Consider the following 144,179-nt stretch of genomic DNA (forward strand, 5'->3'; position numbering starts at 1 on the left):
CACTTCAAAGCTGTCTTTAAAACCGCACACGAGAACACACAGTGGAGAAAAAACATTTTCTTGCTCGGTTTGTGGCAAAAGCTTTTCTTTTAAGTCAAATTTAAAAACACATACACGATTACACACTGGAGAAAAACCTTTTTCATGCTCAGTTTGTGGAAAATGCTTCTCTCGAAATGCAAATTTAGTAAGGCACACAAGAACGCACAGTGGAGAAAAACCTTTTTCCTGCTCAGTTTGTGGAAAATGCTTCTCTGGAAAGGCAAATTTAACACAACATACAAGAACACACAGTGGAGAAAAACCTTTTTCCTGCTCAGTTTGTGGCAAGAGTTTCTATCGAAAGGCAAATTTAACACAACATACAAGAACACACAGTGGAGAAAAACCTTTTTCCTGCTCAGTTTGTGGCAAGAGTTTCTCTCGAAGGTCTCAATTAATAATTCACTCAAGAACACACAGTGGTGAAAAATCTTTTTCCTGCTCTGTTTGTGGAAAATGCTTCTCTCAAAAGGCAGGTTTAACATATCACACAAGAAAGCACAGTGGAGAAAAACCTTTTTCATGCTCAGTTTGTGGCAAGAGTTACTCTGACAAGTCTAATTTAACAAGCCACACAAGAACACACAGTGGTGAAAAACCTTTTTCTTGCTCTGTTTGTGGAAAATGCTTCTCTCAAAAGGCAGGTTTAACATATCACGCAAGAAAGCACAGTGGAGAAAAACCTTTTTCATGCTCGGTTTGTGGCAAAAGTTTCTCTGACAAGTCTATTTTAACAAGGCACACAAGAACACACAGTGGTGAAAAACCTTTTTCTTGCTCGGTTTGTGGCAAAAGCTTCCTGCATAAGTCGCATTTAACAATCCACAAAAGATTACACACTGGAGAAAAACCTTTTTCTTGCTCTGTTTGTGGAAAATGCTTCTCTCAAAAGGCAGGTTTAACATATCACGCAAGAAAGCACAGTGGAGAAAAACCTTTTTCATGCTCGGTTTGTGGCAAAAGTTTCTCTGACAAGTCTATTTTAACAAGGCACACAAGAACACACAGTGGTGAAAAACCTTTTTCTTGCTCGGTTTGTGGCAAAAGCTTCCTGCATAAGTCGCATTTAACAATCCACAAAAGATCACACACTGGAGAAAAACCTTTTTCCTGCTCAGTTTGTGGAAAATGCTTCTCGAAAAAGACATATTTAACAGATCACACAAGAACACACAGTGGTGAAAAACCTTTTTCCTGCTCAGTTTGTGCCAAGAGTTTCTCTCAAAAGGGGCATTTACAATGCCACACAAGAACACACAGTGGAGAAAAAACTTTTTCCTGCTCAGTTTGTGCCAAGAGGTTCTCTCGAAAGTCGTATTTACAAAGCCACACAAGAACACACAGTGGAGACAAGCCATTCAGTTGCAGCGTTCGTTCTAAAAAAAATTGTCACTAAACAGGGAGCTGAGAGACACGATTGTGCTGGCGAGAATTGCAGCGATCCTTGAAGATTAAAAAAAGACAAAAAAAATGAAAGAACCGACTCTTTGTGGTAAGATGTAAATGTGATTTTCAATAAAATATGATGAAATTGAATTTTGCAAAGCTCTTTTATTGAGATCAGTGCCAGAAGAACCACTGTCTGAGTGGTGATGATTTTTTTGTGTGTTTACTTCAAACATGTAAATAAAATTTATTGCTTTTGCCTGGTACAACATTTTTTAACATTATGCTTTTCAGTTGTCTTTTTAATCGCATTTAATGGAAAAGGTGTGAGAAGAAACAGTGCTTATGAAATCGGTGCCTTCCACAATCATCAATAAAATCACTTGTTCCACTTGCTCAACTCGCCTTCATTACGCTGTGAAAAGGTGAAAAACAGAACTCGAAGTTGAACTCGAAAAAGAACAAGAAAGAGAAACGCAAGCAGTCTCAGTTTCTCTCAAAGGTTTTGGAATGTCAGGACTTGGCAATCTGATGGTGACTGGAGTCAGCGCTGGTTTTCTCGCTGTGTTTGGCTGGCTCGTATATGTATGGTCCATTGAACAAAACTCAAACTCTTCAAATATCCCCTCTCATACATTTAATATTTCACTTTCTGAATACATTTCTGACTGGCTAAATACACTTTCTAGGTTGAGCTCTATCAAGCGTTTGGGGTTTGTTGCTAAGCAGAATCTCACTTCAGAAAAACTATAATGTAAAAAATACTTAGGTATTAAATTAATTCAATAACCCGACCCCGGATGAGCGGCAGAAAATGGCTGGATGGATGGAATAATTTAAATTGCATACATATTCAAATGAACAAATATGTTCAGAAATATTCAAGAGTGAAATAAGGTTTAAATTGATATTGATATAATTTAACATTAAAATAATTGAATAAATATTGTAGTATTATATAAGCAAGCTTAAATATACATTGAAATAAATTTTAAAAAAGTCATGTATTTTTAAATGGCCTTATATAGATATGGGAAGTTCAAAGAAGTGACCAGTCTTGGTTCTGAAGTTCCGATGTAACCAGATACTGCCCTGAGAGAAAATAGGCCTGAGCATTGTTTATGGTGGGGGCAATTCTCTCGCCAGGTCAGTGACCTTCCAGGGTATGAGAGTAATTTAAGGTGGTCACGAGTAGACTGGTCGTATCAACGGGGAGACGCATCTGCTCTCCCTCTGGGGGACTTTTGGAGGGAAATCCCGAAGACTAGCGTGATGGGAATTGCATATGCAACAAGGGAAAATTAGATATTCATGTCCTATTTGGGCATTCCCTGTAAGAAGGGAATGTCTGAGAGGGGGCTCGCACGTTTTTGGGGAGACTTCTTTTGACATCAGCATGTGACGAGAATAAAATCTTTTTCGAACCAGTTCTTTTCCATCACCAATCCAGCCTTGCTCGGCTGCCTCTCCGGAAGGCAGCAAGGACCCACACTTCAAAGACAAAATATACTACATATTGAAAGAAAAATAATACTCAAATATTGAAATAAGTATAGAATTGAATGAATAAACAACAAAGAAATAAATACCTCCTGGAAAATATCGTTATTTTCAACATTTGTCAACATTTTTCTTTCTTGCACATTCTTAAACAATCGTAAATGTTTTTTACTTTTTCTTAAGTTACTTCAGTGCATTTCACACCTGTGCCTTCAGGGAATTCCGACTTCGTCCTACTTGAATGAATCCCCATCAAAATACCATGACACCACGACTGGACAAATAATATCCAGAAACACACTTATGCACCACTGAGTGAGTGTTGGATGATATAGCTTGTTGGAATTTATCTTTATATCAATGTTAGAATTTAATTTTAAACCAATGTAAACTCGAATTAGTAATCTGACTCCAATTTGCGACCTTAACCAACTCTCACTCATCCAACAATATGCGCGCTCGTTCTGCAATAGAAAGGTATCAGGAAGCCGGCATTTTCACGCACAAGTGGATTTATTCCCAATACACAGACTTTCTGCATGGCCCCTGGGTCCCGGGTCCCTCTCAATACAACTCTACACCTCTCTTGCCACCAGCGAATGTGTTCTACCCCCGAGTTGCCCAGTAATGATTCATACTATACAATATGCAAATGGCACAGAGACAAAGGCATCCTGGCATGATTCTATTGGCTATGTGTATCCTGCAGTTAACTTTAGCTTGCTCTCATTGGTCTTTCTCCCCCACCGAATCCCGTGGCTCCTCCTGCGTGTGATCTTTTGATGGCTGCTCCTTCATCCACTGCCCCCCGAGTCATCTTGTCTCTCTCCCTCCTTGCGGCTATCACCATCTGTCCTGAAACATTCCATTCTCGCACCCCACACACCGTTCCGCTCCACCAGTCACACGCTCAGCACTTTACAGTCTCACACTTTCATACACTGGATGCAGCAACATCTAATGAACTATGTTAAGCTCAAACTCTTATATTCCTTTCATAGTCAAATGTATGAAATCCTTTAAGTGTAACCGAAGTTTGGACCATGCTAATGACAAGACCCTCAGGAGATGAATGCAGGAAGATTGGATCAAGGCTGCAACAAAGGAGGTGTAAACAAGACACCTCTGAAACAATGGACTTTCATGCCGGGACAACAAAAGTCATGCTGGTGAGAGATAATAGAATTACGCTTTTTCAAATTTTGATGACGTCATAGCCCCGCCTACAGAATTACGCTTTTGTCTCCTTGTCCCCGCCTACAGAATTACGCTTTTGTCCAAAATGGCCGCTATCCCCGCCCCCTGTGTTCAAACTATCCAATCTCCAGCCACCTACTTAAAAATATTTACATATTCCCTGCCCTTGAAGCGTTAATACCACGCCTACAGAATTACGCTTTTGTCGAAGTGGACCCCGCCGACAGAATTACGCTTTTTCAAATTGTGATGACGTTGTGTGTGTGTGTGGGCCAAGCCCCCCTCCCCTGATTGCCCTCAGTAGTAAAAACAATGTGTCCCCTACGTGCGTGTGGGCCAAGCCCCCCCTCCCAAACTGTATGCTTCTTATGTTAAAAACAATGTGTTCCCTGCGTGCGTGTGTCCCCAACCCAAACTGTACTTATGTCATTCATATTTTAATATCAGAAGTATATAAAGCATCCAATGAAATGTTCTATTTAAATAAATATAACCAAATGAAATAAGTGAAATAACATGGGTTGAGAAGAGCAGGCGTTGTTATTACCTTTGAATAATATGTTTATTCGGTTGATATTTGCCCTTTTTGCAAACATGTCTGGACATATTCCCAGCGACATAAGTTTAAACATGGTATTGTGCAGGCTTGGGGGGTTGTCCGGGCAAGATGCCGGCCATAGACACCCTCCAAGCCTGCAGCAGCCTCAAGGTGTTTCAAAAGATAGTGAGTGGCGGGCAACTGTCGACATCCGGTCGTCAGACCCCTTGCCTTTTTTGTAAAATCTGCCTAGTCATGTTTGCATGTCTGGACATGTATTTGTTGGCTACATTTGGACAGTCAAACGCCGTCATTTATCCCGCTACGGACGAGAAAAATGAAGGGTGATGTCTCCACCGCTCCCGCCCCTCGCACCCTCCTATTTCCCTGTACGTCACAGCCTTCCTACTGCCGGCAGCCCCCATGTTTGTAGTCCTTTTTTGTAGTCCGTACGCTGAGTAAAATAGCAACCAGCCTGGTTAAGAAATAGAATACAGCTAGGTTAAGAATATAGCACACAGCTAGGCAACCCCCATGTTTGTAGTTTATACAGGTAAGCAAAGAAATATTAGATATTAGAATATTATAATTATTATAGTATATATATATATATATATATATAAAATAAATAACATGCAGCTAAGAAACAGCGTACAGCTAAGAAATAGTATGTAGTTAGGTTAAGAAACAATATACATTTAGGTTAAGAAAATAGAATACAGCTAAGAAACAACATGCGCTTAGGTTAAGAAATAGCAGCTAAGCTAAGATATCATTAAGGTTGTTTTACCAATTATTTTACCTTTCAAGGAGGAACATCATCTTGTCTGTAGACATCCCCAAGTCATCTTTGCAACAAGTTTTGACATGTTTTCACGTATTTCTTATCTATAGTTGGACAGACAGACGACCACCAAGTTGTGGTCGTGTTTGTAAGCATAAACAACACCGCCCGCCCCCCAGAATCACGCTTCTGTCAAAAATAAGCACATCCCCTACTATCATATCCCGACCCCAGTCTCAATACAGCCAAAGCCCAAGTCACGCTCTGCACAGACAAACCAATTTTTCGGGCTGAAGAGCCAGACCTACTCTAAAAATGAAGACGCTCAGAACAAGACGCCGCATGGTCATGGACATCACACCGAGAAGGGTGACAACCATCGCTGCACCTGATCAGGTTTCTAATAACATTGCAGAGCACTCGTCAGGTAAACGATGCAACTAATCCTTAACTATATTCCTATAATCAATAGCTATATATTTAATCAAAGTATCTTTGTACTGCAGATAGCGGTGTGGATGAACCTACATGCGACCATGACATGACTATGGTTGAAAACGTTGTTGGTGTAGAAACCCTGACAACTGCAAACATGGAACAGGTTGACGCCTGTACAAATGTAGACCAGGATGGAACCCCTACAAAAACAGACGAGGACCAGGCAGGACCATCATACTCTTTATGGGTGGGCGGTACGGGAATCTTACCAACCCCTGTTGTAGCCTCGTACAACACTGGCGAGCCATCGTATTCAGGGTGGAGCCGTCCCGTTTCACCGACGCCGCCGTCGACACCTCCGATGACCCCCACCTCGTCGGCAGAATCTTCACAAAACAAGAAGGTACAACAGCCCAGTTGGTCCCACCAGGCTGAATCTCCACAAATCAAGGAGGTACGAGTACCTAGTTGGTCCGAACAAGAGTTCTCAAACCGTTCGCTTGAGCCCGCTAAGGTTCAGACCGTCAACGACCCTGACCCCGGACCTGCACCTATTTCCAAGGATGATGTACAACATATGTCATGGGTTGATCCTCCTAAGGGATGGGTTGATATGGATGTCGTAATAGTTGTTAAAGCGGCGATTCTTTACATGGTCAGACGCTTTGTGATAAAGTATCACACAAAACGGGGTTGTTTGCATAGCTATAGATACCTATGCAATAGTTATTATCTAAGACTGCAATATGAGCGCATCATGCCAATCCTTTGCGATAAAAAGTTTTTACCCTGTATTCACTACTTGATGGATTTGTGTTCTGTAAAAACGGATAAAGAAACAGTCAAGCGAGTTGCAGAGATCTTAATGGTGGACTTAGCACTCGTAAAGGACTTACCGGACCGCCTTAAAGTGGATGAGTGCGTATGTTGTATGATATATCGTGATCAACTTGATATTTTCGAAGAATATCTTATAGAAAATATTAACTTTGACTAAAAATGGGTAATGTGTTGAGAAAATTATCGCTTTTTGGCTATAGAAGCTACTTTGAGTCGCTCGGGTTCGATCGACACGTTTCAAAATATTTTGGAAAATTGGGAAAATGAGATAAGTGACTTAGCATACTCACGTTGTTTAACGATGTGATAAGATACCGTCTCCGTCATCAACAACCTGTGGATCTCGCGCACGAATTGAAGATGTTTGAAGACCTGTTAGAATCAAAAGTTAATCCATCTGTTTTAACCCTGACCTATAGACTTTTTACGACTTAGAGAATCCTTATCATGTGTAACCATACTGAACCTTGTCATATTTTTGATTTTTCTTTCAATAAAAAATGGATGTTTTAAAAAAAGAGGCTTTTGCGTCTGTGTGTTTAGACAAATAACAATGTGACGTTTGTCACTAAATCATAAACCGTCATGAGCGTTAAACGTTGGTTGAAAAAATTGTACTACGATCCCATTCAACCAGCCAGTTTTGGAGGTGCAGATCGCCTTCATTTAGCTGCGAGGGAGAAAATGGGTCAAAAAGTGACGCGTCATAAAGTCAAGGATTTTTTTATCATCGCAAGATGCATACACCTACAAAAATAGGAGCACAGAAAGGTTTAAAGGGAAGTCTCTGCTTTGAAGCTTGCCCCACAGAGTAATAAAATTGCACTTGGTAACAAATAAATTACCGCAAAAGTCGGCCAGCCAGGATGAAATAGTTAAAGACAGAGAGTTTCCAGAGTTAACAAGGATCATTAAGCGTTCACTGTATCGCGTACCATCGCTATTTAGAATTTATTGTCATCGTGCCCGCAGGTGGTCAAAAGTAAAGACGGCTGCCGCCAGCACAAACGGCCCCAAAACCTGAAAATAATATTGGAGAGAGAGAGAAAAAGAAATCTGCCAATATGGAAATGCACTGGTGCCGGACTACGAGTCCATCATAAAACAGAAGCATTGTTCGGTAAATAAATTAAGGTTGAATGATTTAGAAAAATAACATAAATTATGCTGCTTTATATTTTGATGTAAAATCTTAAGAGCTCCTTTCAGAGCGCATTCTCGCATTTAGTAAGAAGGATTGTGTACATTATTTAAGAAATGAGACATTAAGTGATAAAGACTGCGTAAACATCATTTAAGAAATAATAAAAGCCTCGTTCTTCTGAACTGTCAGTAAAACACCGGACTTAATAGCTCTCGGGTGGTGCTTTATGTTTAGTGGAAAACACCAAAATTTGTTTAATACCATTTATGCTTGCATACTCTTACGCTGATATATTGTGTTTTCAGTAAGTCGATGTCAGATACACAGAATGGAATGGTGTTTATCTACTTCTTTGAAAAGGTAAATATTTTACGAATCCGATAAGAAATGTAGCAATTTTTGTAATGTTAGCAAAGTCGAGTGAGTTTTGCTGCAGATATGACTTGACACCGATTTGACAGTCTTTTTCATCCTTAATTTACTTTTCTTTTTTTTTTAAATTTGACTTGATTTATTATCCTGACAAAATTCTGACTAATAGCTACTATTAACATCTTTGGCAGCGAGACTTCAGCAAACTATTAAAACAATAATAATAATATGCTTATTCTCTTCCTTTGTTTTTTGTTTCTTTTGTAGGAGACATGACTGTGATATATTAACAAAAAAGATGGCAGGAATTTGTTCATATTCATTTTTTTTTGTCTTGGCGTGTTTAATTTTTTTTCAAAAGGAAAACAGGCAACATAAAAGATAGCCGCATTCTCGCAAATAAACCTCATTCTCATTTTCTGTATTTTGATTATTTGAAAAATATCTCTCGGGTTGTTGGGTGCGTATCTTGAATTTCACAATGTATTATTTACCAGTGATGCACGATAATATTACCATTGTTTTTAACACGCTGGCCATCGATCATGTGGTATTGGCATTAATTTCACAGTTTGCGCCGTGACTTTTGACCGTAGGTCAGTCAAATGGTCCAGGCTGACTTTCTAGACACTGAGCATGAACTGTAAAATAGTCCCACTTTTTCCATGCATTGTAAATGATTCACTTTGTGACTATAGTAACATGGCAGAAAATAGTCAGAAATGTTTATCATTGTTTTCCAAAGTAAAAGGGAAGGTGGAAGAATAAATACAAGAGTGCAACGTTACAAGTTTGAAAAGTAGCACGCAATAAAACGGTCGTCATCAGGCAAGAAAAGGTGCAACAATTGAATGATTAGGCTATAATTAATGTCATGTCATTATCCACACCGCTTATCCTGTACAGGGTCGCGGGAGGGTGCTGGAGCCTATCCCCGCTGACTACGGGCGAAAGGCGCACAACACCCTAAGCTGGTTGCCAGCTAGTCACAGGACGGACATAGACACCGTCACTGAGTGGAAACTGAACCCACGCTGCCCACACAGCACACAACTCGGTCGAGTCTATCCATTAGTCACAAATAATTACAGTGGAACCTCGGTTCTCGAACGACTCTGAGTTCGAACAAATCGGAGTCCGAACAAAAAAATAGAGAAATTCTTGCTTCGCAGTTCGAACAAACATCGGAGTTCGAACGCCGGTATGACGCGTGAGTGCGTACGCGAGGGTGGGATGCTGAGCGGCGTACGGGTGTAGATCGCTCTCTTGCTCTCTTCGTGATCAACTGTTGTCGCGTGCGGACGTGCTGCGTTTTGCTCTCGCATTTTATATAGGTGTACGAAGTGTTTTATCCCCTAATCATGCCTCCAAAGAAAGTCAGTGCAAGCAGTAAAGGAATGGTTTCGGTGTTCGAACAATTCGCTTTTCGAACAGGGTTCTGGAACGGATTATGGTCGAGAACCGAGGTTCCACTGTATATTGAAATTAGAGGACACTGCAGGGAATGTCATGGCCATCTTGACATGAATTGCGACAGAGAGCCTGAACTCGACGGTCCAATGATGCTCAACTGTTTACATCAAGAACATTGATGACTCTCATTACACTGGCAGCTCAAAGCGATTCCTGTCTGGGCAGTTGCATGTGAAGATAGCCAAGGAACTTGTTGAGGGCAGGATGGAACCACATGTATGGCGGGCACCGCAGGCAACAACACTAATGGACTTCGGAGATCCTGAGCCAAGCCACCTCCCAAATTTGGCCACCCTGCGCAAGGCAAAACAAGAGAGAAATGATTTGGCATTAGGTGATAAAAATCCAATTTTGTCGTTGCAGCTGTTAAAGTACAGTACACCTCACAGTGGGAGCGTCAAAGACATTGGACTTGACAAATTCTTCATGACTGGAGTCAAACACAAATGCATGTGTACAAGACATTGTCAAAAAAACCTCATCCAACTGTATGCTTTGATGCTAAGCATGATGTTAGCGCTATCACAGGGTGGCTAAAAGAATGGATACATGCAGGTGCACCGGTCCCAAAAGAAGCTGTAAGTGATTTCTCTCTCGCAATTCTTGGATCTCTGGTCAAAGCTTTTACCCCACATCCCGATTTGAAGAGCTACATTAATGAGTGCTTTAAAGTCTTACTTGGGAATCAGCATGCAAACCTGCCACCATGCTTTGTCAGGGTAGATGTTGCACACAGCATCAAAATGATCTGCCAGTGGGACTGCCTGAAAAATAAAAGACATCGTGTTAAAGAGTTTTATGTGAGATCATTATCACAACTACTCAAGTCACAATGTGTGGAACATTCAACAGAATTTCTAGGTGCCATCACTATTGTGGCACTGAGTGAGTCCGAAGGTAATGACAGTTCTGGAACCCCTCTCCCATCAGAAAAGCGGAAGAAATATCTAAAAACACAAATTGCACAAGAAGACTGTATCAGCATGCCAGACACAGAGGTTCAGGCACAGGAACCCGTCGAGGCGCATCAACAGATCCACACTAATGCTCGACAGTGGGTGACTGAATTATGCGAGGAGAGCAGGTCACTTGCCATGGCTGAGGGAGACAGAGATAACATCCACTTCCTCCCTGAGATTATTCCCCACATCATCAGACTGGGAAGTTACTTACCACTCTGGACAGGAGTAATGGTCCCTCTCTTCCGAAGCACCACCATCACTGCAAGTTCGGCAGCTGTTGAAGCAGAGTTCAAAAACATAAAAAATGGGCTTTTCAAGCATGAAAGCCTTCCCATTCGTGTCGACCGGTTTGTTGCTCGTCATCTTGCCTTCATTGAGGGAAACATGCGGATTTCTGCTGCAAAACAAAAAAGAGAAAAGGCTGATGTAGGTGATGCTACGACTGTCTTACGACCTGACGATGTCTCTACTACCCAGAGTGGGGGAAAAAAATGTAAAAAAGGATGCTGACCTTGGTGATGAATCTGATGCTGCTGCAATCAATCTTCATATTACCGAAGTTGAGAACTGGAGAGGCTTAGTAGTTCCACCCAAAAAAAGGAAGATGAGTTCATATCTCTCTCCTTGTCCTGAGTGGCTGCATGTGGATTCATCCATGGAACGTAAAAAAGTCAAGGTGCAATTGTTGAAAAATGGAAACCAACAACAGCCTGTTAAACTTTCCAAATTGAAAGTCGCTGTGCTCAACATTTGTGCATTTGATGCCGTGTTTGAGTGTCTTTCTTGCTCTTATTGTGACAGCTTTTCATTTGAAAAGGTTGTAAGCAGCAAGACCTGTGACAATCCATTCCTCCACTTGGTAAAAACCATCGCAACACGAGGTGTGACACAACACGTGTATTCCAGGAGGGCAGAACTCCTGAAAGAAATATTCAAGCCTGTCCACCTAACCTCTGGTGCTCTCCAAATAGATGCACAATGCCACATCTCGACAGTGATTGAGAGAGCCACGATGAATCTTCCAAGTGTATACTTGAAAAAACAATGTTCCTCACCGTACTGCAGCCTAAGCACTCAAGTAATAAGGGAAGTTCCGCTTGTGTGTACCAACATTGCTGTCCTGCAGACCTGTGGCATGACTCATCTTCAGACTGCTGCTGAAGAAGGACTGAGCCTTCCTGACTCTACTTGCCTCCGACCAATCCAAAATGCATCTCAGTGTCCATCTACATTTAAAAAGCAAGACAACAGTACAGGAAAGGCTCTGTGTTCGGCAAATGTTTCCCACAGCTACAGTCTGGGAGAATGTTTGTGGATTGACACCGACTTTGGTACGAGTTGGACAGAATTTGCCCTGCTTGAAATTCCCTCTAGTCTGGTGCTGCAAGAGAATATGTTTACTTTGAGAGCAGTCATAGGATTTCAAAGAGGCTTGACCCAGGATTCTCTTGGACATTATGTGGCATACTGTGGGAGGGCTGCTTTTGCCTGGGAGATGTACAATGACCTGGAAAGTGGAGTGAAAGCAGCATCAGAAAAGACAAAGATCTTCCCACATGCTTTGTTCTTCACAAAGCAGTGATTGCTTAATTGTTGCAATGTAAATAGTTTGGTGTTTTTTTTTTTTTACACAAAGTTTTGTTTCAACCCAAACTTTCTCTACAGGCTCTCATCAATTACACATGGACTGTTTTTATATTAATTCAGTTGTTCTCAAATGAGGGAATGCTACATCGAGGGGTGTGTTTATGTTGTTTTTATTTCAAAATAGTTCAACGGATTTTTCGGCCTCACGTCTGCTATAATTTAAGAAATAATCACATAGCTTTAATGACTACTGATGAAATAAACACGTGAGCAGCAGAACAACATATTAAAAGAAATAAGATTGAATTTAAAGTAATGGACAGCAGTGAAAACAGGAAGATTTTAAGATTATTGCATGCTAGCAAAAAAAAGCTACAACAGTGAGTGTGACATGTTTACCTGAAGTTCGTCCAGCAACAGTTGCTTTCCAGGATCATGAAGAATGTAAAATGCGCAGAAACATGCAAAACATCGGTTCATTCCAGGAACTAGTTTATAACCTGGAATTAATAACAAATACGAGTGATTCAAGTGATTAGCTGAACGCGGTAGCGCGATACCTAGCTCCTTGTTCGACAGCATCCAAAACAAAATCGACTGATGCCGGAGCGTTAGTGTTTGTGACGTCACCGCGTGAATTAAAACGTGTAATATCTATCGAACCGGAGCAACACAAACGAAACTTTTAACAGCACAAACAAGCACAAACGAAGCACAAACGAATGGCACCATTCCCGACCCATTTGGATGAAAGTGGGGGGCTGGGTGACGTCACCACTCGAAATAAAAAAGTGTCATATCTCTGGAACCAAAGCAGCACAAACGAGCACAGATGCACTATTAACTATTTCACCCTATTTTTGCTAGAAATGGAGGGCCAACTTCACGCTGATGGACTAGGCGCGCGCCGTTGACCAGTATGGTGTGATAGACTGGATCGTGCTAGTCTAAGGAGTTATATCAATGGAATTAGGCCATAACTCATTGAGAAACTGGGTTTCTCGGGAAACTGTGTTTCCCCTGCGGATAGCACGGAAGTGTAAATTAAGGGTTCTGCGGTCCCTCTAAAACCGAATCGTGTTATTCAAGGAGTTATATAAATGCTATTAGGTCGTAACTCGTTTAGAAACATGTTTTCTCGGTGCGGAAAACTGTCTCGTGTCCGAGATCTTACATTGTGGGGACAAAGGATGGACAAAGAGTGAGGGGGAACTGGAGGAGTCTTGTGAAGGTTCCCGAGGACTAGTGATGGGTCCAGCGACACTGAGGCGTCGATGCGTGCGCCGAGCTTCCAGGGCAAACCCGTGTCATTGAGCGTACTGCTTTAAGAAAGTCACGTGACCACTACCGGAACCGTGTCGACACAGCGGTCGCGCACCAAACTGTGTTTATAAGGATGCGCATCTGTCAACAGGATGCACGCTCAAAACAAGCATTGCGTTATTGGCGCGTTACTCTGCGTTAAATATCCGCAAAATGGAAGACGTCACTGGTAAACTCAAGTTTTCTGCCTTGTGCGCACTCAGAGGTGCAGCGCTATATGTCAGCAGGACACGTTGCACGTACGGAAGACCCGCTCTTATACTGGAAGTCCATGGAGGCAACGTTCCCTCATCTATTTATATTAGCCACACAGGCGTTGTGCACACCGGCCTCTTCAGTGTCTTGTGAGAGGATCTTCTCAAAGGCGGGGGAAATTGCCTAAAAAAAAAAAAAGATATAAATAGACTGAATAACAAAACGCTGGAGAAACTATTTTTTTTAATAAAAATCTTTAATTACAATGAGTCCATTGTCATTCACAACACTTTTACTTAGGCATTCAGACAGATGTTCACTTAATTTATCAACTGCGTCTCGAATATCAACGATTTTTTTTATGAAAGTATGTATATGTAAAAATAATGTGAATGGAAATGCCTAATCAATGGAATTGGATAAAATTAGTTTGACAGATCAGAGTCTGATGACCCGGTCAAATTTTTCCTGCAAGTCCACCAGGTGTCAGTATTCAGCAACACAGTGTCAACACAGTGTCAATACAGTGTGTCACTGTGTCAAAACAATACAGGATGCCTCATCTACCCATCACTACCGAGGACTGCAAGAAATCTTCTGATAAGGCTGAGGCTGCAAAGCAGGCGTATACATCGAAGGAGCACAGACCTCAACCACCAGCAATTTCTGGGATTACTGAACCTCTTCGAAGATCAACAAGAGTTAGACGACAACCGGACAGGCTGATTGAAAATGTTTAATGTTATGTTATTGTTCCTAAAATTGTTGTAGAGCTGCTTGTTGTCATCAAAAAATGGATAGATATTGATAAGAAGTGAAAATAATTGATAACAAAACTAAATTATTATTATAATAATAATATTTTAAAAAATTAATTAAAAAAGTCATAGGCATTGTTTAACGTTTGAAAGGGAGATGTAATGAGAGCAGTTATGTCATTAGTTACTAATTGGCAGTATTGCCTGACGTGTGTTTGGTTACCAGACGAACAAGTGTCTACGCACATAGACGAGAAGTCAATAAATAAAGAGGCACAAGCTTGCAGCATCACGTTACCTGCGTGACTTCTTAAGATAGAAGAAATAAACTTTACAGTAACCATAAAAAAAACGTATAGTCACCATAAAATAAAAAAAAAAACGTATCGTAAACATACTAAAGCTGTTGCTTTATGTTATTTACAAAGAATTGGTGTTTAAAATCCCCCTCGCTCTTCTTTTTGTCATTTCTATATTATGTACGTATTAATAACTGTGTTTGGTTTGCTAATGTCAATAAAGTTTTTTTTTTTTTTTTTTACCAAAAAACGTATGAGTAAATATTTATCATCTCATCAATATTTGCACAACAGAGTACTGAGTTTCGAGATCCTCACAATAGTAGTTCTCAAAATCATATTTCTTATGAATTTAGCTTAGATAAGGGATATTTTATTGACAATCGAATATCAATATACAAAGACAGAAAAAAATGGTGGTGGGGGCGCGAATCTTTTTCTTTTTGGTAGGGGCGGGCGTGAAATAATTGAGAAGCACTGCTAGTATATGCAGACATTATATTCATACAATCTTGCAGCCCGAGTGAACCACAGCATTGTTGCAAGTTCGGGAGGAGAAACTTAAACGTCCCACTGCTGGAGTAGCAGCGGCTTCTCGAGGCAAAGGCGGAAGTGACGTCAGATCTTACGCGCCAATGTGGCGTTATTTTAGTTTTTTTTTTTTTTTTTTTATCAACCGAATTAAAATATTATATAGAATATATATTGAAATAGAACAGCCAGGGGTAAAAACATACACAGAGGCAAAGAAATATATTTGAAAAATACGTGCTTAAAGCATGACGTCATAAGCAAGCGCGCAGCTTCCGAAGGACCTCAACCATATCCACCGACCCGTCCACACCGGAACAAAAACAGTCCACCGCTAAATTCTTTTGATTTAGTGTGGAACTGACTGTAAATTTCTCACAGAATGTCCAGTGCTACTCTAAAGGACTACGACATAATTCATTAAGTCTTTGTGTCCCGATAACTCATCTTCGCGCGTTGATGCTTTTCGGCGTAGTTAGCTTAGCTTGTTAGCTTAGCTTGTTAGCTTGCTAGCCGCTAACGAAAAGAGGCACATGACTCATCGCCAAGCAGAGATCAAGTGCGGATTTTTTGGAATTATCATTTGAAAATGTGTGCTAGAACGACACCCAAGTACAAAGAGGAACTTTGTGGAATAAAAGAAGAGAACGAGCAACATTTTCAACTGCTGGGCGAAGTTAACAAGCAGCCTCCTGTTGTGCTACACAAAGCAGGTTTGTACCCGTCTTACTCTCATTTGCTTTGGAAAGAACGACTTTCTATCGTTAAAAATATGCATCACAACATTAGGTTGTTTGGGGAAATGCGTTCAAGGTTATTGCCGTTTTATTTTTAAATATTGCCTTTTACTTGCCGGTTTGCTGAACAATTGTTTATGCCAAATGAAATCAGTGCAGAAAATAAATGCCAAAGAATAACCATTAGTGGGGGGTCAACTCCGTGTTTTTTTTCCCAGTTTAAAATTTGAACTGATTATTTAACATTTTACTTATTCCGGTTTTTAAATGTTGTTAAAGAAATTAAGTTTGTCATGTCATCATGTTTCAAAACTATGCTGACAGATGTAGTGTACTTTTATATCCACTGTTGGAGTTGAGCCACCGAGAAAATGAGAAACATTTAGTAAATGAATCTTAAAAGCCAAAGTTACTCCAATGCGTGATCGTTTTTTGTACTCAAGAAGAATAGGGTCAAATAAAGACTCAACAACAACTGAATAGAGTTCCAATATTTAGTTTCTTCAATTTCTGGCATTCAGGAAATAGTACAAATACAGATATATGGGCGGCTTTGTCTTCATCTGACGAGAAACTGTACTCAAGACGAGTACTATCGAAAAATGGCGCGCTGATCTCAGCCCAGCCTCACATTTTATAGGAGGCTTTTTATGTCAAGGGTCATGTAGGTTGAATCGGTCGTCTTTGCTCCTTCCCCCGGCCCGGCCCACGTTCCAGGTCCAAGGCTGACCTTCTCAGGCAGAAGGCAGTCTCTCCGTCTCTCCTGCTCACATTCCCCTGTAATCTCGTCAGTGTACAGATTGTGTGGTGTATGTTTTCCCAGATCAGATTATGTGTTTTTGGGTCTTCTTGATAGCATCCCTGTGATGTCCTCCCCCAACTTGATATGTTTGTATCTTCTATGGCCTATGTGGAGAATGTGTTTTGTCGTATTTGTCCATGAAGTGCTATCTGGTTTGTCATCAGTTTGACCTGAGCAGACTGAATCTGTTTGTTCTGAATGAGAGTGTGGGTCATGAAAATACGATGTGTGCAATTTTGAGGTCTTACATTTAAACTAAGTCATATAAATTTAGCATACGAATGCATCAGTAAACACCATGACTACAATCCCAGTCAATCTTATCGATGCACTGTACTTCTACATTCATTTGATAAATGGTTTTTGTTTAATCAATGTCGAACATATTCAGTAAATATGAAGCTGCTCAATTAAATAATTGACCTTCTGTCCCGTAAGTGTTTAAAATAATGCCAGCAATCATAATACAATCCTTCAATAATCAGGTGTGGCCATTCCCGATAAGAAGGGAAGGCCGGAGAGAGGGGACACCTTTCCCTTTTTTCTTTTTGGGGAGACTTCTTTTGACATCAGCACGTGACAAAAATAACCAAAATGACTGTGTCAGAGAATTTTTTTCCATCACCAATTCTGCCATGCTCGGCGACCTGTCCAGGGGGAAGCTGCACCAGACCCACACATCAACAACAAAATATACCCCATTTTTGGCGTCACAAACAGGATTCTTGCTCCATTGATGGTCTCAAGGGTGCTGGGGCGCAGGCGTTCAACAGCCGGCCGGCTGAACTTTAGGTGAGATGCTTTTACTCACAATGGGTGTTGTGCGCCTGTGTCCAAGCGGTCGGGGCTTTTGGGGTCGTGAAAGAAAGCTTGTGCGTGTGGGTCTGCTGGCTGATTGGTCATGGAAAATGTCCCTGTGTTAGTTTCAATTATTGTTTAAACAAGAGGCCTCTATAAATGATTAAGACATTAAAAGATGTAAAGTAACCGCACTGTGAAAGAACATACGAAAATGTATTAAAAAAAAAATAAATAAATGAAAAAAAATAATGATAGGAACTATGTAAATGGGGACTAGCGCGGGAGAAATGTGCAGAAGATAAAGAAAAGAAAGGTCTAGTGGTTAAAGAGATGAGAAATAAGATGTGTAAAATTATAGCTATAGACAACATAGTCGTGAATAAGCTCAGTTTTAGCACAGACCCTGGCCAGGGTGTAAATTTTAGCAGGAAAATTATGAGCTGAAAATAGAAATAATGAAGAGCAGCGCGCGTCCATGTATCGTATTGGGCACTTTGTGGCATGGAACACAGTAAGGATCGAGGCGTACCGTTGTGTGGAGGGCCTGGGGCGAGCCGACAGTTTCGCTGGTACGTAGCAAGAGATACGCTGTTCAGATACGTACCCTGTGATTACTCGTGTTCTGGTCGGATAATTCTGTCAGGGTCTTGCCAGCGAAACGCTGGGAAGAAGGTGGCAGGACTCTCCAAACGCGGACACAGGAAAATCAGTTTAACAAAGAGTGTTTATTGATTCACAATAGTGGAAGTCCAATCATCAATTAAGGCAAATATATCTATCTTAGCATTACATCCGTCGATAAATCAGGAGAAAACACAAAGCGCTGGCGGAGAAAAGCTAACACCAGGAAGGAGATAAACGACGGAACGAAAAGCGCTTGCACCGGCAAGGAAAAGGAAAAACGATCAACATAAATAGCTTGCCAAAAGGGCAAGAGGGAAAACCAATTGGAGAAAACGAGGAACAAAAAGAGACCGAGCAATAGCTGGCAAAACGTGGAACACAAAGAGACAGGGCAATAGCTTGCAAAATGTGGAACACAAAGAGATCGCAAGAGCAAAAATGCATGAACAAGAGAACAATCGATACCAGGGTCATGAACGTGAGCAGTGCAGGAAAATTATCCGACGCCGGGCAGTCAGTGTAGGTGGCTTAAATAGTGTGTGTAATTAGTCAGTGGATGGATGTCAGGTGCGGCGCCGGTGGGCTGGTCTCCCGCTCGTGATGACGCGGGCGGAGTCGGTCGTCGGAGGAGACGCCCCTGCTCAGCTGAGAAACATAAACAAAAGTGCACATGGCAGGGAGGTGACGAAAACAACAACAAAACAGGCGTGACCGGCACGAGTCATGACAACCGGGGGGAAGCAGCTAATGCAGCAGCCGACGCATGCAGCTCCCATTGCGTCTGCTCTTTCCATTTCCGCTGCTCCTGGGCCAGGTTCTGGTGACGCAGTGCCACAGCAGGCTTGTTGTCCGCACCTGCCGGTCAACAAGGTCACGTAACAGAAGTAGGGGTGGTTATAGACATGGATTGTGAGTGGGACGTGCTTTTGCTGTGGGTTGTGGGGTCACTGGGTGATGAGCAGTCCAAACTGAGCCACTTACTGAAATGTGTCAGCCTGTGGACCAGCGCCATGCCTGTCACGAAGAGCTCCACGAGCACGGGGGCGCCATCGCTACCCCCTCCTCCGACAACGCTTCTATGGCTTCCAAATGCACACTTGACGCCTCAACCCGATTGGGAACCCATTCCACGATAGGGGTGCCCGCGGAGCCTCCGCATTCAAGGACTCGCAGGTCTTGGCATTCCGGTGACGATTGATGGACAACAGTTTTTGATGGTGGAACAAGATATTCCACGCTTTGCAAGCTCCCTCTGCATATCCCAGTGAGCAACAACACTGTCACCCTTGTGGGACTCTTGAGATTGGCCGAGTCACTGCCATGGTCCGAACCCGCACCTGTGAAACACTGGAATTCGAGTGGGACTGAATTTCCAGAAGGGACTGAATTTGACTGTGCACTTCCGCCGGGGGAAGCATATGTTGTCCTCCGTTCCAGTAGACTGGGCAGCTCTGAGACCAGGGTGGTGTTTCAGCACCCATTACGAATTCCTCTGTTATGGAACATTTTCCGAATTTCTCGGCACTGTGGTAGACAATGAATTGGTCACTCTGAAGCGAAAGCTCTGTTTGCGTCTCTGCCAGAGGGGTCGTGGACCCGGGGTCTCACTGACGTTGTGCTCTGCTCCACAGCGTCTCCAATTTGTTTTTGCTATATCTGCGCCTTCCCCATTTGACAGAGTTAATGCCGGCACACCTTGGGGGCAAAGGGGGGCATTCCGGCCATAATGGCTGGGATGAGGACTGCACTGCTCTTGGTGCCCTCCACATCCTGGAATGGACTCTTTCCTGTGGAAAATGGATTTCATTGGCATCTCTGGTGCTCAATTTTTGTGTGGAGTGTGTCTGCTTGTTGTATTTCAGGTGAAGTGTAGATGGAGTTGGATGCAGACTGGAATCTCACTTGGAGCAAGCGACGAGGAGGACTCCTATGAGGGTCATAGGATGTGGACGTGATAATCTGAAACAATACTGTTTGCAAGAGCTCGTCGGTGACGAGGGGTTGGCAGCTCTCGAGTGAGACGATGCCATGGGATTCTCACGCTGGAGCGTGGCCTCAACTATGTTTTTGCATATCATTTGACTCGTGTTTGTGTTTTGTATGTTAATGTGTCTTGTCCTATCATGCTTTTATTACGCTGTGGATTTATTCTGTTCTGTAACGGTGTTCCTTCATCCTACTTGCCTTGTGGATGCAGGTTCACTAGAAAGTGTTAGCAAGGATCTCCCTCTTTTCCCCCACTCTTTTGAAGGGGGTTGGGGGGGGTTCACCCGAGGTTTGGAGAAGCTTTGATGCCTCCATATGGACTGCACTGGAAATTGTTAGTCTGACTGCCGGTTTGCTTAAAGATCTAACATTGCGGGGGGAACTCCTTCGTGACCGAGGTGGTTGATTTGGGATTTTTTGGAATTATTGCTGGATTTATGTGTGGTCCTGCAGGAGGTGTTAGAGTGACACCAGGGAGCAATTTGGCCATACACTTAGTTTTCCTAGTTAAACTACCTTTATGTAGCATGCCTTGAGCATGATTTAGGTTTTAGTCAATTAGGTTTCCCAAATTTTAGACAATGGATTCATATAAAAGGTTGGAATGGGATTTTTGGTGACATGCTGGTGTCGTTTTTGCTTTATCAGGACAAGATTTCCTCAAAGGGGGAAATATGTAGTGTATTTTTTTATTCACTCTTATGAACATTTTAGTAATTCTCTTAAATAACTATGAGGGAATTGGAGACTAAAGAAGTGACCAGTCACCTATTCTGTCATGCTCGGCGACCTGTCCGGAGGGAAGCTGAGCCAGACCCACACATCAACAACAAAATAAACCACACAGGTTAATAGAAGGTCACAAAAACATGGACCTCTTAAACAGGAAAACGTGAGTTCAGTGGTAACAGAGTTGTGGCTATGCTGGCAGTTTAGCAGGAAGCCACAAAAACAGATGCACGCCTTGAACCGTGTTTGACAGGAAACCGTTTCGCTCGCATTTAATAACAGAAGTGTGACCCAAACATGTCTTGTAAGCTGAAACCGTTCGAACAACAGGAAGAGTGTGGACGGGTGTGATGAAGTCAAAGTGTTCATGTTTTTCCATTCTTTATGAGTTTGCATATACAAATTGCTTTGCTGTGCTTCAATAAAACGCTGCACAGGAGCGGGAACGCTTTTCTCTTTGCCGGACTGCTCCTCCTCAATCTTGGCTGGGTGATTCATTTGTGCAGGCTTGTCTTGTTTTTTTACAAAAAAATTATCTGACATACCATGTTCAAGCAATTACCTAAGGAATGATTCGACCTGACTCTAAAAACTCTGCACACTGCGGCAAAAAGATCAATGGCGGTTGATGAATTTTAGTGGATAAAACAAAGTTTTTTAAAAAATCAAGTACGTATTGGTCTTATTTATGAACTTTGTACTGGCTTACAATGGGCTTAAAAAGGGAAAACGTCACAACCCCCTTTTCTCCCAACAAGCCCAGGAGCATTTAGTTCTATCTCTTAATGCAAAAAGACTTGTAAACATATTTCACTTGAAGGATTCCTATTTTATCAATGACATTATGTTGCGATGGCCCCCATCAAGATGTTCGGGTCCCACAACAGGTGTTCCATCAGACGCACACAATAGCCTGTGTGTGCTAACTTCAGCTCGCTTCCAGAAACGTCTGTAACTATGTCAGGAATTAAATCGGGCATCAGCCGCAACGTGCTTCCTTTTTAAATGCTCGTTTATCACAGCTGTGCTGCTAAGAAAGGGAGGTTGACATCATCGGACGTAATTTTGTGAAATACCCCGATGGTCCGGTCCAAATCGGGGTTGCACGCATTGCTCTGTGTGCGGCGGGCACAAGTCAAGGTAGCATGGTAGAAACAATATAAGTCGAAGTTGCCGCCTGAGCTTTGACTTGACCAAACCAAATTTGTCTTTTTGTGTCCTGCAGACGTCAGTGAATACAATCTCCGTTCCGTGAAAGAGGAGCCAGACTTGACTCACATCAAAAAGGAGGAGGAGGAGGAGGAGATCAACAAGTCTCCAGTGAACGTTGTCCCTATAAAGACTGAAGATGAAAACAAGGATGTGAGTGAGGACAACAGAGGGGCGGAGCCGACAAGCAGCAGCTCAAGTCATCACATGACAACAGAAAGTGATGAAGACCACTGGGGGCCATCACAAGCACATAGTGAGGACACATTATCAGATGCTCTTGACGATGATGATACTAATGATGATGATGAGCATGGCAAAGGTGAAAGGGCATGTCACACTGACAATTGGGTATGTTCTCAGTGTGGGAAATCATCAACTTCAAAGTTGTCTTTAAAATGGCACACAAGAACACACAGTGGAGAAAAAACTTTTTCATGCTCTGTTTGTGGAAAATGCTTCTCTGAAAAGTCACATTTACAAATCCACACAAGAACACACAGTGGAGAAAAACCTCTTTCCTGCTCAATTTGCGGTAAATGCTTCACTCAAAAGTCTCTAGTAAGGCACACAAGAACACACAGTGGAGAAAAACCCTTTTCATGCTCAGTTTGTGGCAAATGCTTCTCTCGAAAGTCTCATTTAGTAAGGCACACAAGAATGCACACTGGAGAAAAACCTTTTTCTTGCTCAGTTTGTGGCAAAAGCTTCTCTCGAAAGTTTGATATAACAATCCACACAAGAACGCACAGTGGAGAAAAACCTTTTTCTTGCTCAGTTTGTGGAAAATGCTTCTCTCAAAAGGCACATTTAACAGAACACGCAAGAACCCATAGTGGAGAAAAACCTTTTTCCTGCTCAGTTTGTAGGAAAAGTTTCACTCAAAAATCAACTTTAACAAGGCACGCAAGAACGCACGGTGGCGAAAAACCCTTTTCCTGCTCAGTTTGTGGAAAGAGTTTCTATCGTAAGTCGCATTTAACGAGCCACACACACTGGAGACAAGCCATTCAGTTGCAGCGTTTGTGCTAAAAAATTATTTTCTAAAAATGGTGCTGAGAGTCACAATTGTGCTGGTGAGAATTGCAGCGATCCTTGAAGCTTAAAAAAAGACAACAAAAAACTGAAGGAACTGACTCTTTGTGGTAAGATGTAAATGTGATTTTGAATCAAATATGTTATATTGAATTTTGCAAAGCTTTTTTATTGACATTAAGCCAATGTGATCAGTGTCAGAAGAACCATTGTGTCTGAGTGATGATGAGTTTTTTGTGTGTTTACATCAAACATGTAAATGAAATTAATTGAGAGTGAGAGGGGAACGATGGGCGTGAACGACAACAGGCGGATATGAGAGGGGAGATGGGCGTGAATGACAATGCAAAGACACGCCCCCAGTGCAAAGCAGCCCCAATGCCTCTATGTATACCAGGTGCAACACGTTGCTCAGGCAATTAATCAGCAAAAATGGCATCAATGAAGAGACACTCTTACGAAGCACAGTTCAAGCTGCAAGCTATCAGCTACGCAAATGTTCATGGGAATCGAGCAGCTGCGAGGGAATTAAAAATCAACGAATCCATGGTTCGCAAGTGGAGGAAGCAGGAAGACAGAGTCAAGAAAGTCAAGAAAACTACACTGAGTTTTCGTGGAAGCAAGGCAAGGTGGCCCGTGTTGGAAGACCAGCTCGAGCAATGGATTGCTGCTCACAGAACATCTGGGAGAAGCGTATCTACCATCACCATTCGACAGAAGGCAGTAACGCTTGCTGGCGAATTGAACATCGAACATTTCCAAGGAGGGGCGTCTTGGTGTTTTCGTTTTATGAAACGGCGCCATCTATCCATCCGGGCAAAGACGACCGTCGCACAGCAACTCCCAGAGGATTACAAGGAGAAGATGGTCGCCTTCCGCTCTTCCTGCAGCAAAAAGATTGCCGACAAACGTATCCAGCCCAGTCACATCACCAATATGGACGAGGTGCCGCTGACTTTCGACATCCCGGCGAGCCGCACTGTGGAGAAGAAGGGGCTCAGCACGGTAGCAATCCGCACAACGGGGCACGAGAAGTCGGCTTTTACTGTTGTGCTAGCTTGCCATGCTAACGGACAAAAATTGCCACCTATGGTGATTTTTAAGCGGAAGACGCTGCCTAAAGAGAAGTTTCCTGCCGGCGTTATCATCAAGGCCAATCAAAAGGGCTGGATGGACGAGGACAAAATGAGAGAGGGGCTGAGTGAGGTGTACGTAAAGAGACCCGGTGGTTTTTTCCACGCGTCACCGTCGCTGTTGGTCTGACTCCATGCGTACACATCTGACAGCCGCTGTGAAAAACCAAGTCACGCATATGAACTCAGAGCTTGCCATCATCCCGGGAGGCTTGTCAAAGGAACTCCAACCACTCGACATTAGTATAAACAGGGCGTTCAAAGTGAAGTTGCGTGCTGCGTGGGAGCGATGGATGGCGGAGGGCGAACACAGCTTCACAAAGGCTGGGAGACAGCGAAGAGCAAGTTATGCCACAATTTGCGAGTGGATTGTAGCTGCTTGGACGAACGTGTCTGCTAGCTCTATTGTAAGAGCTTTCGCGAAAGCCGGCATTACATCCGAGGAGCCGCTCAGCAGCGACACAGAATTGGACAATGACGAGAGGGAACCTGGTGTGTTTGTGGGAGAACTTGCCCAACTGTTTGTATCTGATACGGAAGACGATGATTTTGAAGGATTTGTGGATGACTGATCAATATTAATGTGAGTACATTGTTAAATAAAATACAACCAAACTCAGTTTTGCTCCTGTTGCCTTTTTCAAAACAGCTAGCCACGCTAGCCGTGCTATCTTCTGTTTTAGTGTGCATGCATGTTAACTAAGCTAGTGTATGGTAATCTGGGAGGTGTAATTTTGCTGGGCCTACACTATTATGCTATTCAGTTGATTTGGGGTGATAGTTTTAGTTTTAATGTAACTCCGTGACCGCACATCGTTTGTTGATTAGTGATTTGCTCACGCCGGCATTGTGTCGGCATCCCATCTGAGGGGCTGCGCCGCAGCGAGACGGCGAGGCAGACTGATAATGACTCTCGTGTTTAGTGGAGAACTGTCCCTCTGTTTATCTTGGATAGAGAATAAATGGACTTGGTGCATTTTTGGATAAGGACAACTTCAGCACGTTGTTAAGAGCTAAAATAAAGTACCACTGAACTCCCGCTGCCATTTTAAAAACACGCTAGCGCGACTGAGCAGCTAGCGCGACTGCTCGGTTGCTTGGTTCTGTTTGCGCCCAATGATACGGTGCGTTCTATCTATGTATCAAATACAGAAATAGCACCCTCACCTGGGACTGCGCCCTTTGATACGGCGCGTCTTTTGGCCGCGTCTCTCCAGCCATGACGACATGAACAGGAACAAGCGCTGGAAGGAAACGCCCCCACTCCAGCTGGGCAAACACAAAACAAAAACATGACAGGACAAAAAGGACCATGACGCAAAGGGATTAGGTTTTTGGGACAGGTTTTAATTGAAACATTTTATGATCATGTTTAAAGAAAATCTTTAGAACAGGAGATGTCTAGCAATTGATGAGAAGTTTGCTAAGTATAAAGTTGGATTAAATAGTTCGGCAGCTGATTTATTAACTGATGTGTATCAAATGTAACAAAGGTGGACGACAGATGTTTTATGACTATGCGACACCAGCCCTGACATGACAACTTTTAAGGGACAAGACAGCATTCCAGAAATACCAGACTAACATCCGCATCTATGAGCTGTTTGACGTCACAGGTGCAGGATCGTCAGCTACGTCCAGGAGGAACAGGAGAAACGATTTCACGGAGACTGAATGGGAAAATCCACAAACGCACAGTGGTAAACTTTGGCATATGCTGGCTAAATTGAGGCTAAATTAGCGCCGAGGGAGGGGTCTCTGTGTGGAATTGGAAAGTATCTTTTTGGTGAATGAAAGTGTGACAGAAAAAGTGTTTGTATGTCTAAGTGGTTTGAGTGAATGTTTAAGGGACGGGCCTCAGGAAAGAAACCTGATTGAGGGCACCGGCAAGCCCTTACAGTACTTCGGATGCAATGGGCGGACAGGTCTGATCAACCTGAATTCCCATTGCACTCCCAAGTACTGATTTTCAAATTGTTATTGGAGACAGATTGGACTAATCAGATTCAAGCATCAAATGAATGATTGATTGACATTATTACACAAAATTTATGCAAAACTGAAATTTTCAGAAGGGAGGTCATTTACCCCTTCTCACTGGCAAGTGCCACTCCTCCAGTTCTCTCCACAGGTTTGAGGTGACATGTGACCTGTGTGACCAGAAGGCCGGAGAACGCTTCAAATAGCGTCTCATCACGCCCATCCCGGAGGTTCTCCTCAACAAGGAGGGTGATATTGATAAGATATTCTAAGTTAGTGTCCATGAAAACAGATTAAGATATAGTTGTTGCTTTAGCCTGCTCATGTGCTCCGCAGTTTTAATATTCACATTGGGTGCACGAATAGATAACACACACCCAGTCCAGGATAGAGCAGAATTTTGTTGTATTGTTAAGACTTTTCCATAATATACGGCACCACAGCGGTGATACTTGAGGTTAATTTCAGTTAAGTTGGCGGTGGCGCTGTTTTTATGAAAAATACTCACTTAACGCAAGGGTAGGTTCTTCGTAGAGGGGATTACAGAGTTACATGCGGGACAAAATTTACTTGTCAGGAACTGTCCTTACTTGAGGCCGAGGCCAGACCTACAGACCAGCATGACGGTCACCGGCTGAATGGGGACACCTCAGGTGAGATTGGTCGTGCCGTGCATCAGATATTTCTGGCCCCGTTGGGGCCGATGTTGCTGTGTCTTTCAGGTGGGGAGCGGAGGAGACAGGCCTGGTCTTTGTGGCCAGGGCGAGACGTGAATGGAGTGAGACTTCCGGCAGTGACCCATCCAATAATGTCGTCATTCCGCAGCTGTTCCAGTTGGCCGTCCTTAGGGCGTGTCCTTCCGGTTACGGACATCATGTGAAACAGTCCATCAATGAAAAAATGCTAATCAGTCTCAGGAGAACACATTTTTTTTTTTACATCATTTTGCACGACATCAGAAAAGGAAAATGTGGGATTGGATTAAGGAGCGTTACTAAAAATTGTTGTACTTGCAGGTTCAGGTGGCCAAGAGGGCTAAAAATTATAAAATAAAAAAAATAAAAAAAAGGGGTGGGGCAGCTAATGCATGCAGCTCCCATTGCACCTGCGCCTTCCGCTTCTGCTGCTCCTAGGCAAGGTTCGGGTGACGCGGCACCACAGCAGATTGGCTGTCCGTACCCGGCCGGTCAACGAGGTCGGGATTGCAGTAACAGAGGTAGGGGTGGTTATAGACGGGGGTTGTGAGTGGCGTGTGCTCTTGCTGCGGGGTCACTGGGTGATGAGCTGTCCAAGCCGAGCCACTTTCTGGAATGTGCCATCCTCTGGTCCGGTGCCATTCCTGTCGCCCAGAGCTCAACCAGCGCAGGGGGCGCCACCGTTACCCACTCCCAACGCACTCTTGACACCAACCCGCTGGTACCCCATTCCATGACAGGGGGCCGCGGAGCATATGTGGTGCTCTCCTCCATTCCAGTGGCTGAACTGAAACATCTGAGGGCAGCTCTGAAATCTGGTTCTCCATCCTCCCGCGGTGGGTATGCCCTGTTCCTGATCCAACCTCCACCCATTCACCAATTGACCCAGTACATTGTACACTGTACATATGATCGCACATGTGATTTGGTTTATCAAAATGCATTCATTCAAATTTAGTCAGGAGTTCATCTTGCATTAGGATTATATATGTGTTATGTCTACCGGCGTTGCCTCGCATGCGTGCCTTGTCCCTGAGCAGCAGAAATGGTATGAATTGTTTACTTTCGCTGAGCCACAAATCACATTGACTATTGATGCGCGTCTTCATACTAAAGATCTAGGCCCCATGGTAAAGCGGTGTGTAGAGGCGGTTGGCTGGGTTCAGACGTCTATTACGAATGTTGAATACTCCGCGTCACTAACAGGGTATCATACTTCAGCACCTACTACAAATTCTTCGGTTTTGGGAACGTGACTAAATTTCAAAATTTCACGAGACGGGTCACTCGGGAGAGGTAGCTCTGTGTGCGTCTCTGCCGGAGGGGTTGTGGACACGGGGCCCGACTGATTTTGGGCTCTTCTCCACAGCTCCCCCAATTGTTTTACCGTCTCTACACCCTCACCCAGTTGACAGAATCAGAGTTGGCACAGCCTGGAGGTGGAGGGAGGCATTCGGGAGACAATAGGAGGTGAAGACTGCAGCGGTTCTTGGAGCTTTCTACGTCTTGGAGAGCACCTATTCTTCCCGTAAATTAATTTGGTATCTGCGTAATTCTAGTTTGGGATTTTTATTTATTTATTTTTATCATAAATGGTAACTATTTCATTTGGTTTGCTTTGAAGATTTGCCAAAAAACGGTCAAAATTGGAGCGTTAGCTCAGCGCTTAATTTATAATCTCAAAACAGTTAGATATTTGAACTCAGTGAACTACATTTCCTTTAATTCAGGAATAATTTGCCCATCTTGCGAAGCCAAATTCTAACATTGTGCCATATTATATCTTATCAGATATTATCATTAGGACATAAATGCGAACCAACACTGCTGGATTGTGGTGATTATCGGCAAAACTAATTGTATACGTTGTAAAATTGTTTCTGGGGGCAATGCCTGTGAGGATGCCACTGTCTAGATTATATTAAAAAAAGCTTTTACAACAGTCTGGGAATTGAAAAAGATAAGATATTAAATTTAGTGGGTCTACATTAATTACAATATCTTATTCAAGTGACTGATACAAGCTTCACAAACAAGTTTAAAAAGGTGATTGAGTGCAATTAATGATGGTTGTGTTGCGATTTAGTTAAGAAATTTAATTGCGGGACGGCACTCATTAATTTGTTACTTTTTGTTGTCTCATATAACTTTGATTGGGATCAACGGGGGGTCATAGTATATTTCTTGCCGCATGCATTTTTTGTGGCCACAGGTTGCGTTTTCATTTTGATGGTAAAATATTTTTCGGCGGGGATTGAAGGATTGTATTACGATTACTGGCATTATTTTGAACACATACGGGACAGAATGTCGATTATTAAAGTTAGCAGGTTCATATTTACTGAATATTTTAAACATTGATAAAAGAAGCATTTATCAAATGAAACTAGAAGCATTGGTCACAAGAATGACTGGGATTGTAGTCCTGATGTTTTATGATTTATTATATTTTTCTCTTATGCTAAATTTATAGTACTTAGTTTAAATGTGTGAACTTTATTGAAATTTTGGGTAGTGAGAACAAATTTGCACACATAGCATTTCCATGACTTGCATTCACATTCACAGCACTTCATAGACAAAGACGACGAAGCACATTCTCCACATTGGCTGTAGAGATGCAAACATACCAAATTGGGCACTGGAGGACTCACACAGACGCTATCGCAAAAAACACATTCCGAAAGACAGAACAATTGGAGATCAGAGCACATGCTCATACACAGGCACACATGCACACCGACAAGATTACTGTCAAGGCCCTCGGCTGGAAAGCGGTGGAGAGCGGACCCTTAAGCGCAGACACAGGAGGTAGAGTTGACAGGGTGTTTATTGAAAGCCGTCAAGCAACACACAATAATCGCTTTGGGTTAGAATCTATGAATTTGGGACCGCAAGGGTCCTAGGGTTACAACCGCCGGGAAGGCGAAACGAAAAACGCTGGGTGACCGAGTCACTCCAGGAAACAAATAACGAGGGAACAGAAAACGCTTGCAACGCAAGGAACCGAAAACACAATGCTTACCACGAAAGGGTGAAGACAAATCCAATTAGAACGAGAACTTGAAGCGAGCCGTAAATAGCTGAGAGGAAACAAAACACAAATACGCGAACAACAGAACGAGATCCAATCACGAGACAATCAATCTATGAACAGGAGCAAGAGCATGAGCAACGCAGGATAATAATCCGACGCGGGTATGTCCGTGTCGGCTGCTTAAATAGAGAGTCATTAGCGTCTTAATGACGCGCAGCTGAGGCAGTCGGGAGCGCGTCCCGCTCGTGGCCTCTTCCCGGAGCGGAGCCGCCGGGCCACGCGAATGCCCGCCGGAGAAGGCCAGCCTTGGCGTGCCAGTCTTGGAGACCTGACGGGAATCAACTTATCCAGATGATGACTAACCTGGGGAGGACCATCCCTTGGACGTGGACCCGTGCCGTGGGAGGGAGCGAGGACGACGGATTCAACCTACATTACCTTTGACATAAAAAAAACTCCTATAAAAACTGAAGCTGGGCTGAAAGATGGGGCGCATTTTTCGACTGTGCTCGCCCGAGTGCAGTTTTCTCGTGAGATTATATTATTATTTGTCCAGCCGTGGTGTCATAAATGATGGTATTTTAATGGGGATTTATTCAAGTAGGACGAAGTAGGAAGGCTCAGGTGTGAAATGCACTGAAGTAACTTAAAAATTAACAGTAAAAAAATTACGATTGTTTAAGAATGTGCAAGAAAGAACTCAATCTGATCGAAATGTTGTGCTTTGACAAATGTTGAAAATTATTATATTTTCCAGGAGGTATTTATTTCTTTGTTGTTTATTCATTATATTCTGGACTTATTTCTATATTTGAGTATTGTTTTTCTTTCAATATGTAGTATATTTTGTCTTTGAAGTGTGGGTTCTTGCTGCCTTCCGGAGAGGCAGCCGAGCAAGGCTGGATTGGTGATGGAAACGAACAAAAGAAAGAAGAAAGATTTTATTCTCGTCACATGCTGATGTCAAAAGAAGTCTCCCCAAAATCGTGTGCGTGTGTGCGCTCCGCACACGTGCGAGACCCCTCTCAGACATTCCCTTCTTACAGGGAATATCCAAATAGGACATGAATATCTAATTTTCCCTTGTTGCATATGCATTCCCATCCCGCTCGTCTTTGGGATTTCCCTCCAAAAGTCCCCCAGAGGGAGAGCAGATGCGTCTCCCCTTTGGTACGACCAGTCTACTCGTGACCACCTTAAATTACTTCCATACCCTGGAAGGTCACTGACCTGGCGAGAGAATTGCCCCCACCATAAACAATGCTCAGGCCTATTTTCTCTCAGGGCAGTATCTGGTTACATCGGAACTTCAGAACCAAGACTGGTCACTTCTGTGAGCTCCAGTCCCTTCATAGTTTCATAAAGAGAATTACTTCCCAGATCTAAATTAGGCTGTTTAAAAATACACAACTTTTTTTTTCATTTATTTCAATGTATATTTAAGCTTTCTTATGTAATAATACAACATTTATTCAATTATTTTAGTGTGTAAAATTCTCAACAATTTAAACCTTTTTATTTCACACTTGAATATTTCTTAACAGATTTGTTCTTTTGAATGTGTGTGCAATTTAAATTATTCCATCCATCCAGCCATTTTCTGCCGCTCATCCAGGGTCGGGTTATTGAATTATTTTTTTAGTATTTTTTATAATTCAATATTTATTTCAAGATCAGGACTCTTCTCAATTAGTTCAATATTTATAAAATGTTTCTATTATTATTAATTGAAGTAAGGCTGTATGTGGTTTCCAATTTTAAATTTTAAAATTTTCCTATTTCAATATATAAATAATCCAATGTATAAAAAATACAATATAGCATGAAAAAAAATATTTGGTATATTTGACAAAATGATAGTTTTTCCAAAGTGAGATTCTGCTTAGCAACAAACCCCAAACGATTGATAGAGCTCAACCTAGAAAGTGTATTTAGCCAGTCAGAAATTTATTCATAAAGTGTAATATTAAATGTATGTGAGGGGATATTTGAAGAGTTTGAGTTTTGTTCAATGGACCATACATATACGAGCCAGCCAAACACAGCGAGAAAACCAGCACTGACTTCAGTCGCCATCAAGTTGCCAACTCCTGACATACCAAAACCTTTGAGAGAAACTGAGACTATTTGCGTTTCTCTTTCTGGTTCTTTTTATAGTTCAACTTCAAGTTCTGTTTTTCACTTTTTCACAGCGTAATGAAGGCCAGTTGAGCAAGTGGAACAAGTGTTTTTATTGATGATTGTGGAAGGCAGCAATTTCATAAGCACAGTTTCTTCTCACACCTTTTCCATTAGGTACGATTAAAAAGACGTATAACGTGAACAAATGTTGTTCCAGGCAAAGGCAATTAATTTTATTTACATGTTTGATGTAAACACACAAAAAAAAATCATCACTCAGACACATTGGTTATTCTGGCGCTGATCCCATTGGCTTAATGTTGATAAAAGAGCTTTGCAAAAGTAAATTTTTCATATTTTATTCAAAATCACATTTACATCTTACCACAAAGAGTCAGTTCCTTCAGTTTTTTTGTTTTCTTTTTTTTAAGCTTCAAGGATCGCTGCAATTCATGGTGTCTTTGAATTTATTAAGTAGATCACTGTTGCTTGCTGCCACTATTAGATCATCTACCCAAATGATAATAATGATCACCTCATTTTCTATCTGTTTCCTGTATACGCAGTGATCAGATAGATTTCTCACAAAATTTCCTTGCTCTAGGTGATCATTTAGAAGCTTGTACCAGTTCCTTCCAGATTGTTTAAGGCCATAGAGGGATTTCTTTAGCCTATATACCAACTTCTCGCCTTTTTCTGATGTCTTTTCAAAACCCTCAGGCTGCTCTAAGAAGATTTCTTCATCTATCGGCGCATGCAAATAAGCTGTTTTTACATCCATTTGGTGGACGATGAGATTGTTTTGGACTGCTATCTGCATCAAAACCCGTACAGATGTGATGTTTGCTGTTGGAGCAAACGTCTCATGGTAGTCTATGCCTTCTGTTTGACTGTAGCCCTTCGCAACGTATCTAGCTTTATATACTTTTCCTCTTTCTGAATTTTCTTTCAAGGCATATACCCATTTCCCCCCTATTAAGTTCCTGCTTTCGGGTAGAGAAACCAGTTCAAATGTTTCATTTTCTTGGAGTGACTGAATTTCTTCCTTCATTGCTTGTATCCATCCGGGTGCCTCGACAGACATCCGGGCTTCACTATACGTTTGTGGAACGTCACATATGGCTCTGTAACAATGATCAACATTTGTGTTAGCAATATCGTTGTCATTGAGGTCTGTCAGATAATCATTTAAGTATTTTGGAGGATTCTTTTCTCTTTTTGGATAACGGTGGTTTATACCGTAATCAGGACTTGCATTTTTCGTTTTGTCACCTCGTGTTTCTGACGCCTCATCATACTGTGACACATCTGTATTTATCATGCCCTCGTTCTCATTAAAGTCATGACTTTCACTGCCAACTTCATCGTGTGGTTTATCTTCAAAACCCTCAGTGTTAGAAAATGTACTCCTGCTTCCCATGATTTCTGAATCCAATTCATCTGTTTGTGTCTCTCTTTCCATGCACTTATTTTTGATGAATTTTACCAGTCTGTGTTTCGATACTTTTTCAGTTTGTGGGTTATACACCAGATATGCAGGGCTGTTTTTACTGTACCCCACAGAAATCCCCTTTTCACCTCTTGCATCTAATTTCTTGTGATTGTGCTTGTATACATAACATTCTGATCCAAACACCCACAGTTTGGAAAGATCTGGTTTTCTTCCTGTCATCATGAAATATGGAGTGTTTTTAACCCTGTCATTGTAACATCTGTTACGGATATGAGCAGCATTTTGGACAGCATAAGGCCACAGCACTTTTGGTAACCCCTTTTCTAATAACAGGCACCGTCCCATTTCAAAGAGTGTTCTCCATTGTCTTTCGGCTGTACCATTTTGGTGTGGAGAGTATGGGGATGAAGTTTCATGTCTAATGCCTTTATCCCTCAAGAGCGACTGAAAGGCATTGTTGGTGTATTCTGTACCATTATCCGATCTAATGCATTTAACACTGCCGTATGGGGCACTGTCAGCAAGGAATTTTTCTGTTGCTAATAGTGTGTCACTTTTGCTTTTGAGAAAATAAACAGACACGGCCCCTGAAAAATCGTCTATGAATGAAACTGCATACTTGTAACCATCCTGACTAGTTGGTTCAATGGGGCCTGCCAAGTCAGTGTGCACCATCTCAAGAGGTGCATTAGCTTTTGCATTCAATGTCCTATTTCTACTATTGATGAATTTTCCCTCTGTGCACACATTGCATTCTACTTTAGAGTCACTTGTAATTGTCATGCCCTTTACCACATTTGGCAATTTTAACACATCATCCATATTACAGTGTCCCAAAATTTCATGCCATGTTTTGACATCACAAGTCAGATTCGCATTGTCCTTTGACTTCATGTCAGTAAATGACTCATCATAGTTTTGTTCGTTGTGATTTACCGTTCTCACGAAGTACAGTCTTTCATGTTCCTCGACGTCGAAAACTGTTCCATCTTTGGTTATGAGTTCATTTTGTCCTTCCTTGAATGTTACTATGGCTCCATCCGACGTAGCTGCTTTCACTGACATGATGCTTTGAGGGTACGTTGGTATATACAAGGCTTTCTTCAACGTGACACCGACACATCTTCCTTTCGCGTCCTGGAGGAAGACCTTGGCATCTCCTCTTTTCAATGCAACATTGTTTTTCCTGGTTCCGTCTGCTAGTTCCATATAATGTCTTGCTGGGTTGAAAGTCTCATCAAACGTTGTGAATTTGTGTTCCTCATTTACAACATGTGATGTTGCTCCACAGTCCACCATTAATGCATTCCTTTTAGCATTGTATGAGAGATATTTGTGGTTGACCTTGAACACAAATGTCTCTTCCTCCTCATGATCCTGTTGTCTTTCTGCCGTTTGTTTTGCTTCATCTTTCATCTTGGTTTTTCTCCTGCATGTCTCATCACTGTGTGTAGCACTCCTGTGGTAGTTGCACCACTTCGTCACCCCTCTTTGGCGGCAATCTCTCACAAGATGTCCACGGTTTCCACATCCGTAGCAGACGACCGATGATATGTCTACTTTCATTACATTGTCTGTCTTTGTGTTAGAGTCAAACTTTTCCGTCTCCTCGTAGCTTCGTAGCCGACTTTTAAACTGTGCAAACGTTAAGTCATCGCTGCTTTGTGTAGTGTGGACGCAGAAAGGCTTGTATGTTTCTGGGAGGCCCTTCAGAATCATAGCTATTATCAGTCCATCACTTATTATCTCCTTTGCATTTCTCAAGGAGGTTACTGCCTTCTCAGCACGAATGACATAGTCGGTTATAGTTTCCTCAGTTTCTTTCTTTAAGGAAGTTAATTCCGTATACAGGGCAATAATTCTGGGCTTACCCTGACTCGCGTAATGGCCACGTAGTATTTCCAACGCCTATTTGCCGTCGTCTGCCGCTTCTCTCATCACCAATGACAGGCTTGTGTCGTCGAGAAACTGAATTAGCTCTGCGTAGCATTCTTCATTCTTTTGTGGATCGGGTGCGGCGGTAGACAGTATAGTGTCTTTCAATCCGAGTATCCTCAAATGGCCGAGGAACTTTACCTCCCAAAGTTCGTTGTTGTTTTCGTTCCCGTCGAAAACTAACCGTTGCCATCTTCCTCCTCCTGTGCCGCGCCTGGGCCCATAACCTGTTGCGTTTGCAGCTTCGTATTCCATATTTCCTTTCGGCTCACCGCACCAACACAACACCACGACAAGTTTAGGATGTTTCCATCTCGCTGTTTATTTTTCAGTCACTCGACACAACATGTCTTCCCACAGCCAACATCCATAAAAGGCATTTTAACAAACGTAAAACGTCATCACGTAAACCACGCGAGATTTACGACAGTAACGAAAATATATGTGACATTCAACAAAATACACACATACCCAAATTTACATAATGACATCTAATTAAATATATCATTACTTAAATTAAAGAATACCATGAGAGCATATAACTTAACAATTACCAAAACAATAAGAGCAGCATGTTAGATTGCAGAAGACCCTTCTTTCGACTGTGTTTTTGAGTCTTCCCGGACGGCGCACTGTTGTAAAATGCAATTGGACAGTAAACAGCCAATCAGAATCAGCCCGAGTGTCCGACTCCTGATTGGTTAATAATTGTGGCACAGTTTGCATCGTAAGCGAAAAATTGTGTTTTGTACCCAAGAGGAGAGAGAAGCTGGAAGAGTTGCTCTTTTTGTGGAACCCACGCAGAGACAGTTCAACACCCGTTTTGGATCGGCTCATACTCAAGGACATTTTGGAAGGACTTTAATAAATGTGTCAGTTTATTTCTTTATAAAGACTCTTCTTTAATGTGGGAAAAAGTTGTTTTCTGTTTCTTTTAGAAAAGTGGTGCTGAAGATGTGTTTTTCATAATTTATTTGCTCATACTTAGGGCTAAGTTTTTATTCATAAATGTAAGTTGGTGCAATCAGAAACCGACCTTTTCACATTTTCACACTGACATTGTTTTCGATATTAGACTTTGAATTGACTCCACTAACACAAAGGCTCAGAAAAAAAGGCCAGTTGAGCAAGTGATTTTATTGATGACTGTGGAAGGGACCGATTTCATAAGCACTGTTTCTTCTCACACATTTTCCATTCGGTGCGATTAAAAAGACAACGAAAAAGAGGCTGCAGGGAGGAGCCAGGCAGGTGTGCGGGATTGAACTGGCAAGACGCCTGTTTGCCGCTGGCCCTCTCCCATTCGCGAATGGTGCAAAACGAAAGCTTTATCTGGTTTGTTTTGGTTTTCAGCCGTCTTTAGTAAGTTATTTCAGTCTAAAAACGGCGTCAGGGCATTTTAAACCTGACATTATATAAACAATCCAACATACAAAAAATATAATATAGCATGAAAAAAATATTTGGTATATTTGACAAAATTGATAGAGCTCAACCTAGAAAGTGTATTTAACCAGTCAGAAATTTATTCACAAAGCATAATATTCCATGTATGTGAGGGGATATTTGAAGAGTTTGAGTTTTGTTCAATTGACCATACATATACGAGCCAGCCAAACACAGCGAGAAAACCAGCGCTGACTCCAGTCGCCATCAAGTTGCCAACTCCTGACATACCAAAACCTTTGAGAGAAACTGAGACTATTTGCGTTTCTCTTTCTGGTTCTTTTTATCGTTCAACTTCTAGTTCAGTTTTTCACCTTTCACACAGCGTAATGAAGGCCAGTTGAGCAAGTGGAACAAGTGATTTTATTGATGATTGTGGAAGCATAACGTTAACAAATGTTGTTCCAGGCAAAGGCAATTGATTTTATTTACATGTTTGATGTAAACACAAAAAAAATCATCATCACTCAGACACATTGCTTCTTCTGGCACGGATCACATTGGCTTAATGTCAATAAAAGAGCTTTGCAAAATTCAATTCATCATATTTCATTCAAAATCACATTTACATCTTACCACAAAGAGTCGGTTCCTTCAGTTTTTTTTGTCATTTTTTTAATCTTCAAGCATCGCTGCTTTTGTCACCAACACAATTGTGTCTCTCAGCACTATGTTTCGTGGAAAATTTTTGAGCACAAACGCTGCAACAGAATGGCTTGTCTCCATTGTGCTTTCTTGTGTGGTTTGTTAAACTTGCCTTTATAGAAAAGCTTTTACCACAAACCAAGCAGGAAAAAGGTTTTTCTCCAGTGTGTGTTCTTCTATGTTTTCTTAAATTCGACTTTTGAGAGAAACTCTTGCCACAAACTGAGCAGGAAAAGGGTTTTTCTCCACTGTGTGTTTTTGTGTGGCTTGTTAACGTTGACTTTACAGAGAAGCATTTTCCACAAACTGAGCAGGAAAAAGGTTTTTCTCCATTGTGTCTTCTTGTGTGGCTTTGTAAACTTGACTTTACAGAGAAGCTTTTGCCACAAACTGAGCAGGAAAAAGGTTTTTCTCCAGTGTGTGTTCTTCTATGTTTTCTTAAATTTGACTTTTGAGAGAAACTCTTGCCACAAACTGAGCATGAAAAAGGTTTTTCTCCACTATGTGTTCTTGTGTGTTTTGTTAAACTTGACTTATCAGAGAAACATTTGCCACAAACTGAGCAGGAAAAAAGTTTTTCTCCACTATGTGTTCTTGTGTGTTTTGTGAAATTTGACTTAAAAGAAAAGCTTTTGCCACAAACTGAGCATGAAAAAGGTTTTTCGCCACTGTGTGTTCTTGTGTGGCTTGTTAAATGCGACTTTTGAGAGAAACTCTTGCCACAAACTGAGCAGGAAAAGTTTTTTTCTCCAGTGTGTGTTTTTATGTGACTTGTCAAATTTGACTTTCCAGAAAAGCATTTGCCACAAACTGAGCAGGAGAAAGGTTTTTCTCCAGCGTGTAATCGTGTATGTGTTTTTAAATTTGACTTTAAAGAAAAGCTTTTGCCACAAACTGAGCAGCAAAAAGGTTTTTCTCCACTGTGTGTTCTTGTGTGGCTTGTTAAATGCGACTTTTGGGAGAAGCTTTTTCCACAAACTGAGCAAGAAAATATTTTTTCTCCACTGTGTGTTCTTGTGTGTGGTTTTAAGGACAGCTTTGAAGTTAATGAGTCAGTGTGACATGCCCTTTCAGTTTTGGCTTGCCCATCATCATCATTATCATCGTCATCATCTGATAATGTGTCCTCATTATGTACTTGTGATGGCCCCCAGTGGTCTTCATCACCTTCTGTTGTCACGTGATGACTTGAGCTGCTGCTTGGAGGCCCCGCCCCTCTTTTGTCCTCATTCTCATCCTTTTTTTCATCTTCAGTCTTTATCGGGACAAAGTTCACTGGTGACTGGTTAATCTCCTCCTCCTCCTCCTTTTTGATGTGAGTCAAGTCTGGCTCCTCTTTCACAGAACAGAAATATTTTTCACTAACGTCTGCAGGACACAAAAAGACGAACACACATTTAGTTTGGTCAAGTCATTCTGATTCAGATCAACCCACTCGTGTACAAACCTGCTTTGAGTGGCACAACACGAGGCTGATTGCAAACTTCGTCCAGCAGTTGAAAAAGTTGCTCGTTCTCTTCTTTTATTCCACAAAGTTCCTCTTTGTACTTGGGTGTCGTTCTTGCACACATTTTCAAATGATAATTCCAAAAAATCCGTACTTGCTCTCTGCTTGGCGATGAGTCATGTGCCTCTTTTCGTTAGCGGCTAGCTAGCTAACAAGCTAAGCTAACTACGCCGAAAAGCATCAACGCGTGACGAGATGAGGTTATCGGGACACAAAGACTTAATGAATTATGTCGAAGTCCTTTAGAGTAGCACTGGACATCCTGTGTGAAAATTACAGTCAGTTCCACGCTAAATCAGAAGAATTTAGCGGCGGGTGTTTTTGTTCCCGTGCGGACGGGTCGGTGGATGTGGTCGAGGTCCTTCCGAAGCTGCGCGCTTGCTAATGACGTCATGCTTCAAACACGTATTTTTCAAATATATTTCTTTGCCTCTGTGTTTGTTTTTACCCCCGGTTGTTCTATTTTAGTATCTGTTATATCATATTTTAATTTGGTTGATAAAAACAAAAAAACAAAATAACTGCATGACCGCCACGATGGCTGGTCAGCTGGACGTCACTTCCGCCTATGCCTCGAGAATCCGCTGCTGCTCCAGCAGTGGGACGTTTACGTTTCTCCTGCCGAACTTGCAACAATGCCGTGGTTCACCCGGGCTGCAATATTGTATGAATATGTCTGCATATAGTGGGAAATATTTCTCAATCTAGTATTTCCAAGTTTTCCCTCCGACAATTGACGTGACTTCTTCGACAGGCACGCAGTGGACACCGAAAGAAGAAGAAAAAAATTATGATGTAAATGTACTTTATTATTTTGTAATTGTTTTTATTTAGTGACTCAGAACACACAAATGTAACACACAGGGGTGGCAAACATGCAGTCAAAGAAATATAATACATCAATATATTATAACGCCTGACGTCATCAGCAGGCTTCCGAAGGACCCCGTCCACAACCCGAACACATCGAGCAACCCGTCCCCATCTGGTACCGACACCGGAGTGAAAACCGGAAGTCAGTCAGGACATTCCTCGCTGTGATGGGATTGGCTGCTGGTGTGGTAAATTTCGTTGTTGATGTGCGGGTCTGGCTCAGCTCCCCTCCGGACAGGTCGCCAGGCAAGGTTGGCTTGGTGATGGAAAAAACTTCTGACACACACCGGTGGTTGGAAAAAGAGTTTATTGATCTCAGCTGATGTCAGAAGTTCCCAAAAGAAAAAAGGTGTCTCCCTCTCGCGCCTTCCCTTCTTATAGGGACGACAAACAAAAGACATGAATATCTAATTCTCGCTTGTTGCATATTCATTTTTATCCTGCTGCCTCTCAACTGCCCCTCAAACTGCCCCCCCCCCCCCGTGGCTGCGGGGCACAGACTCCCCGCCGGTGCGACTTCCCGGCGGCAGACCCCTCTTTTGTAAACACCCTCTTCAGGACGCAGATAACCCCTGTTCAACTTCCTGACCCCCCGTAGATAAGGCTAAAGTCCCGCGCCTCTCAGGGCTGCAATCTACGTGTCAAAAGGGGGGTCAGGAAGCCCTGGGGGAGTTCAAAGCAACAGTTGTCATGGCCATAAAATAAGTTGTCTATGTCAGACCTTGTGAAAATACACTACATAATCCCCCCTTCGAGGCAAATCCAGATTGCCTCGACACTTAGTTAAAATAAACCAAAAACGACATCAGCATGAACCCAAAAATCTCAATCCAACATTTTATGCCAATCCCATGTCTACAATTTGAAACCCTATTTGTCTAGATCCTAAATGATGCTCAAGGCATGTTACTTAAGGTTAACTTTAGACTAGGAAAAGCTCAACTAATAAGGCCAAATCACTCCCTGATGGCACCCTAACACCTCCCACAGGACTGCACACCACCGCAAAAATTTAAAAGACCTCATATCAACCACCCCGGTCGCATCAAATTTACCCCTTGACTGGTAATTCTTCTAGCAAACTGACATTAACATTAAGCAAATTTTGATGCAGTCCATACGGAAGTGTGAGGGACCCACCGAGCCTCCGTCGGAAAAAACCCCCTCGTGTAGAGAGTGGGGAAAAAGAGGGAGGCCCATACTAAGCAACAAACAATGTTTACAGATTGCCACAAATACAAAAGCCATGAACATGAAAACGGATATGAAGGCTTCGTATGACATGCTGAAGCACCACCGATATAAATGAAAGAATAGTCATGCAGCAAATACAAATGATATCAAAACACAGTAAACATGTTCCACCGTGCCTCCTGTGTGCGTAGTTGTGTGCTTGTGTATGTGTTGTACAGTCCATTGCACTGATAGAGAAGTGCGCCAACAAACAGGACAATACTGGTAAGGGCCCGCAGCCCATAGTCATTGGCCTCGCACCAACGTTTACAGTCCCCTCAACGGTCTGCAGGACCCTGGCCAGTTCCTTAGTGTCCTGTAGCAGTAAAAGCATCATAAATCTCCTTTGACCCCCCTTGGATCCCATCCAACCTCACAGCCATATTCAGGACATGATTGACTTGCTCGGGCAACACTTTAGGAAAAAACAGATCTGATGGTCGCATCCTACAACACTCATAGGAGTCCTCCATGTCACTTGCTCCAAGCGGGGTTCCAATCTGCATCCACCTCCAGTTACACTCCACCTGAAATACAACAAGCAGAAACACTCCACACAAAATTGAGCACCTGAGGTGCCAAATGAAATCATTTTCAACAAGAAAAACAGGCACATTCCAGGACATGGATGGCTCCAAGGCCGCTGCAGTCTTCAACACAGCCATCATCTCCAGAATGTCCCCCTTGGCCCCCAAACTGTACCAACACTGACTCTGTCAAATAGGGGAGGGTGCAGAGACAGCAAAAAAATTGGGGAAGCCATGGAGCAGAGCCCAACATCAGTCGAACTCCGGGTCCACAACCCCTCCGGCAGAGATGCAAACAGGACTTTCGCTTCCGAGTGACCCATTCCCTGTCCCGCATAGTGTCGAGAAATTTGGTAATGTTCCAAAACAAATGAATTTGTAATGGGGCAGAAATACGCTACCCTGATAGTGAAACAGAGTATTCAACATCTGAACTGAAAACCCGTCAGTCGTCTTCACCATGGGGCCTAAGTCTTTAGTATGATAATGCGCGCCGTCAGTTAATGTGATTTGTGGCAGGTGAACGTAGACCATTCATACTGTCTCCTCTGCTCCGGAGCAAGGCGCACATGCAAGGCAACGCCGGTAGACATAACAAACACCTAATCATCATGTAAGATCTATTTCTCACCCTCGATTTTGGGTGAATGCACACTGGCAAACCAAATCATCATAACTCAGTGTTCAATGCAAAGTATCAATTGGTGGTTTGAATGAGTGGAGGCGGCTACGCCACACAGACCTGAGCAGAAGCAGGACGTACAAACCGCGGGAGGATGGAGACCCTGGTTTCAGAGCTGCCCAGTCTACTGGAATGGAGGAGAGCACAACGTATGCGTCCCCCGGCGGATGTGCATAGTCAAATTCAGTCCCATCTGGTAATGCCACTCAAATACCAGTGTTAGTTTCATTTGTGAGGTGTCGGTCCACTGCAGTGACTCGGGCAATCTCCAGAAGTCCACAAGGGTTGACAGTCTTGTTGCTCACTGCGATGTGCAGAGGGAGCTTGTAAAGCCGGGAATATCTTGTCCCACCATCAAAAACTGTTGTCCATCTACCGTCACCAGCATGCCGGGACCTGCCAGTCCTTGAACTCTGAGGCTCCTCGGGCACCCCTATTGCGGAATTGGGGTCCCGATCTGGTTGAGGAGTCAAGTGTGCTTTGAGAGGCCATGGAAGCGTTGTCAGAGGAGTGGGTAGCGGTGGCGCCCCCTCGCTGGTGGAGCTCTTTGTGACAGGCATGGCACTGGACCACAGGATGGCACCTTTCAGGAAGTGTCTCAGTATGGACAGCTCATCACCCAGTGACCCAACACCCCACAGCAAGGGCACGTCCCACTCACAACCCATGTCTATAACCACTCCTACTTTTGTTACGTGACCTTGCTGACCGTCTGGCGCGGACAACAAGCCTGCTGTGGCGCTGCATCACCAGCACCTGGCACAGGAGCAGCAGAAACGGAAGGCGCAAGCGCCATGGGAGCTGTCTGTATTAGCCGCAGCATTCGCTGCCCCCCACTTATTTATTTTTCCTCTTTTTTTTTCCTTTCCATATTCTTTTTCCTTTCCCAATGAATTTGCACTCTTGGCCCTCTGGACCCGCAAATGTAGCAATTCTCTTTCTACATCCAAGACAATATTTCCTTTCATTGATGTCGTGCAAATTGACGCAAAAATGTGTGCACTACTCAAACCGACTAGCAGTTTCTCATTGACGGACTGTTTCGCATGACATCAGCAACGGGAAGGGGCACGCCCTTAAGGACGGCCACCTGGAACAGCTGTGTGGTGATGACACTATTGGACGGGTCACTGGCGGAAGTTTCAATCCATTCACGTCTCGCCCTGGCAACCTGTCTCCCATAAGAGCTCACTAACCTAATCCCTCATAACCATGACTAGATGTAATCAACTCACAATTAACAGCACGTGTCATCTAGAAATTATTTTAAATTATGTTGAACCCCTTAAAGGTCTGTCTTGTAAAAACAAAAATTCCTGACTATTAATCATTCAAACCTAAATTATTCCTCCCAATAGGTATCCTCATCATATTTTACCTATTCCGATGCCAATTGGTTTTGTCTTCTATTTATTATTCCCTTTTAATTCCCATGAACACATCAACTATAATTTAGCTATTCCTTTTCAACTAACTCTAATAGGACCCCGTTTTCCCCGACCAAGGTGTCAGTAGCCTTTAAACTGGATCATCTGCAGACTAAAAACTTCTACTTTACTGTATATCAAAAGTCCCCTCATAACATGACAATTCGTCATATTCCCATATAATTACTATCTCAAAATGCCGTTCCATTCATTGAATTACCTCAGTACAACCGTCACCAAACTGAAGCATGCAACATTAGACGTATTTTGTTTGGCACAACCTCTAACCTTGCGTGTTCTGTTTTAACCCAATTGTATCAGTATCGCTGTTTCATTAGTTGCTGCCGGTCGTAAAAAGGAGGGGTTCAGGGAGGAATTTCACTCTCAGGGGCAATCCCAAACTTATGTTTCCAGGACATTGTGACACTCTAGGCTGGTTTATTATCCTTCTTATTGCAATTTTACTGCATTCAGTCTTCCACGAGACTGAATATATTATAGTTTTTCTCTAATAGTTAATCGTAGTTTGCCACTTTAGCTTTTGCGCTTTCCATCTTGCCAAGTCAGATTCCACGCATCATGCCTTTATCCTTTTAAGATCTTGGATTTCTCTCTTTAAAACACCCCTACTTGGATTGAAGATTAATTTCACCCCAATGTTTTGTAGCCAATTATCTTTTTATCGTTCTAAATTTGCTTTAGTTATTATCCAAATTTTTAATATATTTTATGCTGCATCTTTCAATGCAAACTACGACGCACACGCGCTAGCTGTTTTGATGACCTGATGGCACTGCTTAATAATGCAATCGCCTAAGGACACATGGGTTTTTTAGAAGGGGCACTTCTGACTACAAAGGACCTTGCACTGGTTTATAACTATCACCCCTTATCTCCTGCGTGGGTGCTGCCTGACGTCCTGGTCCCACAGTAGATGGAGGTGAGACCACAGCGCTCTGCTTGCATTCTTCCTGCTGGGCCCAATCTTCAACTCTTTCACCTCAGCATGATCATTGTTGATATGTCCTGTTAACACTTAAACATCTTTACAGGCAAAAACAATTATGTGAAGAAAATACTGCATCCATCTCCCCCCTTTGACACATGCCCCACATGTGTCAACACAAATAACAATAAAAACCGACAAACCAGCAATTCCAGACCATCCTACCCGTGACGAACCAGACTTAATTCGTTGACCAGCCGCCTCTCCTTCTGGAATGGACACCCACTTGAATTCTGAAACACAACTGGAACCAACTCACGCAAACAAATCACTCTCCATCCAGTAGCTGCTCCCGCAACCTGCTTGACATGGAAACGGCTCTAACAGAACACACCTCAATAAACAAACAACAACAACCCACATCATACAACTCAAACATCACATAACCTCGGAACTGGAATCAGCAGCGTCCATCCTGTAAACCAGCCTGAATTCATCATCAACAAAATCAACCAAACAGGAAAAATAAATGGTTAGGGTTAAAAATTAACAAATATAGCATATCATTCTCCCAGAAGGTGATCCGCAACCTGCAAATTCAACATAAATCATATAACCAACACATCGTCTGTTCCTTCAGCAAAGGCTGAGCATTCACGTTGAAAAAAAGGTTAAAAACAAAACAAATCACCAAGTCACAATTGTCTTTTGCTCTCAGTCTCTGGCATGACTGCCATATATAGGGTCACTGTCCAAGTTTTTTCGTCTCATTGTCAACATCTGTGTCACCCCTCATACAGTCCAAAGTCATTCACAGCTGGTACAGTTGTGTCCAGCAATATTTCCGCAACAGGCCTTCTCCATTTGACTAATTTGGTTGTCAAATGGTGCCATAAGATGTACCACTTCCAAATTACTCATCCACACAGATTTGGTCAAGAACCGTCACAGACCAGTCAGTGTATCTCATTTGTTGAACCGCACAGCTTATGCAGTATATAGTTCCAGGAGAGAGGAATTTATCCTCTTATCTTGTTCACATCATCTCCAACTCTCAATGCACTTTTCCTTGAATATCTTCACACATGCCTCTTCAAGCATGCTACCTTTTATCAATTAAACAATTCACCACGTGGTTGATTGACTCCCATTCTCAATATATATAGTCTAAGTGTAATTTTAATGGTGGCCACCCACACACACACACACACACACACACACACCGCACTAGTGACTGACACATTTCCATCCTCTCACAAAACCTTCAATCACACGCAAATGAGTCATTTCACAGAATCAGAGCTAATTTTCTTCAATCAACAGCTCCAATCCACCATTACCAGTATTATTGCTTTCCCCAACTCCTTTTCAACTAATTGTAGTCCAATAGATTAGATGGATATCAAGTGCAAGACCTAATTTACCTTGAAAACAACTCCGCCTCCTCATTGGCTCTAATCTCCTCAAATTAATCCTAAAATGAACATTGAATTGTATGTTTAAAGTTATTCCCGGAGCCTTCCAAATTACACCTATAATCCTAGAACATGGTTCAAATCCCCCCTTTTGTTTGCTTCAATTGTTAAAAAACCTTCACACCTTAAATTGTGCTGTAGCTTCAAGTTCTTCTGTTTAATACCTCTTGGATTACAACTGTTCTTTTTTCTTCCCACATCCATGTGTTTATCTTCTCATTTGTTGTCATCTCGAACCTCACATGCAGGTTGTCAAACTCTATTTTGTTTTGTCTTGTTTACTTACTCGTTTATTTAATTATTTGTATTTCCTCAATGTCAATTTACTACGTTCATGCCTCCCCTTTTTCTAGTTCATTTTATTGTTTTCTGTGTGTAATTCCTTGGTGTTGTCACATGATCTTAATTACAGTAGTTAAATGTATATAATTTCTTCCTGTTTTGTAACCCCCTATAAGATTTCTCCGACTAAAAGTTTGTGGTCATTCAAATTCACTGTTCGAGCTGCAAATAGTTCATTCCTAATCAATCTACGAATGCTTTTTTCCTCAAGAATTAATCCGTCTAGCTAACTATGGGAAGCCTACAATACCCCCCTTTAATGATGCCTCAAATGAACAGTTTGTTTTGTTTTGCTTTTTTTTTCCTTTTATTTTTATTTATTTATTTGTTCATTCTTTTCACCAATTTCAGAGCATTGAGGGTGGTAAGCACAATTATGCTTCAAATCAATGTGAAACATCATTCCTATCTCTTTCACAAGTTAGTTAACAAAATGGGTACCATTATCACTGTTAAATTTATTTATTTATTTTTTTTTTTTTTTTTCAGGAATACCATATCCTGGAATGATATCCTTACAAAGTACTTTTGCCACTGTCAATGCATCTGGATTTGTTGGTTAGAAAGAGTTTTAACCATTTCGAATTCACATCTTTGCTGACCAAACATTTATTTTATTTATTTATTTATTTTCCACTTTGGTTTAGTTCAAAAAATAATTTGAAATGGATATTGTGGTGTAGGAAAGCGTCCTCTGCGTGGACTCAGATTACCTTGTGCATTTTGTTTCGCACACGTTAAACATGCCCTACAAAAATGTTTCGAATAAGCATTAAAGCCGTAAGCCGTATAATAACGTAATATCTGATTCACCATTTCTCCTGTGGAGACATGTATTGTCCCATGACTCAATATAGCAGCCCATTTGTAAAGATTATTGTTTGGTCATACACAGATCACGTAGCAATGTTACGCCACTTTCCTCCAAAGCCTTTTCCTAACTTTGGGAATTTGTTGTTGCTCGCCTCATCATGTGTCGTTATCAAAATTTGCGTTATCATCTAGTGCTAACGTATGTGTCTGGCCTGCGACTGCCGCTTTAGCCATTTTGTCTACAAATGCATTCCTGAGGGACACACTGTCCGTGCGCGATGTATGTGCCGCACATTTTAAAATGACTATATGTGTAAATAGTAACACAATTTACTCTCTTTAGTTCAGACGGTTTTGTTAAAGTTACTAATTTTGCTGCATGAGCTGAGTAATTTGAGGGCTAACTGCTTGGCTCTTTTTCAGTGTCATTCGTTACAACTACAGTATTTTATTCATTTATTTTATTTATTTCTCACAGATGAGCCATCTACAAATAGTACTTCTCTGTTTTCCGAAAGCGAATCTTTTTGATGCCTCTACTTTTGGTTACTTTTTTCTACTAACTCCTAACAATCTAGTTTTGTACCATCCTCCTGACATAATAATGACAGAGCCGGGTTTAATGTTGTACATCCCTCTATAATCAGATGTGGTTACGATAACAATGTATTCATACACTATAAATGTCCCGCTGGTGACAAAAACTTCATGTTCATCTGCAAAAGCAATGCAGAAACCGCACGTGGTACTCTCAAAACCAGAGGATGGAACAAAACTATGGTTGCACTTGTTTCTGCAATTTCCAGTTTGTGGGACTAATAAAAGACCATCTTTATCTTAATCTTACAGCAGTAATTTCTGCATAATTTGGAACTCAGATTTTGCAATAATTTGTTAAGCTTAAACATCTCAATTTTATTTTATTTCCTATTTTTATAACTTTATGACTCATTTACTTCAACCCGTTCTACCTCAAAGTGAACAAGTATCCATCAATATTATTTGTGGCCTCTAATTTCTTCTCTGCTTTAATGTAAATACTAGCCCTTCTAATCAGATTACCATCTTTTTACCTGTGTCATTTCTATCTGTGAATTTCATTCCAATTTCTGGTATAACTTAATAAAAAGATCATCAACTGAAGTATGAAACATAAAATATTTATTTCTTCAATTCATCCTTACAGCAGAACCTAATTCTTATCCTTATTCATTTGTTCAAGTCACACCTTCTTCAATCACCAAACTCTCTCTCTGACTTCCTCCCCCTACTTGGGAACGAGCATCTAACTTCAAAGAGCTGTTAAGTCTTTGTTACAGCACACTCATGATTTACAATCACACCTGTACATATTGCCTTCTGTCAAATTTTCCTCACTCTTTTTTAATTTTTTTTATTTTTTTTTTTTCCCCATGCCGCTGTCAACCGAGAAAGTATTGATAGAAATGTATCGCCTAATCATCTGATCAAATCTGGTGATTTATCATTTACCACTGGCTAATTTCCAACTCTGCTGCATTAAATCCCTCTGTTAGTTGTCGCCACGTATATATTTTCCTTCTATTTTAACTTAATTCCATATGACTGCTACTCTTCTAAGATGTAACTCACAAGTATTTTATAAATCAGTTGCCCTATACAAATAGTTAAATAGTTTCCTCTTACTAGAGTTCGTATAGTTGGATTGAGTGATTTAACGGTCCATCCTCCGGCAGACTGAATTGAAGACCGCTCAATTTCCATTACATATTCTGAGTTTCCCAATCAGGCCATTTGTACTCTGCTTCTTGCACCCAGGCTTTATGAACCCAACTCAGTGGGGGAGGCTGAAATCCCCCCTTTGAAACCCCTCGTTGTTCACTACCTCAAAGCAAAGGCAGAAGACATCTTCTGTTGGGGTCGGAAAAAGGAGGTGAACGCAGGATTCTGGATCTGCCTGTTAAATATTTAGACACAATGTTAAATAACATTCTATTTATTAAAAGTCATTAGTTATGGCTAGCCCACTTGTAACTGTATTTTCCAATTCATGGAATTCCATGTTGTATACTCAAGTATTTCTGTAGTGCTGTATGGTTCTGGCCATATTTATCAAACATCTTCCTGCCCCCGACCAATTAAATCTCTTGACACCACACGTAACTTACTCACTTCCCCAAATTCCTTTTCTGACCGTTCTCACTGTCTGTCAAGAAAATATTTCACTGAATCCCTTCATTAAGCATTAATTTTCTTTCGTTCTTCCTTAAAACAGTTCCTCAATCCTTCATTTTGCACTTCCTCATTCCTTCATTTTGCACTTCCTCAATCCTTCAAACGTCATACATTTTCCCAATCGTACACTTCCTTAAAACAAGTTCTCAACCCTTCATTCATTAATTATGTTAATTACTCGTCCTCTCCTTGGCCGCCCTCGTGTGCAAGCCTATCCTAGACGCTCACAGCAGAAATAGAAGGGAAGGGGGGGTGCCTCACTGTTCATACGCCGATCACGCTGTCCCCGGGTTACCAGGGGTTACGCCCCCCTACCAAAGGCTCCAGTTTACCGGCCACTCCTCCCTGCCAATTTACGAGCAGGCAATCTCAAGCCAACGGTAACAGCTCCTACCCCCTGAACTTTCCACTCGTTCCAATTCACTTACGCTTTTCCTTCTCAACCTACCTTGCCTCTCAGTTAGAGAACCAAATTCTGCCCCCGCACCTCAGGTTTGACACCACTTAAACTTTCAAATTTTTTGTTTTTAAAAGCACACTTTTGATAGAACATTCCTTATCGATCTCTTTATGCACCCCTTTAACCATTTTATGACTCTTTCCCCACATTTTGACACACAAACAGACGCAGACAGACACAGACACGGGCCCACTCCATAGAAGACAATGTTCACGAAAAGAACAGACACAAACAATAAACTGACAACAATTCAATCTATTTCATTTTGGCTTATGATAATTCTCGTTTTGATGGCTATTTTTCTCGAAGCTATTTCATGTACACAACCCTCTAAGGTTGGCGGCCAACGGCCACGCGTGCACGCGCAGCACAAGGACGTGTGCGCGTTTTGGATTTTCCTATATTCAGTCATTTTTGCCATCCTTATTTTCTTCATCCTTATATTAATACAATCACATTATAGTTAATATTATTCTCGGTACGTCTCTATTGATTTTCAAAGCGCTTGTCTATCATTATCATTACTTCTGCAGACTTTCAAACATTTCTATTGTGTGCACATATCATTCATATACTGGTATACCATTATTAAACCCCCTAATTTGGCCTAATTTCCACGTACCCATATCACTTCATAAACCCCTGCGTACATCCTATGCCAAACGTGGACCGCAGCCAGGTTCTTGATTTTGCGTGGCCTTGACCAGAGCGCATATGTCTCAAACAGCGGAATCGAACCGGCTTGACAAGGAACCTCCGTAACATACCGAACACAACGACAGCTCCTGGCTCCGCGCCGTCAACACTGAAGTGCGTCTCGTGCCTCAAATGCGCTCCATGCCTCGCTTGCCCAAACGATACGTGATAGCGCGCGTCTCTACTTCTGTTCGGATTTCTCTCATGCCAAACTGTCCGAACTTCTCATCTCATCATCTCTTCTATTTCATATCTTCTCTTCTTATCTCATTAGTGGTCTTTTCCGCTCATAATTTCCTGCAAAAATTTACACCCTGGCCAGGGTCTGTACTCAAACTAAGCCTTTCACGACTATATAATCCATAGTTCGCTTCTTAGCTTTTCAACAGCAGTCTCGGAGCTTTCCACTTCTTGTTTCTCATCTCTTTGACCACTCCCGCACAAGTCTCTTTACTTAGTTTCTTTCATCATTTTTTTTATACTTTCCTAATGTTATTGCATAGTGGGTTACTCCGTGTCCCCTCACTAAGGCTCCATTTACTTAGTTTATTTCATCATTTTTTTTTATACTTTCCTAATGTTATTGCATAGTGGGTTACTCCGTGTCCCCTCACTAAGGCTCCATTTACTTAGTTTATTTCATCATTTTTTTTTATACTTTCCTAATGTTATTGCATAGTGGGTTACTCCGTGTCCCCTCACTAAGGCTCCATTTACTTAGTTTATTTCATCATTTTTTTATACTTTCCTAATGTTATTGCATAGTGGGTTACTTCGTGTCCCCTCACTAAGGCTCCATTTACTTAGTTTCTTTCATCATTTTTTTTATACTTTCCTAATGTTATTGCATAGTGGGTTACTCCGTGTCCCCTCACTAAGGCTCCATTTACTTAGTTTCTTTCATCAGTTTTTTTATACTTTTTCTAATGTTCTTGCATAGTGCGGTTACTTTGACCTTTTCTCATGTCTTAATCCTTACAACGGCCTTTCCTACTCCAAAAACCAAGACATAGGGACAGCATTTTCCATGACCAACCAACCAGCAGACCCACACGCACAAGCTCTCTTTAACTGCCCCAGAACCCCCGACCGCTCAGACACAGGCGCCCAACATCCATTGTGAGTAAAAGCAACTCACCTCTAGTTCAGCCGGCCGGCTGTTGAACGTCTGCACCCCAGCACCCGGAGGCCCTCGCTGGAGCACGAATCCTGTTCGTGACGCCAAAAATGAGGTAAATTTCCGCTGTTGATGTGCGGGTCTGGCTCAGCTCCCCTCCGGACAGGTCGCCAGGCAAGGTTGGCTTGGTGATGGAAAAAACTTCTGACACACACCGGTGGTTGGAAGAAGATTTTATTGATCTCAGCTGATGTCAGAAGTTCCCAAAAGAAAAAAGGTGTCCCCTTCTCGCGCCTTCCCTTCTTATAGGGAAGGCAAACAAAGGACATGAATATCTAATTTTCCCTTATTGCATATGCATTTTATCCAGCTGTCTCTTAGCTGACTCCTCAAACTGCCCCCATGGCTGCGGGGCACAGACTCCGCGAAGGTGCGACTTCCCGGCGCCAGACCCCTCTTTTGTAAACCCCCTCCTTGGTACGCAGATAACCCCTGTTCTGCTTCCTGACCCCCCGTAGATAAAGTTAGTCTCGTGCCTCTCAGGGCGGCAATCTACGTGTCAAAGGGGGAGTCAGGAAGCCCTGAGGGAGTTCAAAGCAACAGTTGTCATGGCCATAAAATAAGTTGTCTATGTCAGACCTTGTAAAAATACACTACAATAGTATTCCATATGTATTTCCCTATTATTAACAGTTGACATGATAAAGTGATACTTTATGTCAACATATTTGCCTTTTTACAGGGTTTTTCACCAGGTTGTGATGTGATTGCGAATTTTAAATTAAAATATGTCACTCTTTTATTACTTAACTGTTATTGTGTTTGAAAATGATTTCGGTATTTATTTAAAGTACTGTAATATTTCATTATTCGTTTCAGTATTTATTAAACTACAATAATTCACTATTAATTTCAAGATTCATTGAAGTGTTTTTTGGAATAATTTAGTATTCAATGTTTAACTGCGGTGGTGCAATGTAGACGTTAATGTATAACAGCAGCAGACATTCATAAAAAACATGCGAATATACACAGTATATACGTAAATACACAAATCCCCATGTGTATATACACACTTACATCCCACAACATTTACAAGTGTAAGGAAACACTCCGAATGTCTGTCTATGGTACAGAGGGAAAATTAATAAAATGCTGCAATGATAAAAAATACTGCTGTCATAACCCGTGTCGGTCATGTCAGTGTTTTTGTTCTTATTTTCTTCACCTTCCTGCCAAGTGCTCATTCTGTTTATTTAGTCAGCTGAGTGGGGCGTTCCCTCCAGCACTCGTTCCCCACCAGCCACGCACCTGTTCCCCGTTACCCTCACACACCTGATGCCCATCTGCTCCCCTAATTACTGGACTATATGAACACCTCACTCCGACAACTCATTGGCGGTGCATTGCTCCGTTACGGACTGTCACGACCGCTCTCTGATCTCGTTCATGCTCTTGTCTGCGCCACCGCTCTCGCCACCGCTCTCGCCACCGCCCTTGCTCCTTAGCCACGTTAAGTTCGCCTTTCTTATTTTGCACCCTGCCCCGTTGTCTGTCATTATTTTGGTCCCCTAATAAATTGCTTAAGTTACACCTTCTCCAGCTTCCTCGCATTCTGGGTCCACCTCCTCCTCGCCGACCGGCGACCCTGACAACTGCAATGATAAGACGACTGCAATGGTAAATGAAGGATTGTATTATGATTGCTGGCATGATTTTAAACACTTACAGGACAGAAGGTCAATTATTTAATTGAGGTTCATATTTACGCAATATGTTAAACATTGATGAAACAAAAAGCATTTATCAGATGAAAGTAGAAGCACGGGTCACAAGAATAACTGTGATTGTGTCAGGACCGCTTCCCAGCCGAGGCTGGAAAGCGGTGGAAGGTGGATCCTTAATCGCAGACTCAGGAGGAATTGATTGACAGGATGTTTATTGGGAAGCCGTCAAGCAATACACAATCACTATGAAGCAGTATCTATAAATTTAGTAACCGCAAGGGTTCTATGAGTACAGCCGCCGGAGAGGCGAAACACAAAACGCTGGGAGACCGAGTCACTCCAGGAAAAGATAAGGAATCAACAGAAAACGCTTGCAACGCAAGAAACCGAAAAACAATGCTTACCACGAAAGGGTGAAGACAAAATCCAATTGAGAACGATAAACTGAAAGCGAGCCGAAAAGTAGCTGGTGAAATTCAAAAACATGAAAACGCAAACAACAGAACAAGAGCAAATCGCGAGCAGAACAATCTGTGAACGAGAGCATGAGCAATAGCATGAGCAATGTGGAACAATAATCCGACGCGGGTATGTCCGCGTCGGCTGCTTAAATAGTTCAGTCATTAGCGTCTTAATGACGCGCAGCTGTGGTGATCGGAAGCGCGCCCCGCTCGTGGCCGCTTCCCGGAGCGGAGCCGCCGGGCCACGCCCACTCGCTGGGGACGCAACAGACGGATCGTGACAGATTGTAGTCCTGATGTTTTCTGATTTATTATATTTTTCTCATATGCTAAATTTATAGTACTTAGTTTAAATGTGTGAACTTTATTGAAATTTTGGGTAGTGAAAACAAATTTGCACACATAGCATTTCCATGACTTGCATTCACATTCACAGCACTTCATGGTCAAATACGACGAAGCACATTCTCCACATTGGCTGTAGAGATGCAAACATACCAAATTGGGCACTGGAGGACTCACACAGACGCTATAAAAAAACACATTCAGAAAGACGGAACAATTGGAGATCAGAGCACATGCACATACGCATGCATACACACAGACACACCCTTACACCTGCACATACACGTATACCTGCATATACACGTGCACATACACACGCACACATGCACACCGACAAGATTCCAGAGCAATGGCAGCTGGAGAGACGGAGAGACTGCCCGCCGGAGAAGGCCAGCCTTGGCGTGCCAGTCTTGGGGACCAGACGGGAATCAACTATCCAGACAATGACTAACCTGGGGAGGACCTTCCCTTGGACGTGGACCCGTGCCGTGGGAGGGAGCGAGGACAACCGATTCAACCTACATTACCCTTGACATAAAAAACTCCTATAAAAACTGAAGCTGGGCTGAAAGATGGGGCGCGTTTTTCGACTGTGCTCGCCCGAGTGCAGTTTTCTCGTGAGATTAAGAAAAAGCTGCCCAGATATCTGTCTTTGTACTATTTCCTGAACTCCAGAAATGGAAGAAACTAAATATCGGAACTTTAATCAGTTGTTGAGTCTTTATTTGTCAAATATTTGTCATCTCATCAATATTTGCCCAACAGAGTACTGAGTTTCGAGATCCTCACTATAATAGTTCTCAAAATTATATTTCTTATCAATTTAGGTTAGTTAAGGGATATTTTATTGACAATCTAATATCAATCTACAAAGACAGAAAAACAACCGGTGGTGGGGGGGCGCGAATCTCTTTCTTCTTGGTAGGGGCGGGCGTGAAATAATTGAGAGGCAATGCGAGTATATGCCGACATTATATTCATACAATCTTACAGGCCGAGTGAACCACAGCATTGTTGCAAGTTCGGTCGGAGAAACGTAAACGTCCCACTGCTGTTCCAGCAGCGGCTTTTCGGGGTATAGGCGGAAGTGACGCGAGCAATGACGCGCTACTGTGGCGTTAATTTAGATATTTTGTTAATTTTTTTTATCAACCGAATTAAAATATTATATAAAATATATATTAAAATAGAACAGCCAGGTGTAAAAAAACCCACTGAGGCAAAGAAATATATTTGGAAAATACGCGCTTATAGCATGACGTCATAAGCAAGCGCGCAGCTTCCGAAGGACCTCGACCACATCCACCGATCCGTCCACACCGGAATAAAAACACCCACCGCTAAATTCTTCTGATTTAGTGTGGTATTGACTGTAATTTTCTCATAGGATGTCCAGTGCTACTCTAAAGGACTACGACATAATTCATTAAGTCTTTGTGTCCCGATAACCTCATCTTCGCGCGTTGATGCTTTTCGGCTTAGTTAGCTTAGCTTGTTAGCTAGCTAGCCGCTAACAAAAAGAGGCACGTGACTCATCGCCAAGCAGAGATCAAGTGCGGATTTTTGGGAATTATCATTTGAAAATGTGTGAAAGAACGACACCCAAGTACAAAGAGGAACTTTGTGGAATAAAAGAAGAGAACGAGCAACATCTTCAACTGCTGGACGAAGTTTGCAAGCAGCCTCGTGTTGTGCCACTCAAAGCAGGTTTGTACACGTTTTACTCTCATTTGCTTTGTCACGAACGACTTTCTATCGTTAAAAATATGCATCACAACATTAAGTTGTTTGGGGAAATGCGTCCAAGGTTATTGCCGCTTTATTTTTAAATATTGCCTTTTACTTGCAGGTCAGCTGAACATTTGTTTTTGCCAAATGAAATCAGTGCAGAAAATATATGCCAAAGAATAACCAATAGTGGGGGGTGAACGCCATGTTTGTTTTTTTTTTTTTATAAAATTTGAACTGATTATTTAACATTTTACATTTTCTGGTATTTATATCTTGTTCAAGCAATTCCTTCCGGAAGGAATTCTGCCTGACTCTAAAAAATGTGCACACTGGGGCGAAAACATCAATGGTGGTTGATCAATTTTAGTGGATAAAACACAAAATATTAAGTTTTTAAAAAAAATCAAGCACGTAATGGTCTTATTTATTTATTAACTTTGTACTGGCTTCGTCGGGTGAGAGTCAATGAACCTCGGGTGGCCCTGCACTGTTTCGTGCACGTGTGCGTAGTTTCACCCCATCCAAACATTTAAAATACTTTGAATGCATCCATCCAGGGTTGCACGGATCTCATCAGTGAACAAGCGCATGCTGCAAGGAATGCATCTGCATCTTTGGCTTGCTATGGGCTGAAAAATGGAGAACGTCACAACCCCCTTTTCTACCAACAAGGCCAGGAACATTTAGTTCCTGGTCATAAAGTTCCTGTGTCCCAGATGGTTTGCATCTCCCCCACAACTCGTAGTTCCTGGTAATTGATGCAAATGACAATGTTGTGTTACTTTGTTACTCATTACTGACACCCTTTGGCTGTTAAGCATCGTTGCAGTTACAAAATAATTCAGGGAACTCTTATAATATTATGGCGTATCTTAGTCTAATTTTAATACATATTGGATAACTTTAAAATATACAGTCATTATTCAAATATGTCAACATGAAAGTCAGAGTGAAAGTGTTGTTGCTTAATGCTGATGTGTAGGGATTTTGACTGTTCAAACATAATGTTGTTTTAAAATTTATTTAAAAACAGAAATTTTATAAAAAATGAAAAGGGGAATGTTGGAATGTACTAGCAGGCTAAATGTAAATCATGCAATAAATAGCGATTCTGATGCCAGGGCCCCTTTAATTTTTTTAGGTATCCAGATTATCATGAAAGCAAAAAGTACCCACGATGAAACTATCTCTAACTGCAAAAAGAAATACTTGTAAAGATATTTCACTTGAAGGATTCCTATTCTATCAATGACATTATGTTGCGATGGCCCCCAGTGGTCCCCATCAATAAGTTTGGGTCCCACAACAGGTGTTCCATCAGACGCACACAATAGCCTGTGTGTGCTAACTTCAGCTAGCTTCCAGAAACGTCTGTGACTATGTCAGGAATGAAATCGGGCATCAGCCGCAACGTGCTTCCTTTTTAAATGCTCGTTTATCACAGTTGTGCTGCTAAAAGGAGGTTTACATCGTAGGACGTAATTTTGTGAAATGCCCCCATGGTCCGGTCCAAGTTGGGGTCGCACGCATTGCTCCGTGTGCGACAGGCACAAGTCAAGGTACCACGGTAGAAACAATATAAGACAAAGTCGCCGCCTGAACTTTGACTTGACCAAACCAAATTTGTCTTTTTGTGTCCTGCAGACGTCTGTGAAAACGATCTCCGTTCTGTGAAAGAGGAGCCAGACTTGACTCACATCAAAAAGGAGGAGGAGGAGGAGGAGATCAACAAGTCACCAGTGAACGTTGTTCCTACAAAGACTGAAGATGAAAACAAGGATGAGAGTGAGGACAACAGAGGCGTGCTTCCTTTTTAAATGCTCGTTTATCACAGCTGTGCTGCTAGGAAAGGGAGGTTTACATCGTCGAACTTAATTTTGTGAAATGCCCCCATGGTCCGGTCCAAGTTGGGGTCGCACGCATTCCTCCGTGTGCGGCAGGCATAAGTCAAGGTAGCACGGTAGAAACAATAGAAGACAAAGTCGCCGCATGAGGTTTGACTTGACCAAACCAAATTTGTGTTTGTCTTTTTGTGTCCTGCAGACATCAGACAAAATGATCTCTTTTCTGTGAAAGAAGAGCCAGACTGGACTCGCATCAAAAAGGAGGAGGAGGAGGAGGAGATCAACAAGTCTCCAGTGAACGTTGTCCCTATAAAGACTGAAGATGAAAACAAGGATGAGAGTGAGGACAACAGAGGGGCGGAGCCTACAAGCAGCAACTCAAGTCATCACGTGACAACAGAAGGTGACGAAGACCACTGGGGGCCATCACAAGCACAAAATAAGGACACATTATCAGGAGCTCGTGACGATGATGATGACAATGAGCAAACTAAAGGTGAAAGGGCATGTCACACTGACTCATCTTCAAAGTTGTCTTTAAAACTGCACAAAAAAACACACAGTGGAGAAAAAACATTTTCCTGCTCAGTTTGTGGCAAGAGTTTCTCTCAAAAGTCAAGTTTAAAAACGCACACAAGAACACACACTGGAGAAAAACCTTTTTCTTGCTCAGTTTGTGGCAAGAGTTTCTCTCAAAAGTCGCATTTAACAAACCACACAAGAACACACAGTGGAGAAAAACCTTTTTCCTGCTTGGTTTGTGGTAAAAGCTTCTCTGGAAAGTCACATTTACGAATCCACACAAGAAAACACACTGGAGAAAACCCTTTTCTTGCTCAGTTTGTGGTAAAAGCTTCTCTCAAAAGTCGCATTTAACAAACCACACAAGAACACACAGTGGAGAAAAACCTTTTTCCTGCTTGGTTTGTGGAAGATACTTCTCTAGAAAGGCTAATTTACAAATTCACACAAAAACACACTGTGGTGAAAAACCTTTTTCATGCTCAGTTTGTGGCAAAAGCTTCTCTGATATGTCATGTTTGACAAGCCACACAAGAAAGCACACTGGAGAAAAACCTTTTTCCTGCTCAGTTTGTGGTAAAAGCTTCTCTCAAAACTCAACGTTAACAAGCCACACAAGAACACACAATGGAGAAAAACCTTTTTCCTGTTCAGTTTGCAGTAAATCTTTCTCTGTAAAGTCAAATTTACGAATCCACACAAGAACGCACAGTGGAGACAAGACATTCAGTTGCAGCGTTTGTGCTAAAAAATTCGCCACTCAACGGAGTGCTGGGAAACACGATTGTGCTGGTGAGAATTGCAGGGATCTGAAGCTTAAAAAAAGGACAAAAAAACTGAAGGAACCGACTCTTTGTGGTAAGATGTGATTTTGAATAAAATATGATAAATAGAAATTTGCACAGCTTTTTTATTGACACTAAGCCAATGTGATCATTGCCAGAAGAACCATTGTGTCTGAGTGATGATGATTTTTTTTGTTTTTATATCAAACATGTCATGTCATTATCCACACCGCTTATCCGGTACAGGGTCGCGGGAGGGTGCCGGGAGCCTATCTCAGCTGACTCCGGGCGAAAGGCGCACTACACCCTGAACTGGTCACCAGCCAATCTCAGGGCAGACATAGACACCGTCACTGAGTGAGAACTGAACCCACGCTGCCTGCACACAACTCGGGCAAGTGTACCACTACACCATCAGTGGTTTTATATCAAACATAAATAAAATTAATTGCCTTTGCCTGGAACAACATTTGTTAACATTATGCTTTTCAGTTGTATTTTTAATCGTACCTAATGGAAAAGGTGTGAGAAGAAACGGTGCTTATGAAATCGGTGCCTTCCACAATCATCAATAAAATCACTTGTTCCACTTGCTCAACTGGCCTTCATTACGCTGTGAAAAGGTGAAAAACGGAACTTGAAGTTGAACTTTAAATAGAACAAGAAAGATAAATGCAAGTAGTCTCAGTTTCTCTCAAAGATTTTGGAATGTCAAGAGTGTAGCTACACCGGTCCAGCGAAAAGGCCACGATTCAGACTGATGTCCAGATTTTCTTTTTTTATTTCTCTTCCTTTGATGGCGTTAGGAAATCACGTGACACAGTGAAAACTACAAATACATACACACCGAATGAGTCCTTGAGGCCAATGCAAACAATGTACATTAATAAACAAAGTAAAAATGAAGAAAGGCACAAATATCGTGTGCGCCTCCTGAACACAGTGTATTTATCGCTCTGCTGTTACACGGTCCGTTCCTGCTTTCGTAAATCTTCCCGCTTCTTTTTTTCTGTCACGACGGAGGAGAGGATCCGCATTACGCAGTTTGTTGCTGCGCGTCTGAATTGCAAAAGTGAATCACCGTAATTTAATGAATACTGAAACGAATAATTAAATATTTAAGTACCTAAATAAATACAGAAATATTTTTTAACACTCTAACATTTACATAATAAAACAGTGACATATTTCAATTTAAAATTCACAACCACATACTGAGTTAATTAAATTCATAATAAATATAGAAACATTTAATAAATATTGAACGAATTTTGAAAGATAAAAAATAATGAATGAAATTTTAAGTATTAATTATTGCAATAAATAAATAAAATAATTGCACTCATATTTAAATGAACAAATATGTTGACAAATATTCAAGATTTAAATAAAAATAATTAAAAAATATTTAAACAATTTTTATGTATTAAATAAATTGAATAAATATTGTAGTATTACATAAGCAAGCTTAAATAATTCCATGAAAATCGAATTAAATACTGATAGAGGTAAAGAATAGTAAAAGAAAAAAATACTTAAATAGTGACGTGCAAATAAATGAAAAACAACAGACAAATCCCGAATGAAAAATACAATTTATCAACATTTGACAAACGACAATGTGAAATGTTGAGCTGAGAGATTTATTTCTTGCATATTCATATTCTTAAAGAACCTTAATTATTTTTTTCTTTTACTTTTTTAGTTACTTAAGAGCTCAATCCACGTGAAATATCCCCTTGGGAGATAAAAAAATATCTCATGCAAAAAATAAAGAGCGACTAATTGTTTTTGAGGACAATCAAGGCACCATAGCACTGGCGAAAAAGCCTGTAAAAAGGCAAAGGTGCAAATATGTTGACATGAAGAAACACTTTATCACGTCAGCTCCAGCACCCTCCCGCGACCCAGTACAGGATAAGCGGTGTGGATAATGACATGGCATGACATTTGGAATACTGTCCAACCGACAACATGGTGGCAGATGTTTCAACAAAACCAGCAACAAAAGTTAAGTTTAATTCATCTGTCAAGTTTATGTTTGGGAACTAAAATGTTTGTTCATTTGCATACGGTTTAAATCTTAAGTTTTTCCGATGTTTAGAAGAATATGACAATGATTTGCATCGCAAATGGTGACATCTGTCGGTGAGTTGATGACAGTGCCCCACACGGCCAGCAGCCAATCATATCACAGCGGGGTGTGTCCTGTTCTTCCGCTTTCGTGCCGAACAGACTGCCATTTTCAAGCAGGGGATCCATAGTCCATATAATAGGCGAGTCGCATTCCAAGGCGCATCATTTGTTTTGGGGAAGATTTAAGACTTTAAAGTGCGCCTGATGGTCGCGAAAATACGATAACCACGATGAAACTATCTCTAAATGCAAAAAGAAATACTTGTAAACATATTTCACTTGAAGGATTCCTATTTTATCAATGACATTATGTTGCGATGGCCCCCAGTGGCCCCATCAATATGTTCGGGTCCCACAACAGGTGTTCCATCAGACGCACACAATAGCTTGTGTGTGCTAACTTCGCTTAGCTTCCAGAAACGTCTGTGACTATGTCAGGAATGTAATCGGCATTAGCCGCAACGTGCTTCCTTTTTAATTGCTCGTTTATCACTGTTGTTGTGCTGCTAAAGGGAGGTTTACATGGTTGGACGTAATTTTGTGAAATGCCCCCATGGTCCGGTCCAAGTTGGGGTTGCACACATTGCTCCGTATGCGGCAGGCACAAGTCAAGGTAGCACGGTAGAAACAATATAAGACAAAGTCGCCGCATGAGCTTTGACTTGACCAAACCAAATTTGTCTTTTTGTGTCCTGCAGACGTCTGTGAATACGATCTCCGTTCTGTGAAAGAGGAGCCAGACTTGACTCACATCAAAAAGGAGGAGGAGGAGATTAACAAGTCACCAGTGAACCTTGTCCCTATAAAGACTGAAGATGCAAACAAGGATGAGAGTGAGAACAACAGAGGGGCGGAGCCTCCAAGCAGCAGCTCAAGTCATCACGTGACAACAGAAGATGACGAAGACCACTGGGGGCCATCACAAGTACATAATGAGGACACATTATCACGCTCTCCTGATGATGATGATGATGGGCAAGCCAAAGGTGAAAGGGCATGTCACACTGACTCATTAACTTCAAAGTTGTCTTTAAAACCGCACACAAAAACACACAGTGGAGAAAAAACATTTTCTTGCTCGGTTTGTGGCAAAAGCTTCTCTCGAAGGTTTTATTTAACAATCCACACAAGAATGCACAGTGGAGAAAACCCTTTTTCTTGCTCAGTTTGTGGCAAAAGCTTCTCTCAAAAGTCGCATTTAACCAACCACACAAGAACACACAGTGGAGAAAAACCTTTTTCCTGCTCAATTTGTGGAAAATGCTTCTCTCATAAGCAGAGTTTAACAGAACACACAAGAACACACAGTGGAGAAAAACCTTTTTCCTGCTCAATTTGTGGAAAATGCTTCTCTCATAAGCAGAGTTTAACAGAACACACAAGAACACACAGTGGAGAAAAACCTTTTTCCTGCTCAGTTTGTGGCAAGAGTTTCTCTCAAAAGTCAAATTTAACAATCCACACAAGAACACACAGTGGAGAAAAACCTTTTTCCTGCTCAGTTTGTGGAAAGAGTTTCTCTCAAAAGTCAAATTTAACAATCCACACAAGAACACACAGTGGAGAAAAACCTTTTTCCTGCTCAGTTTGTGGAAAGAGTTTCTATCATAACTCGCAATTACGACGCCACACAAGAACACACACTGGAGAAAAACCCTTTTCCTGCTCAGTTTGTGGAAGATACTTCTCAACAAAGTCAAATTTACACATCCACACAAGAACACACAGTGGTGAAAAACCTTTTTCCTGCTCAGTTTGTGGCAAGAGTTTCTTTCATAAGGCAAGTTTCACAAAACACACAACAGCACACAGTGGTGAAAAACCTTTTTCCTGCTCAGTTTGTGGCAAGCGTTTCTCTCAAAAGTCGCATTTGACAATCCACACAAGAACACACAGTGGAGAAAAACCTTTTTCCTGCTCAGTTTGTGGAAAGAGTTTCTATCATAACTTGCAATTACGACGCCACACAAGAACACACAATGGAGAAAAGCCATTCAGTTGCAGCGTTTGTGCTAAAAAATTCTCCACTAAACAGAATGCAGAGAGTCACAATTGTGCTGGTGAGAAAAGCAGCGATCCTTGAAGCTTAAAAAAAGAAAACAAAAAACTGAAGGAACTGACTCTTTGTGGTAAGATGTAAATTTTGATTTTGAATAAAATATGGTATATTGAATTTTACAAAGCTTTTTTATTGACATTAAACCAATGTGATCCGTGCCAGAAGAAGCAATGTGTCTGAGTGATGATGATTTGTTTTGGTGTTTACATCAAACATGTAAAGAAAATAAATTGCCTTTGCCTGGAATAACATTTGTTAACATTATGCTTTTCAGTTGTCTTTTTTATCGTATTTAATGGAAAAGGTGTGAGAAGAAACAGTGCTTATGAAATCGTTGCCTTCCACAATCATCAATAAAATCACTTGTCCAACTTGCTCAACTGGCCTTCATTATGCCGTGAAAAGGTGAAAAACAGAACTAGAAGTTGAACGATAAAAAGAACCAGACCGAGAAACGCAAATCGTCTCAGTTTCTCTCAAAGGTTTTGGTATGTCAGGAGTTGGCAACTTGATGGCGACTGGAGTCAGCGCTGGTTTTCTCGCTGTGTTTGGCTGGTTCGTATATGGATGGTCCATTGAACAAAACTCAAACTCTTCAAATATCCCCTCACATACATTTAATATTACGCTTTCTGAATAAATTTCTGACTTGCTAAATACACTTTCTAGGTTGAGCTCTATCAAGGGTTTGGCGTTTGTTGCTAAGCAAAATCTCACTTTGGAAAAACTATAATTTTGTCAAATATACCAAATATTTTTTTTCATGCTGTATTATATTTTTTATACATTGCATTATTTATATATTGAAATAGGAAAATATTAAAATTTAAAATTGGAAACCACATACAGACTTAATTCAATTAATAATAAATATAGAAACATTTTATAAATATTGAACTCATTTAGAAGAGTCCTGATCTTGAAATAAATATTGAATGATAAAAAATACTTAAAAAATTAATTCAATAACCCGACCCCGGATTAGCGGCAGAAAATGGCTGGATGGATGTAATAATTTAAATTGCATCCAAATTCAAAAGAACAAATATGTTAAGAAATATTCAAGTGTGAAATAAAAAGGTTTAAATTGTTGAGAATTTTACATACTAAAATAATTGAATAAATATTGTATTATTACATAAGCAAGCTTAAATATAAATTGAAATATCCTCCTGACGACCAGTAGTTCAAATTTGTCCTCTGTAGAGGACATTTTTAAACCTAAATATCTCCCACCCAGTGCATCCAATTGCATTAACTCTTTTTGTGCTCTATAGAGGACATTCAGAGCTTTCCAATGATACCAGATTTGTAGGGGTGGGTGGTTTGTTACCTTGACATCACCGTAGATGAAAATGGCTTCCCTCAGTGCAAGCACTTTTTATGGAAAGAGGAAAAGTAAGTGTTTAATACTTTTTATCAAAGACATTTTGCCTTGAAATGCTGTTGGCATTTTATTTAAAAGACTCTTATGAACATGTTAAAGTGTTGTTTGAGTTATTTTAAGTCTATTTGAGCCTAGTATTCAAGTGTTTAAAACATGTCCTTTGTAGTGGACGTTTGAAGTTATTTCATCCATTTTGCTCTTTTTTTCCAAATGACAAGAAAGGGTCATTCCCAGAAGCAGAGGAAATTTTACTGCAGATTTTTGGGAAATTCTATTGACATGGGCAGTCTAGGATAGCCAAACATTCAAATGTATTGCGCTTCAAGTACGAGAGTGAAAATTGTGGCGGAAACCATGACCAGAAATCGGTTTTACAAATCGAGAAACTCCATCAAGCTCGTCAACGACTTTGATGTTTTAGATGAAGAAAAAACAAGTGATCTCTTGTGGAGAATCAGGTCCCTCTTGAGCAAATAAGGCAAGGATGTCTGAGTCTGCCAAGAACAGGAAAATTGCGCATTGACGAGCAAATAGTTCCTTTGACTGGTCGATAACCAGTGCACCAGTATGTACCGGGCAAACCAAACACAACTGGACCGAAGGCATTTGTCTTGGCGGCTGCACCAACTGGTCTAGTTTTGGATTTTGTGGTCTACCAAGGCAAGACAACTTTCACAGCTACAGGAGGGTCGGGCTTCAGGGAACAAACTGTTCTTCAATTGACAGAGTCTGATCCCCAAGGTACACACCTGTTCTTTGACTGGTACTTTCTGACAATCAGCCTCCTTGACACCCTGATGACAAAAGGACTGACAGCAACTGGAACCCTCATGAATAACAGGGTTCCAAACAACTGCAAGATCATAGGTGATAAGCTCTTCAAATGGAAAGAAAGAGGGTCATCAGAGATGGTGGTGAGACGACGCACACCTGAACTTGCTGTCATAAAATGGTTGGAAAACTAGACAAGTGACAGTGCGTGCAGTTTTTCACTTTTTTGACCTGGCAATCACCAACTCATGGCTTCAGTATAAGCGTGACTGCCAGTGTCTGGGGAAGAAACCCCAGAAGATCCTTGATGATCCTCAATTTGCTCCTTGGTGCAGAGTTGATTGCTCGAGCCCAAGTAGGACGTGCAGGACGTGCAGCAAGTGATAGCGAAGATGACTTCACTTCCCCACGTCAAAAATGGAAACCACAGTCAAATGCAGCTCTGAGACACTATGATGAAGTCACTGATGGTGTAGTGGTACACTCGCCCGAGTTGTGTGCGGGCAGCGTGGGTTTAGTTCCCACTCAGTGATGGTGTCCATGTCTGCCCTGTGACTGGCTGGCGACCAGTTCAGGGTGTAGTGCGCCTTTCGCCCGTGGTCAGCTGGGATAGGCTCCAGCACCCTCCCGCGACCCTGTACAGGATAAGCGGTGTGGATAATGACATGACATGATGAGACTTTGATGCTGTGCATCTTCCAGAAATGGTGGATGAAACACATGCATCAGGGTGTCGCCAATCTGGCTGCAACAGTGAAACATTTATGTGCTCCAAGTGCAAAATTTTCCTTTGTATTTCCAAGAAAGGGAATTGCTATTTGAAGTATCATATCAAATAAGCATAATAGAAGCAAAAGTGAAATAAAAGAAAAGAGATGATGGACTGTAATATTTATGTTGAACACTTTGTCAAATAGACTTTTTGATGTTTTTGTTGGACTAACTGTTTCACAATGAAGTTCCGTTTTCCCCTGTATTGAGTTCCGATGTCCACTGTAGAAGAAACATCATAGCTTCAAAACAAAAATAAAAATTTCAAAAATTTCTTTTGCAATATTCTAATTACTTCACATAGATTGGGGAATTTCAAAATAAATGTGATTGGAGAACATTTTTTCCCCTGGTAGTCAGGAGGATAAATGAAAAAAAAAGTCGTGTATTTTTAAATGGCCTAATATATGTTGGGGTCGCTGTCCGGCCGAGGCCGGAAGCGAAGAGTGAACTCCACAAACGCTGACAACAAGAGGAGTTTCAGACCAGATGTTTATTGGGGCCGACAGAGAACAATCAATCCATACTTTCACTAGGGCATGGACTAGGGAACAATATAGATTTAGATATATATTTATAATTACAAACGCCGCGAGCGACGAGAACAGAAAACGCTGGCGGACCGAGTCGCGCCAGGAAATCAAAACAAGGTTAAACTTAAAGCGCTTGCCAAGCAAGGATAAACTACAAAACGAGAATGGTCTTACCACAGAAGGGAAGGAAGAGTCCAAATAACGAAACCGAGAACCAAGGGCGAGCCGAATAGTAGCTGAACAGAAAAGTACTATGAGCGAGCAAAACAAGACACGGAACAACATGGAGCAAACGTGAGCAGTAACTATGATCATGAGCATTGCAGGAAAATTATCCGACGCCGAACGATCCTCGGCGACGGCTTAAGTAGTCCCATTAATTAGCAGGGGATGAGCATCAGCTGCGTGGCTGGGCGCGTCTGCCCGGTGACGCGCGGCGGGGAGCACGCGGAGGGTACGCCCTCTGCTGGACAAAGAACAGACGGATCATGACAATATAGATATGGGAAGTAATTTTCTTTATGAAACTATGAAGGGACTGGAGCTCACAGAAGTGACCAGTCTTGGTTCTGAAGTTCCGATGTAACCAAATACTGTCCTGAGAGAAAATAGGCCTGAGCATTGTTTATGGTGGGGGAAATTCTCTCGCCAGGTCAGTGACCTTCCAGGGTATGAGAGTAATTTAAGGTGCCTTCAGTGAAGTCCTACTCTGTCCTACTTGAATGAATCCGCATCAAAATACCATCATTTATGACACCACAGCTGGACAAATAATATCCAGAAACACACTTACGCACCACTGAGTGAGTGTTGGACGATATAGCTTCTCTTGAAAGGTCCGACTTGAAAATGTCCTTGCAAGTGGATCTGAAATTAAATCCACACTTTTCCCTCCTTCGGCCATTGTGGTTTAAAAAAAGCAAGAATATATTTTAGATTTTCGAACGGTCGCCAGTTACGACTTTTTGGTGTGTTGATTCGGCATAGCGCCGCCCCCTCACGAGTGAGTATCCAATCACAAAACGCGTTCCTCACCCTCAGCATAAGGCCAGCGAGAAGGCTCACTGTAACCAACTCGTGATCTGATTGGCTATCGCAACCGTCTAACAAATTTGAAAGCTCATTGACTTTGACAGAAGAGATGCTCGCACAATTGCATCTTAAGGCCTCGGAATGAATAATGCGCGCTCCCCGTATTGTGAAACCTGCCTTGCAACACGAGCGAGCGGAATTCCGATTGGATTCAAAACCCTCACCTAAAAATACAACGCTCAGCTATAATATGACATCAATGCGACGATTATGATTTTTTTTTTTTTATTGATTATGTTTGGCCAGCAGAGAAGGCATTGAAGGCCCAACACTGAGTTACTTAATAGCCTAAATTAAACTTTACTTTCATCAATAGAGTTAAAGTTATGCTTTATTGTAGGCGTTATGTAATTAATAGTGAAGGATTGTATTACGATTGCTGGCATTATTTTAAACACTTACGGGACAAAAGGTCAGGTTCATATTTACTGAATATGTTCAACATTGATTGAACAAAAAGCATTTATCAAATGAAAGTAGAAGTGCAGTGCATCGATAAGATTGACTGGGATTGTAGTCATGGTGTTTACTGATGCATTCGTATGCTAAATTGATATGACTTAGTTTAAATGTAAGACCTCAAACTTGCACACATAGAATTTTATGACCCACACTCTCATTCAGAACAAACAGATTCAGTCTGCTCAGCTCAAACTGATGACAAACCAGATAGCACTTCATGGAAAATACGACAAAACACATTCTCCACATAGGCCATCGAAGATTCAAACATATCAAGTTGGGCCGGGAGGACGTCACAGGGACGCGATCAGGAACACCAAAAACATAATTTGATCTGGGAAAACATACACCACACAATCTGTACACTGACGAGATTACAGGGGAATGTGAGCAGGAGAGACGGAGAGACTGCCGCCTGCCTGAGAAGGTGAGCCTTGGACGTGGACCGGGGGAAGGAGCAAGGACGACCGATTCAACCTACATGACCCTTGACAAAGAAAACCTCCTATAAAATGTGAGGCTGGGCTGAGATCAGCGCGACATTTTTCGATTGTGCTCGTCCGAGTACAGTTTCTCGTTAGATTAAGAAAAAGCCGCCCAGATATCTGTATTTGTACTATTTCCTGAACTCAAGAAATCGAAGAAACTAAAATATCGCAACCCTAATCAGCTGTTGTTGAGTCTTTATTTGACCCTTTTCTTCTTGAGTACAAAAAACGAACACGCATTGGAGTAAGTTTGGCTTTTCAGGTTCATTTACGAAATATTTCTCGTTTTCTCGGTGGCTCAACGCCAACATTTTTGGTGACCCCGACATGATTTTCTCAAAAAGGGAGTCCTTGCGGCTTGTACTTCACACTCTACAATATTCCAGGCCTGGACAATCAGAACAAAGGTAGGGGAGAGCCTGTTTATTCAAAGTCTCCTGATTTGTTATATTGTAGAGTGGAAAGACGTGGCCGATTATTAGACCGTTAAATTTTGTCAGTGGTTCTGGATATATTGTTTCTGGACTTCAGGAATGCTTTGTATAGAATGTAGATTGCGCATGGATTACTAGTAATATTGGAAGCGTACGCAGGTGAAATAAGTAGGGGGCTACTGTTGTCGGCCGGCAACAGAAATTAGCACCCGGAGTCAAAAAGGGGGACTCCTGCTCTGGCAGTCTAAGAAGGGGATGCACAGCTGACTAGCAGAACGTGTGCACGGCGATCCCAATAAAGTGACGCTCAGTATAGTTAGTATAGTATAGTATATAAGTGGCCTGAGGCTGGGAAAGATTGGATCTTTCGGACCGCCATTATTTGTCGCTGCAGAGGCATACACGGTGGAGGGAAGTGCACAGCTGACGAGCTGATGGTCGCACTGCAACCTCAAAAAAGAGTGCGCAGTCACGGTAAAAGAGCGGGCAGTCACGGTATACGTGGTTGACCGAGGCGTGGAGCGTTCCGGTTGCTGGAATATAGAATAGATTTTAAGGTGTTCCGATATTGTTGACAGTTTCTTGATTTCAGGGTGTTCCAATGTGGTTCACTTGCTCTGTTGTGTGTTTGTGCTGTTGTCTGAATGTTAATTGTGACATGTATTTGTTGTGCAATTGTCTATACGTTGTGTGTGTCCCGTGGCAATTTGTGGCCCTTGCTGTGCTGCGTTCTACTGGGTTGTTGTGTCCCATGTTTATAATTCCCGGGTCTATGTCTTATGATGCTCAATTGGTTTAATGTTAGGGTGTGTAAGAGAAAGTAGAGTGTTAATGTCTGGTGAGTGATGATAAAAAGTAGAGAGTGGGGTTTGCGTCCCACACTCACAACAAAACATGCTTAAAGTAACGTGTGGTGCATACAATATATCGTATGAAAGTTCAAGCGATCGTGTGAGTGAATGCAACCCTGAAGCAGAACAGGGGGAAACCTAACGGTGATAAGATAAAACTGCCTGATTGGTTGGAGTGAATAAATAATGAAGTTGTGGATATTTTGGTAGTACAGAGAGGAGAATCCAAAAAAACGGAAACATTTGTGATAGGATGGACCTTGCTCCGATGAGAGTTCCACACTGCTTGAGTCGTAGTTGATTAAAAATGGGGAAATGGTGGGAGTGTAAAATTATGATTGGTATAAAAATTTCAGGGGATGATTAGCAATTAAGGAGAGGATTGGCGATGAAATTACTTGAGATAAAAAGTATATGAAACCGAAACACAAAGGCTTCATTGAGCATGTGTCTCGCGGATGTACGAAATGTGACTATTGGGAACTCTGAGTTGATTAGGAAATTGAAAGAAAAAAGTCAAAGCAAGCAGGGTGAAGAGTGTGGGGAGAGATTGGTGGGGAAAGTGGTGGGAGCAGTTGGATAAGCAGGGGGAGTTGCAGATATGAGGTTGGAAAGATGGGGGTCGAGTGGCCGATGGACGGTAGCTGTTTGTGAGGGTTGGAGATTGGGAGGCGTGGCTGGGGTGCGGACAATATATATAAGATATATAATCATACGCAATACCGACAAAGTGCAACGAAAGACGCGGGTGGAAAAACTGACACCAGGGGAATAACGACGGGAACGAAAAAGGCTTGCAAAAGGCAAGGAACAAAATGAACAAAAATCGCTTACCGCAGAAGGGCAAGGAAAACCAATTGAGCTCAACCGAGAAGATCAATAAATGAAAACGGAAACACAAACAATGAACGGGAACAAGGTACACGGATTGCAATAACAAGGTGTCTCGAATTCACAACTTGGGACATGAGCAAGAGCAAGATGAATATTCCGACGCTGAGTAGTCAGCGTGGAGTCTTTAAATAGTGCAGTAATCAATGACTTGACGAGTGACAGGTGCGTGGCTGGTGGGCGCATCTTTCCAGCCATGACGACATGAACAGGAACAAGCGCTGAAAGAAAACGCCCCCACTCCAGCTGGGCAAACACAAAACAAAAACATGACAGGATAAGACGGACCATGACACAAAAGGATTAGGTTTTTGGGATAGGTTTTAATTGAAACATTTTATGATCATGTTGAAAGAAAATCTTTAGAACAGGAGATGTCTAGCAATTGATGAGAGGTTTGCCAAGTATAAAGTTGGATTAAATAGTTCGGCAGCTGATTTATTAACTGATGTGTATCAAATGTAACAAAGGTGGACGACAGATGTTTTATGACTATGCGACACCAGCCCTGACATGACAACTTTTAAGGGACAAGACAGCATTCCAGAAATACCAGACTGCTAACATCCGCATCTATGAGCTGTTTGACGTCACAGGTGCAGGATCGTCAGCTGAGTCCAGGAGGAACAGGAGAAACGATTTCACGGAGACTGAATGGGAAAATCCACAAACGCACAGTGGTAAACTTTGGCATATGCTGGCCAAATTGAGGCTAAATTAGCGCCGAGGGAGGGGTCTCTGTGTGGAATTGGAAAGTATCTTTTTGGTGAATGAAAGTGTGACAGAAAAAGTGTTTGTATGTCTAAGTGGTTTGAGTGAATGTTGAAGGGACGGGCCTCAGGAAAGAAACCTGATTGAGGGCACCAGTAAGCGCTAACAGCACGTAGGATGCAATGGGCGGACAGGTCTGATCAACCTGAATCCCTATTGCACTCCCAAGTACTGATTTTCAAATTGTTATTGGAGACAGATTGGACTAATCAAATTCAAGCATCAAGTGAATGATTGATTGACATTATTACACAAAATTTATGCAAAACTGAAATTTTCAGAAGGGAGGTCATTTACCCCTTCTCACTGGCAAGTGCCACTCCTCCAGTTCTCTCCACAGGTTTGAGGTGACATGTGACCTGTGTGACCAGAAGGTCGGAGAACGCTTCAAATAGCGTCTCATCATGCCCATCCCGTAGGTTCTCCTCAACAAGGAGGGAGATATAAGATATTCTAAGTTAGGGTCCATGAAAACAGATTAAGATATAGTTGTTGCTTTAGCCTGCTCATGTGCTCCGCAGTTTTAATATTCACATTGGGTGCACGAATAGATAACACACACCCAGTCCAGGATAGAGCAGAATTTTGTTGTATTGTTAAGACTTTTCCATAATATACAGCACCACAGCGGTGATACTTAAGGTTAATTTCAGTTAAGTTGGCGGTGGCGCTGTTTTTATGAAAATTACTCACTTAACGCAAGGGTAGGTTCTTCGTAGAGGGGATTACAGAGTTACATGCGGGACAAAATTTACTTGTCAGGAACTGTCCTTACTTGAGGCCGAGGCCAGACCTACAGACCAGCATGACGGTCACCGGCTGAATGGGGACACCTCAGGTGAGATTGGCCGTGCCGTGCATCAGATATTTCAGGCCCTGTTGGGGCCGAAGTTGCTGTATCTTTCAGGTGGGGAAGAGGGAGACAGGCCTGGTCTATGTGGCCAGGGCGAAACGTGAATGAAGTGAGACTTCCGGCAGTGACCCATCCAATAATGTCGTCATTACGCAGCTGTTCCAGTTGGCCGTCCTTAGGGCGTGGCCTTCCGGTTATGGACATCATGTGAAACAGTCCATCAATAAAAAAATGCTAATCAGTCTCAGGAGAACACATTTTTTTTTACATCATTTTGCACGACATCAGAAAAGGAAAATGTGGGATTGGATTAAGGAGCGTTACTAAAAATTGTTGTACTTGCAGGTTCAGGTGGCCAAGAGGGCTAAAAATTATAAAATAAAAAAATGAAAAAAAAGGGTTGGGGCAGCTAATGCATGCAGCTCCCATTGCACCTGCGCCTTCCACTTCTGCTGCTCCTAGGCAAGGTTCGGGTGACGCGGCACCACAGCAGACTGGCTGTCCGTACCCGGCCGGTCAACGAGGTCGGGATTGCAGTAACAGAGGTAGGGGTGGTTATAGACGGGGGTTGTGAGTGGGGTGTGCTCTTGCTGCGGGGTCACTGGGTGATGAACTGTCCATACCCAGCCACTTTCTGGAATGTGCCATTCTCTGGTCCGGTGCCATTCCTGTCGCCCAGAGCTCAACCAGCGCAGGGGGCGCCACCGTTACCCACTCCCAACGCACTCTTGACACCAACCCGCTGGTACCCCATTCCATGACAGGGGGCCGCGGAGCATATGTGGTGCTCTCCTCCATTCCACTGGCTGAACTGAAACATCTGAGGGCAGCTCTGAAACCTGGTTCTCCATCCTCCCGCGGTGGGTATGCCCTGTTCCTGCTCCAACCTCCACCCATTCACCAATTGACCCAGTACATTGTACACTGTACATATGATCGCACACATGATTTGGTTTCTCAAAATGCATTCATCCAAATTTAGTCAGGAGTTCATCTTGCATTAGGATTATATATGTGTTATGTCTACCGGCGTTGCCTCGCATGCGTGCCTTGTCCCTGAGCAGCAGAAATGGTATGAATTGTTTACTTTCGCCAAGCCACAAATTACATTGACTATTGATGCGCGTCTTCATTCTAAAGATCTAGGCCCCATGGTAAAGCGGTGTGTAGAGGCGGTGGGCTGGGTTCAGACGTCTATTACGAATGTTGAATACTCCGCGTCACTAACAGGGTATCATACTTCAGCACCCACTACAAATTCTTCGGTTTTGGGAACGTGACTAAATTTCAAAATTTCACGAGACGGGTCACTCGGGAGAGGTAGCTCTGTGTGCGTCTTTTTATTTATTTATTTATTTATTTTATCATAAATGGTAACTATTTCATTTGGTTTGCTTTGAAGATTTGCCAAAAAACAATCAAAATTGGAGCGTTAGCTCAGGGCTTAATTTATAATATCTAGACAGTTAGATATTTGAACTCGGTGAACTAAATTTTCTTTAATTCAGGAATAATTTGCCCATCTTGCAAAGCCAAATTCTAACATTGTGCCATATTATATCTTATCATATATTATCATTCGCACATAAATGCGAACCAACACTGCTGGATTGTGGTGATTATCGACAAAACTAAATGTATACGTTGGAAAATTGTTTCTGGGGGCAATGCCTGTGAGGATGCCACTGTCCAGATTATATTAAAAAAAAGCTTTTACGACAGTCTGGGAATTGAAATAGATATAGATATAAAATTTGGTGGGTCTACGTTAATTACAGTATCTTATTCAAGTGACTGATACAAGCTTCACAAACAAGTTTAAAAAGGTGATTGATCACGCGTCATACAGACGTTCGAACTCCGAGGTTTGTTCGAACTGCGAAGCAAGAATTTCTTTTTTTTTGTTCGAACTCCGATTTGTTCGACCTCAGAGTCGTTCGAGAACCGAGGTTCCACTGTACCAGGTCGCGGGTCAAGAAAAGGACTGACGCGAGAAGGACTCCGTAAGGCCACCAGAAGCGCTGAAAATGACGGGAAATGTGGACGTGAGTTCAAGCAACAATTCCTGCTCTACCTTGCCGTCGTGGGAGTCGGAAACAGAGCGGACGAAAGAAAAATAGCCCTTTTGCGAACCAATGCCGAGGCCATCGAGGTATTCAACACCTTTGTTTATGATGAACCCGAAGATAAAGACAAGTTTGAAACGGTCCTGTGGATTTAATTGCAGATACACTTGCAAAGACATTTTCAAGTCGGACCTTTCAAGAGAAGCTATATCGTCCAACACTCACTCAGTGGTGCGTAAGTGTGTTTCTGGATATTATTTGTCCAGCCGTGGTGTCATAAATGATGTTATTTTGATGCGGATTCATTCAAGTAGGACGAAGTAAGACTTCACTGAAGGCTCAGGTGTGACATGCACTGAAGTAACTTAAAAAGTAAAAGTAAAAAAATTATGATTGCTTAAGAATGTGCAAGCAAGAACTCAATCTGATCGAAATGTTGTGCTTTGACAAATGTTGATAAATAATGATATTTTCAAGGTCTTTATTTCTTTTTTTGTTTATTCATTCAATTCTATACTTATTTCAATATTTGAGTATTATTTTTCTTTCAATATGTAGTATATTTTGTCTTTGAAGTGTGGGTCCTTGCTGCCTTCCGGAGAGGCAGCCGAGCAAGGCTGGATTGGTGATGGAAAAGAACTGGTTCGAAAAAGATTTTATTCTCGTCACATGCTGATGTCAAAAGAAGTCTCCCCAAAAACGTGTGCGTGTGTGCGCTCCGTGCACGTGCGAGCCCCCTCTCAGACATTCCCTTCTCATAGGGAATGCCCAAATAGGACATGAATATCTAATTTCCCTTGTTGCATATGCATTCCCATCACGCTAGTCTTCGGGATTTCCCTCCAAAAGTCCCCCAGAGGGAGAGCAGATGCGTCTCCCCGTTGATACGACCAGTCTACTAGTGACCACCTTAAATTACTCTCATACCCTGGAAGGTCACTGACCTGGCGAGAGAATTGCCCCCACCATAAACAATGCTCAGGCCTATTTTCTCTCAGGGCAGTATCTGGTTACATCGGAACTTCAGAACCAAGACTGGTCACTTCTGTGAGCTCCAGTCCCTTCATAGTTTCATAAAGAGAGTTACTTCCCATATCTATATTAGGCCATTTAAAAATATACGACTTTTTTTTAATTCATTTCAATGTATATTTAAGCTTGCTTATGTAATACTACAATATTTATTCAATTATTTTAATATGTGAAATTATATCAATATTAATTTAAACCTTTTTATTTCACACTTGAATATTTCTTAACATATTTGTTCATTTGAATATGTATGCAATTTAAATTTATTCCATCCATCCAGCCATTTTCTGCCGCTCATTCGGGATCGGGTAATTGAATTAATTTAATACATAAGTATTTTTTATATTTCAATATTTATTTCAATATTAGGACTCTTCTCAATGAGTTCAAGATTTATAAAATGTTTCTATATTTCTTATTAATTGAATTAAGTCTGTATGTGGTTGCCAATTTTAAATTTTAATATTTCCTTATTTCAATATATAAATAATCCAATGTATAAAAAATATAATATAGCATGAAAAAAAATATTTGGTAGATTTGACAAAATGATAGTTTTTCCAAAGTGCGATTCTGCTTAGCAACAAACCCCAAACGCTTGATAGAGCTCAACCTAGAAAGAGAAACCGAGACTATTTGCGTTTCTCTTTCTGGTTCTTTTTATAGTTCAACTTCTAGTTCAGTTTTTCACCTTTTCACAGCGTAATGGAGGCCAGTTGAGCAAGTGGAACAAGTGATTTCATTGATGATTGTGGAAGGCAACGATTTCATAAGCACCGTTTCTTCTCACACCGTTTCCATTAGGTACGATTAAACAGACAACTGAAAAGCATAATGTTAAAAAATGTTGTTCCAGGCAAAGGCAATTAATTTTATTTACATGTTTGATGTAAACACACAAAAAAAATCATCATCACTCAGACACAATGGTTCTTCTGGCACGGATCACATTGGCTTAATGTCAATAAAAAAGCTTTGCAAAAATGAATTTATCACATTTTATTCAAAATCACATTTACATCTTACCACAAAGAGTTGGTTCCTTCAGTTTTTTGTTGTATTTTTTTTAAGCTTCAAGGATCGCTGTTTTTCTCACCAGCACAATTGTGTCTCGCAGCACTTCGTTTAGTGAAGAATTTTTTAGCACAAACGCTGCAACTGAATGGCTTTTCTCCACTGTGCTTTCTTGTGTGACTTGTTAAATGCGACTTTTGAGAGAAACTCTTGGCACAAACTGAGCAGGAAAAAGATTTTTCACCACTGTGTGTTCTTGTGTGAATTATTAAATGAGACTTTCGAGAGAAACTCTTGCCACAAACTGAGCAGGAAAAAGGTTTTTCTCCACTGTGTATTCTTGTGTGGCTTGTTAACGTTGCATTTTGAGAGAAGCTTTTACCACAAACTGAGCAGGAAAAAGGTTTTTCTCCACTGTGAGTTCTTGTGTGGCTTGTTAACGTTGACTTTACAGAGAAGCATTTTCCACAAACTAAGCAGGAAAAGGGTTTTTCTCCACTGTGTATTCTTCTATGTTTTGTTAAAGTTGATTTTAGAGAGAATCCTTTGCCACAAACTGAGCAGGCGAAGGTTTTTTTCTCCACAGTGCGTTCTTATATGTTCTGTTAAACTTGACTTTTGAGAGAAACTCTTGCCACAAACTGAGCATGAAAAAGGTTTTTCTCCAGTGTGTGTTTTTATGTGACTTGTTAAATTTGACTTTAAAGAAAAGCTTTTGCCACAAACTGAGCAGGAAACGTTTTTTTCTCCAGTGTGTGTTTTTATGTGACTTGTTAAATTTGACTTTAAAGAAAACCTTTTGCCACAAACTGAGCAGGAAAAGTTTTTTTCTCCACTGTGTGTTTTTATGTGACTTGTTACATTTGACTTTCCAGAAAAGCTTTTGCCACAAACTGAGCAGGAGAAAGGTTTTTCGCCACTGTGTGTTCTTGTGTGTTCTATTAAACTTGCCTTTTGAGAGAAGCATTTTCCACAAACTGAGCATGAAAAAGGTTTTTCTCCAGTGTGTAATTGTGTATGTGTTTTTAAATTTGACTTTAAAGAAAAGCTTTTGCCACAAACTGAGCAGCAAAAAGATGTTTCTCCACGGTGTGTTCTTGTGTGAATTGTCAAATGAAACTTTCGAGAGAAAATTTTGCCACAAATTGAGCAAAAAATAGGTTTTTCTTGACCGTGGTTTCTTGTGTGTCGTTTTAAAGACAAGTTTGAGGTTAATGAGTCAGTGTGAAATGCCCTTTCAGTTTTGGCTTGCCCATCATCATCATCATCATTATCATCATCTGATAATGTGTCCTCACTATGTGCTTGTGATGGCCCCCAGTGGTTTGCATCACCTTCTGTTGTCATGTGATGAATAGAGCTGTTGCTTGGAGGCTCCGCCCCTCTGTTGTCCTCACGCTCACCCTTGTTTTTATCTTCACTCTTTATAGGGAAAACGTTCAGTGGTGACTTGTTGATCTCCTCCTCTTCCCCCTTTTTGATGTGAGTCAAGTCTGGCTCCTCTTTCACAGAACCGAAATATTTTTCACTGACGTCTGCAGGACACAAAAAGACGAACACACATTTGGTTTGGTCGAGTCATTCTCATTCAGATCAACCCACTCGTGTACAAACCTGCTTTGAGTGGCACAGCACGAGGCTGGTTGCAAACTTCGTCCAGCAGTTGAAGATGTTGCTCGCTCTCTTCTTTTATTCCACAAACTTCCTCTTTGTACTTGGGTGTCGTTCTTTCACACATTTTCAAATGACAAACCCAAAAAATCCGCACTTGATCTCTGCTCGGCGATGAGTCATGTGCCTCTTTTCGTTAGCGGCTAGCAAGCTCGCAAGCTAAGCTAACTACGCCAAAAAGCATCAACGCGTGACGAGATGAGGTTATGGGGACACAAAGACATAATGAATTATGTCGTAGTCCTTTAGAATAGCAATGGACATCCTGTGTGAAAATTACAGTCAGTTCCACGCTAAATCAGAAGAATTTAGCGGAGTGTGTTTTTGTTCCGGTGTGGACGAGTTGCTCGATGTGGTCGAGGTCCTTCGGAGGCAGCGCTTGCTTATGACGTCAAAGTATTTTTTCCCAATATATTTCTTTGCCTCTGTGTTTGTTTTTACCCCTGGCTGTTCTATTTTAATATATATTCTATCATATTTTGATTTGGTTGATAAAAAAATAAAACAAAATAATTGCATGACCGCCACGATGCCTAGTCAGCTGTACGTCACTTCCGCCTATGCCCCGAGAAGCCGCTGTTGCAACAGCAGTGGAACGATTACGTTTCTCCTGCCGAACTTGCAACAATACCGTGGTTCACTCGGGCTGCAAGATTGTATGAATGTAATGTCTGCATATAGTCTGAAATATTTCCCAATCTCGTATTTCCAAGTTTTCCTTCCAACAATTGACGTGACGTCTTCGACAGGCACGCAGAGGACACCGAAAGAAGAAGAAAAAAAGTATGATGTAAATGTACTTTATTATTTTGTAATTGTTTTTATTTAGTAACTCAGAAAACACAAATGTAACACACAGGGGTGACAAACATGCAGTCAAAGAAATATAATACATAAATATATTTTAACGCCTGACGTCATCAGCAGGCTTCCGAAGGACCCCGTCCACAACCCGAACACATCGGCCGTGTCCAAATTAACAGGCTGCGACCTCCGAAGGCCAGTTCGCAGGCTGGGTCCTCGAAGCCTAAGAAGGCTCCTCCTCATGTAGCCTTATATGGACCGCATAACCCGTGGTGAATTTTGATAGGCTCGATAGCTACGTACAAATAATTAGGCTGCGTCCTTCGATGTCTAATATGGCGGACAGAAGACGTCATTTTCGGTGCGACAAGGACGCTTACGCCGGTGTCCAAATTCACGCGGCCTCCGAGTACTAGCTTTATAATCTGTCCTCGTTTCCATGGAAACGGGCCCTGTGTGAAGGCTACGAGCATGCAACCTTCGCAGCCTTAAAAGCCTCGCTCTTCTTCTACGCCGTTCTACACTCGCAAGATGCAAACTACCGAAGCCACGTCTTCCGCCTCACCCGAGTGCACTTTCAGATGTAAGTATAAGTTCTTTATATGCAATATTAAAACATCACCCATGAGAAATATTGGGCAGCAATGTTTGGATAATTAGCTCCAGCTTAAGATAATTTTGTTAGTTGCGAAATCGGCCAAATATAACTAATGTAGCTCTAAGAACTATTGCATAGGAGGTACGGCTGAAACATTTGAATTGTCTTATTTCTGCATGTTAGCATTATTTTATTTAATCTTTCCCTTATGTTTTAGGGAGCAAGGAGATGACCGCGCTGATCAAGCTGCGCGGGGAGTACGACAGCCTCTTTACGGGGGCCAAGTTCACCGCAGCCACAGCATGGAGGCAAAAATAAAATTTCTAGCGGGAAAAATATTTGACGGGTTATTGTCTTATTTATTTTCATCCATTTAAACTCAAAATATCAAAAAGAAAACGCATAAGAATGGCGAGACCCACTATAGCAACTTTAGGTTCCATTCATCAGCCATTTGTGTTTGAATTAGATTTGCGCTAACACGCAGCTGTTTATTTATCCTAGCACAGAATGTGCCCTGTATACATTCCATGTACCCCCTGCAATGTGCTCCCCAATTACTGATATTAATGAATAATATATGAATCACCCTCCACATTACCAGGATAAAACGCACTGAAACGGTCATGAACTAATGTACTGAAGTACATAAATCTGCATGTTACCCATAACACCAGGATTTCTGACTAATATTTGCATCTTTTTTACCCGTTTTTTCTTCCTTTATTTTTGCATGCATTTTTATTTATTTAATACAGGACCATCGTGGAAAAGCTCGAGCTGCAGGGCAAAGTGACGCCCCTGCAGGCAAAAAAAAAAATGGGATAATTTAAAAATGAAGTATAAAGTATGGAAGTCCGCATTTCTTTTTCTTGTGTGTGAAAATGAAGATATAATTGTGTTATCTTTTTGCTTCTTTTCATATAAAGGATTGCAAAAACCCAGGCACTGGCGAAGGGGTGGCAGGGAGAGCTACTGCCGATACTTGGCCCTGGTTCGAACTTATGGATGGAGTGCTCGGACAGAGTCCATCACCCCCCCTGTCCTAATTGCCTCCATCCCTGAGGAAAGACCAGGGCCAAGTCAGGCCATCCCTGAAGAACTCCCAGGGCCAAGTCGGGCCAGGGTGACGCAAGAGGAGGAGGAGGAAGAAGAAGAAGAAGAAGAAGAAGAGCGAGGCCAACAGCCGGAGCAACGACCGAGAGGGAGAAAGCGAAGGAGAGAGGATGAAATGATCAAACTATCCAGACTCGACTTGGCAATGCGGAGACAGGAATTGGAGAGACAGAGGTTGGCAGAGGAGGGAAGGGCAACTGAGAGGAGGGAGACATTTGAAAGGTTTTTCAGTTTGATGGAAAAGTTGATAGATCAAAATAAAAAATGAGTGAAATATGCTTGGTGTTCAAGACTAAAATTTAGATAACATTCATTTAAAATTAAACAAAAACCGGGGTACTTTCAAAACAGATGAACTAGTTTGTATCCCAGTCACACCTTGAGATCAGCTTCTTCAGACAAAAGTGAAAAAGCCCAGGTTTGTGAAAGACCAAAACCTTTACAATAATATGAAGACTCCACCATGTCTGTTTTGCTTACAAACTATTAATTCATTGAAAAACTGGTGGAAAAACAAGGCATAAATTAAGTACATCATAACTCACAGTAACTATTCACAGTAAATAAAAAGCATTCCCCAGTTCATAACTGTTGCAGGATAAACCTGAGTGTGTCAGTGCTGTTTTGCCAATTTTCGCCTGAGCAGGGACTCATTTGGAGCATGGATGGAACCCTTGTTCCAGGACCCATGACATGGATGGGGCACGAGCAAGAGTCCTGATCTTCCTCTCGTGACTTGAAGTGGGGCATCATACCGGTTGCAGTGTCCACTACATCATCCATTACGTGGGGGTTTGCAGGGATGGTCGGGGCAATAGATGGCTGCCATGTCACTACAAAAGATGGGATAGATTTATTAACCATTCATTACATTGTATTTGAATCTATTTTTCCATCTACTGATATTTTGCCATGTTTGTGTGGCTGTGCTGTTTGATGATTCAGTTAAAGATTATTTTGTGGCATATTTGATGGGATGATTGCTCAAATACCATTGTGCAGTTAAAAGTATTTAAATACCTAAATATACTCGTGGTCCTCTGGTACCTCCTCCAGGGCAGACACCTGAGCAGACAGGTGGTCCCTCCACTGCACTCCAGCGACTGTGTCAGCCACCTCTTCCACAGCAGCCTCCTCTTCCCCTTCGTCCTCCGAGGCCATGAGGTCTCCCACCCCAAGGCAGATGTTGTGGAGGACGGCACAGGCAGCGATGACCTAAAAGAAATAAAAAGGAAATGCTGTATATTAGCTATATTTGATAGTTATTGCACTGAACAGGACATGATTTGATCCTGAATAAAGAGCAACATATTGAAAGTATAAGTATCAATTATACATTTTTTTTTATTTACTTACATGTGGTGCAAAGGTGTGGTGCACCTCCAGGGCGTGGAAAAAGATGGCCCGGAATCTCACCTTCATCATTCCAAAGTGAATGTCACTACAAAAGATGGGATAGATTTATTAACCATTCATTACATTGTATTTGAATCTATTTTTCCATCTTCTGATATTTTGCCATGTTTGTGTGGCTGTGCTCAATAATTGTGCTGTCAATTATTGAGCGTGCCTTGGAATGATGAACGTTGAAGCGCCGGGCCCCCACGCCCTGCACCGGCCGCTTGTAAGGAGTGATGAGGGGGAGTGGTCGCTGGAGGCACGGATACCCTCCATCTGCCAAGATGAAGTGCCCTGGAGGAGGATACAGCCCTCTTTGGCAAAGAGGGCTGTGCCGGAGGACCCTGGAGTCGTGGACTGATCCAGGCCAACCCAAGAATATGTCCAGAAAGCGACCCTGATGGTCACACACAGCTTGCATGATTATGCTGCTGAAAAGCTTGCGGTTCTTGTAGTCATGACCATCAGGGCCACTTGGAGGCTTGATTCGGACATGACAACCATCTATTGCTCCAGCAGCTCTTGCAAATGCATGGTGTCTCGCCAGCCCTGCAAATCCCTGGGTCACTGCCTGAAGGTCTCCTGCAGTGTTGGGGAAGTGGATGACTCTGTGGCGAAGAGCCACCACTTCCCCAGTGACCCGGTGGATGATGTAGTGGGCAGTGAACCGCGGCATCCCAAATGCTCGTGCCACCACCCGATATGATGCCCCACTCGCCAGCCAGAAGAGAAAGACAAGGACCTCTATCTCGACACTCCATCCATGTCGTCGGTCTTGGTCCAGGAGGTTCAGCAACACTCTGAAAGAGTCCCTGCTCAGGCGAAAGTCTGTTTGGAGATCCTCTCCATTGAAAAAACGATCCAACACTGGCACACCCTGGTTTATCCTGCAGTATGGACTTCTTGGCTGTTAATGTTTTGAATAAAAAAAAAAAAAACATGAACGCATTAATTATTGTACTTGTTTCGTTTGCTTGCATCATTCCTACAGTATCACCAACTTAATTTTAATAACTCTGGCCCTAAACTCTCTAGTGGTATTCTGGTGTTTTGCCATATGTAAAAGTATGTGTTTGGTTACAAACTAATCACGGGGACAATAAAGCCGTCACAAGTATCTGAATTCATAAAAACTGTTTCAGAATGTATATAATTATATCATTTCCATTCAATATTCGTTCCATTATGAAGCTAACACATGTACTACTGAGGTTGTACTACTGATGTTTTTAGCTCATCTGTAACCATCACGTTATAACCCTATTGACCTGTCAATGTTGGTAATAGTGTGAAAATGCTGATAGACGTTTTTGGAATTTACTTCATTCCTTCGATAAAGGACAACTCTGCGATGGGAAAGCGTGATCCTCCTCTCCTCAAGAACAAAATGGAAATAAACTAAAAAGTGAAATAAAATGAAGAAAAGTTCGGGTTCCGTCGTTTAAAATTAAATAATACAAATGTTTTGCTAAGCCGATGCCTTCGGTCTGGCGCTCGTCGCAGATTATGCATTGATTATCCAAGCCGTTCATAAATCCACCACAAATACGTATCACCTGTGTCGAACAGAGGAGCAAAGTATATGGGGGCGTAACGTAAATGTTGCGCCAAGCGGCCTTGGCTCCATGGAAACGAAGACCAATTCCAAGGCCGGATTCGAAGGTCGCACGTGACAGCGTGAATTTGGACACCACGCGCGGTCGTGTCGCGCCGAAAGTGACGTCATGCGGCCGAAAAAGCAGCCTTCGGAGGTCGCAGCCTGTTAATTTGGACACGGCCATATTCTTGCTTTTTTTAAACCACAATGGCCGAAGGAGGGAAAAGTGTGGATTTAATTTCAGATCCACTTGCAAGGACATTTTCAAGTCGGACCTTTCAAGAGAAGCTATATCGTCCAACACTCACTCAGTGGTGCGTAAGTGTGTTTCTGGATATTATTTGTCCAGCCGTGGTGTCATAAATGATGGTATTTTGATGTGGATTCATTCAAGTAGGACAAAGTAGGACTTCACTGAAGGCACCTTAAATTCCTCTCATACCCTGGAAGGTCACTGACCTGGCGAGAGAATTGCCCCCACCATAAACAATGCTCAGGCCTATTTTCTCTCAGGGCAGTATCTGGTTACATCGGAATTTCAGAACCAAGACTGGTCACTTCTGTGACCTCCAGTCCCTTCATAGTTTCATAAAGAGAATTACTTCCCAGATCTATATTAGGCCATTTAAAAATACATGACTTTTTTTTTATTTCAATGTATATTTAAGCTTGCTGATGTAATACTACAATATTTATTCAATTATTTTAATATGCAAAATTATATCAATTAATTTAAACCTTTTTATTTCACACTTGAATATTTCTTAACAAATTTGTTCATTTGAATATGTATGCAATTTAAATTATTCCATCCATCCAGCCATTTTCTGCCGCTCATCCGGGGTTGGGTTATTGAATTAATTTTTTAAGTATTTTTTATAATTCAATATTTATTTCAAGATCAGGACTCTTCTCAAATAGTTCAATATTTATAAAATGTTTCTATATTTGTTATTAATTGAATTAAGTCTGTATGTGATTTCCAATTTTACATTTTTATATTTTCCCATTTCACTATATAAATAATCCAATGTATAAAAAATATAATAGAGCATGAAAAAAAATATTTGGTATATTTGACAAAATGATAGTTTTCCCGAAGTGAGATTCTGCTTAGCAATAAACCCCAAACGCTTGATAGAGCTCAACCTAGAAAGTGTATTTGGGCAGTCAGAAATTTATTCAGAAAGCGAAATATTAAATGTATCTGAGGGAATATTTGAAGAGTTTGAGTTTTGTTCAATGGACCATACATATACGAGTCAGCCAAACACAGCGAGAAAACCAGCGCTGACTCCAGTCGCCATCAAGTTGCCAACTCCTGACATTCCAAAACCTTTGAGAGAAACTGAGACGATTTGCGTTTCTCTTTCTGGTTCTTTTTATTGTTCAACTTCTTGTTCTATTTTTCACCTTTTCACACAGTGTAATGAAAGCCAGTTGAGCAAGTGGAACAAGTGATTTTATTGATGACTGTGGAAGGCAGCAATTTCATAAGAACAGTTTCTTCTCACACCTTTTCCATTAAATATGATTAAAAAGACAACTAAAAAGCATAATGTTAAAAAATGTTATTCCAGGCAAAGGCAATTAATTTTATTTACATGTTTGATGTAAACACCAAAACAAATCATCACTCAGACACATTGCTTCTTCTGGCACGGAACACATTGGCTTAATGTCAATAAAAAAGCTTTGCAAAATTCAATATATCATATTTTATTCTAAATCAAAATTTACATCTTACCACAAAGAGTCAGTTCCTTCAGTTATTTGTTTTCTTTTTTTTAAGCTTCAAGGATCGCTGCTTTTCTCACCAGCACAATTGTGTCTTTCAGCACCGTTTTTAGAAAATAATTTTTTAGCACAAACGCTGCAACTGAATGGCTTGTCTCCACTGTGTGTTCTTGTGTGGCTCGTTAAATACGACTTACGATAGAAACTCTTTCCACAAACTGAGCAGGAAAAAGGTTTTTCACCACTGTGTGTTCTTGTGTGGATTGTTGAATGCGACTTTTGAGAGAAGCTTTTACCACAAACCAAGCAGGAAAATATTTTTTCTCCAGTGTGTGTTCTTGTGTGAATTATTAAATGAGACTTTCGAGAGTAACTTTTGCCACAAACTGAGCAGGAAAAAGGGTTTTCTCCACTGTGTATTCTTGTGTGGTATTTTAAACTTGATTTTAGAGAAAAGCTTTTACCACAAACCAAGCAGGAAAATGTTTTTTCTCCACTGTGTATTCTTGTGTGGTATTTTAAACTTGATTTTAGAGAAAAGCTTTTACCACAAACCAAGCAGGAAAAAGGTTTTTCTCCAGTGTGCGTTCTTGTGTGACTTGTTAAACTTGAATTTTGAGAGAAGCTTTTACCACAAACTGAGCAGGAAAAAGGTTTTTCTCCAGTGTGTGTTCTTGTGTGGTTTGTTAAATGCGACTTTTGAGAGAAACTCTTGCCGCAAACTGAGCAGGAAAATTGTTTTTCTCCAGTGTGTGTTCTTGTGTGCGGTTTTAAAGACAACTTTGAAGTTAATGAGTCTGTGTGACATGCCCTTTCACCTTTGGCTTGCCCATCATCATCATCATCATCATCATTAGTATCATCATCATTGTCATGGGCGTCTGATAATGTGTCCTCATTATGTACTTGTGATGGCCCCCAGTGGTCTTCGTCACCTTCTGTTGTCATGTGATGACTTGAGCTGCTGCTTGCAGGCTCCGCCCCTCTGTTGTCCTCACTCTCATCCTTGTTTTCATCTTCAGTCTTAAAAGGGACAACGTTCACTGGTGACTTGTTGATCTCCTCCTCCTCCTCCTCCTTTTTGATGTGAGTCAAGTCTGGCTCCTCTTTCACAGAACAGAGATCGTTTTCACAGACGTCTGCAGGACACAAAAAGACAAACACATTTGGTTTGGTCAAGTCAAAGCTCATGCGGCGACTTTGTCTTATATTGTTTCTACCGTGCTACCTTGACTTGTGCCTGCCGCACACGGAGCAATGCGTGCGACCCCGATTTGGACCGGACCATGGGGACATTTCACAAAATTACGTCCGACGATGTAAACCTCCCTTTTGATGCCCGATTTCATTCCTGACATGGTCACAGATATCCTACGATGTAAACCTCCTTTTAGCAGCACAACAGTGATAAACGAGCATTTAAAAAGGAAGCACATTGCGGCTGATGCCCGATTTAATTCCTGACATGGTCACAGACGTTTCTGGAAGCGAGCTGAAGTTAGCACACGCAGGCTATTGTGTGCGTCTGATGGAACACCTGTTGTGGGACCCCAACATATTGATGGGGACCACTGGGGGCCATCGCAACATAATGTCATTGATAGAATAGAAATCCTTCAAGCGAAATATGTTTCCAAGTATTTCTTTTTGCATTTAGAGATAGAACTAAATGTTCCCGGGCTTGTTGGTAGAAAAGGGGGTTGTGACGTTCTCCCTTTTTAAGCCCATTGTAAGCCAAAGAGATATAGATATAGATATATATATATATATATATAGATATATATACACATATATATACATATACATATACATACATACACAGTGGAACCTCGGTTCTCGACCATAATCCGTTCCTGAACCCTGTTCGAAAAGCGAATTGTTCGAACACCGAAACCATTCCTTTGCTGCTTGCACTGACTTTCTTTGGAGACATGATTAGGGGCTAAAACACTTCGTACACCTATATAAAACGCGAGAGCAAAACGCAGCACGTCCGCACGCGACAACAGTTGGTCACGAAGAGAGCAAGAGAGCGATCTACACCCGTACGCCGCTCAGCATCCCACCCTCGCATACGCACTCATGCGTCATACCGGCGTTCGAACTCCGAGGTTTGTTCGAACTGCGAAGCAAGAATTTCTAAATTTTTTTGTTCGAACTCCGATTAGTTCGACCTCTGAGTCGTTCGAGAACCGAGGTTCCACTGTATATATATATATTTTTTTAAGCATTTTTGAAGGTGTGCCGCTACTTCGCGGATTTTCAGTTTTCGCGGGTGGTCTCGGTCCCCATTAACCGCGATAACCGGGTATTTACTGTCCTTCCAACTGACTCCTTCCGCGACTCGCACACTCCCCTTCTCTTCTGGTCAAGTGCGCAATCTCCCTTCTTCAAGTGCACACTCTCTCACGTCATCAATCGGGATTGCGCGAGACATCCCGCGACCGACAAAATAAGCACATTGTCCATTACATGCGCCACACCAATCAAAGGGAAACAGTATTAACAATACAGCAGAATGTCAAACGATGCACAATTATTAACCATATAACTGTGTATAACAAAGCCATCACAATTAACATTAGTTCGGAAAATATCCCCTTCTTAATCACAACTCAAAGGGATGATTCTATAAACATGCGAACCTTCAGAACACCCATGAACACGTCAACTATAATTTAGCTGTTCTTTTTTAACTAACTAATACAGTGATTCTCAAATAGTGGGGCGCGGTGTGATGCTAAGGGGGGCGCATGAATTGATGACAGTGCTCCACACAGCCAGCAGCTAATCATATCACAGCGGGCGTGTCCTATTTTTCCACTTTTGTGCTGAACAGACTGCAGTTTTCACCCAGGAATTCCATTCAGCACGACATTAAAAAACGACAACGCCGTTCATTCTTCTCGTCTAACAAAAAGAAGCACACGAGTTATCGCTAAGCAGAGATCAGGTGCGGATTTGTTGAGATTGGCGTTTGAAAATGTGTGAAAGAACGACACCCAAGTACAAAGATAAGATAAGTTGTCCTTTATTAGTCCCACAATGGGGAAATTTGAGGTGTTACAGGAGTAAAGATATAGATCACACAGAGTCGGCGGCGTAATGTAGCCGTTAATGTATAACATTCGCAGCAGACATTCATAAAAAGCATGCAAATATACACAGTATCAACGTATCTAGTGTAAGGAAACACTCCTAATGCCTGTTCATTATACAGAGGGGGAAAACACTGTAATGATAAAAACTACTGAATGATTGGAAATACTGCAATGATAAAAATATTGCAATGGTAAAAGTACTGTAATAGTAAAAGTACTGTAATGGTAAAAGTACTGCAATGATAGAAAAATACTGTAATGATAAAAGTGATAAAAGTACTGTGATAGAAAAAGTACCGCAATGATAGGAATACTGCAATTGTAAAAGTACTGCAATGATAAAAGTACTGTAATAGTGAACATCCTGCAATGGTAGAAATACTGCAGAGATAGAAGTACAGTAATAAGAATACTGTAAAGGTAAACAAAATACATCATTGGTCAATATTTAAGTACACCCTTGGCTGAAAGTACAGTAGTAGTTTATATTGCATCCTAGGACTGCACAATTGCACTAATGCCCGCCCGTTTGTAGGCCTGACCCAATGTTCATGTTAAAAAGTCTGACAGCAGTCGGCAGGAAGGAGCGGTGAAATCTCTCTTTGGTACAGCGAGGGTGTAAAAGTCTGTCACTGAAGGAGCTGTGGAGTGTTCTCAGAGTGTCATTGAATGGGTGGGCTGGTTTGTCCAGCATTGATGACAGTTTTGCCGTCATCCTCCTGCCCCCCACTGACTCCACAGAGTCCAGGGAGCAGCCCAGGACAGAGCTTGCCCTCCTCACTAGTTTGTCCAGTCTCTTTTTGTCCCGGCCCGAGATGCCTCCTGCCCAGGAGACCACTCCATAGAAGATGACTGAGGAAACCACCGAGTCATAGAAATTCCTGAGGAGTGTTCCCCGAACGCCAAAGGACCTCAACCTCCTGAGTAGGAAGAGTCTGCTCTGACCCTTCCTCCAGCTTGTCTCCCAATAAGGCGGGCTGTATGGTGTTGAAAGCACTTGAGAAATCAAAGAACATGATCCTCACCGTGCCCCCCGCCTTCTCCAGGTGGGAGAATGAAGTGTGGAGCAGGTAGATGATGGCATCATCCACACTGATGCCAGGCTGGTATGCGAACTGGAGTGGGTCCATTAAGGAGCTGACCAGGGGGCGCAGATGGACAAAGAGGAACTTTGTGGAATAAAAGAAGAGAACGAGCAACATCTTCAACTGCTGGGCGAAATTTGCAAGCAGCCTCGTGTTGTGCTGCACCAGTGATTCTCAAATAGTAGCGCGCGGTGCGATGCTGAGGGGGGCGTGTGGGACCCTGGCGAACATGCTTTTTTGCATGGTTTTGGGACCGAAAAAGGCGATCTCAGGCAATGCGAGTTTGAGCTCGTCAAAGCTGTTTGTGCCCCGAGTTCACGCAGTACTGGTTTAAAAAAAAAAAAACGTGTCGCCCTGTCACGCAGTACTGATTAACAAAAACAAAAAGCGTCGCCCCGTCGCTCGTTGACCCGGAAGTGATTTCTTTCGCCGCTCCTTAAATGCCCCGCGCCAAGCTATCTTGCGCCGCAGCAGAGCGAGGAAGGAGGCGCTAAGCGCGCTAATCGCTAAAATGAATTGCTTCGATGGACGCTCGACTTTTAAAAGAAGTCTGACTTGAACTGCGTTCGGGCGGAGAGCCAGCAGCTATGAACAGAAATGTTGTATTGCAACCATTACGTATCCAAACAAAATAAGACGATGGCTACGTGAGGAAATGGCTGACGTCATCAAAACGAAGCGGTTTGACGTCAGATTGTAAACATAAAAAAAAATGTCTAGTCAACATATTCAAACATGTGCTTTATGTTATTTATATAGAATTTTTGTTTGAAATCCCCCTGGCTCTTTTTGTCTTTTCTAGCTTATCTATGTATTAATAACTGTTTGGTTTGTTCATGTTAATAAAGTTCAGAAAAACTAAACAAAAACGTATAGTAAATATTTATCATCCAGTCAATATTCGCACCACAGAGTGCTGAGTTTCGAGATCCTCACAATAGTCGTTCTCAAAATGATATTTTTTTTAATCAATTTATCTTTGTTAAGGGATATTTTATTGACAATCCAACATGAATATACAAAGAACATGTACATGAGTACGAAATGTAAAAATATTGTGGTGGTGGGAGCTAATTTATTTTCTTCTTGGTAGAGGGGGCGTGACAGGAAATAATTGAGAACCACTGAACTAATATAACCCCGTTTTCCTCAACCAATGAGTCAGTATTCTTTGAAGTGGATTATCCGCAGACTAAAAATTTCTAATTTAATTCATAATCTAATTTAATCCATCACAACATGATAATTCATCATATTCCTGTCATTTCCATCTCAAAATGTCGTTCCATTAATTGAATTACCGTCGTACATCCGTCGCCAAACTGAAGTATGGAACATTAGATGGTTTTTCTTTTTTTCGTTTTGCATGACCTTTAACCTTGCATGTTCTGTTTCAACAAAATTGTATCTCTTATCAGTTTCCCTGTTTCATGAGTTGCTGCCGGGGGCACAAAGGAGGAGTTCAGAGAGGAATTTCACCCTCAGGGGCAATCCCAAACTTTTGTTTCCAGGACATTGTAACACTCTGGGCTGGTTTGTTGTTGTTCTTACTGCAATTTTACTGCATTCAGTCCTCCTCGAGACTGAATACGTTCTAGTGTTTGCCAAATAGTTAATCCTAGTTTCTCACTTTCACTTTTCACATTCAAGATATGAACTTTTTAACTGCACGATCACTTCATTGAGGTCTAATTATCAATTGTTTACCGTAGTCAGACTTTTGCCATCAAAGAGACCTGTTCCTGAACCGTACGTTAACGTTTTCATCACATAACGTTTTTCCGTGTTGACAAATCACATTCCACGGAACATGCATTCATCCTTTTATGATCTTAGATTTCTCTATTTATATGACCGCTTCTTGCAATGATTAATTTCACCCCAATGATTATGTAGCCAATTATCTTTCTCATTCTAATTTTGCTTTAGTTATTATCCAAATTTTTAAACATTTTTTATGCTGCATCTTTCAATGCACACTAGGACGCACACGCGTTAGTTGAACTGATAAAACGGAATATTAATGCAATAACATTTGGGTTTTAGAAGGGGCAATTCTTTCTACAAAGGCGGGACTGGCACTGGTTGATAACTATCACCCCTTTTCTCCTGCGTGGGGGCTGCCTGACTTCCTGGTCCCACAGTAGATGGAGGTGAGAACACAGCGCTCTGCTTGCATTCTTCCTGCTGGGCCCAATCTTCAACTCTTTCACCTCTGCATGATCATTGTTGACATGTCCTATTAAAAATCCTTACATGCAAAAACCAATTATGATGCAAATTAGCCATTGGCTATAATCTGGCATATTTACAGGAAACTGTTTGATTAATATGCACTGTCCCTGTATACTTTAAAAAAAAAATAAAAACAAAAAACAAACAACAAAATACTGCACCTATCGCCCCCCTTTGACACATGCCCCACATGTGTCAACACAAATAACAATAAAAACAAACGAAGCAGCAACCCCCCTAATTAGGCCTAACTTCCACGTACTTTCATCTCATCTCTTCACAAACCCCTGCGTACATCCTGTGCCAATACGGGGCGGACCGCAGCCAGGTTTTTGATTTTGCGTGGCCTTGACCAGAACACGAGTAATCACAGGGTACGTATCTGAACAGCGTATCTCTTGCTACGTACCAGCAAAACCGTCGGCTCAGCCCCAGGCCCTCCACACAACGGTACGCCTCGATCCTTACTGTGTTCCATGCCACAAAGTGCCCAATACGATACGTGGAAGCGCGCTTCTCTTCATTATTTCTATTTTCAGCTCATCATTTTCCTGCTAAAATTTACACCCTGGCCAGGGTCTGTGCTCAAACTGAGCTTATTCACGACTATGTTGTCTATAGCGATAGTTTTACACTTCTTATTTCTCATCTCTTTAACCACTAGACCTTTCTTTTCTTTATCTTCTGCACATTTCTCCCACACTAGTCCCCATTTACTTAGTTCCTATCATCATTTTTTTTCATTTATTTATTTATTTTTTTATACATTTTCTAATGTTCTTTCATAGTGCGGTTACTTTGACATCTTTTAATGTCTTAATCATTATAGAGGCCTCTTGTTAAAACAATAATTGAAACTAACACAGGCACATTTTCCATGACCAATCAGCCAGCAGACCCACACGCACAAGCTCTCTTTAACGACCCCAAAAGCCCCGACCGCTTGGACACAGGCGCACAACACCCATTGTGAGTAAAAGCATCTCACCGAAAGTTCAGCCGGCCGGCTGTTGAACGCCTGCGCCCCAGCACCCTGAGGCCCTCAATGGAGCAAGAATCCTGTTTGTGACGCCAAAAAATGTGGTATATTTTGTTGTTGATATGTGGGTCTGGCTCAGCTTCCCTCCGGACAGGTCGCGGAGCATGGCAGAATTGGTGATGGAAAAAAATTCTCTGACACAGCCATTTTGGTAAGAAAGAGATTTTATTCTCGTCACATGCTGATGTCAAAAGAAGTCTCCCCAAAAAGCAAAAAGGGAAAGGTGTCCCCTCTCTCCGGCCTTCCTTTCTTATAGGGAATGGCCACACCAGACATGAATATTGAAGGTTTGTATTACGATTGCTGGCATTATTTTAAACACTTACGGGACAGAAGGTCAATTATTTAATTTAGCAGGTTCATATTTAGAATAGAATAGAATAGAAATCCCTTTATTGTCATTGTACTCAAGTGTGCAACGAGATTAGAGGGCTCCCCTCTCCAGTGCAATACAACAATAATACAGACAAATATATAAATTAGATAAATAAAGAAGACAGTGCAATGGAATTCAGTACTGAATAGGGCATATAGAAACACATCACAATGCTGTTTTGCAAGGTTAGGGTGGTCTCGTGTGTGTGTGAGAGTTCAGTAAGGAGATGGCTCTCTCCCTTTTACTGAATATGTTAAACATTGATTAAACAAAAAGCATTTATCAAATGAAAGTAGAAGTACAGTGCATCAATAAGATTGACTGGGATTATAGTCATGGTGTTCACTGATGCATTCATATGCTTAATTTCTATGACTTAGTTTAAATGCAAGACCTCAAAATTGCACACAGAGTATTTTCATGACCCACACTCTCATTCAGAACAAACAGATTCAGTCTGCTCAGCTCAAACTGATGACAAACCAGATGGCATTTCATGGACAAATACGACTAAACACATTCTCCACATAGGCCATCGAAGATACAAACATATCAAGTTGGGCCGGGGAGGACGTCACAGGGACGCTATCAAGAACACCAAAAACATAACAATTTGATCTGGGAAAACATACACCACACAATCTGTACACTGACGAGATTACAGGGGAATGAGAGACGGAGAGATGGAGAGACTGCTGCCTGCCTGAGAAGGTGAGCCTTGGACGTGGAACGTGGACCGGGGGAGGGAGCAAGGACGACCGATTCAACCTACATGACCCTTGACATAGGAAACCTAGAAAATGTGAGGCTGGGCTGAGATCATCGCGACATTTTTCGATTGTACTCGTCTGAGTACAGTTTCTCGTCGGATTAAGAAAAAGCCGCCCAGATATCTGTATTTGTACTATTTCCTGAACGCCAGAAATTGAAGAAACTAAAATATCGTAACTCTAATCAGTTGTTGAGTCTTTATTTGACCCTATTCTTTATGAGTACAAAAAACGAACACGCATTGGAGTAAGTTTGGCTTTTAAGATTCATTTACTAAATGTTTCTCATTTTCTCGGTGGCTCAACCCCAACAGTGGATATCAAAATACACTACATCTGTCAGCATAGTTTTGAAACATAATGACATGACAAACTTAATTTCTTTCACACCATTTAAAAACCGGAATATATAAAATGTTAAATAATCAGTTCAAATTTTAAACTGGGAAAAAAACATTGGAGTTCACCCCCCACTATTGTTTTTTCTTTGGCATTTATTTTCTGCACTGATTTCATTTGGCATAAACAAATGTTCAGCAAACCGGCAAGTAAAAGGCAATATTTAAAAATAAAACGGCAATAACCTTGAACGCATTTCCCCAAACAACTTAATGTTGTGATGCATATTTTTAACGATAGAAAGTCGTTCTTTACAAAGCAAATGAGAGTAAGACGTGTACAAACCTGCTTCGTTCTCTTCTTTTATTCCACAAAGTTCCACTTTGTACTTGGGTGTCGTTCTTTCACACATTTTCAAACGTCAATCTCAACAAATCCGCACTTAGTCTCTGTTTGGCGATAACTCGTGTGCTTCTCTTCGTTCGATGAGATGAAAGAAAGATGGCATCGTTTTTCAAAGTCCCACTGAAAGGATTTCCTGTTCGTCACGAAAGTGGAAGAACAGGACACACCCCGCTGTGATATGATTGGCTGCTGGCTGTGTGGAGCACTGTCACCAATTCACCGACAGATGTCGCCATTTGCGATGCAAATCATTGTTATCTTCTTCTAAACATAGAGAAAAACCTAAGATGCACATGAACAAACATATTAGTTCCCAAATATGAACTTGAGAGATGTATTGAATTTTACTTTTGTTGCTGGTTTTGTTTTCACATCTGACACCATGTTGTTGGTTGGACAGTATTCCAAATGTATTTCTCTATTATTAACAGTTGACATGATAAAGTGAAACTTTATGTCAACATATTTGCCTTTTTACAGGGTTTTTCGCCAGCGACGTGGTTGCGAATTTTAAATTAAAATACATCACTGTTTTATTCTCTAAATGTTAGAGTCTTAAAAAATGGTTTCAGTGTTTATAACTTAACTAACTTAAATATTTCATTATTCGTTTCAGTATTCATTAAACTACGGTGATTCATTATTTATTTCAAGATTCATTAAACTGTTTTAGTAATAATTTAGTATTCAATGTTTACTCGTTACTGTAGTTACTTTTTCAATATTTGTGTCACTATTTTGTTCAATCTTAATATTAATATTAATAAGGCTTTGGCCTTACAGCAAGCAAACCAACTTGGTGTAAGGCCTCAACCGCAGAGAGAAGAAAAATGGTCGTGGGGGAGGTGCGCCGCCAGGAAGAGGCTGAAAGGTCTGCAAAGGCTGTCTCGCTTGCCAAGCAGGGACAGTGGATGAGGTGGGAAGGCCTGGAGAAAAGAAAGCTTGGCTGGAGGGATCTCTGGGAGATGGAAGCTAGCAACATCAGCTTCATCATCAGAGCTACCAATGACGTGCTCCCATCCCCAAAAAACCTCCACCAGTGGTATGGCGAAGATCCAACCTGTGCCCTCTGCCCAACACCAGCAACTCTCAAACACATCCTGACTGGTTGTAAGACCAGCCTCACACAAGGCCGCTATACCTGGAGGCACAACCAGGTCCTCAAGAGCTTGGCAGCAGTGCTTGAAAGCAAGAGAATTACCATCAACTCCTTGCCCTTAAGAGCCACCACTACCATTACAGCACCAAAATTTGTCAGAGAGGGACAGAAAAAGCCCCACCATCCTTTTCTCAAGCCAGAAGTTGGTCAGCTAACCAAAGGCCCGGGATTGGAAGATGCTGGTCGACATAGGTCAGCAACTAATCTTCCCAGCAGAGATTGCAGCCACCACCCTAAGGCCAGATTTAGTGCTGTGGTCCCCTTCACTGAAGGCTGTCTACATTGCAGAGCTGACAGTCCCGTGGGAAAATGCAGTTGAAGAGGCCTATAAGCGTAAGAAGTTGCGCTACACTGAACTGGCGGCGGACGCACAACAACGAGGGTGGAAAGCCAAGGTCTATCCCGTCGAAGTTGGATGCAGAGGGTTTGTGGCCTCATCAACCATCAAGCTGCTGAAAGACCTGGGCATCCATGGACAGGCTCTGCGGCACACAGTCAGATCGCTCTCTAAAGCGGCTGAAAGAAGCAGCCAGTGGATCTGGATGAAGAGGAAGGACCCCTCATGGGCTCATAGATCAGCAACATGACCCCCGCACCCCCTCCCCATCCCACCACTAATCTCCGTCATCCCACTTGAGTACCCAGGGCAGAACCATCCACCACAGTTGATTGGGCATGGGGCACAAGCGCGGGCGTGATCAACCCGCCGCTGGCCACCATCGATGAGGGTGTCTAGTGATAAAGGCCGAAACACCCAGTGATTTGATGGAACACTACTGACGATGTGTCCCAAATTGACATCTCTCCCATCCCAACCATGAGACACAAGCCCCATGCCACTCTCAACAGCAAGCCTAACCTCATGCGAGTACCATCTATCGGCACAATGGACAGTTTACCATCACGTCCAGTGTTTTATGATTCTATTATGGAAAATTATTTAGCAAGTAAGGTTTTTGTTATTTATTGTGGCCACCTGCTTTTGAAGAAAGTGCCTTTCGCTTCTTGTACGAGAGGATTCTTTGTGAAGCCAAAACAACACGAACTTGACTGATAAGTAGGCTCAACGCAGAAAAAGTATCTTTTTGTTTTAAGATTACACAGTTCCTGTCAAATAAATCTTCATTTTCCTGTGTGCATCAGTATCTTCCCACGCACTTCTCCCACTGAGATCACTCAGCAGACTGACCCAAAAAACAATTTATTTTCCAGACTATCTCATTGATCTTCCCTAACTTCTGAAAATTCCACAACAATCTGGGGTCAGACGTGGGATAGCTGAAGATCCGCCGGTGAAATTCAGGGACGCTGGCGGGTGACCTCCAGGGTTCAATTTAGACAGCAGCAGCAACGAACTGCGTGATGCGAATCATCTCGTCCGTGGTGACAAATAAATGCTGACTCCAGTCGCCATCAGATTGCCAACTCCTGACATACTAAAGCCATTGAGAGAAACTGAGACTATTTGCGTTTCTCTTTCTGGTTCTTTTTATAGTTCAACTTCTAGTTCAGTTTTTCACCTTTTCACACGGCGTAATGAAGGCCAGTTGAGCAAGTGGAACAAGTGTTTTTATTGATGATTGTGGAAGATACCGATTTCATAAGCACCGTTTCTTCTCACACCTTTTCCATTAGGTACGATTAAAAAGACAACTGAAAAGCAGAATGTTAACAAATGTTGTTCCAAGCAAAGGCAATTAATTTCATTTCAATGTTTGATGTAAACACAAAAAAAATCATCATCACTCAGACACAATGCACTGATCACATTGGCCTTGTGTCAATAAAAGAGCTTTGAAAATTCAATATATCATATTTTCTAAATCACATTTACATCTTACCACGAAGAGTCAGTTCCTTCAGGTTTTTTTTTGTCTTTTTTTAAGCTTCAAGGATCGCTGCTATTCTCGTAGGGCTAGGCAATAAACCGAAAATTTACCGTGATCGAAATTTAATAAAATCATTTTGCCCATGTCGGTTAATTCGGTGTTTAAAAAAAAAAAAAGTCCTTTTAGTCTGCAGCTATGTTCATGCCCCTGTAAGACGGCTTGAGCGGCTGTAGTTACGTGACTCCACCCAGCTGAACAAGAAAGAAAACTGACGACGTGGTCGTAGATGTCGATTCAAATCCAGAAGCAGCTGACACGGCTGAAGACGACGTAATGTTCGTTGAAATTGTTCCTGTCTCGCTTGTCCCGAAAAGAAATTCCGACATCTGTCGTTAAGAAATGTTTTGGGTTCCAAAAAGACGATGTTTGAGCAAAAGAACACGAACTACAAAGTGCGTCGTAAGCACCTTAGTTTTAAACAGCGCGTCCAACCTTTTCTTTTTCACCACCCACAACACAACCATGCTGTTGACTTGGAGCTTGTGCTAAAAGTTCAAAGTGAGAAGCAAGGTTGGACCATAACGGAGGCGACACCATACGAGAGAACGTCTAAGAGGTGGACGCGATAGCCTAGTACGGTGTTTTTCAACCACTGTGCCGCGGCACACCAGTGTGCCGTGAGATATTGTCAGGTGTGCCGTGGGAAATTATTCAATTTGTGTACCTTTGCGGTCTAGCGCCTGCAGAGTTAAGTAGTAAAATGTAGTACTCTTCCAAACCAGTAGGCGGCGGCAGCAGCAGCAGGTAGTGAATTGCCTTGTGCTTGGAGACAAGCGAGAAGTGGATAGCAGAATGAAAAAAGTGCATAACAGAACGACGGTGAAAGTAATGGATATGTTTTTGAAGTGAAAAAAATGCTGACTCTGAACTGGACCCTGGACAAAACCCAGACCTAGATGAAGGCCCTAGTATGAGTGGAGGTAAAAAAAAAAAAAAAAGCAAAGATGACCTGCAAAGTTTCTGCCGTGAGGCAATACAGCGAAAGCTATCTTTCATCTGGATTTACTTTTACCGGAGATGCAACGACACCGACTCCGTTGTGCTTGGTATGTGGTGAAAAGCTCTCCAACGGCGCTCTGGTCCCAAGCACGCTTATACGCCATCTCCAAACGAAACGCCCTTGACTTCAAAACAAAAATGTGGCGTATTTTGTTCGCCTGAGTGAACACACGGAGAAACAAGCAACTTTCATGAGAAAAACCGCAAAGGTAAGCGAGAGAGCCCTTAAAGCTAGCTACCACGTCGCTGAACTTGTGGCTAAATCAAAAAAAGTCTCACTCGTGGCAGAGGAATTAATACTTCGATTCCTGCCAATATATCAGCTCTGTGTTCATCCAAACAGGCACAGGTTTCACACTGAGTATAAATGTGAAAGATTTTACGATACTTTATTCTTTGTTGATTTGATTCATATTCAAGACTTTTAATAGGTCATTTTTCAATGTTAAAAAACACTTTTTTTCACATTTTCAGCTGGTAGTGTGCCGCGGGATTTTTTCAATGAAAAAAATGTGCCTTGGCTCAAAAAAGGTTGAAAAACACTGGCCTAGCACATTGCTAAAGATGTAGCTCCTCAAGCGACAGTGCGCACAAGATTTAAACGCCTCATAAAAGTAGTCGACAAGAGGTACGAAAATATTTGTTGCAAACCGTACTTCCCGATATGGACAACATCGGGACGGGAGCGGAGACATGTCAAGCGTTTTGCATCCACATCCGACTTGTGGTCGAGACGCGACATGGACCCCTGTTTGACCCCGACTGTGCATGACATTGATGACAAGAGGCGACCGCGCACCGGAGTACTCGAGACGGCGCATTTTCCTGATGAAGTACACTTGTTTATTTGGCATTGGCATTCCATTGACATTTTTTTTCATTTTATTTAGCATTTTGTTTACAGGCGACTAGCGCCTTTGCACATGGCATTACAGCATCTTGGCACAATCTATTTGCAGAGAAGATTTTGCGAGAAGTACCCTTTTTCTCCTGTTCTTTGTGACATTGTTCAAGTCATGCAAAGTAAGATATTTGGAAGGCTTCTACACATGATTTTTGTACTTTTATTTTCCATTGAAAGTAATGTGTACCACTTGGTCAATAAAGAAAACAGTTATGTATTTCCTGCATTTATTTTGATTTTGGTCCGCGGACGGAAATTTATTGTGATTCATCATTATTGAGGTAAAATTGCTCATTTTATTGCGATATTGATTTTAGGTCATATTGGCCAGCCCTATATTCTCTCCATCACAATTGTGTCTCTCAGCACTACGTTTCGTGGTGAATTTTTTAGCACAAACGCTGCAACTGAATGGCTTGTCTCCATTGTGTGTTCTTGTGTGGCTTTGTAAACTTGACTTTTCAGAGAAGCATTTTCCACAAACTGAGCAGGAAAAAGGTTTTTCTCCACTGTGTGTTCTTGTGTGGCTTGTTAACGTTGACTTTACAGAGAAGCATTTTCCACAAACTGAGCAGGAAAAAGGTTTTTCTCCACTGTGAGTTTTTGTGTGTCTTGTTAAACTTGCCTTTTGAGAGAAACTTTTTCCGCAAACTGAGCAGGAAAAGGGATTTTCACCACTGTGTGTTCTTGTGTGTTCTGTTAAATGTGACTTATGGGAGAAGATTTTACCACAAAATGAGCAAGAAAGAGGTTCTTCAGTGTGTGTTCTTGCATGCTCTGTTAATCGGGACTTTTGAGAAAAGCTTTTGCCACAAACTGAGCAGGAAAAAGGTTTTTCTCCACTGTGCGTTCTTGTGTGCATTGTTAAACTTGAATTTTGAGAGAAGCTTTTACCACAAACTGAGCAGGAAAAAGGTTTTTCTCCAGTGTGTGTTCTTGTGTGGATTGTAAACGCTGACTTATGCAGGAAGCTTTTGCCACAAACCGAGCAAGAAAATAGTTTTCCTCCACTGTGTATTCTTTTGTGTGCTATGAACCTTGCCTTTTGAGAGAAACCTTTTCCGCAAACTGAGCAGGGAAAATGTTTTTCTCCACTGTGTGTTCTTGTGTGCCTTACTAAATGAGACTTTCGAGAGAAGCTTTTGCCACAAACCGAGCAGGAAAAAGGGTTTTCACCACTGTGTGTTTTTCTGTGCCCTTTTAAAGACAACTTTGAAGTGAACGAGTCAGTGTGACATGCCCTTTCACTTTTAGCTTGCCCATTATCATCATCGTCGTCATGAGCGTCTGATAATGTGTCCTCATTATGTGCTTGTGACGGCCCCCAGTGGTCTTCATCACCTTCTGTTGTCACGTGATGACTTGAACTGCTGCTTGTAGGCTCCGCCCATCTGTTGTCCTCACTTTCATCCTTGTTTTCATCTTCAGTCTTTATAGGGAGAACGTTCACTGGTGACTTGTTGATCTCCTCCTCCTCCTCCTCCTTTTTGATGTGAGTCAAATCTGGCTCCTCTTTCACAGAAAGGAGATCGTTTTCACTGACGTCTGTAGGACACAGAAAGACAAATTTGGTTTGATAAAGTCAAAGCTCAGGCGGCGACTTTGTCTTATATTGTTTCTACCATGCTACCTTGACTTGTGCCTGCCGCATACGGAGCAATGTGTGCAACCCCAACTTGGACCGGACCATGGGGGCATTTCACAAAATTACGTCCTACGATGTAAACCTCCCTTTCCTAGCAGCACAACAGTGATAAACGAGCATTTAAAAAGGAAGCACATTGCGGCTGATGCCCGATTTCATTCAGGACATAGTCACAGGCGTTTCTGGAAGCGAGCGGAAGTTAGCACACACAGGCTCTTGTGTGCGTCTGATGGAACACCTGTTGTGGGACCCTAACTTATTGATGCAGACCACTGGGGGCCATCGCAACATAATGTCATTGATAAAATAGGAATCCTACAAGTGAAATATGTTTACAATTATTTGATTTTGCATTTAGAGATAGTTTCATCGTGGGTACTTTTTGCTTCCATTATAATCTGGATACCAAAAAGAATTAAAGGCATCATAGTCGCTATTTATTGCATGATTTACGTTTGTTTTTGGGTTTTTTTCTCCAAAATGACTTTTAGCCTGCTAGTACGTTCCAACATTCCCCTTTTTACTTTTTTTTAAATAAAATTTCTGTTTCTAAATAAAATTTAAAACAAAATTATGTTTGAAGAGACAAAATCCCTACACATTAGCATTAAGCAACAACACTTTCACTCTGACTTTCATGTTGACATATTTGAATAATGACTGTTTATATTAAAGTTATCCAATACATATTCAAATTAGACTAAGATACACCATAACATTATAAGAGTTCCCTGAATTATTTTGTAACCGCAATGATGTATAACAGCCATAGGGTGTCAGTAATGAGTAACAAAGGAACACAAGACATCCCACTGATACATCATGATTGTCATTTGGATAAATTCTCAAGAACTTTGAGTTGTGGGGGAGATGCAAACCACCTGGGCCACAGGAACTTTATTACCAGGAACTAAATGTTCCTGGACTTGTTGGTGGAAAAGGGGTTTGTGACGTACTCCCTTTTTAAGCCCATTGTAAGCCAAAGATGCAGATGCATTCCTTGCAGCATGCACTTGTTCACTGATGAGATCCGTGCAACCCTGGATGGAGGCATTCAATGTATTTTAAATGTTTGGATGGGGTGAAACTCCGCACATATGCACAAAACAGTGCAGAGCCACCGGAGGTTCATGGACCGAGCCCGACCAAGCCAGTACAAAGTTCATAAATAAAAAAGACTGATACGTACTTCATTTTTAAAAAGAAAACTTAATATTTTGTGTTTTATCCACTAAAATTGATGTTTTCACCGCAGTGTGCACATTTTTTAGAGTCAGGCAGAATTCCTTCCGTAAAGAATTGCTTGAACAAGATATAAAAACCAGAAAATGTAAAATGTTAAATAATCAGTTCAAATTTGATACTGGGAAAAAACATGGAGTTCACCCCCAACTAATGGTTTTTCTTCGGCATTTATTTCCTGCACTGATTTCATTTGGCATCAACAAATGTTCAGCAAACCGACAAGTAGAAGGCAATATTAAAAAATAAAACGGCAATAACCTTGAACGATTTCCCCAAACAACTTAATGTTGTGATGCATATTTCTAACGATAGAAAGTCGTTCTTTACAAAGCAAATGAGAGTTAGACGTGTACAAACCTGCTTTGTGTGGCACAACACGAGACTGGTTGCAAACTTCGTCCAGCAGTGGAAGATGTTGCTCGTTCTCTTCTTTTATTCCACAAAGTTCCTCTTTGTACTTGGGTGTCGTTCTTTCACACATTTTCAAACGCCAATCTCAACAAATCCGCACTTGATCTCTGCTTGGCGATGAGTCATGTGCCTCTTTTCGTTAGCGGCTAGCAAGCTAACAAGCTAAGCTAACTACGCCGAAAAGCATCAACGCGCGAAGATGAGGTTATCGGGACACAAAGACTTAATTAATTATGTCGTAGTCCTTTAGAGTAGCACTGGACATTCTGTGAGAAATTTACAGTCAGTTCCACACTAAATCAGAAGAATTTAGCGGTGGCTGTTTTTGTTCCGGTGTGGATGTGGTCAAGGTCCTGCGGAAGCTGCGCACTTGCTAATGACGTCATGCTTTAAGCGCGTATTTTTCAAATATATTTCTTTGCTTCTGTGTTTGTTTTTACACCTGGCTGTTCTATTTTAATATATATATATATATATTTTATATAATATTTTATTTCGGTTGATTAAAAAAATTTACAAAATAACTAAATTAACGCCACATTGGTGCGTCATCTCTAGCGTCACTTCCGCCTATGCCCCGAGAAGCCTCCGCTGCTCCAGCAGTGGGACGTTTACGATTCTCTGACCGATGCTGCGGTTCAGTCGGGCTGCAAGATTGTATGAATATAATGTCTGCATATACTAGCAGTGCTTCTCAATTATTTCACGCCCGCCCCTACCAAGAAGAAAAAGATTCGCGCCCCCCCACCACCAATTTTTTTTCTGTCTTTGTATAGTGATGTTAGATTGTCAATAAAATATCCCTTAACTAAGCGAAATTGAGAAGAAATATAATTTTGAGACCTATTACCGTAAGGATCTCGAAACTCAGTCCTCTGTTGTGCAAATATTGATGAGATGATAAATATTTACTAATACGTTTTTTTGTAAAATCTTTATTCACAAAAGCAAACCAAACACATTTATGAATACCAAAATCTAATTTGAAGTACTTAGCACCTGCCATGTCACTCAGGATTTTTTCACGCTTGGGAATCTGATAATGTTCTCTTATATGAAACAAATCAGTGCCTACCTTCTGCCAGGGAGTTGTGGGAAGGTCAGCTACCAGTATTGGCTCTTTGACTTGTTTGTGTTGATGTTTTTGGCAAACTTGGCATTTTTGAATCATTTCTTCTATGTCTTTGTTAATGCCCGGCCAGTAGATGGCTTCTCGTGCTCTTCTCTTACATTTCTCTACTCCCAGGTGTCCTTTGTGAAGACGCTGAAGCATGTCCTTGGGCATAGCTTGTGGAACTACAATCCTGTCCGTCCTCAGCAGGAGGCCGTCCGCCATGCACAACTCCGCTCTCATCGGGTAAAACTGAGGGCAGTTCCCTTTTGACCATCCATTGTTCATACATTGTGACACTTTGTTCAAGACTGCGTCCATTGCCGTCTCTGCAACAATTTGTTGCAGCATAGCGTCAGTAGCAGGAAGTACGGCTGTGACCATGATGACCTTGATGTCACTGTTAGGGTGCGGCGCTCGGGATAACGCATCAGCAAGCACGATGTATTTTCCAGGCGTGTATATTAGCTCAAAATCATAGCGCTGCAACGTCATCATCATGCGTTGAATTCTGGGCGTCATGTCATTGAGATTTTTCTTCCTAATTGAAATCAGTGGCTTATGATCAGTCTCTGCTATGAACGTGGGCAGTCCATAAACATACGTGTGAAATTTGCCACATCCAAACACTAGACCCAGTGACTCCTTTTCGATCTGAGCAGAGCGTTTTTCAGTCTCTGACATTGACCTGGATGCATAGGTACAGGTTGCCATGTGTCTCTCGCCTTTTGCAGCAGTACGGCACCTAGCCCATCTTTCGACGCATCCGTGGAAACTTTGGTTGGTTTTGATGGATCAAAGTAGGCAAGGACTGGCTCAGCTGTCACAGTTCTCTTTATATCTTGCCATTCTTCGTCATGTTTTGTTGTCTACTCAAAGACTACGTTGTGATGCAGCAGCAAACTTAGGGACTTTGACTTGAAGAGAGGTTTGGAATGAACTTGCCCCGGAAGTTTATCATCCCCATTGCTCGCAGAAGTCCTTTTTTCTCAGTTGGAGCTGGCATGTCCAGTATTGCTTGCACTTTGGTTCTGTCTGGCACTACTCCATCTGCTGTGTCAATTCTGTAACTCCAAACAGACATTTAAGAAATCAGAAATCCCTTTATTGACATTGTACTCAAGTGTGCAACGAGATTAGAGATTTCTCTCGTTTTAGTTTAAGTCCATTCATTTTAACTCTTTGTAGCAGTTCCTCAAATCTCTCATTGTGTTCTTGTTCCATGTTTCCCCCAAACAACCAAATCATCAATGAACACACGGGTTCCTTCCAGACCTTCCATGATTGACTCCATAGCTCTGTGAAAGATCTCAGGCGCAGATTTTATGCCAAATGGCAGTCTCAGAAAACAGAAACGCCCAAATGGTGTGTTGAAGGTGGTGTACCTGCTGCTTTCGGTGTCCAGCTTGAGCTGCCAAAATCCATGCGATGCATCTAATTTGAAGTACTTCGCACCTGCCATGTCACTCTGGATTTCTTTACACTTGGGAATCTGATAATGTTCTCTTTTAATGTTTTCATTCAGATCTTTGGGGTCGAGGCAAACACGTAACTCTGGGGAGTTCCTCTTTTTAACACACGTGATGGAATTTTCTTTCACTTTCTCTCTGACTCTTATTGGTGTCATTCTGTTCAGTTCCTTTTTTAATCTATCTTTGAGAGGGGCTGGAACTCTTCTCGGGGCATGTACTACAGGAATAGCATCTTCCTTGAGCTGTATTTTGTAAGTGTAAGTTAGCGTACCTTGTCCTTTGAAGACAGAAAAGTATTTGTTCACTTTACTCTTACTACCTTCACTCTGCAACACTTTGTTCTTCTTATTGACATCCTTGCTGGTGATTTGGTAAATTCTTTTTACCAATCCAAGCTCTTCAGATGTCTTGTCTCCGAGGGTTGACTCCAGTCCACTTGGCACAATTGTTAACGTTAACTTGTGTTGTCTTCCCTTTGCTGTCACTTTTAGCCTACAACATCCCTTTGTTTTTTTTGGCTGATTGTTGTCGGTTTTCAATTTCACGGCCTTCTCTTCAAGTGATTTCAAGTCTTTTTCATTAATTATGTTTGCTTTTGCTCCTGTGTCAATTTTAAAAGCAAATAGTGTCCCATTGACAAGCAGTGGTGCAATCCATTTATCTTCTTTTACTGCATTAACAGCTTGCTCTGGGTCTCCTCTAGTTTGTTGTTGCACATCGCTTTCGTCATATGACACGATTTTGATGAAAAAAGTGTCACTTAGGTCATCACTACCATCTGAGTCTTCCTGCACGGTGTGCACTTTCTTCCTGGTGTTGCACATCTTAGCATAGTGATTTTGCTTTTTACACTTAGCACATGTTCTCCCAAATGCAGGACACCGTTTTGGCTCGTGCATTTCTCCACACTTTTTACAGCTGAAATGAGCTTGATCATTTTCATTGTTTTTGGTCTTTTTCTTGAATCGCAGTTTACCTTTGCTCGTCACTGCCTTCACGGACTCTGTTTTTTTCATAAGATGGTGCTGCTTGGGAAGTTAGCACGTGCTGCTTTGCTAGCTCGTTAGCTTGGCAAGTCTTTATTGCATTTTCCAATGTTAGGTCCGCCTCCCTCAACAGCCTCTCTCTTAGTTTCTTTTCGTTAGTCCCGAACACAATCTGATCCCTTATCATTGAGTTTTTCAGATCACCAAAGTTACAAGACTTTGCTTGAATTTTGAGATCGGTGAGGAAATTGTCATAGGACCAACCGGGCTGTTAGAGTCTTGAACGAAACACGTATCTCTCACAAGTTCCGTTTTTCTTAGCTAGACAGTGTTCATCAAATTTTTGTAGGACCTTTTCAAACTTGTCTTTATCTTCGGGTTCATTGAATACCTCGATGGCCTCGGCTCCGGCATTGGTTCGCAAAAGGGCTATTTTTCTTTCGTCCGTTCTGTTTCCGACTCCCACAGCAGCAAGGGAGAGCTGGAATTGTTGCTTGAAAGCCGTACATAATTTCAACAGGAGGTTCTACTGTCAGACCCAAAGTGTATCCTCAACCTGAGCTTCATTCTGTCTTAACTGGGGCCGGTCTGTCATCACTACCAGCAGGTGTACAACGTGAAACTATTCCAACAATACAGAGTGACCAAGCTTCACCAACAACCTGATCGTTTGCTTACAGCACTGGAGAAGCAAAATGAAATAACATCTTCACTTTTCAAACAATTACTTTTGCTGTTACCCAAACGAGATTTGCAAGTTTTTGATGGAGATCCATTACAATACCTAAGTTTCATAAGAGCCTTTGAACACAACATCGAAGAAAGAACTCCTAATCACAAGGACTGTTTGTACTACCTCGAGCAATATATCAGAGGCCAGTCCCTGGATCTGGTCCGAAGCTGTCAACATCTGCCACCTTCTCGTGGATTCATTAAAGCGAAGGCTTTGCTACAAGAACATTTTGGAGATCCGTTTAAAGTAGCTTCTGCATACATGGACAAGGTACTTTCATGGCCTTTGATAAAGGGAGAAAATCTCAAGGCATTGCAGGCCTACAGTTTATTGCTTTGTGAATGCTGTAATTCAACGGGAGATTCTGTAGGTGACCTAAACGTGCCCACCAATATGCAAATTATGGTTAAAAAACTGCCTTACGAGCTTAGAGATAAGTGGAGAAGTGTGGTCTGCCATCTGCAAGAAACGTACCATCGCAGAGCCACATTTCATGACATTGTGGAGTTTGTGGAGAAGCAAGTTAAGATTGCAAGTGATCCTCTCTTTGGAGATATACAAGATTTGCCTGCAACAGGAAAAAGAGAGTTTAAAGCTGTGACATTTCGGACTGGTACCAAAGCTAAAGGGAGTAGCTTTGCCACTACATGTGGAAAAGAAAATGGAGCCTGTAAATAAAATGGAGAAGAACTGACCTGTAAAGGCATGCTTGTTTTGTGGAGCTGGACATTCTTTGGATGTTTGCCTTCTATTGGATAAAAAGACGCAAGTCGAAAAGATGTCTTTTTTGAAGGAAAAAGGAATGTGCTTTGGTTGTTTGTGCATTGGGCACAGAAGCAGAGAATGCAAAGGACGTTTGGTGTGTAGAGTATGCAATAAGAAGCACCCTACCTTGTTGCATATTTATTCCCAAACGAAGCAAATAAGTTCAACACAGGCCGATGTTGATTTAGAAAGTGTCAGAGACGGACGGTGCTGTGGTGTCAATTCAGTCCAGTGGGTTGACTGGGATCGGTAAACAGGACTATGTGTTATCAATACTACCCGTCCAGGTGAAATCCAAAAGAGGTAACAAAACTTTGTCTTCTGTTGGGTACAGAGGCGCGCAGAACTGTGTTGAGAGGGCTTTTGTACTAGATCTCCTGTGAGGAATAAATCGGCTCCTGTGTGAAGTTGCCGGCTTCCTGGTCGTCTTTCTCTCAAAACGAGCGCGCATAATTGTTGGATGAATGTCGGTCATGTTTGGTTAATCATTAATGGAGTCAGATAATTAATTCGAATAATTTGGTAAAAGTTATGCTACAGACTTAGAGTTAAATTCCAACGGCACCAAGAGAACAAAAATAATGTACTTGCTTATGAGGAAAGGTGAACAAATTCAAAATCTTTGACTTAAACAAACTTGTGAAACATTAATGTCTATTCAAGACATGAGAGAGGCAATTAACCTTGAACGCATTTCCCCAAACAACTTAATGTTGTGATGCATATTTCTAATGATAGAAAGTCGTTCTTTACAAAGCAAATGAGAGTAAGACGTGTACAAACCTGCTTTGTGTAGTAGCACAACACGAGGCTGCTTGCAACCTTCGCCCAGCAGTTGAAGATGTTGCTCGTTCTCTTCTTTTATTCCACAAAGTTCCTCTTTGTAATTGGGTGTCGTTCTTGCACACATTTTCAAACGCCAATCCCAACAAATCCGCACTTGATCTCTGCTTGGCGATAACTCGTGAGCTTCTCTTTGTTCGACGAGACGAATGAAAGATGGCGTCTTTTTTTTCAAGTAGTGCTGAATAGATCTCCTGCGTGAAGACTGCAGTTTGTTCAGCACTCAAGCGGAAGAATAGGACACACCCCGCTGTGATATGATTGGCTGCTGACTTTGTGGAGCACTGTCACCAACTCACCGACAGATGTCGCCATTTGCGATGCAAATAATTGTTATCTTCTTCTAAACATTGTAAAAACGTACGATTTGAAAAAAGAAAAAACGAAAGATTTAAACCGTATGCATTTGACCAAACATTTTAGTTCCCAAATATGAACTTGAGAGATGTATTGAATTTTACTTTTGTTGCTGGTTTTGTTAAAACATCTGACACCATGTCGTCGGCTGGACAGTATTCCAAATGTATTTCCCTATTATTATCAGTTGATATGATAAAATGATACTTTATGTCAACATGTTTGCACCTTTGCCTTTTTACAGGGTTTTTCGCCAGTGACGTTATTGCGAATTTTAAATTAAAATACGTCACTGTTTTATCTAAATATCTAAATATTAGTGTTAAAAATGATTTCAGTGTTGATATAAGCACTTAAATATTTCATTATTCGTCTCAGTATTCATTAAACTACGCCGATTCACTATTATTTCAAGATTCATTCAACTGTTTTAGTAATAATTTAGTATTCAATGTTTAATCGTTTCTTTTTAACTATTCGTGTCACTATTTTGTTCAATCTTAATGTTATGGAAAACTATTTAGCAAGTAAGGTTTTTGTTATTTATTGTGGCCACCTGCTTTTGAAGAAAGTGCCTTTCGCTTCTTGTACAACACAACTTTGACTGATAAGTATGCTCAATGCAGAAAAAATATCTCTGTTTTAAGATTCCACTGTCAAATAAATCTTCATCTTCCTGTGTGCATCAGTATCTTCCCACGCACTTCTCCCACTGAGATCACTCTGCAGACTGACCCAAAAGACAATTTATTTTGCAGACTATCTCATTGATCTTCCCTTACTGCTGAAAATTCCACAACAATCTGGGGTCAGACGTGGGATAGCTGAAGATCCGCCGGTGAAATTCAGGGACGCTCGCGTGTAGCCACCCGGGTCCAATTCAGACAGCAGCAGCAACGAACTGCGTGATGCGAATCATCTCCTCAGTGGTGACAAATAAACGTTGACTCCAGTCACCATCAAGCTGCCAACTCCTGACATACCAAAACCTTTGAGAGAAACTGAGCCGATTTGCGTTTGTCTTTCTTGTTCTTTTTCGAGTTCAACTTCTTGTTCAGTTTTTCACCTTTTCACACAGCGTAATGAAGGCCAGTTGAGCAAGTGGAACAAGTGATTTTATTGATGATTGTGGAAGGCAACGATTTCATAAGCACAGTTTCTTCTCACACCTTTTCCATTAAGTACGATTAAAAAGACAACTGAAAAGCATAACGTTAACAAATGTTGTTCCAGGAAAAGGTAATTAATTTCATTGATAATGTTTGATATAAAAACAAAACAACTCATCATCACTCAGAGCTTTTCAAAATTAAATTTATCATATTTTATTCAAAATCACATTTACATCTTACCACAAAGAGTCAATTCCTTCCGTTTTTTTTTTTTTTTTTTTTTAAGCTTCAAGGATTGCTGCAATTCTCACCAGCACAATTGTGACTCTCAGCACCCTGTTTAGTGAAGAATTTTTTAGCACAAACGCTGCAACTGAATGGCTTTTCTCCACTGTGTGTTCTTGTGTGGTTCGTTAAAAGCGACTTACGATAGAAACTCTTTCCACAAACTGAGCAGGAAAAAGGCTTTTCTCCACTGTGTGTTCTTAAGTGGATTGTTAAATTAGACTTTTGAGAGAAGCTTTTGCCACAAACTGAGCAAGAAAAAGGTTTTTCTCCACTGTGTTTTCTTGTGTGGATTGTTAAATTAGACTGTTGAGAGAAGATTTTGCCACAAACTGAGCAAGAAAAAGGTTTTTCTCCACTATGGATGGTTGTGTGTTTTATTAAATGCGACTTACGATAGAAATTCTTTCCACAAATTGAGCAGGAAAAAGGTTTTTCACCACTGTGTGTTCTTGTATGTTCTGTTAATCGTGACTTTTGAGAGAAACTTTTCCTACAAATTGAGCAGAAAAAAGGTTTTTCTCCACTGTGTGTTCTTGAGTGAGTTGTTAAATTAGACTTTTGAGAGAAGCTTTTGCCACAAACTGAGCAAGAAAAAGGTTTTTCTCCACTGTGTATTCTTGTGTGGATTGTTAAATTAGACTTTTGAGAGAAGATTTTGCCACAAACTGAGCAAGAAAAAGGTTTTTCTCCACTATGGATGGTTGTGTGTTTTATTAAATGCGACTTACGATAGAAATTCTTTCCACAAATTGAGCAGGAAAAAGGTTTTTCACCACTGTGTGTTCTTGTATGTTCTGTTAATCGTGACTTTTGAGAGAAACTTTTCCTACAAATTGAGCAGAAAAAAGGTTTTTCTCCACTGTGTGTTCTTGAGTGTTCTGTTAAACTTGAGTTTATGGAGAAGTGTTTTCCACAAACTGAGCAGGAAAAAGGTTTTTCTCCACTGTGTATTGTTGTGTGTTTTCTTAAATATGACTTTAAAGAAAAGCTTTTGCCACAAACTGAGCAGGAAAAAGGCTTCTCTCCACTGTGTGTTCTTGTGTGTTCTGTTAAATGTGACTTTTGAGAGAAACTTTTTCCGCAAACTGAGCAGGAAAAATGTTTTTCTCCACTGTGTATTGTTGTGTGTTTTATTAAATATGACTTTAAAGAAAAGCTTTTGCCACAAACCGAGCATGAAAAAGGCTTCTCTCCACTGTGTATTCTTGTGTGTTCTGTTAAATGTGCCTTTTGAGAGAATCCTTTGCCACAAACCGAGCATGAAAAAGGCTTCTCTCCACTGTGTGTTCTTGTGTGCCTTGTAAATTGTGCCTTTTGTGAGAAGCTTTTGCGACAAAATGAGCATGAAAATGTTTTTTCTCCACTGTGTGTTCTTGTGTGCGGTTTTAAAGACAACTTTGAAGTTAATGAGTCAGTGTGACGTGCCCTTTCACCTATGGCTTGCCCATCATCGTCATCATCATCATCATCGTCATGAGCGTCTGATAATGTGTCCTCATTTTGTGCTTGTGATGGCCCCCAGTGGTCTTCATCACCTTCTGTTGTCACGTGATGACTTGAGCTGCCGCTTGGAGGTTCCGCCCCTCTGTTGTCCTCACTCTCATCCTTGTTTTCATCTTCAGTCTTTATAGGGACTAAGTTCAGTGGTGACTTGTTAATCTCCTCCTCCTCTTCCTTTTTGATGCGAGTCAAGTCTGGCTCCTCTTTCACAGAACGGAGATCGTTTTCACTGACGTCTGTAGGACACAAATAGACAAATTTGGTTTGGTCAAGTCAAACCTCAAGCGGTGACTTTGTCTAATATTGTTTCTACCGTACTACCTTGCCTTGTGCCTGCCGCACACGGAGCAATGCGTGCAACCCCAACTTGGACCCGACCATGGGGACACTTCACAAAATTCCGTCCTACGATGTAAACCTCCCTTTCGCAGCACAACGGTGATAAACGAGCATTTAAAAAGGAAGCACATTGCGGCTGATGCCCAATTTCATTCCGGACAGAGTCACAGACGTTTCTGGAAGCGAGCTGAAGTTAGCACACACAGGCTATTGTGTGCGTCTGATGGAACACCTGTTGTGGGACCCTAACATATTGATGGGGGCCATCACAACTTTATGTCATTAATAGAATAGGAATCCTTCAAGTGAAATATCTTTACAAGTTTTTCATTTTGCATTCAGAGATACAGTGGAACCTCGGTTCTCGAACGACTCTGAGGTCGAACTAATCGGAGTTCGAACAACAAAAAAGAGAAATTCTTGCTTCGCAGTTCGAACAAACCTCGGAGTTCAAACGCCGGTACGACGCGTGAGTGCGCACGCGAGGGTGGGATGCTGAACGGCGTACGGGTGTAGATCGCTCTATCTCTCTCTTCGTGACCAACTGTTGTCGCGTGCGGACGTGCTGCGTTTTGCTCTCGCGTTTTATATAGGTGTACGAAGTGTTTTAGCCCCTAATCATGCCTCCAAAGAAAGTCAGTGCAAGCAGCAAAGGAATGGTTTCGGTGTTCGAACAATTCGCTTTTCGAACAGGGTTCAGGAACGGATTATGGTCGAGAACCGAGGTTCCACTGTAGTTTCATCGTGGGTACTTTTTGGTTCCATTATAATCTGGATACCTGAAAGAATTAAAGGGGCCCTGGTAGAACAGGGGGTTGTGACATTCTCCCTTTTTAAACCCATAGTAAGCCAAAGATGCAGATGCATTCCTTACAGCATGCGCTTGTTCACTGATGAGATCCGTGCAACCCTGGATGGATGCATTAAATTTATTTTAAATGTTTGGATGAGGTGAAACTATGCACATGTGCACAAAACGGTGCAGGCCCACCCGAGGTTCATTGACCGAGCCAGTAAAATTTTCATAAATAAGACCAACACGTACTTGATTTTTTAAAAATCGTAATCCTTTGTGTTATATCCACGAAAATTCATCAACCGCCATTGATCATTTTGCCCCAGTGTGTACAGTTTTTAGAGTCAGATTGAATCATTCCATAAGGAATTGCTTGAACAAGATTTGTCAAAGAAGTTTTCAAAAACGAGACACGCCTTCATAAATGAATCACCCAGCCAAGATTGTCTTTGTCACTTGCGAGGAGCAGTCCGCCAAAGAGAAAAGCGTTCCCGCTCTTGTGCGGCGTTTTATTGAAGCACAGCAAAGCAATTTGAATATGCAAACTCATAAAGAATGGAAAAACATGAACACTTTGACTTTATCACACCCGTCCACACGCTTCCTGTTGTTCGAACGGTTTCAGCTTACAAGACATGTTTGGGTCACAATTCTGTTAAATGCGAGCTAAACGGTTTCCTGTCAAACACGGTTAAAGACGTGCATCTGTTTTTGTTGCTTCCTGCTAAACTGCCAGCATAGACACAACCCTGTTACCGCTGAACTCACGTTTTCCTGTTTAAGAGGTCCATGTTTTTGTGACCTTCTATTAACCTGTGTGGTATATTTAGTTGTTGATGTGTGGGTCTGGCTCAGCTTCCCTCCGCACAGGTCGCTGGGCATGACAGAATTGGTGATGGAAAGAACCTCTCTGACACAGCCATTTTGGTTCGAAAGAGATTTTATTTTCGTCACATGCTGATGTCAAAAGAAGTCTCCCCAAAAAAGAGAAAAGGGAAAGGGTGTCCCCTCACGTTCCTTCTTATCGGGAATGGCCACACCGGACATGAATGTCTAACTTTACCTTGTTGCATATGCATTCTCATTGTACTAGTCTTCGATTTTGCCCTCAAAGCTCCCTACGGCGAGAGCAGATGTGGTTGCTCTTTGAAGTGGCCTTCCGGTGCCATCTTGACTGCTTCTATCACCTCGAGTGCTCCACACCTAGAGCTGGTCAAGCCTTTTGTCCTCCTGGACACTATCTCGTTCACATTGGAATTTCAAAACCAAAACTGGTCACTTCTTTAGTCTCCAATCCCCTCATCGTTAAAGAGAATTACTAAAATGTTCATAAAAGTGAATAAAAAAATACACTACATATTTCCTCCTCGAGGCAATCTTGTCCTGATAAAGCAAAAACGACACCAGCATGTCACCAAAAATCCCATTCCAACCTTTTATATGAATCCATTGTCTAAAATTTGGGAAACCTAATTGACTAAAACCTAAATCATGCTCAAGGCATGCTACATAAGGGTAGTTTAACTAGGAAAACTAAGTGTATGGCCAAATTGCTCCCTGGTGTCACTCTAACACCTCCTGCAGGACCACACATAAATCCAGCAATAATTCCAAAAAATCCCAAATCAACCACCTCGGTCACGAAGGAGATCCCCCCGCAATGATAGATCTTTAAGCAAACCGGCAGTCAGACTAACAATTTCCAGTGCAGTCCATATGGAGGCATCAAAGCTTCTCCAAACCTCGGGTGAACCCCCCCCCCAACCCCCTTCGAAAGAGTGGGGGAAAAGAGGGAGATCCTTGCTAACACTTTCTAGTGAACCTGCATCCACAAGGCAAGTAGGATGAAGGAACACCGTTACAGAACAGAATAAATCCACAGCGTAATAAAAGCATGATAGGACAAGACACATTAACATACAAAACACAAACACGAGTCAAATGATATGCAAAAACATAGTTGAGGCCACGCTCCAGCGTGAGAATCCCATGGCATCGTCTCGCTCGAGAGCTGCCAACCCCTCGTCACCGACGAGCTCTTGCAAACAGTATTGTTTCAGATGATCACGTCCACATCCTATGACCCTCATAGGAGTCCTCCTCGTCGCTTGCTCCAAGTGAGATTCCAGTCTGCATCCAACTCCATCTACACTTCACCTGAAATACAACAAGCAGACACACTCCACACAAAAATTGAGCACCAGAGATGCCAATGAAATCCATTTTCCACAGGAAAGAGTCCATTCCAGGATGTGGAGGGCACCAAGAGCAGTGCAGTCCTCATCCCAGCCATTATGGCCGGAATGCCCCCCTTTGCCCCCAAGGTGTGCCGGCATTAACTCTGTCAAATGGGGAAGGCGCAGATATAGCAAAAACAAATTGGAGACGCTGTGGAGCAGAGCACAACGTCAGTGAGACCCCGGGTCCACGACCCCTCTGGCAGAGACGCAAACAGAGCTTTCGCTTCAGAGTGACCCATTCATTGTCTACCACAGTGCTGAGAAATTCGGAAAATGTTCCATAACAGAGGAATTCGTAATGGGTGCTGAAACACCACCCTGGTCTCAGAGCTGCCTAATCTGCTGGAACGGAGGACAACATATGCTTCCCCCGGCGGAAGTGCACAGTCAAATTCAGTCCCTTCTGGAAATTCAGTCCCACTCGAATTCCAGTGTTTCACAGGTGCGGGTTCGGTCCATGGCAGTGACTCGGCCAATCTCAAGAGTCCCACAAGGGTGACAGTGTTGTTGCTCACTGGGATATGCAGAGGGAGCTTGCAAAGCGTGGAATATCTTGTTCCACCATCAAAAACTGTTGTCCATCAGTCGTCAACGGAATGCCAAGACCTGCGAGTCCTTGAATGCGGAGGCTCCGCGGGCACCCCTATCGTGGAATGTGGTCCCAATCGGGTTGAGGCGTCAACTGTGCGTTTGGAAGCCACCGAAGCGTTGTCGGAGGAGGGGGTAGCGATGGCGCCCCCGTGCTAGTGGAGCTCTTTGTGTCAGGCATGGCGCTGGACCACAGGCTGACACATTTCAGGAAGTGGCTCGGTTTGGACCGCTCATCACCCAGTGACCCCACAACCCACAGCAAAAGCACGTCCCACTCACAACCCATGTCTATAACCACCCCTACTTCTGTTACGTGACCTTGTTGACCGGCAGGTGCGGACAACAAGCCTGCTGTGGGCACTGCGTCACCAGAACCTGGCCCAGGAGCAGCGGAAATGGAAAGAGCAGACGCAATGGGAGCTGCATGCGTCGGCTGCTGGATTAACTGCTTCCCCCAGTTGTCGTGACCCGTGCCGGTCACGCCTGTTTTGTTGTTGTTTTCGTCACCTCCCTGCCATGTGCACTTTTGTTTATGTTTCTCAGCTGAGCAGAGGCGTCTCCTCCGACAACCGACTCCGCCCGCGTCATCACGAGTGGGAGACCAGCCCACCGGCGCCGCACCTGACATCCATCCACTGACTAATTACACACACTATTTAAGCCACCTACACTGACTGCCCGGCGTCGGATAATTTTCCTGCACTGCTCACGTTCATGACCCTGGTATCGATTGTTCTCTTGTTCATGCATTTTTGCTCTTGCGATCTCTTTGTGTTCCACATTTTGCAAGCTATTGCCCTGTCTCTTTTTGTTCCCCGTTTTCTCCAATTGGTTTTCCCTCTTGCCCTTTTGGCAAGCTATTTATGTTGATCGTTTTTCCTTTTCCTTGCCGGTGCAAGCGCTTTTTGTTCCGTCGTTTATCTCCTTCCTGGTGTGCGCTTTTCTCCGCCAGCGCTTTGTGTTTTCTCCTGATTTATCGACGGATGTAATGCTAAGATAGATATATTTGCCTTAATTGATGATTGGACTTCCACTATTGTGAATCAATAAACACTCTTTGTTAAACTGATTTTCCTGTGTCCGCGTTTGGAGAGTCCTGCCACCTTCTTCCCAGCGTTTCGCTGGCAAGACCCTGACAGAATTATCCGACCAGAACACGAGTAATCATAGGGTACGTATCTGAACAGCGTATCTCTTGCTACGTACCAGCGAAACTGTCGGCTCAGCCCCAGGCCCTCCACACAACGGTACGCCTCGATCCTTACTGTGTTCCATGCCACAAAGTGCCCAATACGATATGTGGAAGTGTGCTTCTCTTCATTATTTCTATTATCAGCTCATAATTTTCCTGCTAAAATTTACACCGTGGCCAGGGTCTGTGCTCAAACTGAGCTTATTCACGACTATGTTGTCTATAGCTATAGTTTTACACTTCTTAGTTCTCATCTCTTTAACCACTAGACCTTTCTTTTCTTTATCTTCTGCACATTTCTCCCGCGCTAGTCCCCATTTACATAGTTCCTATCATTATTTTTTTTCATTTATTTATTTATTTTTTAATACATTTTCGTATGTTCTTTCACAGTGCGGTTACTTTGACATCTTTTAATGTCTTAATCATTATAGAGGCCTCTTGTTTAAACAATAATTGAAACTAACACAGGGACATTTTCCATGACCAATCAGCCAGCAGACCCACACGCACAAGCTTTCTTTAAGGACCCCAAAAGCCCCGACCGCTTGGACACAGGCGCACAACACCCATTGTGAGTAAAAGCATCTCACCTAAAGTTCAGCCGGCCGGCTGTTGAACGCCTGCGCCCCAGCACCCTTGAGACCATCAATGGAGCAAGAATCCTGTTTGTGACGCCAAAAATGTGGTATATTTTGTTGTTGATGTGTGGGTCTGGCTCAGCTTCCCTCCGGACAGGTCGCCGAGCATGGCAGAATTGGTGATGGAAAAAAATTCTCTGACACAGCCATTTTGATTATTTTTGTCACGTGCTGATGTCAAAAGAAGTCTCCCCAAAAAGCAAAAAGGGAAAGGTGTCCCCTCTCTCCGGCCTTCCCTTCTTATCGGGAATGGCCACACCTGACATGAATATTGAAGGATTGTATTATGATTGCTGGCATTATTTTAAACACTTACGGGACAGAAGGTCAATTATTTAATTGAGCAGCTTCATATTTACTGAATATGTTCGACATTGATTAAACAAAAAACATTTATCAAATGAATGTAGAAGTACAGTGCATCGATAAGATTGACTGGGATTGTAGTCATGGTGTTTACTGATGCATTCGTATGCTAAATTTATATGACTTAGTTTAAATGTAAGACCTCAAAATTGCACACAGTATTTTCATGACCCACACTCTCATTCAGAACAAACAGATTCAGTCTGCTCAGGTCAAACTGATGACACCCCAGATAGCACTTCATGGACAAATACAATAAAACACATTCTCCACATAGGCCATAGAAGATACAAACATATCAAGTTGGGGGAGGACGTCACAGGGACGCGATCAAGAACACCAAAAACATAATCTGATCTGGGAAAACATACACCACACAATCTGTACACTGACGAGATTACAGGGGAATGTGAGCAGGAGAGACGGAGAGACTGCCTTCTGCCTGAGAAGGTCAGCCTTGGACCTGGAACGTGGGCCGGGCCGGGGGAAGGAGCAAGGACGACCGATTCAACCTACATGACCCTTGACATAAAAAGCCTCCTATAAAATGTGAGGCTGGGCTGAGATCAGCGCGCCATTTTTCGATAGTACTCGTCTTGAGTACAGTTTCTCGTCAGATGAAGACAAAGCCGCCCATATATCTGTATTTGTACTATTTCCTGAATGCCAGAAATTGAAGAAACTAAATATTGGAACTCTATTCAGTTGTTGTTGAGTCTTTATTTGACCCTATTCTTCTTGAGTACAAAAAACGATCACGCATTGGAGTAACTTTGGCTTTTAAGATTCATTTACTAAATGTTTCTCATTTTCTCGGTGGCTCAACTCCAACAGTGGATATAAAAGTACACTACATCTGTCAGCATAGTTTTGAAACATGATGACATGACAAACTTAATTTCTTTAACAACATTTAAAAACCGGAATAAGTAAAATGTTAAATAATCAGTTCAAATTTTAAACTGGGAAAAAAAACACGGAGTTGACCCCCCACTAATGGTTATTCTTTGGCATTTATTTTATGCACTGATTTCATTTGGCATAAACAATTGTTCAGCAAACCGGCAAGTAAAAGGCAATATTTAAAAATAAAACGGCAATAACCGTGAACGATTTCCCCCAAAAACTTAATGTTGTTATGTATATTTTTAACGATAGAAAGTCGTTCTTTCCAAAGCAAATGAGAGTAAGACGGGTACAAACCTGCTTTGTGTAGCACAACAGGAGGCTGCTTGTTAACTTCGCCCAGCAGTTGAAAATGTTGCTCGTTCTCTTCTTTTATTCCACAAAGTTCCTCTTTGTACTTGGGTGTCGTTCTAGCACACATTTTCAAATGATAATTCCAAAAAATCCGCACTTGATCTCTGCTTGGCGATGAGTCATGTGCCTCTTTTCGTTAGCGGCTAGCAAGCTAACAAGCTAAGCTAACAAGCTAAGCTAACTACGCCGAAAAGCATCAACGCGCGAAGATGAGTTATCGGGACACAAAGACTTAATGAATTATGTCGTAGTCCTTTAGAGTAGCACTGGACATTCTGTGAGAAATTTACAGTCAGTTCCAGACTAAATCAGAAGAATTTAGCGGTGGACTGTTTTTGTTCCGGTGTGGACGGGTCGGTGGATGTGGTCGAGGTCCTTCGGAAGCTGCGCGCTTGCTTATGACGTCATGCTTTAAGCACGTATTTTTCAAATATATTTCTTTGCCTGTGTGTATGTTTTTACCCCTGGCTGTTCTATTTCAATATATTTTCTATATAATATTTTAATTCGGTTGATAAAAAAAAAAAAATAAAAAATAAATAAAATAACGCCACATTGGCGCGTAAGATCTGACGTCACTTCCGCCTTTGCCTCGAGAAGCCGCTGCTACTCCAGCAGTGGGACGTTTAAGTTTCTCCTCCCGAACTTGCAACAATGCTGTGTTTCACTCGGGCTGCGAGATTGTATGAATATAATGTCTGCAAATACTAGCAGTGCTTCTCAATTATTTCACGCCCGCCCCTACCAAGAAGAAAAAGATTCGCGCCCCCCCACCACCAATCTTTTTCTGTCTTTGTAGATTGATATTAGATTGTCAATAAAATATCCATTAACTAAGCTAAATTGCTAAGAAATATAATTTTGAGAATTATTATTGTGAGGATCTCGAAACTCAGTACTATGTTGTGCAAATATTGATGAGATGATAAATATTTACTAAAACGTTTTTTTTAAAATCTTTATTCACAGAAGCAAACCAAACACATTTATGAATACCGAAATCCATGCGATGCATCTAATTTGAAGTACTTAGCACCTGCCATGTCACTCAGGATTTTTTCACGCTTGGGAATCTGATAATGTTCTCTTATATGAAAAAAATCAGTGCCTACCTTCTGCCAGGGAGTTGTGGGAAGGTCAGCTACTAATACGTACATAATATAGAAAACACAAAAAGAAGAGCCAGGGGGATTTTAAACAAAAATTCTTTGTAAATAACAAAAAGCAACAGCTTTAGTATGTTTACGATACGTTTTTTAAAAATAATTTTATGGTTACTATACGTTTTTTTTAATGATTACTGTAATGTTCCGTCTTCTATCTTCAGAAGTCACGCAGGCAACGTGATGCTGCAAGCTTGTGTCTCTTAATTTACTGACTTGCATTCTCGTCTATGTGCAGACACACTTGTTCGTCTGGTAACCAAAACACACATCGGGCAATACTGCCAACTAGTGGCCAATGATATAACTGCTGTCATTACATCTCCCTTTCAAACGTTAATCAATGCCTATGCTTTTTTTTCATTATTATTATTTTTTATTAATATTATAATAATTTTGTTTTGTTATCAATTATTTTCACTTCTTAACAATATCTATCCATTTTTTATGACAACAAGCAGCTCTACAACAATTTTAGCAACAATCACACAACATTAAACATTTTCAATCAGCCTGTCCGGTTGTCGTCTAACTCTTGTTGATCTTCGAAGAGGTTCAGTAATCCCAGAAATTGCTGGTGGTTGAGGTCTGTGCTCCTTCGATGTATCCACCTTCTTTGCAGCCTCAGCCGCATCAGAAGATTTCTTACAGTTCCCGGGAACCTTCAGAAGACTCCTCCAGTTCCCCCTCACTCTTTGTCCATCCTTTGTTTCCACAATGTAAGATCTCGGTCCGGCTTCGATAAGGACAGTCACTTTTCTGTCCCAACAATTAGGTCCCTCGATCCTTACAGTGTCTTTCTCAGAAAGAGGTTCCAGATGTTTTGTAGCTCTGTCATATGCAATTTTCTGTTTGAGTTTGAGCATTCTCTTCTTTTCAATCCAAATGTTGTGGTCATGTCCTTGTGGTATTTGTGGAAGCGTGGAGCGAAGCTTACGGCACATGAGTAGGTCAGCAGGCAAAGAAGCTCCCCACTCCAGAGGTGCAGCTCTGTAACTCAATAGGGCAAGGTAAGGATCAGACTTATCATCCTTGGCCTTCCTTAGCAGTCTCTTGATGATTTGCACTCCCTTCTCAGCCTGCCCATTTGCCTGTGGGTATAAAGGGCTTGAAGTGATGATGTGAGCCTCAGCCTCCTCCGCCGTAACGCAGTCCTTGATGTCACTGTTATGGTGCGGCGCTCGGGACAACGCATCAGCAAGCACTATGTATTTTCCAGGCGTGTATATTAGCTCAAAATCATAGCGCTGCAATGTCATCATCATGCGTTGAATTCTGGGCGTCATGTCATTGCGATTTTTCTTCCTAATTGAAATCAGTGGCTTATGATCAGTCTCTGCTATGAACGTGGGCAGTCCATACACATACGTGTGAAATTTGCCACATCCAAACACTAAACCCAGTGACTCCTTTTCGATCTGAGCATAGGGTTTTTCAGTCCCTGACATTGACCTGGATGCATAGGCTACAGGTTGCCATGTGTTTCTCGCCTTTTGCAGCCGTACGGCACCTAGCCCATCTTTCGACGCATCCGTGGAAATTTTGGTTGGTTTTGATGGATCAAAGGAGGCAAGGACTGGCTCAGTTGTCACAGTTCTCTTTAGATCTTGCCATTCTTCGTCATGTTTTGTTGTCCACTCAAAGACTACGTTGTGATGCAGCAGCTCTCTTAGGGACTTTGACTTGAAGAGAGGTTTGGAATGAACTTGCCCCGGAAGTTTATCATCCCCATTGCTCGCAGAAGTCCTTTTTTCTCAGTTGGAACTGGCATGTCCAGTATTGCTTGCACTTTGGTTCTGTCTGGCACCACTCCATCTGCTGTGAGCTTGTCTCCCAAGAATGTAAATTCTGTAACTCCAAACAGACATTTCTCTCGTTTTAGTTTAAGTCCATTCATTTGAACTGTCATGATCCGCGTCGGGCATGACAGGGTTTTGTTATTGTTTTCGTCACCTCCCTGCCATGTGCACTTTGTTTTTGTTTTGATCAGCCGAGTAGGGGCGTTTCCCCTCAGCACCTCGCCCTCACCAGCCACGCACCTGCTCCCCATTAACGATCACACACCTGATTCCCATCTGCTCCCCTGATTAACGGACTATTTGAACACCTCATCCCGACAGCTCTGTGTCGGAACATTGCTCCTGCTACGCCCGCGATACGCGATTGCCCCTCTCACGGGCATTACCACCCTCGACTTGTCTACGCCCTGTATGGACTGTCACCACCACCCTCCTTCTCGCTCTCGTTTCGCCCTCGCCCTCGCTCACGCTCATGCTCTCGTTCTTGCTCTTCTTCAGGTTCATAGTAATTTGTCACTGTTCCTGTTTCCCCGTCAAGTTTAGTTCTGTTCTGGAGTGGACCAGGGGGCGGAGCCGCGATCCAAAATGGCTGCTTAGCCTCTCTGTCTCTGTACAACCCTGCAAGAAAATACTTGGTGACCCAATATATACTTTTTACATCACCGGACAAATATGTCTAAAGTCAACCCAGTTAAAGACTGTGAAATATTTACCCGAAAACGCGCCCTTCAGAAGTTAAAAAGTGCCGCTCCGAACGAACAAAACGACGAGGCTGACGCCGATATGTCGGAACTAGCGACGGTGCTTGTGGAGCTAAAATCACTTCGGACTGAAGTACGCGCTGAATTCGGAGGATTTGGATCCAAGCTTGACAACATTAACGAACGTCTGGAGAAAATGACCACCTCAGTAGTTGCTTTGGAAAGCAATGTGACGGAAGTCAAGAAAAACGTGGCCGCTAATGCCACTCGAATGGAGGAAGCTGAAAACCGGATTATGTCAGCAGAAGAGCAGCTGGAAAAAAGCAAGATCGATTTATCTCAAGCTATGAAACGCATTTCTTTTCTCGTATCAAAGACAGATGATCTGGAAAATCGCAGCAGACGAAATAATTTACGACTGATTGGACTTCCAGAGGGCGCAGAGGGAAGTCATTCATTGATGGAATTTATACGGGAGATGCTCCCATGCTGGCTAAAGATGGAGCCTAATCAAAAGTTCATGCTGGAGAGAACCAACCGGACCCTGGCCCCCCCTCGACCGGGTCGGAACCGGCCGATCATCATTCGATTCGTACGGTATCAAGATCGGGAACTGGTGTTTCGTACAGCCAAACGGTGTGACATCGCTCACAACGGTGACAGGCTTTTTCTCACAGAGGACCTCTCGGCGGAAACCATGAGACAACGGTACGACTTCAATGACATAAAAAAAGTCTTCGTTGAAGGGTACATTTCGTGGATTCACATACAACCCTTGTAGGATAAGAGTCCTCCACAGAGGAAAAATTCTTTTTTTCTCGTCACCGAAAGCTGCAGAGGAGTTCCATCGTGAAAATGGATGTGATGACACACAATAACACTCCGGTGAGCAAGAGCTTAGTGGAACTGCTGGAACATTTTTTTTTTAATATCTAAATGCATATTACTTGAAAATGGTTCCAATTTTTGTTTAATCTATATATTTATTGTCTATCAATATCTTTGGGTTAATAGTATATTTAATGCTATAATATGCAGGGTTGCGTGACACATTTCTTTTGAATCTTTTTTTTGGAACTCCAGGGTCAGGCTACCATAGCTTGAGCTGCTCCTCCTTATGGTGGATCAGTGTCACCCCCATAGTTTAGTTTTGAATAAGGGTGGGGCTTTAAATGTTAAATTTGTGTCTTTATTGTTTTGTACGTGTGTTATTTTGTGTGTATGTGTGTCAGGCTACTTCACTTGATAAGAATACAATGTATGTAAAGTGTTCTCTATATTATTGCAAACACTATGTATGGAAAAAAGAAATCTACCCAGCGTTAGAAATATATTGGTGACAAGCTGGAACGTTAGAGGATTGCGACGAATAAGCAAATTAAAACAAATCATGAATAGGGTGAAGCATATTAAATCTAATATAGTATTTTTTCAAGAATCCCATTTGACACCCTCATACATTAAATTTATTAGTAATCGATGGCCTGGACAGGTGTTACATGCGTCATATAACAATTATGCAAGAGGGGTTATTATTTTGATCCATAAGGATATACCTTTTCAACTGGAAAAAACAATATCAGACCGGGGAGGTAGATATGTAATTGTTCAGGGCAAAGTACTTTATCTTAAATTGAACTTGGCATGCTTATATGGCCCTAATGAGGATAACCCTAAATTCTTTGAAGATTTTTTTCTGACTGTATCTACATTACCTGGAAGTTGTATCATTGGGGGAGACTTTAACTGCACTTTGAACCCCACAATTGATCGCTCTACAGGCCTTGACACCACTAAGACTCAAACTAGGAAATTAATTAAACAGTACATGGATGATTTAAACTTGGTGGATATATGGAGGGAACGGAATCCTGGTAAAAAAGAATACTCGTGTCATTCAGCCGCATTTAAGTCCCGTTCCCGCATTGATTATTTTCTTGTTTCTCGGGGTCTTATATCCAACATTAAAGATTGCTGGTATGATAGTATTTTACTTAGTGACCATGCCGCTATCTCATTAACTGTGCACATTGAGAATTTTTTTCATAATCTACCGAATTGGCATCTGCGGGCGACCTGGTTGCAAAATGCTGATTTTGTTAAACATGTAGGAAGTAAGATTGATGCCTATTTTGAACTGAATACTCATGAAACTTCGGCTGGTATACGATGGGAGGCATTTAAAGCCTATATCAGAGGAGAAATTATCAGCTATACGAGTTTTAAGTTGAGACAAAAAAGAATAGTGATGGATGGTTTAGAAAAACACATTAAAGAGCTGGAAACTAATCTTAATACAAATGATGATCCTACACAAGAAAGAGACCTGCTCCTTCTCAGAGCTGAATATAATAAATTGTCGGCTGATAGAGTAGCTAAGAGTCTTTTGTGGTTGAGAAGGGCCTATTATGATCAAGGCGAGAAAGCGGGTAGTAAGTTGTTATCTTGGCAAGTTAAAAAAAGACATACAGACAGAGCTATCAAGAGCATTACAACCTCATTGGGAAATATATCTATGGATCCATTGGAAATTAATGATACCTTTAGAGAATATTACCAATTTCTGTATAAATCCGACATGTCAAAAACACCAGAAGATCAAAATGAATTCCTGGATCTTTATCAGTTTAAAATATTACCAGATGAATTTAAAAAAGAACTTGATAGCGATTTAGAAATTGAAGAAATTTCTGAAGCCATTCAAAGTACAAAAAGTGGCAAAACTGGTGGAAATGATGGACTGCCCATTGAATTTTATAAAACTTTTAAAGAAAAGTTACTTACCCCTTTATTGAATATGTATAATGGCTCACTTCAAAGTGGGATACTCCCGCCCTCCTTACGTCTGGCGATTATAACACTCATTTTGAAACCGGGAAAGCCCCCAATGGAATGTTCATCTTTTAGACCAATAAGTTTAATGAACTGTGATACTAAAATATTGTGCAAATTATTGGCTAAGAGGTTGGAAAAACACATACCATATCTGGTACATCATGATCAAAATGGTTTTGTACAGAAGCGTCAGGGATTTCATAATATACGACGGGTCTTGAATATAATACATGAAAAGTACAATACTAAGGATATGGCATTGCTGTCTCTAGATGCCAGACAGGCCTTTGATAGAATAGAATGGCCATATCTATTTAGTTTACTGCCGAGATATGGACTTGGTGCTAACTTTCTCAGATGGGTAAAACTGCTATATACTGGCCCGATGGCTAGTATATTAACAAATAACATTGCTTCAAAGCCAATCACTCTAGAACTAGAACGATCTACTAGACAAGGATGCCCTCTATCACCTATGTTGTTCATTCTTGCCATAGAGCCCTTTGCGATGACGGTTAGAACGCATACGAGTATAGAAGGGATTAATTTAGGGGGGCAGGAACATAAAATATCATTATATGCTGATGATGTCATTCTTTTTTTAACAAACTTACACAATAGCGTCCCAAGTCTTATTAGCTATATAGACATATTTGGAAAATTATCTGGTTATGATATCAATTACTCAAAATCATCAATACTATTTCTAAACAAGGAAGAAAGGACAAACCCAACCGTAAAAACACCTTTTATTAACGCAAAAGAAGGATTTCTTTACCTCGGGGTGCAAATAACACCTTCAATTAAAACAGTGGTCCCTTCCAACTATGACCCTTTTTGCAGAGATGAAGGAAACGCTGGATCGTTGGATGACTTTGCCTATATCAATAATTGGACGGATTAATTTGATAAAAATGAATATACTACCAAAGTTTTTATATTTATTTCAGTCAATTCCACTGCAATTGTCAAATGCATTCTTTAATAAGATTAACAATACCTTTAGCACATTCATTTGGAGTAGTAAAAAACCCCGGTTGAGATTGCGACTACTCTACCTCCCATATGAACGAGGAGGACAACGGTTTCCGAATTTAAAATGGTATTATTGGGCTGCGCAATTGCGATCTATGGCGTTTTATTTTACAAATGAGATGAATCCATCATGGCTGTCTATCGAACAAGCCTCAGTGTCACTTCCCCTAAAGCTCTACTTATACTCAGCAAACCATAAAACCCTAAAAAAGGAGACTAAAAACCCGTTTGTGAAAAACTCTATTGATATCTGGTATAAAGCACATCATCATATTAAAGACACTCCTCTAATTTCACGTTTTACCCCTTTGAGGGGTAACTTAAATTTTGTGCCTGGCAGGGCAGATGGGGGTTTTAGGATATGGACAGAAAAGGGTATTGCAAGTGTGGGTGATTTATATAATAACGGTATATTGCTTACATTTGAAGAACTTGTACATAAATATCAAATTCATAAAAAGCATTTCTTTAAATATCTGCAACTCAAACATTTCATTATCTGCAAAATACAAAACGATCAACATAGAACCTCCCCTTTCAAATTTGGAACGTCTGACACTTTCACACAGTGATGATAAAGGTTTAATTTCTGTGTATTACAACCTTTTGGTAACCCATGATGATGAATCCTCCATTGATAGATTACAGGCATGGAATTCTGATTTTGAGGAGGCTGTAACAGAGGAAGAATGGCATAGGGCATGCCTTAAAGCCCAGAAACAAACAATTAATACTAGAATGAGACTATTACAGTATAAATGGCTGATGAGAACATACATTACACCTGTAAAACTGAACTCATGGTCTCCTGTTATACCAGACACCTGTATTAAATGTGTAGAGGGACGGGGTTCCCTCTTCCATTGCGTTTGGGAATGTCCGAAATTGCAAAAATATTGGAGAGGAGTAGGACAGACATTGTCAACTAGAGTTGGAATTAACATACCTCATGTTGTGAAACTTTTTGTGCTGGGCATCTACCCCAAAGACTTTGTGGCTTGCACAAACATAACTACTTTGATTGACTTTGGATTGCTACAGGCCAGGAGACTCATTGCATTATACTGAAAAAAAACGGACGCACCTTCACTGGATCACTGGATAAAAGAACTGACAAACAATATGGCAATGGAAAAACTGACGTATGTCATGAGAGGGAGAGCAGAGGAGTTTGAGGAAATGTGAAAACCTTTACAAAACTTTGTGGGCCAGTGGGGTGCTCAACCACCCACTGTGCTATAACATAGTCTGAAGCTGCCTGTTTTATTTTATTTATTTACTTTTTTGTTTATTTTCTGTTGTTGTTGTCATGTGTATAATGTGTGAAAAAGTAATAAAAATATTGTAAAAAAAAAAAAAAAAAAGGATGATCTCCCAGATCAACGCAGCCTTGGTGTGAAGTGGAACATAATGGAAGACTATTTCACATTCCACGTACCCGACATTGAGAAACCATACACACGCAGAGGAGTCCTCTCAACTGTCAACAGTGTATTTGACCCGCTTGGGTTTTTGGCACCAGTGATTATTCAAGGACGCCTCCTTCTAAGAGAACTGTCTCTTCAAACCAATGAGTGGGACTCGCCACTACCAGAGGACATGAAGGGAAGATGGGTGACTTGGCAACAGTCCCTGCAATGTCTCAATGAGATCCATGTTCCCCGTCCATACACCAAGATGTCACTATCCGAAGCTGAACGCACGGAATTATGTTTGTTTTCAGATGCGTCTATGAAAGCAATATGTGCAGTCTCATACCTCAAAGTTATAGCTCCTGATGGCACGACAGAGGTTGGATTTGTCCTAGGGAAAGCACGACTTGCCCCACAGCCAGAGCTAACTGTGCCTAGGCTTGAACTTTGTGCCGCAGTAATGGCAGTTGAAATGGCCAAAGTTATATTTGATGAAATCGATCACTCGATAGACAAAATCAGTTTCTACACAGATAGTAAAGTTGTCCTTGGTTATATCCACAACCAGTCCAGGCGCTTTTATGTGTATGTAACAACCGTGTCCGCCGCATCAGAGAGTCAACCACTCCTGAACAATGGCATTATGTCGCGACAGACCACAATCCTGCTGATTATGGTTCACGATCAGTTCCAGCTGCTGCACTAAAAAACACAATGTGGTTCACGGGCCCATCCTTTCTTCAGCGTTCTCCCGAGATCCAGTTGGAGCAACAAGGATTTGACTTGCTGGACCCCGACAATGACACAGAGGTCCGCCCAGAGGTACAGACACTTTGCACAAGCATCACTAAAGTTGCACTGAGTTCAAATTGTTTGGAGCGTTTCTCCACATGGAAGTCACTTAAGAGAGCCGTGTCACACCTTATTCATATTGCCCGATGCTTCTCTCAGCCTACAACCACCACAAAGTGCTCTGGATGGCACATCTGTAAAACCGCTATCTCCCCTGAACTGTTAGAACAAGCAGAGACTGTAATCATTAGAAATCTACAGCTTGAAACATATGCAGACGAAATGCAATGCATCTCTGAGAAACGGAATCTTTCTAAAAATAGTCCACTCCTGAAGCTGAACCCCCTCATTGGCAAAGATAAGCTATTAAGAGTTGGTGGTCGAATTTCTCGTGCAGAGCTGGGAGTTAAAGAAACGAACCCCATAATTTTGCCAGGCAGACACCACTGCACTATCCTCCTAGTGCGCCATCACCATGAGAAGGTGAACCATCAAAGCAGGCATTTCACCGAAGACGCTGTTCGAGAAGGTGGCTTCTGGATCATCGGAGGAAAACGATGTATTGGTAAAGTTATTAGTAAATGTGTGACATGCAAAAGATAGAGAGGGAAATTTGAGGAACAAATAATGAGCGATTTGCCCGCTGACAGACTCAAAATGGAACCCCCTTTCTCCTATGTGGGAGTGGACATGTTTGGCCCATGGGAGGTAACTGCAAGACGAACAAGAGGGGGGCAAGCGAATAGTAAAAGATGGGCAGTACTCTTCACATGTTTATGTACAAGGGCAGTCCATATTGAAGTCGTGGAGGAAATAAGCTCTTCAAATTTTATCAATGCATTGAGGCGCTTCTTTGCTCTGCGAGGACCCGCAAAGCTGTTACGTTCCGATTGCGGCACGAACTTTGTTGGTGCTCACAAGGAAATGACAACAACATCGGAGGAAGAAAAGATACAAAATTATCTGCCAGACCAAAGGTGCAAGTGGATATTTAACCCACCACATTCGTCCCATATGGGAGGAGCGTGGGAACGGATGATCGGAGTGGCTCGCCGGATACTTGACAACATGCTGATGCAGGCTGACCATGTGCAACTGACTCATGAAATCCTAACTACATTTCTTGCAGAAGTAATGGCCATCATAAATGCACGCCCTTTGTTGCCAGTATCGTCAGACCCAGAAAATCCTCACATCTTGTCACCTGCGATGCTGCTGACACAAAAAACGCAGGCAGCTCCTCAGATCTGTGATAACGTCGGCGAGAAGGACATGTTGAAAAGCCATTGGAAACGTGTTCAGTTCCTTGCGGACAACTTTTGGAGCCGGTGGCGTAAGGAATATTTGAGCTGCCTCCAGTCTAGGCAGAAATGGCATCACAAATCAACCAACATTAAGGAAGAAGATGTTATTCTTCTCAAGGATAAACAAACAAGAAGACATGAGTGGCCAATGGGCGTAATAATAAAGACTGTTCCCAGTGAAGATGGGATCATCCGGAAGGCTGAAGTTGAAGTTGCTTCCCAAGAGACTGTTAGAAACTATTTTCGACCAATTTCAGAGATGGTCTTGCTATGTTCGGGTGGTACTTAAGTTATGTGGTATCCTTAAGATACCAGACGGGGAGTGTTTTGGCCGTTATTATTTTTTCAATTGTTTATAGTTAAGAGACTGTTGCGTGCCATCCCCCTTTAAGTCCCAGTTTGGTGGTGCACTGTCCCTTTAAGAGAGTGTCAAAAGTCAGCGCGAGAACAAGCGCTCCTTGCTCACACAAAGTCTGTTATACACGAAGCCAAGTAGCAGTTAGGTTGTGTCTGATGCTTAAGTCCATAAAACGGCATTCCCTGCATTTCCAAATATTTAACCATTGATTGATGTTAATTCGTAGAGTTTGTAAATCGCAAATTAGGATGTGAACTATTTGCATTGCTGACTGTGCCGCCATTTTATTTATTGCTGTGATGTGTTTGTTTCAGTTTCACACCTGCCATATAAAGAGAAGGTCTAAACCTCCTGGCGTCAGTGACTGATTGTGTGGAGGTGTTTAACTAACTGGTTAGCAGAAAGGTTCTGTGAGGCCAGTACACATATTCACAAACATAAATTACAAACAGAGGGTTTCCTACTCAATGGTAATAGAATAGAATAGAAATCCCTTTATTGTCATTGTACTCGAGTGTGCAACGAGATTAGATGTATGTATGTATGTAACTGTATGTAAACTGAGAAGAAATATGATTACAGACTTGATTCTCTAGAAGCCAGGTTTTTAGGTGTTTACCAAAGGAAGTGAGAGTGGGTAAGTCTCGTACGGCATTTGGTATTGTGTTCCAGGTGTGAGATGCTCTGTATGAGAACACTGACTGGCCAAAGGTACTTTTTCTGAATGGAACTGTACAGTCACCTCTAGACTCTGCACATATTTATTTAGTGGAGGTGGAGCCAAACCATTGAGAATTTTATACACAAGAATACTGTCAGGATTGCCTTATGGCAAGGAGGAGGTGGACCCAATAGGCGAGGAGGCAGGGAAATGGATGATGTTAAGGGGAATTTATTGAAGGGATCAAACGAGGACAAACAGCGAGGCAGGATACAAAACAACAAGGGCAAACAGGACGCGACTAACTGGGACAAGGATAAAGGGCCGGAACGAGGACGGAAACGAGAACCAGAGCAGGAACGAGATCTAGGGGCGGTCGTGACAGTCCGTGACGCAGCAACAGGGAGCCAAACGGGATAATGACCCGACACTGGGTTGAGGGCATGGGAGGTATAAATAGTCCGGTAATCAGGTGTGTGATCGTGAACTGGGAACAGGTGCGTGGCTGGTGAGAACGAAAACAATAACACGAAGCACATGGCAGGGAGGTGACGAAAACAATAACAAAAGACACATGGCAGGGAGGTGACGACAACAATAACAAAAGGCTGTCATGCCCGACGCGGATCATGACAGTACCCCCCCTCAAGGGACGGATTCCAGCCGTCCCCAAGAATAACAAAAACGAAAAAACCATGTCCCAAAAACAAGGGTGGGCGGAAGGGGTCGGGAGGTGGGTCAACGACCCGTGATCGAGGCCGGTCTGGCGGATGCCCGGGGGGCCAGACCAGCGAGTCCTTTCGTGGCCCTTCAGGGGGCCGTGCGGGTGGCCAGACCAATACGTCCCGATGGGGCCATTCAGGCGGACGTCCGGGACGACCCGAACTCCACCTTGAGTCCGCTGATGGGGCTGAGACGAGGGGCGGCGGCGGGACGCTGGGTGCTGCAGAGGACGGAGCTTGGACCGGCGTTGAGGCGGGCGCAGCCGAGGCAGGAACTTGGAGCGATGGCGGGACGTCGGACGCCGCCGAGACGGAGACGAGGCATGGTGGAACGCCGGACCCCGCCGGAGCCGGGACGAGACGTGGCGGTGGGACGTCGACCGCCGTCGAGGCAGGCACTTGGTGCGGCGGCTGGTCGTCGAACCCCGCCGAGACCGGAACATGGAGCGGCGGCTGGTCGTCGAACCCCGCCGAGACAGGAACGTGGAGCGGCGGCGGCGGCTGGTCGTCGAACCCCGCCGAGACAGGAACGTGGAGCGGCGGCGGCGGCTGGTCGTCGAACCCCGCCGAGACAGGAACGCGGAGCGGCGGCTGGTCGTCGAACCACGCCGAGACAGGAACGTGGAGCGGCGGCTGATCCTCGAACCCCGCCGAGACAGGAACGTGGAGCGGCGGCTGGTCCTCGAACCCCGCCGAGACAGGAACGTGGAGCGGCGGCTGGTCCTCGAACCCCGCCGAGACAGGAACGTGGAGCGGCGGCTGGTCCTCGAACCCCGCCGAGACAGGAACGTGGAGCGGCGGCTGGTCCTCGAACCCCGCCGAGACCGGAACGTGGAGCGGCGGCTGGTCGTCGAACCCCGCCGAGACAGGAACGTGGCATGGCGGCTGGTCCTCGAACCCTGCAGAGACAGGAAAGTGGAGCGGCGGCTGGTTGTCAAGCCCCGCCGGGACAGGAACGTGGAGTGGTGGCGGTTCGTCGGATGCCGCCGAGGCAAGGGCGGCAGGCGGCGGCTGGTCCTCCAACCCCGCTGAGACAGGAACGTGGCACGGCGGCTGGTCCTCCAACCCCGCCGAGACAGGAACGTGGAGCGGCGGCTGGTCCTCGAACCCCGCCGAGACAGGAACGTGGAGCGGCGGCTGGTCCTCGAACCCCGCCGAGACCGGAACGTGGCACGGCGGCTGGTCCTCCAACCCCGCTGAGACAGGAACGTGGAGCGGCGGCGCTTCGTCGGGAGCCGCTGTGACAGAGACGAGAAGCGACGGCGGGTCGTCGTCCACCGCCCAGGCAGGAAACTGGAGCGCCGGCGAATCGTCGAGTTCCGCCGAAAAAGGAGCTTGGGGCGACGGCGGATCGTCGAGCACCGCCGAGGGAGTGACGGGAAGCAATGGCGTGTCCTCGGGCGCCGCCGGGACAGGGAATTGGGTTGGCGGCGGGCCGTCTGGCACCGCCGAAGCAGGGATTCGTGGCGGACGCATGGCGTGCTCCGCCGGAACAGGGACTTGTGGCGGACGCAGGACGTGCTCCGCCAGAGCAGGGACTTGTGGCGGAGGCATGGCGTGCTCCGCCGGAACAGGGACTTGGGGCGGACGCATAGAGTGCTCCGCCGGAACAGGGACTTGGGGCGGACGCATGGAGTGCTCCGCCGGAACAGGGACTGGTGGCGGACGCAGGACGTGCTCCGCCAGAACAGGGACTTGTGGCGGACACAGAACGTGCTCCGCCAGAACAGGGACTTGTGGCGGACGCATGGCGTGCTCCGCAGGAACAGGGACTGGTGGCGGACGCAGGGCGTGCTCCGCCGGACCAGGGACTTGTGGCGGACGCCGAACGTGCTCCGCCAGAACTGGGACTTGTGGCGGACGCATGGCGTGCTCCGCCGGAACAGGGACTGGTGGCGGACGCAGGGCGTGCTCCGCCGGAACAGGGACTTGTGGCGGACGCAGGACGTGCTCCGCCGGAACAGGGACTGGTGGCGGACGCAGGGCGTGCTCCGCCGGACCAGGGACTGGTGGCGGACGCAGGGCGTGCTCCGCCAGAACTGGGACTTGTGGCGGACGCATGGCGTGCTCCGCCGGAACAGGGACTGGTGGCGGACGCAGGGCGTGCTCCGCCGGAACAGGGACTTGTGGCGGACGCAGGGTGTGCTCCGCCGGACCAGGGACTTGTGACGCTGGCGAGGCGCCGGAGGGGGGGTCAGCAGCTCTCAGGAGGCCAGAACGGGCCCCCCCAGCTTGGGGTGAGCCGGGACGGGGCGTATCAACTGGCGGGGAGCCGGAACGGGGTTCAGCAGCTGGCAGGAAGTCCGGACGGGACTCAACAGCTGGGGAGGAGCCGGAACAGGACTCATCCGCTGGCGGGGAGCCGGCACTTGACTCATCCGCTGGCGTGGAGCCGGAACGGGGCTCGGCAGCTGGCGGGGAGCCGGGAAGGGGCTCGGCAGCTGGCGGGGCGCCGGAACGGGGCTCAGCAGCTAGCGAGGAGCCGGAACGGGGCTCAGCAGCTAGCGGGGAGCCGAGACGGGGCTCAGCAGCTGGCAGAGCGCCGGGACGGGGCTCGGCAGCTGGCGGGGAACCGGGAAGGGGCTCGGCAGCTGGCGGGGAGCCGGGAAGGGGCTCGGCAGCTGGCGGGGAGCCGGGAAGGGGCTCGGCAGCTGGCGGGGAGCCGGGAAGGGGCTCGGCAGCTGCCGGGGAGCCGGGAAGGGGCTCGGCAGCTGCCGGGGAGCCGGAACAGGGTTCAGCAGCTGGCGAGGAGCCGGGAAGGGACGCTGCGGCTGGCGGGGAGCCAGGAAGGGACTCAGCAGCTGGCGGGGAGCCGTGGCAGGGCTCAGCAGCTGGCGGGGGGGCGACAGAGGGCTGGGCGCCGCAGTCGGTCCGGGCACAGCCGAACCGGGGGCCCTGATCCCTATCAGCCTGCCGCCATAGGGAATCAGGGGAATGGGGAACACGAGGGACCGAGGTTACCGTGGCTGGTGAACGCGAGCTAGGGGGTGCCAGGAGAACGTGAGCAGGTTTTGAAACTGTTGGGGAACGAGGTGTGCGACGAGACCGTGACTTCCGAGATTTGGGACATGAAGCGCGCGAGGTGGAGTGGGAGGTGATCTGGGAAGACTCAAACGAGAAAGGTGTCAGGAATGGTTCGGGGGGGAAAAAGTGACTGGTACTAACGGTGTCCGGGTTGCGCTGTGCGTCTAACAAGGCGTATATGTAGTCGGCATCGTACTCGTGATCCGAGTCGACCAACACGTGCGGGGCATAGTGCTCAGAATCATAATCGACCGACAAGTGAGGGCCATAGTGCTCAAAATCTTCTGCTAAATCATAATCAACAAAAACGTGAGGGGGTGGATTGGCCTGGTGATCAAAATTTTCGTGGTAATCGGAATCTATAATACAGTGCGGAGGAAGGTCGGGGAGGAAGTCGAGGGCGTTACCGTAACACGAAGACGAGGTACGGGGCTGGTCGGCAGGCTGATGAGGGCGGTTGTCTGGGCGGCGGTGTCCCTGACGCCGCCGGGAGCCCCTCGTTGGGTCCTTCTTAGGTCGGGTCATTCTGTCCGTGACGCAGCAACAGGGAGCCAAACGGGATAATGACCCGACACTGGGTTGAGGGCATGGGAGGTATAAATAGTCCGGTAATCAGGTGTGTGATCGTGAACTGGGAACAGGTGCGTGGCTGGTGAGAACGAAAACAATAACACGAAGCACATGGCAGGGAGGTGACGAAAACAATAACAAAAGACACATGGCAGGGAGGTGACGACAACAATAACAAAAGGCTGTCATGCCCGACGCGGATCATGACAGTTACAATCAGAATATTTTTGTATGTTTTCCCAGCTCAGGAGTTCATATTTCTTCAGAAATTGACAGTGGTGGTATGTGTTCGGGTTTTTATCCAAGATTTTCAAGGACTGTTTGTATGCAATTTCAACAGGCTTAAGTGTGGTTTTACATGCCATTGCCCAACTAGTTAGACAATAAGTCATATGTGACATTATTATGGCATTTAAAAATAGTTTGGATGAATCGAGAGTTAAATTATTCCTAATATATCTAAAGTTAGAGAGATTAAGTTTCATGTGATTCATTAATCTTTCTATTTGTTGCCTAATCTGTAACTGCGAGTCCAACATGATTCCTAGATATTTAAACTCTTGTACAACCTCAATTTTCGTTCCTTGCACATATACGTGAGGATTTGTATCAGCACACCTCCGAATTGAAAAGAACATACAGACAGTCTTTGATACATTAAGATGTAAGTGAGAACGTTCTAGCCAATTTGACACATCAGACATGGCTGCTGATACATTTTGTGCAGCTTGATATTTGTGTGTGTTCATTCCGACTGCCACAGAGTAACCATAAATTAAAAAAAAATAAAAATGTCGCGTATACATACTAAAGCTGTTGCTTTGTAATTTATATAGATGTTTTGTTTAAAATCGCCCTGGCTCTTCTTTTTGTCTTTTCTATATTTTGTACGTATTAATAACTGTGTTTGGTTTGTTAATGTTAATAAAGTTTTTTTCACATAAACAAATATTAGTAAATATTTATCATCTCATCAATATTTGGACAACAGAGTACTGAGTTTCGAGATGCTTGCGATAATCGTTCTCGAAATTGTATTTCTTATCAATTTAGCTTAGTTAAGGGATATTTTATTGACAATCTAACATCAATATACAAAGACAGAAAAAAATGGTGGTGGGGGGCGCGAATCTTTTTTTCTTCTTGGTAGGGGCGGGCGTGAAATAATTGAGAAGCACTGCTAATATATGCAGACATTATATTCATACAATCTTGCAGCCCGATTGAACCACAGCATTGTTGCAAGTTCGGTCGGAGAAACTTGAACGTCCCACTGCTGGAGCAGCAGCGGCTTCTCGGGACAGAGGCGGAAGTGACGCGAGAGATGACTCGCCAATGTGGCGTTAATTTAGTTGTTTTTTTTATCAACCGAATTAAAATATATAAAATATATATTAAAATAGAACAGCCAGGGGTAAAAAAACAAACGCAGAGGTAAAGAAATATATTTTAAAAATAAGTGCTTAAAGCATGACGTCATTAGCAAGCGCGCAGCTTCCGAAGGGCCTCGACCACATCCACCGATCCGTCCACACCGAAATAAAAACAACCACCGCTAAATTCTTCTGATTTAGTGTGGAACTGACTGTAATTTTCTCGCAGGATTTCCAGTGCTACTCTAAAGGACTACGACATAATTCATTAAGTCTTTGTGTCCCGATAACCTCATCTTCACGCGTTGATGCTTTTCGGCGTAGTTAGCTTAGCTTGTTAGCTAGCTAGCCGCTAACGAAAAGAGGCACATGACTCATCGCCAAGCAGAGATCAAGTGCGGATTTTTTGGGATTGGCGTTTGAATATGTGTGAAAGAACGACACCCAAGTACAAAGAGGAACTTTGTGGAATAAAAGAAGAGAACGAGCAACATCTTCAACTGCTGGGCGAAGTTAGCAAGCAGCCTCGTGTTGTGCCACTTAAAGCAGGTTTGTACACGTTTTACTCTCATTTGCTTTGTCAAGAACGACTTTCTGTCGTTAAACATATGCATCACAACATTAAGTTGTTTGGGGAAATGCGTTCACTGTTATTGTCATTTCATTTTTAAATGTTGCCTTTGTTGGAGTTGTGTCACAGTGGAAATGAGAAGTAGTTCGTAAATCAACCTTTGAACGCCAAACTTACTCCAATGCGTGTTCGTTTTTTGTACTTGTAGTGGAGGCTATGTCGATAGCAGTGTGTGTCAGTCTTGACTGTTAATCGGGTGATTCAGATTTTTTTATTTTACCGGAGCCTGGGGCGCCGGCCAGAGCGCCACTTCGCGGCCGGGTTGTTTGGAAGGGCAAATGGTGCAGGGTGGCGGAATAAGGAGGAGGCAGGTGGCTGCTTTAAGCAATTTATCCAACAGTTTGGCAATTAACATCCAAATTCACAACAGTGTCCATTAAAGTCCATTACAATGTGTCCTTTTGGTTTGGTTTCCTGCCGTGGAGGCCACTAGGTGAAACGTCGAGTGGTTGGATGAGTCTTGTGTGTTTGGGTGTCCGTAGTTATGGATATATGTCAAACAGGGCTGGCAATAAGGATTATATATGGCCTGGAGATGTGTATGTGTGGTCTCTCACATGGACGCACACTCGAGATTGGCACATTTTCAGCTCAGAGGATAACACACGGATCAAATCACGAACTTCTATCGGCGGCACACTTTAACTTCGCCGTAACTGCTCCGACTGGTCGCACTCTCGCGCTCTCGCCCTGTCCCCCTCTCTCTCTCTCTCTCTCTCTCGACCGCGGCGCCAGAGCGATGAAGGACCCCGCCTAGCTGCCCGAACACTGCCTGCATAAAATAAGGAAATATGAGTCTTTTGTACAGCCGCCCCCAAATGTATAACGTACATTTGAAACCAACAAAGGCGATACTGTCCAAACCAGTTCAAGGAGGCCGCCCATCTTCAGCCGGAAGGGCAGGCAGGATGACCAGTCGAGCAACTGGCCGGGTGTAGATGCTGTTCTTGATCTTCACATCTGCGGACCTGACGTGACCATCAGGACTGGGGTGAACTTTAATGATGCGCCCAGTAGGCCAAAGGGCCCGAGGAAGCTGGGGGTCCACCACCATGACCGCAGAGCCCTCGGCGACGTCGGCTGGAGTTGACTGCCACTTCTGTCGGGACTGGAGTCCAGGTAGGTAAAGCCGGATGAAGCGGGTCCAGAAATGATCAGCGAGCAGCTGGGCGTGCTTCCACCGGCGGCGGCTGAGTAGTTCCTCCTTGGGGTAGACGACTTGAGGTAGGGAACCGTCAGGCCGCCCCATCAGCAGACAGTTGGGCGTCACAGGATCAAGGTCACTGACGTCCGAGGGAAGGTAGCCAATGGGTTTAGAGTTTAGGATTCCTTCAACCTCGATGAGGACGGTGCGGAGGACCTCTTCTTGTAAGGGTTGCGCTCCAACGGTGGTGTATAGGGCCGTCTTAACAGAGCGAATCTCTCGCTCCCACGCACCTCCAAAGTGGGGAGAACCAGGCGGGTTGAAGTGGAAATGGATTTTAAAGGGGCTTAGAAGTGTCTGGAGGGCCGGTGACATTGCTGCAAAGGCCTCATGCAGTTCTCTTTCTCCGCCTTTAAAGTTAGTCCCTTGGTCTGAGTATAGTTCGGCTGGGGTTCCTCTCCGAGCTATGAAGCGACGGAGGGCCATAAGGAAGGAGTCGGTGTCAATTGCTGACAGGAGGTCTAGGTGAACTGCTCGGACTGTGAGGCATTTAAACAGGATGCCCCATCTCTTCTCGAAGCGCCGCCCCACTTTGACACTGAACGGACCAAAGCAGTCAACTCCGGTGGAGTAGAACGCCGGTTTGTGGAGACGAAGCCGGGCTGCTGGCAGGTCAGCCATTTTGGGCACAGTCGGTTTGGCTCGCCAAAGTCGGCATTCTACACAGGTTCTCTGAAAGCGACGGATGGCTTCTCTGCCTCGCAGGATCCAGTACGTGCGGCGAATCTCAGCAAAGACACGTTCTGGGCCCGCGTGTTTCAAGCGACAGTCAAAGTCCTGGATGAGAAGGCGGGTCACGGGATGTGATGGGTCAAGCACCAATGGGTGTTGGTTATCGTAGGCCAGATCCTCCGCACGTCGTAGGCGACCACCAACTCGGATGAGCTCTATCGTGTGATCGAACTCTGGAGACAGGTTAAGAAGACGACTACTGTGGGCGACAGGCTTACCTGCCTTGAGAAGGCGGAGTTCTTCAGGGAAGCTGTCTTGTTGGGCCCTCCTTAGAAGGAGTCTTTCAGCTTGGCGGTAGACCTCAGCGCTGATGCACACGTTATCTGTGGCCGCCCCATGAAGCGTCTGGGCGGTGGCTTGGACTAGATCCTTCCACGTGTTATATTGGAGCAAGTCTGTGGAGACTGGATCGGAGGCTAAACTTGTCATGCCACAGAACGTTTGCTTGCGGATCTCAGTGGGATCTGGTGGATCGGCCGAGAGACCGATTGGATCTGTTGGCCACTGATCTGTGTTCATAAGGAGGAAGGGAGGACCTTGGCACCAACGATTGGGACGCACCAGGTCCTGCAGCGCCTTGCCACGGGTGATGTCATCCGCAGGGTTCTGCGGGGAATCAACATAGCGCCAGCGGTGCTGAGATGTAAGTTCGTGGATCTCGGCCACACGAGTGCCGACGAAGACTTTGAAGCGGCATGATTCTGATTGCAACCAAGTCAGCACAGTGGTCGAGTCAGTCCACATGACAGTCTCACTAATCTCCAGAGTGAGTTCTTCATCCAGGAGCTTGGCAATCTGAGCTCCTGTTAGTGCGCCGCACAGCTCCAGTCTTGGCATTGAGTGCAAGCGTCTTGGGGAAACCCTGGATCGAGCCATCACAAAGGCTAAGTGGGCTGAGCCATCATCTGCCACCGTCCTGAGGTAAGCCACTGCCCCATAAGCTTGCTCAGATGCATCACAGAAGATGTGCAGCTCTCTTTTCTTGACTGGCGCATGAACTCTCTTTGGTAGGTATGGACGGGGGAAGTGCACTTCTGGCAGGAAACGCAGCTCTTCTTCCCAATTCTTCCACTGTTGAAGGAGGTCGGGAGGAAGCCGAGGGTCATCCCATTCTCTTGGCTTGTCCCACAGGTTCCTCACAAGCATCTTGGCTCGGGTGGTGAATGGCAGGATGAAGCCTAAAGGATCGTACTGGCTGGCGAGTACCTTGTAGATGTTGCGCATGGTGAGCTCACCATATTGCACTGGCCGGTGTTTGTAGCCCATCAAGTCCGTGGAAAAGTGCCAACTGAGGCCAAGAGTTGACTCAGGACTGTCAGTTTTGTTATGTGTGAGCCAGAGGTCCGCGCTGTCAGACCTAGCATCTTCTGGAAGGTGGTTAATGACTCTGGGTTCGTTACTGGCCCACTGACGCAGAACAAATCCAGCAGACGACAGCAGGGATCTGAGCTTGTCCACCAGGTCTCTTGCTGCTGTGGTGGAGGCAAGACTTTGGAGGCAGTTGTCAACGTAAAAGCATCGTTCGATGGAGGTCCTTACCTCATCACCAGGCTGGCTGTGATCCCTTGCGTGGCGTTGCAGGGCAAACGCAGCACAGCAGGGGCTGCAGGTGCTGCCGAACGGGAGTACTTGCCACTCGTATACTGACACCGGGTCCTCTGGCCGCAGGTCACGCCACACAAAGCGCAGGAGGGGGCGGTCCTCGGGCAGGAGACGAACTTGGTGGAACATAGACTTGATGTCTCCACTAACAGCCACAGGGTGCTCACGGAATCTGAGGAGGACCCCTAACAGCGATGCCCCTAAGCTGGGCCCAGGTAGGAGGTAATCATTCAAGTTCTGGCCTTTATGCTGGAATGAGCAGTTGAACACCAGTCGATGTTTTCCATTGTGGCTAACGAGATGGTGGGGAATGTACCATGACTCGCCCCCTTGGTTCACGTCTGGCTGGTTGATCTTGACAATCGATCCGGTTCGGATCAACTTCTCCATCTCTGCCCGGTACACCTCAGTCTTCTCGGGGTCCTTGTGGAGTCTCCTTTCTACTCCTCTCAAGGTGGGCATGATGGCATTGATGGTTGCGTGAAGTCGTGGCATGTCTCTGCAACGCAGTAACGGAGTAGCATAGCGTAGTACACCATCGACTTCCACACGTGTGGTTTTATCCTCCAATTGGCTGATGGCCATGTTATCCTGCTTTGAGCGTGTCACTGCTTTGTCTCTTTGAAGGGGGATGATGTCTGTCCGCCACAGTCGCTCTACATGCTTTATCAAGTCGCTCACTTGAGGTGACACAGAGCCAAATAGGCACTGTTGAGGGTCGGTCGACAGGCAGATGACACTTGAGGGGCCTTGGAGTGTCCAGCCCAGCCGGGTGTGGACAGCAGCAGGACTGCCAGGAGGTCCCATGCGCACCGGCGCAGTGGGAGTGACAAGGTGTGGATGGTCGCTGCCGATGAGCAGCAGCGGTTTGACATCCTGGAAAGCCTGAAGGGGGACGCCTGACAGGTGTCGATATTTTCTCTGGAGCAATTCTATGGGATAAGTCTGGTCTGCTAAATCGATAGGACCTGCAGTGAAGGCGTTGCTGACACGATATCGAGTCCGTGGCCTAGCCCTGGGTGAAATTATGAAGGACACGCGACTGCCTTGAACGTTTTGAACATCCGGTCTGATCGTGCGTAGTGGCAGGCTTTCAGGGGGGCCTTGCAGGCCTAACTTCTGGGCGGCAATCGGCAGTAACATGGTTCTTTCTGACCCATCATCTAGCACAGCGTAGGTCTCGAGGGTGCGATTAGCATGGTGTAGGGACACAGGGACAACTTTAAGCAGGGTCCTTCCGCCCACTGTGGGCCTGCCAAGGTATAACACTCTGGTAGAACTCTCACCACCATCTTGTGGTGAAACGGCTGGAGTTGCTCCTCTTCTTTCCCCTGTGTTGATGTCATGCAAGACACGTAGGTGACGACCTTGGCAGAGCGGACAAGCCTTCTTTAGGTTGCATTGCGCCGCTCGATGGGAACGAGCACAGCGCCAACACCGTTTGTTGGACTTAATCCACTCAGTGAGCTGGTATTTGTTGAGTTGGCTGACGGCTCCACACTGGCTGAGGTGGTGTTCGAGGCTGTCACAGAAGGCGCAACGTGGTGGAGGTTTGGCTTCGGCAGGGGAAGTACTTGGTGGCGGCACCTCCTTTGGTGTGTTATCGGAGCCATGGAGCACTGTTACGGGGCGCTGGGGTGGCCGTTTGTCAAACTTGGAGATTTTCTCCTTGTCTTTGTTCTTGGTTGGGTTTAGCTGGCCGTCTAGGTCTTGACACCAAGACTCATACTTGAGCCATTGGGCGAGGTCGTCAAGGGTGTAGCTATTGCCGCGCCGAGCGAACATGCATCTGCGAAACTCAGCTCGCTGCTCTGGGGGTAGCTTACTAATTAAGCGGGCAACGTGAGATCCGCACTGCAGCTCCACTTCTCCATCTGGGCCAAGCGTCTTCAGCATCCCTACCAGTGCCTGGATTTGCAGGGCAAATCTTTCAAAGGCAGCATAGTCTCCTCTTCGGACATCGGGAGAGTCCATCACTGAGGCAATCTTCTTCAAGGCTAACTGGTGGGGCTGTCCAAACTTTTCATTCAGAGCCGCCATGGTGTCTGTAAAGGGAGTCTGGGAGTGGAGG

General features: G+C 42.9%; 2 protein-coding genes and 3 pseudogenes across 2 annotated transcripts in view; 2 read left to right on the forward strand and 3 right to left on the reverse strand.

Moving 5' to 3' along the window:
- LOC148342447 (uncharacterized) overlaps positions 1-1,739 on the forward strand; it is a 24,636-nt gene extending 22,897 nt beyond the window's left edge. The window contains exon 2 of the mRNA XM_088288183.1: positions 1-1,739. This exon is cut by the window's left edge and continues 272 nt beyond it. Coding sequence (XP_088144309.1) covers positions 1-1,438 — 1,438 coding nt within the window. The 3' untranslated portion in view covers positions 1,439-1,739.
- Positions 1,740-9,748: 8,009 nt separating this feature from the next.
- Positions 9,749-12,208, reverse strand: LOC148342448 (uncharacterized; annotated as a pseudogene).
- A 17,624-nt stretch (positions 12,209-29,832) lies between these two features.
- On the forward strand, positions 29,833-63,742 carry LOC148342449 (uncharacterized; annotated as a pseudogene).
- A 3,759-nt stretch (positions 63,743-67,501) lies between these two features.
- Positions 67,502-78,657, reverse strand: LOC148342450 (uncharacterized; annotated as a pseudogene).
- Positions 78,658-110,963: 32,306 nt separating this feature from the next.
- Positions 110,964-120,548, reverse strand: LOC148342451 (uncharacterized). Its single transcript, XM_088288810.1, has 2 exons — positions 120,134-120,548; positions 110,964-113,001 (listed from the first exon to the last, which is right to left on the reverse strand). The coding sequence occupies exons 1-2, from the start codon at positions 120,255-120,257 to the stop codon at positions 111,266-111,268; spliced, it is 1,860 nt and encodes a 619-aa protein (XP_088144936.1). The 5' UTR covers positions 120,258-120,548; the 3' UTR covers positions 110,964-111,265.
- Between the last annotated feature and the right edge of the window lie 23,631 nt (positions 120,549-144,179).

This window comes from Idiotropiscis lumnitzeri, chromosome 2 (genome assembly GCF_059441095.1).
Source record: "Idiotropiscis lumnitzeri isolate Australia: NSW breed Sydney's pygmy pipehorse chromosome 2, RoL_Ilum_1.0, whole genome shotgun sequence".
NCBI classification, from domain to species: domain Eukaryota; kingdom Metazoa; phylum Chordata; class Actinopteri; order Syngnathiformes; family Syngnathidae; genus Idiotropiscis; species Idiotropiscis lumnitzeri.

Coding starts and splice junctions, on each gene's coding strand:
- LOC148342451 (XM_088288810.1), bottom strand. CDS start 120,257: ATGTGTGCTAGAACGACACCCAAGTACAAAGAGGAACTTTGTGGAATA. Junction 113,002..120,133: donor TGTTGTGCTACACAAAGCAG/GTTTGTACCCGT, acceptor TGTGTCCTACAG/ACGTCAGTGAAAACGATCTC.